Source organism: Myotis nattereri (genome assembly GCF_964212035.1).
Source record: "Myotis nattereri genome assembly, chromosome: 5".
Lineage (NCBI taxonomy): Eukaryota > Metazoa > Chordata > Mammalia > Chiroptera > Vespertilionidae > Myotis > Myotis nattereri.
This window is the reverse complement of record NC_138080.1, coordinates 18,968,107-19,078,444: the sequence shown is the minus strand read 5'-3', so window position 1 is coordinate 19,078,444 and position 110,338 is coordinate 18,968,107. Positions and strand designations below refer to the sequence as shown.

Genomic DNA, 110,338 nt, shown 5'->3' with positions numbered 1-110,338 from the left:
ATAACTAGAATAGATTGCTGGGTCCACTGCTGCCCTCTGCCTCCCTCTGTAAAGGGCGCCCTGAGGGCAGAGCCACAGTGAGAGCGCAATGTACGCACCACAACAAATGAGATGGCAGGAGCCTAGAGCATGTCCCCCAAGGGAGGGGATCCCTGCCTCACCCCTGGCCCCCAAATCCTTGCTGCCTCCCTCCCCCGGAGCCTGCTTGGTGTTTGGGGTAGTGGTGGGGGAACAGGCGGCCCCAGGCGTTGTCCGGGCACCGGCCTCTCCCATGAAACCCTCCCCTCACGGTCTGGAGCCCTGTTCCCCGCAGACTCAGGCCGAGAGAGGCCCCTACTCTGGCCCCTCCCCCGCCGCATGGATGGACGTCCAAGGTCACGGAGGTCCCGTCCCTGTGTCCATGCTCTGCTCCCACCCCAGACGGAGCTCCCCATCTCCCTCGGGAGAAGGTCCAGCTCTTGAGCTCAGAGTCCCTGGTCCTGCCCAAGAGGCGGGAGCCGTCCTTTCTCCTCGGCCTGATTGACTCCCGTCAGAGACCGAACCTTCACTGCACCATGCAGGTCAGCATGTCGGGCTGGATGTGACTCTTGCCACGTCCAGGGACTCGCTGTCTGCACCGTGTATGACACCAGGGGCCACTGACCCCTAACAGGATCCTGAACGCAGTACGGGGGCCAGGGGCTGCCCAGGAACTTGGAACAGGAATCAACAGCTTTTTCTATAAATCGCCAGATGAGTAGCACTTGAGGCTTTGCTGGCCGTGCTGTCTCTGACTGCAACTATTCCACTCTGCTCGCTCGCAAGCAGCCCTGAACAACACCCAAGTGAGGGGCCATGGCTGGATTTCAATAAAACTTTATTTGTGGCCCTGGCTGGCTTTACTCAAGGGTTAGAGCAGTGGTTCTCAACCTTCCTAACGCCGCGACCCTGTAATACAGTTCCTCATGTTGTGGTGGCCCCCAACCGTAACATTATTTTCGTTACTACTTCATCACTGTAATTTTGCTGCTGTGATGAATCGTCATGTAAATATCTGATCTGCAGGATGTATTTTCATGGTTACAAATGGAACATAATTAAAGCATAGTGATTAATCACAAAAACAATATGTAATTATATATGTGTTTTCCGATGGTCTTAGGCGACCCCTGTTTGACCCCCAAAGGGGTCGCGACCCACAGGTTGAGAACCGCTGGGCTAGAGCGTTGGTCCGAGGACAGAAAAGTCGCAGGTTTGATTCCGGGTCAAGGGCACATACCTCAGTTGCAGGTTCAATTCCTGGCCCCCAGTTGGGGCGAGAGCAGGAGGCAACCAATCGATGCGTCTCTCTCTCCTCCCCCCCCACCCCCTTTCACTCTCTTGGGGGGAAAAAATATCTTCACTCCTGGGGTGAGAATTTTTTAAAAATAATTTTTAAAAAACTTTACTTGTGGACGCTGAGCTTTGAATGTCATATGGTTTTGATATCTCACAAGACATTGTCTTTTGGTCTGAAATGGTGTGAACGCCATTTCTGGGTCATGAGCAGAGCTGCAGTTGGCCAGCCCCTGGGTGAGGTATCAAAGTATCAAGACTCATTGTTACGGAGAATCGGAGGATCGGAAGGCTGTTAAAAGACCTTCCAGGTGACCAGCTGGGGATATTAGGGCAGGTTGATGACTCAAAGGGCCCGTGGACAAGTAGCAGGTATCCGGACCAATGTTTATTTTTAGTACCAGAACAAAGCAAGCATTGACTGCTGAGGGGGGGTCAGGGCCTGGACTGGAGCCTGACCAGCCCCCGGCCCTGCACCTCACCAACCAGGCAGGGCGCTGCCGCCCGTTCTCAGAGCGCTGTTTACCGAGTATCCAGTGACAGGGACGGGTGGCAGGGTATCGAGTCACAGGGCAGTCACACCTAGACTTGGGCACTGTGACAACAGCTCTAGACCAGCTGTTTACAGTGACAGGAGACCAGCTGTTTGCAGGGGACCGGCCGCCCTGTGTCAGGCGCCAGAGTCCAGACGGTCCAGGGAATGGGCTCCTGGTTTCCCGCTCCTGCAGCGGCCACCAGCGCCAGAGTGAGAATGAGGAGGGGGCTCCTGGCCCAGGCAGAGGGCGCTCCTGCTCACTCAGGAACCTCAGACCGGTCTTGGGCTCCTTGGAGGCAGAAATCGAATGCTAAAGGCGTTGGGTGCCATGGTCTGGCTTCTCGCCTCCCTCTCTTCACCCCTGGCTGAGCCCCCCGGGGCACAGCACTTATGCCCCTGGGCTTCCGCTCCCTGATCTGTGAAATGGGCAGCATGACCATCAGGGCTGCCAGATGAAATACAGGCGACTCAGTGAACTTTGAATTTCAGGTAAACAATAAAAAAAAACTGTTTTAGTGTATTTCATGCAACATTTGGGATATACTTATACGTTTAAAATGGATTTGGTTGGCCCGGCCGGCATGGCCCAGTGGTTGATCATCGACCTAGGAACCTGGAGGTTCAATTCCCAGTCAGGGCACACATCCGGGTTGCGGGCTTTTTTTTTTTTTTTTTTTTTTTAAATATATTTTATTGATTTTTTACAGAGAGGAAGGGAGAAAGATAGAGAGTTAGAAACATCGATGAGAGAGAAACATCGATCAGCTGCCTCCTGCACATCCCCCACTGGGGAAGTGCCTGCAACCCAGGTACATGCCCTTGGCCGGAATCGAACCTGGGACCCTTCAGTCCGCAGGCCGACGCTCTATCCTCTGAGCCAAACCGGCTTTGGCTCGGGTTGCGGGCTTAATCCCCAGTGAGGGGCATGCAGGAGGCAGCCGATCCATGATTCTCTCTCATCATTGATGTTTCTATCTCTCTGTCCCTCTCCCTTCCTCTCTGGAATGAATAAAAAAAAAAATTTTAATAAATAAATAAAATAAAATGTATTGGTTGTTTATGTGAAATTTAAAGTCAACTGAGGGCCTAGATGCTTATTTGCTAATTCTGAGCCCCATCCTCTCCCCGCCCCCCACCCCCCTACCCCCCAGCCCCCCGCCTAGGCTGAAGCCCCCAAAAGAAGTTATGAAGATCCTGAGGGGACCCCAGCCCAGCTCTGAGAAAGTACCTGATGTCTCATAGGCCTGGGGTCCATCATCCCTGCCTTTCCCAACATGGGAAAGCCGGGCCCAAGCAAGGTCTGGTGATTGGCCCCTAAATGCATCATCTGTCTCCGGTGAACAGCAGCAGGGCTGGTGTGACAAGAACGACGCCCTGACTCAGGAATTCCACGGGAACATCAGCAGGAGCCTCTGGCCACAGGGGTCCCGCCCCGCAGGAGGCAGGGGCCTGCTTCCTTCCTTCACAGCAGGTGCCCAGGGCCCCAGCCCAGCCTGCTCAGTAAAGAGCGGTTGAGTGAGTGAAAGGTGGGAATCAATAGTTACTGAATTCAATGATCGATCCTACCTCTCTTTATTGAATACTTACTGTGCGCCAGGCACCTCCACCCTGCCCGCCATGGCTCCCCACCAACAGGGGAGCGGCCTATTAATCCAGTCATCACCATAAACACAAAGTTATAACTCGGACAAGCCCTGCCCAAGGGAACTAGCCCCCTGTTCCCAGTGCTGGGACCCTGCATGTGGCCCAGGGGGGCTTTCCGGTGGAGGTGACATCTGACAGAGGCATGGGAGAGGAGATTTGTCAGTATAAACAGGAGGCAGCAAATGCCAGACAGAGGGTGCTGGGGTGGGAGGGAACAGGATGCTTTCGGGGGCTGTCCTGGTGCCACCCCCAGCTCCCTTTGACAGTGTGCAGGCTCCAGCAGACAGCCGACAAGGCTAAGTTTGAGTGGCCAGGGTTGCCCGGCCAGTCGGACGGGAAGAAGTGTTCTCGGTCGCCCACAGGACAAAAGACAAAAGCCCCAGCACATCCTCAGCCCAGGCGGGGGCGAGATAAACAGCGCCTGGCACCACCCGGGCCCTGGAATTTCCCAAGTCGCCTGCCCGCCCAGCGCTCCCTCCAACCCATGTTGCCATGGCCACCTGGGGTGGGGGCACAGAGCAGAAGGCATGGGATGTGGCCATAGGCTGCTGGGCGGGGCCAGGAGGCAAAGAGAAGAGCTTTGGGATGCCCCCCTGGAAACGCCAACCAGGGCTGAGATGGCCCAGGAGCCACCACTTACTGATGGCCACTAGTCCCCGTGAACGCCCAGCCGGGACCTGCTGCTGGAGGAGATCTCACTCAACAGCTACCAACGCCGGGACCTGCTGCTGGAGGAGATCTCACTCAACAGCTACCAAGGCCCCTCCAGGCTCGTTCCGTAAGCATCTCGGGGAAATGGAGGCGCAGGAGGGTGAGCTGCTGGCCGAGAGCTTGTGGTGACCCCGGATGTGGCGGGTCTTAGTTCAAAACCCCGAAGGCTGAGTGACTTAAACACAGACATGTCTGTCCTTCAGTTCTGGATGCTACTGTGTCTCTTCACATAGCAACAGGGCACAGGCGCTGCGTGCATGCGTGCGTGCGTGAGTGCCTTTTGTTAGGACACTGATTCCATCATGGGGCTCCACCCTCATGACTCCATCGCTTCCCAGGGGCCCCGCCTCTAATCACCATCACATCGGGTCAGGGTTTCAGGTTGTGAAATCTGGGGGGACACATTTAGTCTGCAACAACACCCATCTTTCTTTCACTTCTGAGGTGAGAAGACGGAGGCGGCCCAGAGCCCCAGGCCAGGATGGGTCCATTGAACCTGCGGGTCCATTTGTCTCTAACCTCGGTAACACTGGCCCCAAAATGGTGGCACGTCGGCCACCTGCAGAGGGAAATGGGCTGACCCGCCGCCAGGCCCCCGGGGGACTGTGGCAGGAGGAGGCCCCAGCTCCCTGCCCCCGGAATCCGGAATCCGTCACTCGCTGCGTTCATCACTGGATGCTGGGGGCGAGGGAGGGGATTGGCTGCACAGGGGCCACAGTGGAACCTTCTGGACAATGGGAACCTTATATCTGGGTTAACAGTTCCAGGACTGGATGCAAGCACATCCAAATGTACTCTGTTTCATGCGAGTTATACTCCGGCCGACCGGATCTTTAAAGTTCTAGGACAGCCATTTGCAATCTTTTTCATCTCATGGTTCACATAGACGAACTACTAAAATTCTGCCCACCCCCTGACCGGTTTGGCTCAGTGGATAGAGCGTCGGCCTGCGGACTGAAAGGTCTCAGGTTCGATTCCGGTCAAGGGCACGTACCTTGATTGCGGGCACATCCCCAGTAGGGGGTGTGCAGGAGGCGGCTGATCACTGTTTCTCTCTCATCGATGTTTCTAACTCTCTATCCCTCTCCCTTCCTCTCTGTAAAAAATAAAATATCTTAAAGTTCTGCGCACACACAAAAATACATTTCTTGCTGATCTGACGACATGATAGGTATAATTTTGGTTCATTCACACCAGATGGCTATTGAAATTTTTTACTTGACGGTCTAAGGGGAGAGAGGTCAGTGTCCCTGACTAAAGAGTCGGATTGCATGTTTTAGAAATTCTTGCAGCATGCCCGGCCGGTGTGGCCCCGTGGCTGGGCATTGACCTATGAACCAAGAAGCCCCAGGTTTGATTCCCGGTCGGGGCACATGCCCGGGTTTCGGGTTTGATGCCCCATAGGGAGGGTACAGGAGGCAGCCAATGAGAGACATCGATGTTTCTATCCTTCCCCTTCTTCTCTCTCTAAAGTCAATAAAAAATAATAAAAAACCTACGCGGCACACTGGTTGAAAATCACTGTTCCAGGGTATTTTATTTTGAGACTCTGGGGAAAAGGCAGCATAAGAGCAAATCTAAGTGCTGCATATGTGCTCTCCTGTTTTGGAAACTCCTGCTTTTGACTGCAGCCCTGGAAGGATGAAAAGGGATATCACACTCTATTCGCTAATGGCCAGGCTGCCTGTAACGCTCTTTTTCTCATTTCAAAAGAAAACACATCTGGCCTCGGCCAGGTGGCTCACTTGGTTGGAGCATCATCCCGTACACCGAAAGGCTGTGGGTTCTATTCCCGATCAGGGCACATATCGGGGTTACAGGTTCGATCCCCGGTCAGGGCACATATGTGAGGCAACGGATCGATGCTTCTCTCTCACATCAATGTTTCTCTCTCTCTCTCTCAAAACAACAACAACAACAATAAAAACATATCCTTGGGTGAGGATTCAAAAATAAAAAGATAAAAAAGTAAAAAATAAAACACATCTGTATTTTCAATTGTGTAAATATTAATATACTGTGTGTGAAATGGTATATAAATAAAGAGAAAAGGTGAAACAGTCCATTTGGAAGTGGAGGTATTATAGCTGGCCCAGATGGGCACACAGGCGCTGCCTCAGTTTCCCTATCTGTACGTGGGGTGACAAGCCCTGCTGTGGCCTGAGGTGGGGACCCAGTGTTGCCGTAGCTGCTGTCGGGCTGAGATGAGTATACCCTGAGCTGGTTTGGTATCTTTTTTTTTTTTTTTAATTTTATTTTTTACAGAGAGGAAGGGAGAGGGATAGAGAGTTAGAAACATCGATGAGAGAGAAACATCGATCAGCTGCCTCCTGCACACCCCCTACTGGGGATGATGTGCCTGCAACCAAGGTACATGCCCTTGACCGGAATTGAACCTGGGACCCTGGAGTCCACAGGCCGACGCTCTACCACTGAGCCAAACCGGTCAGGGCAGGTTTGGTATCTTTTGCCTCTCGGCTGTGTCCTTGCTTTACGCTGAGGTGCGTCATCGTCCAAACGCTTGGGCTGTTACTTTTCAGGGCCGGAGAGGGTCTGCTGGGGCCACCCGGAGCGGCAGCGGCGCTGTCCCGGCCCCGGTGTGGGGCACGGCTGCCTGGGCACGTTCAATCCTGGGGCTGCTATTCCAGAACAATCTTGGGGGTGGTGAGGAACCCGCACCAGTGTCTTGACACCCTGGAGTCCCTGGTCACCAACGTTGGACTCGGGTGACCAATGGGGGAGCTTATGGCTCAGCAAGGGGACCTGGAACACCCCCTAGGGGCTCATCGGCACGGCCACTGGGGGGCAGGATGAACGGTCGGACGAGGAGGCCGGGCCCCAACTGCAAGTGCAGCCCATCAACCATTCACTGGAGGTTCAACATGGCTCATCCCCCTCGGACTGGAGGCCTGGGGGTAGGTGCGGAAGTCGGGGGGAGATCAGACAGGGACCCCAATCTACCTGTGAGACAGACAGACAGTGGGAGACAGAGGCAGACACTGAGGGAGAGAAATAGGAGACAGACAGAGACAGTGGAAGGACAGAAATAGCACAAAGGGAGACAGACACAGAGAGACGGTCAGAGAGAGAGAGAGAGACAGGGAGACAGTAGGAGAAATAGAGAGACACAGAGAAGCAGAAAAAATTCCCGGCCCCCAAATCTGGCCCATGGACTCCTCCCTGGCCCCTTCAGACGGGGGCCTCTGGCATACAGGCGGGGAAACTGAGGCCCAGAGAGCCAACCTGCAGCTGCCAAGGCCGGGACACCAGTGGGACCCCGAGGACGGAGAGGAAGAGGCGGGACCCTGGAGGCTGGGCCTGGGTGCTGAGGAGTGACAGGGAGCCGTTTCCTGTGGGCTGCAGGGGTGGCAGGGCTTTGCAGCTGCCTGGTCCTGTGAGAAGCATCTCGGCTCTCAGCTGACCTTGGGATTAGCAGGGACCGAATAAGGTCAAGGGGAGAGGGTGTCATGGAACCGAGGTCAGCGTCCCCTGGGTCCTGTGAGTGGGGGACAGCCCACGGGTCACTGGGTGTTCTCGGCTGCAGGGCACCCTTGAAAACATCCGTGATGCCCGCTGTTTTAAAATGACCTCTGGGCACCTGGGGCTGACCTCCTGGGGAATTCTGCTCCCGGCTTCCCCATGCCATTGTGGGAACACGCTGTCCACACCCACACCCCTGCTGGCACCGAGGCGGGAACAGGGACTGGCCCCTTCTCAGCCCTGGGAGGGGCACCTGCCGTCCACGGAGTGACCGCCTCCAGGAACTGCCTCCCGGGGGACAAGTGGCGGCCTGAGGTTTTAGGGTAACTGCGGCTTCACTCCATTCCCTGAGCCTGGGGGGCTGGCACTGGCCTTGCCATGGAGTTCCCGGTGCAAACGGGCTGAAACCCAAGCGATCAGACCTGGAGAAACCCGTCATCTCACCAGGAAACATCACTGAACCACAGGGTCCATCAGAAGCAGGAACAGGAGGGCAGGTAAGCCAGGAGCTTACAATGAACTCAACACACAGGCCAAGCCAGGCAGGGGAGACGCCAGCTGTGGGCCCATCCAGAACCTCTGAACACACCTTGGCTGGTGCAAGGAACATGGTGGGGAAAGAATGGCCTGGTGAGACAGAAGCTGGGGTGGAGGCTCCCCCCCTCAGGACAATATCTAAAAGGAACCGAATAAGGTCAAGGGGAGAGGGTGTCATGGAACCGAGGTCAGCGTCCCCTGGGTCCTGTGAGTTGGGGACTGCCCACGGGTGTGGCTCAGTTGGTTGAGCATTGAACCATTTCCCCTCGGGAAAGCGGCGGAAATGAGGCCAGTGGTGCGCTCAGCCCTTCAGGGAAACCGACACAGCTTTCAGAGATACGTACTCAGGACGCAGAGGAGGTGGCGGGTTTACCATATTCATGGACAGGGGGGTGGAGGAGGCTCCACGATACTGATCCTCCCCATCTGACGTCTTAACACAAGAAGGTGCTGCTTTTCCCCTGCAACTTGATAAGATGGTTCCAGAATTTACCTGGAGGAACAGGGTGGTGTGGCTGGTCCTGCCGGTGCGGGACCCATTACAAAGCCTGCAATTGAGTCAGAGGGACCTGGCACCAGACCAACGGGTTGGAGTTCAATGTCTACAGACACTGGATGCAGGTAAGGGATTTGCTCCGAGACAGAAAGGGTCTGACCCAGCAGTGGGGAAGGGAGACGATCTCATAAAAGGATCTGGGGGTGAGAGTCCACTTTGAAAACAATTAAATTGGATCCTATGTCACATCGTACACAAAACTCCATTTCAAGTGGGTAAAGGGGTTATGTGCAAAAATATAATAGAATAAAGCTTGGGCCCTGACTGGTTTGGCTCAGTGGATAGAGCGTCGGCCCTCACACTGAAGGGTCCCGGGTTTGATTCTGGTCAGGGGCATGTACCTTGGTTGTGGGTTCGACCCCCAATAGGGGGCATACAGGAGGCAGCTCATCGGTGTTTCTGACTCTTTATCTCTCTTCCTTCCTCTCTGTAAAATATCAATAAAAATATCTTAAAAATAAAATAAATAAAGCTTGAATGTCTTGGTAGAAAATGTAGGCAATCTAAGGATCAGAAAACAAGACCCCAAGCAAGAGCCAACAGGCATAATCTATATAAAAAAACTAGAGGCCCAGTGCACAAATTCCATCAGGCTGGCAGCAGCAGAGAGGGGACTTGTGCAGTTGGCCGGCCAGAGGGAGGGGCCGCAGGGCCGCAGTGCATGTCATAGCAACTGGTTGTTCCGGTCGTTCTGGTTGCTTGGCTTTTATATATATAGACCAGAGTCCCAGTGCACAAAAATTTGTGCACTCGGGAGGGAGGGGGGGTCCCTCAGCCTGGCCTGTGCCCTCTCACAGTCTGGGACCCCTCGGGAGATAACAACCTGCTGGCTTAGGCCTGCTCACGGGTGGCAGAGGGCAGGCCCAATCCCTAGGTGCAGCCCCTGGTCGGGCTCAGAGCAGGGCCAACTGGGGAGTTGGGGCGCCTCCCCCAGTCATGCACAGAGCAGGGCAGGTCGGGAGGTTGCGATGCCACCCTCAGTCACGCTCAGGGTAGGGCCAATTGGGGGTTGGGGCACCGCCCCCTGTCACACTCAAGGCAGGTCGATGGGGAGGTTGCGGCACCACCCCCTGTCACGCACAGAGCAGGGCCAACCAGGGGGTTGGGGCGCTGCCCCCTGTCACTCACAGAGCAGGGCCCATCAGGGGGGTTGGGGCTCCATACCCTGTCAGGCACAGAGCAGGGTTGATCAGGGGGTTAGGGAGCTCCCCCCTGTCACACTCAGGGCAGGGCCGATGGGGAGGTTATGGCTCTACCCCGTCACACACAGAGCAGGGCCCATGGGGGGTGGGGAGAGGTTGGGGCACGGCCCTCTATCACTCACAGAGCAGGGCTGATCAGGGGGTTGGGGTGCCGCACCCTGTCACACACAGAGCCGCAGGGCGATCAGGGGGTTTGGGCCCTGCCCCCTATCACGCTGATCCCGGTACCGGGAGGCCTCCGCTGATCCCGGTGCTGTGAGGCATATTACCCTTTTACTATATAGGATAGAGGCCTGGTGCACAGGTGGGGGCCGGCTGGTTTGCCCTGAAGGGTGTCCTGGATCAGGGTGGGGGTCCCCACTGGGGTGCCTGGCCAGCCTGGATGAGGGGATGATGGCTGTTTGCAGCTGGTCACACACCCTTCAGGGTGGGGGTCCCCACTGGGGTGCCTGGCCAGTCTGGGTGAGGGGCTGAGGGCTGTTTTCAGGCTGGTGGGTGACTGAAGCTCCCAACCGCTCCTTTATTTCTTTTTTTTTTTCTTTTTTATTCTGGGCCAGCTTTAGCTCTGAGGCTTAGCTCCAGCTCTTAGGCCTCCACTGCTGAAAGCAGGTATCTGGTTTGTTTGGGTTCTATAATTGAAACACTGTTTCAACTCCAGCTCTGAGATCCCGGCTGGCTGAAAACAGGTTTCTGGAGTTTTGTTTAGCTTCTATATCTGTAACAATGTTTCAAACTGCAAGCTCAGAGGCTGGCAGCGGCAGGCAGAGAACGTTGGAGTCCTCCCTCACTGAAGCAAGCAAGCCTCATGTTCGCTTCAAGCTGCCTGGCTGCCGGCCACCATCTTGGCTGGCAGTTAATTTGCATATCGCCCTGATTAGCCAATGGGAAGGGTAGCGGACATATGGCTAATTACCCTGTTTCTCTTTTATTAGATAGGATATTGGCTGGTGTGGCTCAGTTGGTTGAGCATTGTCCCATGCACCGAAAGGTCACCTGCTTGATTCCCAGCCAGGGCACATGCCCGGGTTTGGGACTTGATCCCCAGGAGGGGGTGTGCAGGAGGCAGCTGATGAATGGTTCCCTCTCATGCATGTTTCTCTCTCTCCCTCTCTCTTCCTCTCTCTCTCTCTCTCTCTCTCAAATCAATAAAAACATATTTTTGCCCAGCCGGGAGACAACCAGTTGATGTGTCCCTCTCACATTAATGCTTCTCTCTAGCTGTCTCTCCCCCTCCCTTCCACTTTCTCTAAAAATCAATGGGAAAAAAATATTATTAGGTGAGGATTAACAAAGACAAACAAAAAAGGGCACCTTGAAGAAAATTAAAAGGCAAGTTACGAATTAAGGGAAGATACAAAAACAAACTACAAAAAACAAAAAAACTAGGGAAAGATATTTGCAATATCCTAGACTGACAGAGGAATAGTAGCGAATATACATAAAGAGCCCCTCTAACTTATTGTGAAGAACCCAGAGGAGGAAACACGTGCAGCGAGATGTTTAGCACCAATTGGGAATAAGATGCAATTTGAAACACCAATTAGATGCATTTGATTGGCAAAAACTCCAAAATCCAACGACACCGTGTTTTCCAGGTCACAGGTTCACAAGAAACTCACGCATGGCTGGGAAGGGTGGATGGTTCCTCCACTTTGAAAAGCATCTGGAGTTTCTGAGCACGTTAGAGTCCACACCCACATCCCCGTCAAATGCCCAAAAGAGAAATGCCTGCCTCCCTCCTCCTGGCCAGAGCGTCTGGGTGTAGCCACTGCCCTCTCTGAGCTGTGGCGCCGGTGGGGGGGCAGGGGACATTATCTGGGATGGGAGGGATCGGGGTGGGGGGGGGTGTCCCAGGGGCTGCCAAAACAAAGGGCCACACACTGGGTGGCTCAAAACCACAAAAAGTTATTCTCCTCCAGCTCTGGAGGCCCGAAGTCCGAGATCCAGGCGTGAACAGGGCTGGGCCCTTCTGGAGGCTCTGGGGCAGGGTCCACCCAGGCCTCTCTCTGGCTTCTGGGGAATTCCTAGCGTTTCTTGGCTTGTAGCAGCACCACCCTCATCTCTACTCCGTCGTCACCTGGCCTTCTCCTGTCCTAAGGACATTTGTTGTTGGATGTAGGGCCCTAAATCCAGGATGCTCTCACCTCAGGATCTTTACCTGAATGACCTCTGCAAAGGCCCTGTTTCCAAATAAGGCCACAGCCACAGGTTCCAGACGGCTGTGTCTTTTGGAGGACACCGCACAGGCCACTGCAGGGAGACCCTGGACCCTAGGACCAGCCTCTAAGGCAGCGGTTCTCAACCTGTGGGTCGCGACCCCTTTGGCGGTCGAACGACCCTCTCACAGGGGTCGCCTAAGACCATCCTGCATATCAGATATTTACATGACCATCCATAGCAGTAGCAACATGACAGTTATGAAGTAGCAATGAAAATCATTTTATGGTTGGGTCACAACATGAGGAACCGTATTTAAAGGGCCAGAAGGTTGAGAACCACGGCATGCATGGAGCATCCAGCAGCCTGAGGTTCAAAGGCCACATTCCTGATGCTACACTTCTTGTTCCCCTCCACGTCCCAGGGACCTGGCGCACAGGGGGAGCAGTGACTTGAGTAGATCCAGGCTCCAGACAACTGGGTTTAAGTCCCAGCCCTTCAGGTCAGTGACGTGGCCTCTGAGTGCCTCTGTTTCCTGCCTGTGAAGTAGAGCTAGTGATACCTGCCAGGGGAGGCGTGAACTGTGGCCCCTCAAAGATACGTCTACCCAGAACCTTCAAACATGAACTTCAAGGGCGACAGCAGATGTAATTAGTGACAGATCGTAAGAAAAGATCACCCTGGATTATAGTGATCCTAAACCCAGTGGCAGGTATTCTTCTGAGAGAGAGAAAAGGAGACAATGAGAGGCGGGAATTTGGAGACAGAGGCAGAGATTGGAGTGATGAGGCCACGAGCCAAGGGCTGCTGGCAGCCCCCAGAAACTGGGAGAGAGGCCTGGCACAGGCTTCCCCTCAGAGCCTCCAGAAGGATCCACCTTGATTCCAGACTTCTGGTCCCTCAACTGTTGTTTTAAACACCAGGTTACAGTCATTGGTTACAACAGCCTCAGGAAAACTCACTCATCTATATATATATAAGCCCAGCGACTACGACAACAGAACGACCAGAATGACCAGTTGCTATGACACGCACTGTGGCAGCCAACTGGCTTGATCGGGGCCCTGATCGCCCACCCCAAACCTCCAGCGTCGCCTCCCCGGGCCGGTCCGGCCCCTATCGGCCCCCCACCCACCCTGATTGGGGGTGGGCCCAGCTGGCCCACCTCCGGCGTCCTCTCCCCTCCGACTGCCCCTGCCCAATCCGCCCCCACCTTGCACTGGGCCTCTAGTTAACTTATAAAACTAATGGGATGAGTAAATGAGGAAATACGTGGAACACAGCTTGGTACACTGTAGGCACTTAATATATGCTCACTAGGGGAATGAAATGTGCTAATTCCAGAAGAACAAGCATACCTCAAATTTTTAAAATTCTGAATTTAAAAAATGTGCTAATTCAGCAAAGCATGAAGTAAGCATCAGCTGTGGACCGAAGTGATCATGGCTGAGTGGGGACGAGGGCTCAGTGCACCTCCTGCCCCCGATCCTGACCACCCCTGGGCCCGGGTGCCCTCCCTGACTGGACAGCAGGCTCCTGGCCCAGCAAACCTCCCAGGGCTGCAGCAGGCAGTTGGAGCTGGATGCTATTTGCAAACGAAAACCAGAGCCTGTGGCTTTGGCCACCCACTTGTGAAACTGGCTGTGCTATTTCCTTCCTGTGAGAAAGTCCCCCAGTAAGGCTGCGTGGGGGAGGGACCCCAGTGCACAGGGTGAGCACATGAGAGACACACGGCGGGGCCACCTGAGGTGGCAGACGGGGTGGAGGAGGGCTGGCTCCACCCCCAGGGTGCCGGGAGCCGGTCCATCCTTGCTGTTTCAAGGGACCTGGCATATATGGCATACTGTTCTTGATATGTTTGCTCACCTTCTTGGCACTGTGTGTTTTAGCCAAGGTCTCCTCTCTAAGAAAGGTTGTTTCCCCAGGTAGGGATTTTCCCCTGAAGTTAGGGAGGGAATAAAACCCCTCAACTAAGTGCCAGGCGGGTAATTAATCACTTTAACTACGAACAATCATGCTTAAGCTACATAATCTTTACTCCCTGGAATGGAGATAAGAAACGCCCTAACCTTTGTAATAGAGATTGATAGGATTGAATCAACTGGTATAAATACAGATGTAACAAGACAGCAAGAGACAGAGGAGAGACAGAAATTGGCACAGAACCTACACAGAACGTTCTCTAGAGACAGAAGAACTTCGCTGGAGAGAACATGGCAAAAGATCCTGGACTGAACCTGACTACAGAAATTGGCAAGAGAACCTGACTAGAACCTGGTGACTGAACCTGGCTGGAGAACCTGGACAGAACCTGGCTGGAGAACCTAGCGAGGGAACATGGCCACAGAACCTGGCTGGAGAACCCAGCAAGAGAACATGGACACAGAACCTGGCTGGAGATCCAGACCAGAACTTGGCTGGAGATCCTGGCTGGAGATCCTGGCTAGGCTGCTGATCAACTGAACACTGTCTCCGTGTCCTTCCTTCTTCGCCGACTCCGTCCACACCTTTGGGGACCCCTGGACCCGCTGGGGTTGGACCCCGGCACCAGGGGACTTGAGGAGAGACAGCACCTGGCTATGAAGTAGAGTTGATAATACCTGATAAAAACTGTCTCAGTTTCCCCATCTGCAACTGGGCCCATGGGAGAGGGGGGAGAAAATCACAGGCTGCAGCCGTAAGCAGTTTGGCTCAGTGGAGAGAGTGTCGGCCTGCGGACTGAAAGGTCCCAGGTTCGATTCCGGTCAAGGGCATGTACTTTGGTTGCGGGCACATCCCCAGTCGGGGGGTGTGCAGGAGGCAGCTGATCGATGTTTCTCTCTCATCGATGTTTCTAACTCTCTATCCCTCTCCCTTCCTCTCTGTAAAAAATCAATAAAATATATTTAAAAAAAGAAAAAAAAGAAAATCACAGGCTGCCGGTTGTGTCAGTGGCTTCACCTTTCTGAGCCTCAGTTTCTCCATCTGTGAACTGGTGGGAAACACATGGCCACCAGATGGGCCACATGGGGTCGTGTCTTTCCTTTGAGACACGTATCAAACCTTATCACCCACCTTGAGACCTTCCCAGGGTGCCCTACTGCTCTTAAGGTGAAGACCAAAACCCCACGAGGTCCAGGCCTGTTGCCCCCCCCACATCCTCTCCCTCCACTGCCTCCTCAGGGCCTCAGTCCCAATGCCACCTCTTCCAGGCGGCCCTCAGTAGCTGCCCAGTCTGGAAAAACTCTCTTTCGGCCACATCTGGCCATGTGTCCCATGTTATTCATACTGCCCCACTCCCTCCCTGCCCCAGACCATGCCTCCCACAACAGAACGGACATATCTCAGTTGTCCCCAGTGTGTCTCCAGCCTTCAGCCCAGGTAAACGACTCTTATTATCAGTGTGATTATTTTGAGTACATTGATTTGACACTGCTTAGAGCAAAATATAGATTCCTGGTGGCAGGAGAGGAAGAAAGGGCACGTGGGCGGGTATGACTTGAAGGAGGTGAGAGATGTATTTTGTGAAAATGGTCCCAGGCAGAGTCACAGCCTGTGCAAAGGCCCTGAGGCAGGAGAGTGCCTGTCTCGGAGGAGCTTCGGGGAGGCCTGAGTGGAGCAGTGGGAGGGGGAAGGAAGTAAGAGCAGCAAGACCAGCAGGACCTTGTAGTCAAGGGGAGGACTTTGGCTTTTGCCCTGATGGAGGCGGGAGCCATGGGGGGTTTGAAGAGGGGGAGGATGTGTCTGACTGCAGCGACCATGGAGCGATGAGTGTGGGGGTGAGAACAGAAGCGAGGAGACGAGGGAGGCCGTGCCTGCACTGGTCCCCGGGGTGATGATGGGGCTGAATCAGGTGACGAGAAGGGGTTGGATTTGGGGGAAATGTCCCTGGTGGATGGGCAGGGATGGAGAAGAGAGTCAAGGACACCCCTTTGGTCCCAATTCATGGGAGGAGCCCTGAGGCTCTGGTAGCAGCGGGATCGGGGTCACAGCGCGGCCAAAAGGGGCAGGCGGCCAAAATAAGGGAGGGAGGCCCGGGGGCTCCTCTGAATCGTCAGGGCGGCCAGCTCCCTCCTGATGCTACCACCATCCTCTCTCTCTCTTTGATTTTATCTCTCTAATTTAAATCCTTGTCAGGATCCTTGGCGAGAAGGCTCACCACTCACGGTTGACATCAGGCCTGACCTGGCTTCACACAGATCCCTTTACTTCCCCAGCAATCCAGAGACACGGGCTCCAAGTCTGTTTTACAGGTGGGGAAACTGAGGCTGAGGGAGGTGAAGCAGTCATCCAGGTCGACCGATGGCAGAGGGGCGTCGGAACCCCGGATCTCAGGCTCCCGAGCAGGTTCCTGACCGCACGGTGCCTGTGGGGACTCCGGTCATCCGACACCCCACCCTGGAATGCACTGCTCAAGTCCCAGCTTCCGATGGGGGCTGGGGTGGGAGCCCCCGGTGGGCTAAGAACTCAGGTTTGGGATTCTATGACCTCACCTTTCTGCAGGTCACGCCTTTGCTTGCTCATTTGTTATTCCTCCCCTGTCACTTTCGGGGCCTGCTTTGTGTGGGCTGATGCCCCAGCTTGGGAGGGTCCGGGCCTGATATAGTTTTGTAGAGTTAAGGCCAGGCCAGAGGGAGGTATCCAAAGCTGGGGGGGGGTTGAGGGGGGGGAGGTCCTCAGGAGCCTGGAGAGCTTTCTCAAGAAGACACCCTCAGCCTGAGAAGCCTTGAGGTTCCCTCCCTGCCCCCCACCATGATGAAAGCCAGGGAAGGTGGGGACACTATGGGGTTTCCTGACCCTTGGCCCTGCCTCGAACCCCACCCTCTGGTCCCCACTCCTGGCTGGCACCAGATAGCCATCAGTGCAGACTGGCAGCTGGGAAACCAGCTCCAGGAGGTGGGGCGTCGCCGCCCAGCCTGTCCCCTGGCGCATCTGTGCCGACTGCTCACGGGCAGGCCCAGAGGACAGGAGGCTGCAAGGCAGCGGAGGACCTGAGCCCGGAACTGAGCCCGGGGGGCCAGTGATGGTCTTCATGACATGGGCCTCACTGTCTCATCTAAAACCTGCAGGGGAGCCCTAGCCGGTTTGGCTCAGTGGATAGAACGTCGGCCAGTGTCCCGGGATCGTTCTGGTCGAGGGCACATACCTGTGTTGCCGGCTTGATCCCCTGTAGGGGCGTGCAGGAGGCAGCCAATCAATGATTCTCTCATCATTGATGTTTCTCTCTCTCTCTCCCTCTCCCTTCCTCTCTGAAATATATATATAGATATATATATATATATATATATATATATATATATATATATATAGAGAGAGAGAGAGAGAGAGAGAGAGAGAGAGAGATTAACAATAAATAAATAAATGCAAGCTCAGGGGGAAGACTTCCCCGAGTGGGACTGGGGGTGGAGCTGCTGGGCTGCCGGGGTTAGGAAGAAGTCCCACGTGGTTTGAGGACCCCGGGCTGCCTCCACTGGGGGGGCTGGGGGAGATCAGAACCTGGGTCAGGGGCAGGAGGCCTGGGCCGGGAGCAGGGCTGAGGGAGCGACAGAGGCAGTCCGTGAGAAACAGGGGCTGAGACAAAGAGACGGAGAGACATGAGACAGAGACACACAGAGAGAGGCTGGGAGAGACAGAGTAGAGACAGGAAGACAGGCCGTCAATCAAGGGAGACACAGGCCGCCCGCCTAGAAAATCCGGGGGTGCAGGCCCAGCCCCGGGGTGTGGGGGGGGGGCCAGGGGGGGACGACTCCCCACCCCTGAACAAGGCGGCTCTCATATTCAGGAGGAAGGATGGTATCAGCCACAGCCGCCCGTGCGGGCTCCCTGTCCTGGCTCCCTTCGCCGCCCCCCGCCCCCCATTTCTCCCGCGGGGACCCCGAGGCCAGCTGCAGGCAGAGCAGGGATCTGCCCCAGAGCTGCCAGCATTCACCCGCGGCTGTGGCCTGCACCCCCTCCCCCCCAGAGGAGGGGGACCCGGAGCAGCCGCCGCCCCGCCCTCCCGCCGGCTCTGGGTGTTCTGGTTTCAGCTGGAGCCGCCGGGGGAGGGGGTGGGGAGGGGGGGGAGGGGGAGGGGGGAGGGGGGAGGGGGGAGGGGTGGGAAGGGGGGGAGGGGGAGGGAGCGGGCTGTTCTCGCCGCCGGGTTGGCGGGGCGGTCGGGAACGGAGCTGTTCCAGGCCCGGCGGGGCCGCGACCTGCGTCCGTGACACGGGGACCGGGAGGTGCCGCCCCGCGCCCCCGGCTTCGGTTTCTCCTCCTGGAAAGTGGGGCCCCGCGTGGGCGCGGCCTCCGCGTGTGGCCACCGACCAAGGGGCAGGTGCCGGGCGCGGTTTCCCACGTCCCTGCCAAGGGCCTGCGTGCTCCGCTATGAAACATTGATGGAGGCGGCTTGGCGCTGCCCTGGGGGGAGGGGGGGGGCAGGACAGCTCTGGAGCCGATGCCCCACCCCCGGCCCAGGTCAGGGCGGCCGGAGGGAGGGCGGGGGCCGGAGGGAGGGCGGGGGCCGGGGGGAGGGCGGGGGCCGGAGGGAGGGCGGGGGCCGGGGGGAGGGCGGGGGCCGGAGGGAGGGCGGGGGCCGGGGGGAGGGCGGGGGCCGGGGGGAGGGCGGGGGCCGGAGGGAGGGCGGGGGCCGGAGGGAGGGCGGGGGCCGGGGGGAGGGCGGGGGCCGGGGGGAGGGCGGGGGCCGGAGGGAGGGCGGGGGCCGGGGGGCGGGGGGGGGCCGGAGGGAGGGCGGGGGCCGGGGGGCGGGCGGGGGCCGGGGGGAGGGCGGGGGCCGGGGGGGAGGGCGGGGGCCTGGGGGAGGGCGGGGGCCGGGGGCCGGGACAGCCGCGCTGCCTGCAGAGACCAGAGGAAAATACACCAGTTGGACGCCATCAAATTTACAACTTTTCTTCGACAAAAGACACTCAGAGGATGAGGAGACAGCCCTCAGAATGGGAGGAAATGCTTGCAAAGCGCATGTGCGATAAGGGATTCGTATCCAGAATAAAGAACTCTGATGACTCATTAATAAAAAGATTAAAAACCCGATGAAAAATGAGTTTTTCAATCCAACCGCGGGGAGGGGCCGCCTCGCGCCCCCGGGAGGCTGGGCTCGGGAAGTCCCTGGTGTGAGGGTGAGGAGAAGCCGTCCGGGGCCGTGGAAGGTGACCGTGCAGCTGCTGCTCCCGGCGACAACCTGTGGCTCCCCAGTAAGAGGGACATGGAGTCACCACAGGGCCCCGCGGCTGCACCCCAGGAAGGGACCAACAGGAGTGAGGACCGTTCTCACCAACACCTGTGCACAGGGTTCACAGCCATGACCACAGCGCCAGGATGTGGAAATGCCCCAGGCCCAGCGACAAATGGAGGATGAGTCAATGGTAACGCATCTACACGGTGGAGTGTTACTCAGCCACACAGGCAGTGAAGCACCGACACGCCACAACATGCACGAACCGCAAAAACATCACGCCGAGGCCCTGGCCGGTGTGGCTCAGTTGGCTGAGCGTCGCCCCATACACCAAAAGGTTGCCGGTTTGGCTCCCGGTCAGGGGACATACCTGGGTCTGGGGTTCGATCCCCAGCTGGGGTGCCTGTGGGAAACATCGATGCTTCTCTCTCTCCCCCTCACGCTTCCTTTCTCTCTCAAATCAATAAAAACTTTTTAAAAATGCCACACAGGGTACGATCCTATTTGTAAAATGGCTAGAAAGGCAAATCCGTAGAGACAGGAAGCAGATTAGTAGTCAGGGGCCTTGGGGGAGAGGAGTGGGAAGTGACTGCTCATGGTGAGGGGGTCTCCTTTGAGATGTTGGAATGTTCTGGTGTTGGAATGTTCTAGATAAAGGTGATGGTTGCACAACAGTGTGAAAGTACAGATGCCGCTGAACTGTTCCCTTTACAAGGAGGAGATGTACGGCATGTGAGTGTCTAGATCACACAAAGGGGGAGGGCCAGGCAGAGGCAGCGCGCGGGGCGGGCATTGCTGGCGTCTGGGGGACGCAGGCCGGGAGTGCGAGAGGCCGGCCGGGGCTGGTCTACCTCACCGTCTGCAGCCCATGGTCCCCAGAGGCCACCGACACCCAGCCTCATCCTGGCTCCAGGGCAGAGGCAGAGACAACCCCTATCTGACCAAACCCAGAAGCCACAAGAGACAGAGGAGGGAAGTGTCTGGGAGGTAAACTGAGGCAGCCTGTCTCCCCAATGGAGACAAGCTTCCTGACTCACCGTGGGAACCATGGTGAAAGGGACAGTCGGCCCGGACAGAGAGGTAGAGGGAGGAGGTGAACGGGGCAGGGCTCTGGCGTGGTCACCTCACCCATTTCACAGCCAGAAAGCCAAGGCCAGCAAAGCTGGGTCACCTGCTCCAGGCTGAGCACGGCAGGAGGAATCGGGACTAGTCACAAGGTCATTCCCACCCCCCACCCCCACCCCCCGCCTAAGAATAAACCCATGGGGCCCCCAGCCCAGGAGCTGTGACCTCTCTCCCCCTCACCCACTTCACAGCCACACCTGCCTCAGGGCCTTTGATCTTGCTGCTGTGGCCTCTCTTCACCCAGCACCATCTCTTTCAGGAAGCCCCCCCTCATGCCCGTTCTTCATGTTGTTACTTATCGCTCTTCTAAGGTTGATTATAACTCGGTGTGGTGATTAGATTAGCACCTGCCTTCCCACCCGACCAGGAGTCCCTCAGGGTGGGAACTGTGCAGAACAGGACTTGGTATACAGTAGGTGCTCAACACTGACTTCCTGAATCAATGACTGAATGCAGCTGTGAAATGAGGTCTGCCACAGTTTTGACTCTGGAGCTGCTGGGAGGAGCTGAGGAAGGATGAACACTCAGAAGAGCCTAGGTTAATGAGTATACAGCAGGTGCTCAATAATAAACACTGGATCAGGGCTCTGCTAAGCAGGGTTGCCCAACCCATTAAGGTAGGACCAGTGTTGTGGACTCCTTCCTATGATACCGAGGGCAAGCAGAGGCCCACACAGGGGTCTGTGGGTCTTTTCCCACAGCAGAAACAGAGCTCAGGGTAGCTTCCGCGAAAAGGGAACCTGATGGAAAAAATCCTAGGGGGATGGGCTGCAGGCACGGCTAGATCCAGGGACTAGGGACCCATCTTTCTGTACCACTGTCCTCCTGCCCTTCTCTCTGAGGTAGGCTCAGCCTTCCCCCATGGAAGTAGGGAGTCCCTTTTCCCATTCACTTCAGCAGGAGTCGTAGGCAGTGCTCAATAAACATCTAATGCCTGCTCCTTGGACCCAGAGGGCTGTGCCTGGGGGTAGGTTTGTGGCCAAACTGGGTCCTGTGCTACTGGGTAGGCCCCAGACCGAGACTGCCCACAGGGAGGCTCCACTGTGGGGAGTGGGATGGAGGGTTCGAGACTTGAGGGAGTCAGGTCGCTCTGGTCTTTTTCATGAGGCTGCTGACCCCGCACCCTTTCCTGCCTGAGCCACCTTCTCAGGATGGAGCCCAGCCCTAAGGAATGGGGGTGGGCGGGGGGAGGGGGGGTGGTCCCTCCAGTGAATGCATGCCTGGTGGAGGGCAGGCTTGTGCACAAGCTGGGAGGTGGCAAATCCAAGGAGGGAACAGTGAACAGCCACGTGTCACCGGAGCACAGGGGCTAAGGCCTCCGTGTCCCCCATCTAGATGCATAGATGGGAAACTGTGGCCCCTCAAACGGGCAGAGCCTGGACCTCTTGCCTCTCGGTTTTACCAGCTTCCTGGTGTTCCGCACCCACTGGCCTCATCTCCTTTTACCATAAAATTCAGTGGTTGGGAGTTTCCATATTTTAAAACGGAAAAGTCTGTTTTTGCCAACTCCGTGGGAGGTGGGAGGAGGCGGGGCAGACCGGGTCTGAGAGACGCGCGCCGCTGCTGCCACCTGGTGGCCATGGCGGGAATGCGCGGGTGCGCTTGGAGGAACCAGAAAAGATGAAGTGCATGTGGAATGGATGAATAAATACTTGAATTCTCGGGCTCCTGTTGGGATTTTGAGCAGGAATTCAGGCTTCAGTCGTGGGGGGAAAAGGGGGGAGAGAGGATCCCAAGAGCCCAAGAGAAGGCTCATTTATTAAGGCTTAGACTCCCCCAGCAGCTCTATGAGGTCTGTTATCTTCACTCCCCTCCTACAGGCGAGGAGACTGAGGTTAGAAAGGGGCCACCACCTCCCCCTTCTTTTCCCCTCACCTAGATCCTCTGAGCCTGGAGACCCTGCAGTGCAGGGCGGAGCGGAGTGGCCAGACTCCCCACCCAGTGCTCCTGGGACAGAACCCCCAGCCCAGGACCCTGGGATCCGCTTCGACCCCCCTGGGCCACGCTCCAGTCTATTCCACCCCAACAGGCCAATGGCAGTGCCTGCCCCTGCCCCATAATGTCAAGCCCAGCCTGGTGCAGCCTCTTCTGTTTCACGGAGGTTTTTAGGGTTCCCCTCACAGGACATGTGGCAACAGGTGCTGGACAGAGTGGGGAGAGGGGCAATGGTGGCAGAACCTGGGAGGGGGACGTGGGGTATGGGACACTTAGCTGGAGTTTGACTCAGTTGTTACGTCTGTAAAATGGTAAAATAGGACAGGATGTGCCTCAGGCATCATGTGAGTGTCTGAACAGAGCAGGCTGGGTATGCAATACGCATTTAATAACCAGCTGCTGTGACTTTAATCGTCAGTCTTTCTGTCCTGTCCATAAGATGAGGTGGACATTCCCTTTTCCCCTTCAGGCCTCCAGGCCCGTATGTCGAGGACCGTCAGACCTGGGACTCTGCATGTGATCTCCCAGGAGCAGGGACGGTCCAGCCGCCTGGGCAGAACTGCCCTCCAGACTGCCCTGCCCACTGGGGTCCAGAACCCTGGTCTCAGAGTGTCCTTGCCCCTGTCTCCTGTCCTCCAAGCACAGCTCTGCGTCTAGGGCTGGCTCAACGGTGCCCCAGGGCAGCTCTGTCTGGCCCCGGAGCGGGCTGGGTGCGTGCAGGTCAGCCACCTCGCCTTTTCCGCACGGCATGGTCACCACCAGGGCCTCTTTCAGGAACTCTTCCTCCTCCTTCTGGAAGTCTGCCGGGCTGGTCCACTGCCACGCCTGGAGAGGGAGGACGGGGTGAGGCTGTGGGCAGGGCTCTATTTCTCCCCCACATAAGGGGTGGGCCAGGTCCCCGCTGGATTCATCCTCTAAAACTTGAGGCCACTTTGAAGATCCATTGGAATGACCCCCACTTCTCTTTGGGAAATTGCGCCTGCTTTTCTCATAGTGGATGTGATTGGGCGGGTAACTCTGGCCCAGCCAATCAGAGCTGGGCTCATGGGTGGGGCATGTGAGCCACGCTGAGCCAATCAGTGATGGCCCTGAGAGTTTTGCTCCTGTCAGTGGGAGAAATGGACATTCTCTTCCATGGGGGAAGACTGAGCCTGCCTGGGAAAGAAGTGTGTAGGGAGGACAGCAGCACGGAAAGATGAATCCATGGTTCCTGGATCCAGCCATGCCTGAAGCCCCCACCTTGGGATTTTTTCCCCCTTCAGATTCCCTTTTGGTCAAAGTCACTCTGAGTTGTTTCTGCCGTTAGAGAACGGCCGACAGAAGGTTTCTCTCTGGGCCTCCGCTTTCCCATCTGTATAATGGGGCAGGTTTTTGGAGTCCCTGACTTATGAGTTGGAGGAGAATAAAATGAGCTAATTCCTCAGCAGAGCCCTTGCCCAGAGTATATAGACCCATGAACAGGACCGAGAATTACAAAAGGAGCCCTTACCAGCTTCCCCTGGCTGCCAGGAAACTCAACAGCGGTGCTGGCGCAGGGTGTGGGCAGGGGCGGGCACAGGTGTGGCAAGGCCCTGCAGAGACAGGGGAGCCGGTCAGAGGACAGCGCTTCTGTCTATTCTCCTGTTTTGTTGTTCTGACTTGTATTTTTCATCTTCATTAGGTTACATAGGCAGTGAGGACGTGGACTGGGGAGGGCAGGGCATGAGTCTGACAGGCCCAGGGGCGCAACCTGGCCCTGCCCCTGCTGCTGCCGGCCCTGACCATCCGCACCTCAGCTTCCTCATCTGTAAAGTGGGCGCAAATCTCTACTTGGAGTGAGTGGTTGTTACTGCTACTGCTACTGTAGCTGTTACTGTTATTGCTACTGCTACTGTTACTGCTACTGCTACTGCCACTGCCACTGCCACTGCTACTGCTACTGCTACTGTAGCTGTTACTGCTACTGCTACTGTTACTGCCACGGCTACTGCTACTGCTACTGTTACGGCCACTGCCACTGTTACTGCTACTGCTACTGCCACTGTTACTGCTACTGCTACTGCCACTGCCACTGCCACTGTTACTGCTACTGTTACTGCTACTGTTACTGCCACTGCTACTGCCACTGCCACTGCCACTGCCACTGCTACTGCTACTGCTACTGCCACTGCTACTGCTACTGCTACTGCCACTGCTACTGCCACTGCCACTGCTACTGCCACTGCCACTGCCACTGTTACTGCTACTGCTACTGCCACTGTTACTGCTACTGCTACTGCCACTGCCACTGTTACTGCTACTGCTACTGCTACTGTTACTGCCACTGCTACTGCCACTGCCACTGCTACTGCTACTGCTACTGCTACTGTTACTGCTACTGTTACTGCCACTGCTACTGCCACTGCCACTGCCACTGCTACTGCTACTGCCACTGCTACTGTTACTGCTACTGTTACTGCCACTGCTACTGCCACTGCCACTGCCACTGCTACTGCTACTGCTACTGCTACTGTTACGGCTACTGTTACTGCTACTGTTACTGTTACTGCCACTGCCACTGCCACTGCCACTGCTACTGCTACTGTTACTGCTACTGTTACTGCCACTGCTACTGCCACTGCCACTGCCACTGCCACTGCTACTGCTACTGCTACTGTTACGGCTACTGTTACTGCTACTGTTACTGTTACTGCCACTGCCACTGCCACTGCCACTGCTACTGCTACTGTTACGGCTACTGTTACTGCTACTGTTACTGTTACTGCCACTGCTACTGCCACTGCCACTGCTACTGCTACTGTTACTGCTACTGTTACTGCCACTGTTACTGCTACTGTTACTGCCACTGCCACTGCCACTGCCACTGCTACTGCTACTGTTACTGCCACTGTTACTGCTACTGTTACTGCCACTGCTACTGCCACTGCCACTGCCACTGCTACTGCTACTGCTACTGCTACTGTTACTGCTACTGTTACTGCCACTGCTACTGCCACTGGCACTGCCACTGCTACTGCTACTGCCACTGCTACTGTTACTGCTACTGTTACTGCCACTGCTACTGCCACTGCCACTGCCACTGCTACTGCTACTGCTACTGCTACTGTTACGGCTACTGTTACTGCTACTGTTACTGTTACTGCCACTGCCACTGCTACTGTTACTGCTACTGTTACGGCTACTGTTACGGCTACTGTTACTGTTACTGCCACTGCCACTGCCACTGCCACTGCTACTGCCACTGCCACTGCCACTGCTACTGCTACTGCTACTGCTACTGTTACGGCTACTGTTACTGCTACTGTTACTGTTACTGCCACTGCCACTGCCACTGCCACTGCTACTGCTACTGTTACGGCTACTGCTACTGCTACTGTTACTGCTACTGTTACTGTTACTGCCACTGCTACTGCCACTGCCACTGCTACTGCTACTGCTACTGTTACTGCTACTGTTACTGCCACTCCCACTGCCACTGCCACTGCTACTGCTACTGCTACTGTTACTGCCACTATTACTGCCACTGCAACTGCCACTGCCACTGCTACTGCTACTGTTACTGTTACTGCCACTGCCACTGCCACTGCCACTGCTACTGTTACTGCTACTGTTACTGCCACTGCCACTGCTACTGCTACTGTTACTATTACTGCCACTGCCACTGCTACTGTTACTGCTACTGTTACTGCCACTGCTACTGCCACTGCCACTGCCACTGCTACTGCTACTGCTACTGCTACTGTTACTGCCACTGCTACTGCCACTGCCACTGCTACTGTTACTGCCACTGCCACTGCCACTGCTACTGTTACTGCTACTGCCACTGTTACTGCTACTGCCACTGCCACTGCCACTGCCATTTTTACTGCTACTGTTACTGCCACTGCCACTGCCACTGTTACTGCTACTGCTACTGCCACTGTTACTGCTACTGCTACTGCCACTGCTACTGTTACTGCCACTGCCACTGCCACTGCTACTGTTACTGCTACTGTTACTGCCACTGCCACTGCTACTGCTACTGTTACTGTTACTGCCACTGCCACTGCCACTGCCACTGCTACTGTTACTGCCACTGCCACTGCTACTGTTACTGCTACTGCTACTGTTACTGCTACTGCCACTGCCACTGCCATTTTTACTGCTACTGTTACTGCTACTGCTACTGCCACTGTTACTGCTACTGCTACTGCCACTGTTACTGCTACTGCCACTGCCACTGCCACTGTTACTGCTACTGCTACTGCCACTGTTACTGCTACTGCCACTGCCACTGTTACTGCTACTGTTACTGCTACTGTTACTGCCACTGCTACTGCCACTGCCACTGCTACTGCTACTGCTACTGTTACTGCTACTGTTACTGCCACTGCTACTGCCACTGCCACTGCTACTGCTACTGCCACTGTTACTGCTACTGCCACTGCCACTGTTACTGCTACTGCCACTGTTACTGCTACTGCTACTTCCACTGCCACTGCCACTGCCACTGTTACTGCTACTGCTACTGCCACTGCCACTGCCACTGTTACTGCTACTGCTACTGTTAATGCTACTGTTACTGCCACTGCCACTGTTACTGTTACTGCTACTGCTACTGTAGCTGTTACTGCCACTGCCACTGCAACTGCCACTGCCACTGTTACTGTTACTGCTACTGCTACAGTTACTGCTACTGCTACTGCTACTGCCACTGCCACTGCCACTGCTACTGCTACTGCTACTGTTACTGCCACTGCAACTGCCACTGCCACTGTTACTGCTACTGCTACTGCTACAGTTACTGCTACTGCTACTGCCACTGCCACTGCCACTGCTACTGCTACTGTTACTGCTACTGCAACTGCCACTGCCACTGCCACTGTTACTGTTACTGCCACTGCCACTGCCACTGTTACTGCTACTGCCACTGCCACTGCCACTGCCACTGTTACTATTACTGCTACTGCCACTGCCACTGCCACTGTTACTGTTACTGCCACTGCCACTACTACTGTTACTGTTAATGCTACTGCTACTGCTATTGCTATTGCTACTGTAGCTGTTGTGGGGGACCGTGTCAGGGAGAGGCTGGGAGTTACCTGTTCAGGCTGAAGTACCCGAGGACGCCCAGGAGGAGGATGCTCAGGAAGCTCCCCAGGGAGGCGAGGAAGATGGACAAACCAGACAGCTCCGGAAGCTGGAAGTCTTGGGAGTGAGAGAGCTTGGGTTGGGGGGGGGGTACCTCCTGCCTCTCGTCAGGGAGGGAGCGGGTGGGACAGGCCCTCCATCCACTCCCTGCGGACCCTGGCACACCACCGGCCCCGCCATGCCTCACTTTCCTCGTCTGTGACTTGGGAGGTCAGGGGGTCTCCTGCCCGTGACGGCGGGATAAGGCCTGGGACACAGGAAGTGCTCTGTCGCGCCCCTGGACCCCTGACTATTGGTTCTGTCCAGGTTTCACTGTGAGGACAGCAGGCAGGGACCGTGGCAGGAACAGGGATCATTTAGTCTCTAAATCTCTCACAGGGACCATCCCCAAGACAATGGAGACCGCCTCCCCACTCACTCATTCATATGCATTCCTGTGCTGCCCGCATACCAGCTGGAGGAGGCAGACCAGACACAGACACCCCCACCCATCCCCAAGGTGTCAGGTGGGGAAGAGGGGCGGTCACAGCTGGAGGGTGCCCAGAGGGAAGCACAGAAGGCATCCCGGAGGAAGAAGCTTTGGCACTGGGTTTTGAAGGATGAGTAGGAGTTTGACAGCAGAGAAAACAAACATTCCAGGTATTTGAGGGGCCCTCCTGGCCAAGGCCACAGGAGTGTGAGAGAGGGTTCAAACGGGGAAGCTGTAGGAGATGAGGTGGGTGGAGGCGGTGGGAGCCGATCAAGCTGGGACTTTCTCCTGAAGGTGATGCATGGAGGGCAGGGCCGCTGGCGGACTCATGCGGAATGGGACTGTGCATGCTGGGTAACACCTGGGCCCTGACCCAGGCCCCCACTCACCTATGCGGAAGCGCTGGGGCTGGCTCCAGGCGCCCCTCAGTGTCGCAGTGTCTGCTCGCACCTGCACGCTGTAGGCTGTGCCAGCCCGCAGGCCAACGAGGGTGACCTGGGTCTCCGTGTGGTTCACGGGCAGCTCTGCAGGGGGAGGCAACCATGGGTCCCTGGACCCCCTCTACTCCCAGGAGGCTGGGCTCAGGCAGTGGGGTGTCCCTGGCCCCACCGGGGGGGCTGTCACACCCAGTGGGAGTGGAGCTGCTGATATGAGTGAGGGGTTGCCATTCAAACACCTGGCACACTCTGAGCACCTGGCAGTGCCCCCGGGCCCTCTCGGGGGCGGTCGAGACCCCTGAGTCCAATTACCTTGCGTTATTGGAAAACGAAGGGCCAGAGAGGGGCGGTGAGGTGCCCAGGGTCACATCGCGAGGCAGGACTCGAGCCCAGACCCGCTCCTCCCCCAGCCAGGCCCGCTGCCCCACATACCGGTCACCTGGCTGCTGTCCTCGTCCCGGTAGTGCACCACGTACGTCTTCAGGACGCCAGGGCAGGGGCTCAGCGGGGACGGCGTCCAGTCCACGGACACCGAGTCCGGGCTGAGCACCTTCACCGAAACGTGCCGTGGGCTCCCAGCCTCGGAGGCTGCAACCAGCGTCAAGGCAACCGGCGTCATGGCCATGGTCAACCCCCAGAGCCCCGGCCAGGCACTTCCGTCCCAGCACTGCCCAGGGCACCTTGGCCGCGACCCCCAGCCCCACCACTCGGGCCCGCCACGCCCCCTCCCTGAGCCTCCGGGGTCTTATCTATGAGATGGGCACCGCCTCTCAGGTGTCTTAGGAGTTGACTGAGCTCACTGCACCCAGCCGGTAGCTCTAAACGCTTATTCCTCCTCCTGACTCCTGGGGCCCTGCAAGTTCGGGCCACTCACCATTGCCCCCGAAGTGGTAGGCGGACGAGACGGTGGACCACGAGGCGGGGTTCCTGGGCTGTGCCGAGGAAGAGATCGTGACGCGGTAGCAGGCCCTCTGCCCCAGCGCCCCCGCAGCTCGGCTCCAGCGGAGGGTGGCTGAAGGGTTAGCGAGGGCAGGCCAGCCAGTCAGCGGTGGTTCCCCCTCCGCACCTCGCACCGGCTGTGCCCTCTGCAAGGAACTCCTAGAGCGCTCCTACTCATACTCCGCGGCCTTCGCCCCAGTGTCCCCTCCTCCAGCGTCCCTCCCCACGCTCCCCAGCCCACCCCAGCCCCTCCAGCCCAGCCATTACCCCAGGGGGCAGAGTGTCTACGTCCCGCTCCTCCTCCCCAGGCTGCGAGCTCTCGGAGGGACAGGTTGAGGCTAAAGCTTCCTGTGGCCCCAGCCAGGCCCAGGGCAGGAAGTGGGGGAGCAAAAGGCTGCCTGGGCCGCAGGGCACCCTCTCTTTCCGTCCAGAGGCCTCATGACTTTGTCACCAGCCTCTTGCCCGCTGCCACCTTCCTTGACGAGGGTGAATGTTTAAGAAACACCCTGGAATGTGAGACTCATTAGCCCCCTGGGCGCCATCTGCCCAGGGCTGAGCCCTGCCACCACCCCAGGCTCCCGGCAGGAGGCTCCAGCCTGCATCGGGGGTGGGGCGCGAGTCTCGGCCTCTACCTACCGCTGTGTGATTCAAGCAAGTGGCCAGACTCTCTAGGTCTCAGACACCCCCGTGTACAACCCCCGCAGGTCTGAGCGGACCCGGAGCTCCACTGGAGGAGGCAGACAGGGGGCAGCCACCACCCTGGTACCTGTTCCAGAAGAATCCGGGTCCTGGGGCACAGTCAGGTTGCAGTTGGCAGGGCTCTCGTCCTGGCCCTGGGGCTGCCACTCAATGCAGTATGTGAGGCCGGGGGCCTTGGCCGGCCAACTCATAGTGGTCCCATGGGCTCCGGCACTGATATTCAGAGGTCCGGGTTCTGCAAGGAGATGGGGGGGGGGGCACCTCAGGACAGCCGCCTCAGTCCACCGCCCACCAAGGCTCCTGGAGCCCCGTCCCCTCTTGCCCAGCTCTACCCCACAGGGCCCAGAGTGTCTGTACCTCTGTCTCCCGACACTGGGAGCTGCCCTGTGGGAGGCTGGGCACAGAGGGGACAGAGGGGCTGTTTGAATGAGTTGACACCCCATCAGTGCTACCTGGACTGAGACACTCCCTGCACCAGCCTGGTGGGTGTCTCCTACTCCCGCAGATGCCTGGGCAGCCCCCACCCACCTCACCCAGTGGGGGTGGGGCATGAGCAGATCTCAGAGGCCAAGGACACACCCACTCAGTCGCCTGGGGGCATGGCTCCCATTCCCTAGAGCCAGGGCACCTGCAGCAACCTCAGAGAGGCGAGCGCGGCTTCCAAGCACCAGCTGTGCCCCCAGGCCAGGGCCACGTATATTACAGGCACCACTTTGCTACAGGAAGTGGGACCATGATTACCCCAATGATGTAGAAACTGAGGCTCAGAGTGGGGGAGTCACCAGCCCAAGGTCACACAGCAAGGCCATGGCCCAAACCAGGCCAGCAGCTGGCAGACCCTGGCAAGTGACTTCGCCTGCCTGAGCCTCGATTGTCTCAGCTCTGAAATGGGCATCACTGTAGTAGCCCTGCCCTCACAGGGTGCTGAGTGCTCTACAGGGCCAGGGCCAGGGCCAGGCTGGGCCGAGCGAGGCACTCACCTCAGGCATGAAATTTAAGGAGGAAAGGAGGAGAACTCAGTCATCAAGAGAAACACTGTCTTAATGAAATCTTTTTTAAAAATCAAAATGAATGCAAAAATATGTGATGCGCACTATTCATAGCCACTAAGAGGTGGAAACAGCCCACATGTTGATCAGTGGATGAGCAGATGAACAAAACGTGGTCCATCCAGACGGGGGAACGTTACTCAGCCGTAAAAAGGACCAAAGCACTGACACACGACAATGTGGATGAACCGAAGACGTCACGCTGAGCGTGAGAAGGCAGGCACAAAAGGCACCTAGTGTGTGACTCCATCTACATGAATGTCCAGAACAGGCAAATCCATAGCGACAGAAAGTAGATTAGTGGTTGCCAGGGGCTGGGGGAGGGAGGAAGGGGAGCCACTGCCAATGGGATTTAGTTTCTTTGGGGGGGGGGGTGATTTCCTGGAATTAGAGGTGGATATCCTATCTAATAAAAGACAAAAAGGGTAATTGACCGTACCTTCACTACACTCCTCATTGGCTAATCAGGGCGATATGCAAATTAACCACCAACCAAGATGGCGGCCAGCAGCCACGCAGCTGAAGCGAGCAGGAGGCTTGCTTGCTCCAGTGATGGAAGAAGCCAAGGTTCTCCGCCTGCCAATGCCCAGCTCTGAGTTCCGAAAGCAACAGCTCCAAAAGCAACAAAGTTTCAATTATAGAAGCTAAACAAACCCCAGATACCTGCTTTCAGCAGGCCTTGGCCTCAAAGCTGGAGCGAGCAGGACGGCAACAAAGTCTCAATTATAGAAGGTAAATAAATCCCAGAATACATAAAAAAAGAAAAAAAGGAGAGGCTGGGAGCTTCAGTCACCGGCCAGCCTGAAAATGGCCCTCAGCCCCTCACCCAGACTGGCCAGGCACCCCAGTGGGGACACCCCCCCTAAAGCGGGTGTGGCCAGCCTCGAAACAGCCATCAGCCCCTCATCCAGACTGGCCAGGCACCCCAGTGGGGACCCCCACCCTGAAGGGGGTGTGACCAGCTGCAAACAGCCATCAGCCCCTCACCCAGGCTGGCCAGGCACCCAAGTAGGGCCCCACCCTGATCTGGGACACCCTTCAGGGCAAACCAGCCGGCCCCCACCCGTGCACCAGGCCTCTATCCTATATAGTAAAAGGGTAATGTACAAACTGACCCTAACAGCAGAAGGACTGGGAATGACTGGTCACTATGACACACACTGACCACCAGGGGGCAGATGTTCAATGCAGGAGCTGCCCTCTGGTGGTCAGTGTGCTCCCACATGGGGGATCTCTGCTCAGCCACAAGCCAGGCTGATGGCTGCCAGTGCAGCGGTGGTGGTGGGAGCCTCTCCTGCCTCCTCAGCAGCACTAAGGATGTCTGACTACAGCTTAGGTCTGCTCCCCGCTGGCAAGTGGACATCCCCTGAGGGCTGCCGGGCTGCCAGAGGGATGTCTGACTGCCAGCTTAGGCCCAATCCCCCGGGGAGCAGGCCTAAGCCAGCAGGTGGTCATCCCCCGAGGGGTCCCAGATTGCAAGAGGGCACAGGCCGGGATGAGGGACCCCCCTGCCCGGCCCTCCGCTGAGTGCACAAATTTTTGTGCACCAGGCCTCTAGTGTGTGTATATATATATATATATATATATATATATATATATATATATACACACACACACACACTCACACACACACACACACACACACATACACACACACATATACTAGAGGTCTGGTGCATGAAATCATGCACTCAGGGGGGTCCCTCAGCCCGGCCTGTGCCCTCTTGCAGTCCGGGAGCCATCAGGATATGTCCGACTGACCAGGAGCAGGTCTAAGCCAGCAGTCGGACATCCTTAGTGCTTCTGCAGAGGTAGGAGAGGCTCCCAACACTGCTGCTGCCCTTGCCAGCCCTGAGCCCAGCTTCTGGCTGAGTGGCGCTCCCCCTGTGGGAGCACATTGACCACCAGGGGGCAGCTCCTGTGTTGAGCGTCAACCCCCTGGTGGTCAGTGCACGTCATAGCGAGTGGTCATTCCACCATTTGGTCGATTTGCTCCAAATTGAGCCACACCGGCCGGGGCAGGTAAGACATTTTCCCTCTGTGCCTCAGTTTCCTTCTCTGTAAAATGGGGTTAGTTAGACTGTCCGTAATACAAGGGTTGTTTGGTGGATTTAAAAGAAATCACCTCCCACGCAGACCAACATGATTGACCCCATATTAGGTTTTATTATATAGAATATATATATATATATACATATATATATATATATGTATATATATATATATATATAATGTTTTAATTTTTTTTTACAACCAAGGATCAAACCTGCAACCCAGGTATTTGCCTGGACCAGGAATCGAACCTGCAGCCTTTTGGTGTGGGGGCTGACACTCCAACTGAGCCAGGGCAATATAAATCTTGATTTTTTATTTTATATATAAACACATGTATATATTTATATGTATATAGTGTATATATATGTATGTATATATATGTATATATGTGTATATATATGTATATATATACGTATATATGTGTATATATATAGAACAAAATATCAAGATTTTAAATGAATACAGAATCAACCCTGTACTTGCATGACCCTGACTCCTTCACCATATCCTGATCCCAGCCTTTGTCCCCTTAAAACTTGATTTCAAAAACAGACAGTTCGCCTGGGCTGTAGTTTGCGGTGAGGATTTTTTTTTAAATGTTGCATTTTAACATTATGTGTCTCGATTACTGACTTCGGACACACCCCTACGTTAGACACCCCTTTAAGCGTGTGTGCCTCATCCCCCTCACCCGAGTGTAGCTGAGGCTCAGAGCAGGTGCTCCCTCCAAGGCCCCCCACCCCCACCCCCCGGTCCCCAGCCGAGGAGTCACCTGGGTGTGTGTGGGCAGGGACGTGCCACGACTGGCTGGGGCCGGGGCCAAAGCGGTTCCGGGAGGCGACGGTCAGGTTGTAGGCAGCACCCGAGAGGCTGAGGGTGCTTTTCAGGCGCAGGGTCTTGGTTGCCTGGGGCTTGCACGGGCAGGACAGCATGTGCAGGTGGAGGTCGTAGGTCACCTCGGCGCCAGAGTCGGGCCCATGGCAGCCTTCGGGGAGCTGGAGCCGGGACGGCTGTCAGGAGTGGGAGAGACGCGTGTGGGGATCCGAACACGTTCAGTGTCCTCATGGGCCAGCATCAGGGCAGAGCCCGTGAGCACAGCCTCCTCCATGGGCACAGCCTGCGACATGGGCCAAAGTGTTAAAAACAATACACCTCGATGCCAGCAAGGCGTTCGCATCCCATGCACGATGGTTCTGTCTGTTTGCTTTGGCTTTGTGGGGGAGTGACTTGGAAAAACCCACTGAGAGCCAGGAGAAGGACGTTTCCATTTTTGGACCCAGTGACCTCAACCCTGGAAATTTTTCCTGAGAAAAGGGACTCAAATGAGAGGAAACCCAGGAAGCAAAGGAGTCCCATGTAGACTTACTGTGACGGCCCCCTGGGGACCTGCTGAGTCAGTGATGGTGAAATGTGTCATGCTTTTGCCCCTGACTCAGGGTATTAGAACTAAATTTTAATCCTTCCCCGAGGATATGTTTACTGATTTTAGAGAGAGGGGAAGGGGGAGGGGAACATCAACGTGAGACAGAAGCATCCATCGGTTGCCTCCCATATGCGCCCCAACCGGGGACTGAACCCAGAACCTAGGTATGTGCCCTGACCGGGAATCGAACCCACAACCTTTCGGTGTATGGGACGACACTCCAACCGAGCCACCCCGCCCGGGGCAGGTAAGACATTTTCCCTCTGTGCCTCAGTTTCCTTCTCTGTAAAATGGGGTTAGTTAGACTGTCCGTAACACAAGGGTTGTCTGGTGGATTTAAAAGGAATCATCTCCCACGCAGACCAACACGATTGACCCCTTCCTGGCCTTCCAGCGTCCACCGGAGCCCCCCACAATCTGTTCCCCTGATGGCCACCAGAGGGAGCCTGGAACCCCTGAGTCCCGCCACATCCCTCCTCCGCTCACTACCCTCCCTCCAGGTTCCCCGATCCCTTCAGAGGTAACCCCACCTTCCGCCCCGGCCCGGCCCGGCCACCTCCACGTCTTGTTTCCCTCCATCTCCCACCCGTGCACCGACACCCCCCACCCCACCCGACCCCCGCCGGCCGCCCTTCGCCTCCCCCCGGCGCCGCGCACACCGCCTCCTTACCCGCCTGCGCAGCGTCACCGGCCTCCTCCCGTCCCGGCCCAGCGGCTGCACCCGGAGCCGCACCTCGGGCGGTGGGGGCGGCTCTGCCAGGAGACGGAGGACGGTCACCTGGAGGCAGGGGCTGCCCTTCCTCCCAGCCGCCTGCAAACCCGCTCCCTCCCCGCCCAGGGGACACAGGATGATCTGGTTCTCAAATCCGTTCCCAGCGCGATGGGTAAAATGGTGCGTTTTATGTTGTGTGTTCTTTACCCCAATTTAAACAAAAACCAGAAAGCAGTTCTTAGGGTTCTTTCCCAGCAGATATGCCACTGGAAGGAGGAGGAGGCCCCGCTGGCAGGCTGGGGACAAATGTTGACAGTCACCCCCATCCCTCCCTCCCCGCCCCCTGCGGGGGGTTGGGGGGGAGGGGGGAGATGGGGAGGGAGGGGCACCTCCTCTCCTGAGCTGCCCAGGCTCCAGCTTCCCGTGTTATTTGGGAACGTGTCTTCCTGACACCGCCCCTGCACCTGTCTGTTCCTCCTGCGACTTTAAAAGACAAAACCAACCAAACTGGAAGGAGAAGAAGGCTGGTAAATGTTTCCTTTTCGGATTATGGATTCACCACAACTTACAGTGAAACTCGCTCACTGCCACCTGTTCATGATGTTCACTACTTTCTCCTACCGCCTCATTCCAAAAACCTGTCATCTTGTTTCTAACACTTGCTGCCTTAGTTCTAAGACCCGCTGCCGTATTTCTCACGCCTGCCCCTGTTCCTGTAGCTCTGGGCGCTCTCACCAGGGGGGACACACACGGGGCCGCTCCAGCCGCTCCAGGGACCTTGCAGGGCGCCGGGCCCCAGCTGCCGGCGCCTCAGCTGGAATTCCTGGGCCTTGTTCCTCTCCAGCGGGCCGAGGCAGGACTCTGGGGGGAAAAGATCCAACATCAGACCAAGGGGCTGTCCCACATTTGGGGGTGCAGTGGGCATGGCACTGGTCACTTCGCCATTGTGCACTTATTGAGTGCCAACTGTGTGCATGCACTTATTGGGTGCCAACTGTATACATGCCCTTTCTAAGAGCCAACTGTGTGCCAGGCCCTGAGGATATGGCAGGAACAGGCCATGGCCTGTCCTCCTGGGGCCTCAAGGATCATCTACTTCTTTCTCTGTCCCTGGTTCGAGTCCCAGCAAGGCCACCCCTTGTAATGTGACTTTGGCCTATGGCTTCTCACACACATCCCCGCCTTTGTTTCCTCACCTGTAAAATGGGACCAATCCAATACCGAACCACAGGGCAGACCAACAGGTATACAAAGAATTTAGCACTTGTCTGGCACACAGTAGGTGCTTGATTCATGATAATTTGCTGCAGCTGTTGCTGTTACTATTCTTATTCTCACCAAAGCCAGCATCATCCTGATGTCCACAGTCACCCTAGGACAAGACCATATTCATATATTGTTTTACATTTTGATGCTGAAAAATATTAGCTCTACTATTATTAGTAAAAATATTCATTTATTATTAATCTCCTACTTAAAAATATGATTTTACTAAGTGCGATACAAAACCCTGGGATGGATCCAAGAGCAAAAAGAAGGCGTTCTTGGGGAACTGAGTAGCATGCAGTAACCTCTGGAGTTTGGTCCCTAGTAATGTGCCCTGTGCATCGCCCTCAGGGATGCAAGGAGGGAAGCTGGGCAAAGGTTCTATGGGAGCTCTTCGTATTTATTTTTAACTTTTCTGAAAATCTAAGATGATTCCAATTTTAAACATTTCTAAAAGAATTATTTTAGGAGACAAACTTTATTTTATAATTTCCTAAAAATATATATTTTAGGAGGCGAAACCTACCTGTCTGCTGTGTTGGGGATCAGAAGAGCCTGCCCAGCCTGCCCCCCCCCCCACTCCCTGGGGACCCTGAGAAGTTCCTGCCGCCCGAGCCTCCGTTTCCTCACCCACAAAGGGGTCTGAGAGGGCCCACTGCCGAGTGTGCTTAGGGGGCTGGAGATAAAACACAGAGAGAGGTCCCTCCCCATCAGGGTCCCATGTCACCTGCTGCTGATGGATCCGGCCCTAGACCTCTGATGGGGAAACTGAGGCTCAGGAGGGAGGAAGATGGGGGTGAAGATGAGGCCACCCCCTGCCCTCGGGGTGCTCCCAGGCTGAGGGGGGAGGAGACTGGCCACAATTCAGAGGCTTGGGGGGCGGGGTGTCTCTGCCTCCCTCAAACTTGGGGCTCCTTGGGGACCGGGTCTGCGCTGAGGTTTCTGCAGGGCAGGCTTGTCTGGCTGGGGCAGTGGGGCTACAGAGCAGGGAACAGACAGAAGCTGAAGAGTGAATGAAGGCCCAGAGCAGACACACAGATGGCCAGCAGGCACGTGAACATATGCTCAGCACCACTAACCACCAGGGAAACGCAAAGCACAGCCACCTTGCACATCACACCTGTGAAAACGGCTACGAGAGGAGAGATGAGACATGCTGGCGGGAATGTGGAGACCGGGGACCCTGGGCACTGCTGATGGGCTTGTGAACTGATGCGGCCGCTATGGAAAATAGTGTGGACGTCCATCAAAGAATTAAAAACAGGACTACCAGACGGCCCAGCAATTCCACTTCTGGGTGTTCATCCGAAGGAAACGAAAACACCAACTCGAAAAGACAGGCACTTCTGTTCACTGCAGCATCATTTACAATAGCCAAGACATGGGAGCAGCGAGACGTCTACATCGATGAATGAGCAAAGTGGTATAGGTACCTACGATGGGGTATTAATCAGCCATAAAAAATAAGGAAATCTTTGTCATGTGTGACAAAACTTGAGGGCATTGTACTAAGTGAGATAAATTAGACAGAGAAAGACAAAACCGTATGATCTCACTTATATGTGGAACCTAAAAAAACACAAAATAGAAAACCAAATTCACGGATGCAGAGAACAGATAAGTGGTTGCCAGAGAATCGGGGGCGGGGCGTAGGAGCAATGGTTGAAGATGGTCAAAAGATACAGACGTCCAGTTACAAGATCAGTCGTCATGGGGATGTAATGTACAGCATGGGGACTGTAGCCGGTAATACTGTACTGCATGTTTGGAAGTTGCTAGGAGAGTAGACCTTAAAAGTTCTCATCACAAGAAAAAGAAAATCTGTAACTATGCATCGTGTCAGAAGTTAACTAGATTTATTGTGGTGGTCATGTTGCAATATGTACAAATATTGAATCATTATGTTATACACCTGAAACTAATATAATGTTATATGTCAGTTCTCTCTCTCTCTTTTATTTATTTATTTTTATATTTTTTTTTATTGATTTCCGAGAGGAAGGAAGAGGGAGAGATAGAAACATCAATGATAAGAGAGAATCATTGATCAGATGCCTTCTGCATGACCCCCACTGGGGATCGAGCCTGCAACCCGGCATGTGCCCTTGACCGGAATCGAACCTAGGACCCCTCAGTCCGCAGGCTGATGCTCCATCCACCGAGCCAAACCAGCTAGGGCTCTCTCTCTCTCTTTTAATTCTCATTGATGAGAGAGAGAGAGAGAGAGAGAGAGAGAGAGAGAGAGAGAGAGAGAGAGAAAGGGAGAAGGAGAGAGAAATATTGTGAGAGAGAAACGTCACACATATTCCCTGAACGGGGATCCAACCTGCAACCTGGGTATGTGCCCTGACCAAGAATTGAACCCGCAACCCTTGGATGCACGGACGGCATTCTAACAACTGAGCCACACCTGCCAAGGCATATCTCAACTTTTTAAAAAGAAGGAAGGGAGGGCGAGAGAGAAGAAGGAATGTGTGGAAGGGCGGTTGCTGGAAGAGGTGGCCCTGGGGCTGGATTCACGTGCTCATGTGGAGAGGGGGTCAAGTGGAGGAAAGTCCACGAACAAAGGCAAGGAGGCTGGAAACCCAGGGGTAAGTAGGGAATGATGGCCTTGGGGGGAGGGCGCCAGAGGAGGCCGGAGGCAAGTGAGGGCCCCTGGGGCTGCCGGGGACAAGGATGCCTCCCGGAGGCATTAGGGGGCCACAGGGGTGGGGGGGTGAACAGGGCGGTCACCCTCAGAGCTGCTCCCCAGAAAAACCTCAGAGGCTAGACATGGGGTGAGCGTGGGGGCCCGGTGGGAGGGGTAACGGATGTAGAGATGATGACACTGATTTAAGGGAGAAAGTGCCCTGGAAGAGGCCTGTGCCCACCCCTGACCCGGGAAGCAAACTCACCAACTTCCACGGACTGCCAGGCGTCCGGCGCCGGAACTGCACCTCGGCGCCATCCTGGCGGGCAGGGGTCTCCCACTGCAAGTGCAGCTGCCCTGCTACGCGTGACACTTGGATGTCTTCTGGTGGTGGGTCGTATTTAACTGGAAGCCGAGGCAGAGGATGGGGAGGGGAAGCCGCCATTGGTGGGAGCCGTTGGTCCCCAAAATTCCAGAAAATCTGCCCACACCCCGCCCAGCCCAGGGTAGCCAGCCAAGTCCCCCAAACATGAATCAGGGGCACCCTTGCAGCCTAAGCCTAGAATTCTATGAGCCAAGGAGTCAACATTTATACACAGCATCCTGTTAGTGAAAAAAATCTTTAAAATATTAACACCCATTGCTGACAAAGCTGTGGTGAGATGGCCAATTGCTGACAAGAGCGTAATTAATTGATTCTGTTTTCTGGAGGACTATTACTAATTTTTTTAGGCCCACTTCAAGGAGCCTGACCTAAGGAGAGACATCCAGCATCTTGTCATGCCCGATTCTACCCCAGGGCCTTTGCACTTGCTGTGGCACACGTCTCCACCTGGAACACACTTCCAACCTTTCTTCCTGCTGGATTCACTTATCCTTCAGGACTCAGCTTGAGCCGGAGGCAACACCTTGACCTCCCAGCAGTATCTCACCATGTGTGTTGATCACACCTCATCCATCACCCCCACTTGAATCTGGGCTCCATGAAGGTTGTACAAGGGGCAAAGTTGTACAAATACAGGGTTGGATCCTGTCTTTATCTAAAATTTTGATATTTTGTTCGTCATGGATTTTTACATTAATTTTGATTTTTAAAAATACTGCGTTACAGCATTGTTTCTATTAGCCACCGAGGGTTTTTGCCACCCACTTAAAGGTTTGTACTCAAGGTGGAGCCCTTGCTGGCCTCCTAGTCCCAGCCCCAGGCTGCGACTTCTGTCGGCCTTGCCTATGGCCCCTATGGCTCAGGGTGGTACACAGGGGCAGCTCCACAACTATATGCTAAATGCATGTTGTTGCCTGGCCTGCGTGGCTCAGTGGATAGAGCATCAGCCTGTGGACTGAAGGGTCCCAGGTTCAATTCCAGTCAAGGGCACATGACTGGGTTGTGGACTTGATCCGGATCAACCAATGATTCTCCCTCATAATTGATGTTTCTATCTATCTCGCAGGGTCAGGGTCAGGGTCAGGTTCAGGGTTAGGGTCAGGGTCAGGGTCAGGGTTAGGGTCAGAGTCAGGGTCAGAGTTAGGGTCAGGGTCAGGGTTAGGGTCAGGGCCAGGGTCAGGCTCAGGGTCAGGGTCAGGGTCAGGGTCAGGGTTAGGGTCAGGGTCAGGGTCAGGGAGCCATGACAGGCTCTGCCAAGTCACGCAACAGTGTTAGATGTGTAAGTGGCTGGGATTTCCAAGCCCTTTCCCAGGGCCCCAGAACACCCCTCCCCCCCCACCCCGGTCTAGGCTTGGGGACCAGAGGCATCTCTGTGTGAGGAAAGGGCGGCAGGAAGAGGAGGAGGAGAACGGGTGCTGACCAGAGCGGTATAGGATCAAGGTGACCTCGGGCGACTTCTCTGTCCGGTTGGCGGCCCAGGACTCCACCCAGAGAGTGACGTTGTCGAGCACAGGTACACCGTCCTGTTCGGAGAACTGCAGCGTGGTGCCCGAGACCGCAGGGAAGTAGCAGCAGTGGCCGGGCCTGAGGCTGCGGGGAGGAGGGTGTTGGTGCTGAGCTGGGGTCCTGGTGGATCCCAGCCGCGTCTCAGCCCAGCAGGCAGCGTGCGTCACACCCCTGCCTCCCTCTCTTCCCCTCTGACTCCCCCTCCCAAGCCTGGGGCTCCTTGGAGATCAGCCTGGGATCGAGGGGCTTGTGGGACCCCAGGTCTCCCAACACGAGCTTTCACAAAGAGAAGGAGGAAATGAATTGATGGGTGAATGGACGATGAACAAACAAATGAGTGAGAGGGTGAGGATGAAAGAAGGACTAGAGAGACGCTGATTGCTGCCCAATTTGGATGCCCACCCAGGCTGACCCCTCACAGCACAGAGCTCCCCACCCTCCCTGCTCACAAGAGAGACTGAGGCCCCGGAGGAGGCACCAGCCCTGGGCTGTGGTCACACATCTGAGGGCAGGAGCACCGGGTCAGGAGCCAGAGCAGGATGTGGCTGAGGGCTTGGGGTCTGGGAAGGGGTCCTCACCAGCCCCTCAGGAAGTGGCTGACTCCAGCCGCGGGACCCTCATACTCCCAGGAGCATTCGTAACAGGCGCCAAACATCCGGTAGCAGCTCAGGGCTCTGGGGCCTGCGGCTGAGCCTGGAGGAAATCCTGGAGGTTTGAGAACAGACCAGAGTAGGGGAGGAGTCTCAAGATGAGTCTTGGTGACATTTATGAAATCCGGTGCCTCCACAGTCTGAACAGCGAGCTCCCAGCACCCTCCTGTGCTTTCACTCCTGTCTGCTGCCATCTCCCCTGCTCCCCCTGCTCCAGCCACACCAGCCTCCTCATGGGCCCTCAAACACACCAGGCTCACTCCCACCACAGGGCCTTTGCACATGCTGTGCCTTCCCCCGGATCTTGACATTCCAGGTTTTCCTTCAGTGTCACCTACCCCGCAACCAGCCAACTGGAAGCAGCCCCGTCCCCCTCCACCCCCTCAGCCAGGTCTGCGCATGTCATTGAGGCAGCACATGCATTTGTGCACTTGCTGTCTACCTCCCGCATGAGGCTGTGACCCTAGGAGGGCGGCTGGGCTAGCAGCTGGTTCCTTCATGTCTAGGACTGTGTGAGCACATAGTGTGTGCTCCATAAATATCTCTCGAACAAAAGATTGGGTGGCAGAACCTTAGTGGAGGTGCATTGCCAGGCGAAATATTCCAGCAGTGCCTGCCGGGGAGGGGATTAAAAATTCCAAATATTTAACAGATACTCTGCCCCACATGCTGACCCATCTGAACCGAGGCGGACACCAGCCCCGCCACCCTGCCAGGGAGGAGACGGGGCTCAGAGAGGGTGGCTGCTCCAGGACACCGAAGCTTGGTGAGGACAAGCTGGCAGGCTGCAGGCAGGAGCTCCCGCGGCCCCGGGTGGGCCGAGGCTCTGGCTGGGCAGGGGGAGCCGAGGGAAGGGCTGCGAGGGATCTGTCAGTCAGAGCCCTTGATGGAAAACTGTCCCAACCTGAGTCTGCGTTCTGATACGGCGGGTCCTGAAAACTGCACCTGCTGGTATTGCAGGCTTCAGCTGTAAAGACAATGAAGAGATAATGACCGTTCCAGCCACTCACTGCCTGGGGAGCGGGGCTCAGCCCGGGGGTGGCCAAGTGGCCATCCACCCCCTTACCCGCTTTTCCATCTATGCACCCACCCACCCACTCGTCCACCCATCCATCTGTTCCTCTATCCACCCATCCACCCATCCATGCATGCATCCATCCATCCATCTCTCCACCCAACCATCCATCCACCCATCCATCCATCCATCCATCTCCCTACCCACCCATCCACCCCTCAATCTCTCAGGCTGCTCCTCCAAAGCAATCCAGCATCCCCTGATCTTCAGCCCTGTCTGACACCCAGAAGCCTTGAAACCTTGCTAATCGCCAGTGTACGGAGGGGGAAACTGAGGCACAGAGAGGCAAAATGTTGCCCAAGGTCACACAGCTGGAATAGCAGTGCAAACCCAGCCTGGCTGGCGTGGCTCGGTGATTGAGCATTGACCTGTGAACCAGGAGGTCACAGTTTGATTCCTGGTCAGGGCACATGCCTGGTGGGCTCGATCCCCAGTGTGGGGCGTGCAGGAGGCAACCGATCAATGATTCCCTCTCATCACTGATGTTTCTATTTCTCTCCTTCTCTCTTCCTCTCTGAAATCAATAAAAATATATAACAAAACAAAAAAGGAGTCCAAACCCAGTCTTCCACAGGAGGCCGGGCCCCTCCCCACCGATTCCACATAACAACGTGCTAGGTATATCTATCGTATGCATACTTGCTCATTATCCCTTCCTTGGCCATTTCTCATTGAACTATGGGAGGTGGGGAAGACTCAAACATCCAGCCCATTCTACATAAGACAGAATCAAGGCTGAAAGGGGAGATGCCCAAGTCTGACCCCAAAAGCCGTGATCACCGATCACCCATGTAACAGAGAAAGAAAGGCACAGAGACGCAAAGCCAGCCCTGGAACCCAGGTCCTTGGCCCTCGGCACACACGCCCCCCAGCAGGACAAGCAGGGGCACTGGAGTGGAAACTCACCACACGGCCAGGGGAGCAAGAAGAGGAGGAGGGGGACCAGCCTGGCCACTGGCCACCCCATCGGGTCCACGCAGGGGCCTGTGGCCTCCGAAGAGCTTTTGCGCTGCCAGTGAGACCCCAACTGCCCTGCCCTCACCCCAGAACACTTTGAAGCCAAGCATGAAAGAAAAGTAAAAAGGTTAAAAAAAAAAAAGGTAAGTGTCATGGCCCCTCCCGGGCGAGTCAAAATGAAAGAAACCCAGGAAGTCAGCTCAGGGGTGGTCCTGGCCTCATGCCGCCACAACCCACTTTTGGGGCAAGTCAGACCCAGGGTCCCTGGTCTGGGGTTCTGTTCTGCTGGCCCCAGACCCAGGCTGGACCCCAAGTGCTCGTCCCCTGGGTGGCCTGGGCTCTGTGTCCTTGGCCGGGTCTCTAGCCCTCTCTGGACAACCTCTGGGACTCAAGAGCTGAATGGAGTCCAGTGTCCTTGGATATCTGAGGTCGCTCTCCCAACAAATTATGAGGTGCTTGCTGTACACACGCAGCCCCCCAAAATGCTCACCTTCCCATTTCCCAAACTCCAGCCTCAGGGCACCCGGGGTCTCCACTCCGAAGAGCCTCCTCGCTTCTTCTAGGGTCTCAGTGCTCCACCCTTTCTCCCCACTGTCAGCAAAGACCCCAAATGTCCGTGGAGAAGATTCATGCTACAACATGGGGAAACCTCGAAACCACGGCACTGAGTGACAGCAGCCAGACACGAAAGCCCACATGTGTGATTCCATTGGTATGAAATGACCAGAACGGGCAAATCCACAGACAGAAAGATGAGTGGTTGTCAGGGGCTGGGGGAGGGAGCACCCCCAAAAGCTCCTGGGGACAGGGTATTCTTTGGGGTGATGAAATGTTCTGGAGCTAGACAGAGGCGCCTGTTGCCCAACACAGTGAATGTGCTAAATGCCACCGAATTACGCATTTTAAAATGGTTTGATTCATGTTATGTGATTTTCAGCTAAAAAAAAAACATGTTCACGAAGCCCAGTGGGATTGAGGAGCAGGGGGAGGGTCTCTGCTGGGGGAGATCATCTGGGGAAACTGGGGCCCAGGAGGGCAGAAAGGAGGCCCCTTTTCTGGGGACCTCAGTCCCGAGGGCCAGCCGGGCCGGCCAGGGCCAGGCGTCCAGCAGGCCATGAGGTCAGCGCCCCGGGAACAAAGAGGCAGTGTTCCAGGCCCGGCACAGCAGGGACGAGGACCCTGGGGCCCCACACAGTGTCACCAGCAGCGCCGTGGGGCCCGGGGGCGGAGTGGATTTCAAGGACTGATGTGTGAGGCCTGGGGGAAGGGCAGATACAGAGGAGGAGACAGGGGTTGAGAGAAACATAAAAAAAAAAGATGGAAGAGATGGTTGGAGACACAGGCAAACACATGGACCCGCTCCTGACAATCTGAGACACGCCCCCCGCCCCTGGGGGATGCCATCATGTGCCCCATTTCACAGATGGAGAAACTGAGGCCAGAGTTGCCCTGACCGCTCAAAGCCTGGGCTGGAAGTGAAGAAATAGGAAGGCAGAGCCCAGCAGTGTGGCTGAGCTTTGCCCCTTTAAGAGTAAGGCACATGCCCCAGGGCTACCCGCCCCCCACTTCCCTCCCCACCAAAGTTGACCTTTCCAGGACTCAGCTTTTCCATCTGCACAATGGGTTGCAAGAAAGATAAAGAGGATGCTTGTTTGGGGACCTTCCCTCCCCACTGGCTTTGCTTTTGTTGTACCTCTTTCCCATCCCCCCAACACCAGAGCAGCTACTGGAAAAACACTGAGAGAGAGAGAGAGGTAAGTGGGGAGAGAGCTGGACATCGGGGGCCAGATGACGGTGGTGACGCGGACCAGGGCCTGGAGTCACGGATTGAGGGCTGGCTTTCTCCCAAGGGCACTGGGGAGCCATGGGGGTCGGTGGGCAGGCCCCTAGCCACACGTGAGGTGATGTTTCCACTCTTATCGAGGTCACAGCGTAAGGTTTACCCCGAGGTTCACCACAGCCCACCTTCAAGTCTTTGCATACACACACCCCACCTCCCTTGGCCCGCCTGCTGCCTGCCAGGAAGCCCTGAAGAACTTTTATTGGTTCCTCCGAGGTGCCCCAGAAGCACGGCTGGGATATACCCTCAGGGCTGCCCCACTTTCAGATGCCCCACAAGCTAGGGGGAGGGGAAGTCAGGAAGGAGCAGGGTACAGGCATCTCCCCACCTCCGGAAATCAGAAATCTTGTCAGAGGAGCCACAGAACTTCCCTACCCGCTTGTGGCTTCCGTTTTCTTCCCCTAGAGCAGTGGTTCTCAACCTTCCTAATGCCGCGACCCTTTCATACAGTTCCTCATGTTGTGGGGACCCCCAACCATAACATTATTTTCTTTGCTACTTCATAACTGTCATTTTGCTACTGTGATGAATCGTCATGTAAATATCTGATATGCAGAATGTATTTTCATTGTTAAAAATTGAACATAATTAAAGCATAGTGATTAATCACAAAAACAATATGTAATTATATATGTTTTCCGATGGTCTTAGGCAACCCCTGTGAAAGGGTCTTTCGACCCCAAAGGGGTCGCGACCCACAGGCTGAGAACCGCTGTCCTAGAGAGTAACCTTCACTCTGCGGAGGGCTGAGCTTACTTACCTCCATGTGGTCAAGAAACCCTCATGGCCCTGAGGACAGCTAAGGAGGATGTTGAAGGATGAGAAGGAATTTGCAAGGAGAAAAACCTATCAATTTATTTAACAAACACATTAGCAGGCATCATTTACCCATAAGAACAGCTTTCATTCACTCAACCAAGATTTTCTGATGTCTGCAAAGGATCATTTGAGGATGTTTTAAAGAATACATAGAAGGTTACCAAGAAAAAAATTCATTCTTTCATTCAACAATCCCAGTTCCTGATGCCCCTATGGAGACATCTGAGCAGGGTTTTGATGGATGTGTAAAAGTTCACAAAAAATATATTCCCTTAATAAATGTTCCCTGATGTTTCTTAAAGAGAATTTGAAGTGGATTTTTTAATGTGTTTTATTATTTTTTTTAATTAAATCTTTATTGTTCAGATTATTACAGTTGTTCCTCTTTTTTCCCCCCATAGCTCCCCTCCACCTGGTTCCCACCCCACCCTCTGCTTACCCCCCCCCACACACTGTCCTCATCCATAGGTGTACTATTTTTTTCCAGTCTCTTCCCAAACCCCCCACACCCCTTCTGCCCCAGAATTGTCAGTCCACTCTTTTTCTATGCCCCTGATTCTATTATATTCACCAGTTTATTCTGTTCATCAGATTTTTTTAAAAGTATATTTTATTGATGTTTTACAGAGAGGAACGGAGAGGGATAGAGAACCAGAAACATCGATGAGAGAGAAACATCAATCAGCTGCCTCCTGCACATCTCCTACTGGGGATGTACCCGTAGCCAAGGTACATGCCCTTGACCGGAATCGAACCTGGGACCTTTCAGTCCGCAGGCCAACGCTCTACCCACTGAGCCAAACCAGTTAGGGCCATCAGATTTTTTATTCACTTGATTTTTAGATTCACTTGTTGATAAATATGTATTTGTTGTTCATAATTTTTATCTTTACCTTTTTCTTCTTCCTCTTCTTAAAGGATACCTTTCAGCATTTCATATAATACTGGTTTGGTGGTGATGAACTCCTTTAGCTTTTTCTTATCTGTGAAGCTCTTTATCTGACCTTCAATTCTAAATGATAGCTTTGCTGGGTAAAGTAATCTTGGTTGTAGGTTCTTGCTATTCATCACTTTGAATATTTCTTGCCACTCCCTTCTGGACTGCATAGTTTCTGTTGAGAAATCAGCAGAGAATCTTATGGGTACTCCCTTGTAGGTAACTGACTGTTTTTCTCTTGCTGCTTTTAAGATTTTCTCTTTGTCTTTTGCTCTTGGCATTTTAATTATGATGTGTCTTGGTGTAGTCCTCTTTGGATTCCTTTTGTTTGGGGTTCTCTGCGCTTCCTGGACTTGTAAGTCTATTTCTTTCACCAGGTAGGGGAAGTTTTCTGTCATTATTTCTTCAAATAGGTTTTCAATATCTTGCTCTCTCTCTTCTTCTGGCACCCCCATAGTTCGGATGTTGGTACGCTTGAAGTTGTCCCAGAGGCCCCTTACACTATCTTAATATTTTGGGATTCTTTTTTCTTTTTGTTTTTCCGGTTGGGTGTTTTTTGCTTTTTCGTATTTCAAATCTTTGACTTGATTCTTGTGATCCTCTTGTCTGCTGTTGGAGCTCTGTATAATATTCTTTATTTCAATCAGTGTATGCTTAATTTCTAGTTGGTCCTTTTTCATATCCTTGACGGTCTCACTAGATTTATCGAGGGTCTCAATAAATTTATCTGCAGTTTCTAGAAAATTTTTGAAAAACTTTATAACCATGGTTTTGAACTCTATATCCAGTAGTTTGCTTTCCTCCATTTCTGTCATTTGTGACCTGTTTCTCTGTCTCCACATTTTTTATGCTTCCCTGTGTTGGTAGAGTGGTTTTGTGTGCTAGGTGTCCTATAGGGCCCATGGCTCAGCCTCCCCAGTTACCTGAGGTGGACACTCTTGGTGCACCCCTTTGTGGGCTTTGTGCACAGTCTTGTTGTAGTTAAGCCTTGATTGTTGTAGTTATCACTGGGAGGAATTGACCTTTAGGCCAATTGTCTGTGAGAATCAACTGTGTCTACGGTGGGAGAACTTCTGTGCTGGAGACACCGTTATGGGGCAAGACTTGCTTCAGTGGGGCTTTGGAGCTCACTGAGTCTGCCCCCTGAGTGTGTCCCTTATGGATCTGAGGAGTTGTAATCTGGATGGTCCCACTCTGACCACTGAGTACACTGGCTCTTGGATCTCTAAGGAGATGCTAATTTAGCCTCTGCCTGAGGCTACCCAGCAGGAGTTATGGAGAGATATGCAGATTCCTTTTCTTTGTTTGGGGTTTGGAGGTGCCCAGATGAGGCCCAGCTGTGAAGCAATGCAAGCTGCTGTGGGGCCTTGGGCCTTCTTTTGGAAGTTCTGGGTCTGTCTGGCCCAGCTGCAGTTTGTTAGGTAATTTTAGATTGCAAAGGACCAGGCAGTTCATATGCAAAAGCTTCTGCACACAGCTTGGGTGGGGCGGGGTCTCAGGGAATCAACAGGGTAGAGCAAACAGCTATGGCTGATCCTCAGCCCTGCCCTAAGAGCCTGCGTCTCAGTGTCCCGGTAATTTAATTGCTGCAAGCACCTCTGAGAGAAAGCCGCCCTCGAGTTCCGAGTTCTGCCTGCTGCCAGACAAGTCCAGTTTCTCCCCATATGACTCTGGGTCCCCAGAGACTCACCCGGAACTGGAGTTCAGAGCAGTCGGGAGCTTGAGACTCCCTCCTGATTGAAAAAGACAGCTACATCCTCAGCTGCCAGCCCTTTCCGCGTGCGCCTCCGTACCTCTGCACTTCCGGACCTCCTCTGAGTCTCAGTGTGCTTTTCTCTTTCCTTCTAGTTGTAGAATTTCCACTCAGCCAGCCTTCCTGTGGTTCTGGATGATTTCCATTTTGTCTTTTAGTTGTCTTTTTGAAGTGGTTGTGCAAGGCAGCAATTTCAGGTGTTTACCGATGCCGCCATCTTGGTTTCTCCTCCTTAATGTGTTTTATTGTGTTTTGTTTTAGAGAGAGAGGAAGGTTGAGGGGGAGAGAGAGAGAGAAACATGAATGAGATAGAAACATTGATTGGCTGCCTCCTGCACACACCTTACTGGGAATTGAGCCTGAAACCTGGGCATGTGCCCTGACGGGGAGTAGAACCGGCAACCTTTCAGTACATGAGACAAAGGGCTGAAATGGATTTTGAAGGATGCATAGGTGTTCACATGGAAAAATTGCATTCAGTCAGTTAATCAGTCAATAAGTGCTCCCTGCTGGACATTTTTTTCTCCTGCTGGACATTTGAAGGGGTCATTTTGGAAGGAGTTCTGTGTAGGAGTTAGCCAGATAAAGCAGGGGAATTTGAGACCACGCTGGTGGCTCCTCATCCAGCAGCTCACCATTTGTCCAGCCCAACCACCTCCAGTACAGGAAACATCTCTTTTCCCCAGATTCCAGACTAAATCCCAGGGAAGACTCTGATTGGCTGAGCTTGAGTCACATGTCCACCTTAAACTAATCACAGTGGCTGAAGTGAATAAAGACTCTAGGTCACATGTCCACCCCAGCCTGGACTACAGGAGAGCTTTTTATTTTATTTTATTAATATTTTTATTGATTTTAGAGAGGGTAAGGGAGAGGGAGAGATAGAAACATCAATGATGAAGGAGAATCATTGATTGGCTGCCTCTTGCACACCCCCTGCTCATGACCTATCCCGAAACCTGGGCATGTGCCCTGACCAGGAATCTCCTGGTTCATGGAACGACGCTCAACCACTGAGCTACATTGCTGGGCTACAGGAGAATTTTAAAGCAGAACTAGCCAGAAACAGAACAATTGGCCATTACAGGGCATGAGCTTCCATCACCAGGGATATGCAAGCCACAACCTGAAGTCCAGTTAGTGTAGGGTTGCCAGATAAAACACAGGACACCCAGTTAAATTAGAATTTCAGATAAACAACACATAACTTTTCAGCATAACAGTGCCCCACGTAATGCATGGGACATATACCGAAAAATTATTCATTGTTTATCTAAAACTAAATTTAACAGCTGGGCTGACTTCGTTTGCTAGGGCTGACATAAAGTTTCACAGATTGAGTGGCTTCAACAACAGAAATCTATTCCTGGAGGCTACAAGTTCAAGATCAAGGCGTCAGGAGGTTTGGTGTCTTCTGGAGTCTCTCTCCTGCGCTTGGGGATGGCCGACTTCTCTCTGTATCTTCACATGGTCATCGCTCTATGCATGTCCGCATCCTAATCTCCTCATCTTACGACGACACCAGTCATACTGGATTAGGATACACCCAAGTGACCTCATTTTACTTTTAACTAATTCTTTAAAGGTGCTTTCTCCTTATACAGTCACATTCTGAGGTCCTGGGGGTGAGGATTTCAACATAAGGCTTTTGAGGGAACACAGACTGCTTTGGAGAAAGTCTGGAAATTTTTGAAAAAGTTAAATATAGAGTTACCATATGACCCAGGAATCCACGCCTAGGTATGTACCTAGAAGAATTGAAAGCAATGTCCCCCACAACAACGTGTACATGAATGTTCACAGCAGCACTAGCTGCAAAGCCAAAAAGGGGAAACAACGCAAATGTCTATTAACAGATGAGTGGATAAACAAGAAGTGGCACAAATATTCCTCGGCCTGAGAAAGGAATGAAGTACTGGCATTTGCTACAACGAATCTTGAAAACATGGTGTTAAGTAAAAGAAGCCAGACACAAAAGGTCACGTGTTGCATGATCCCATTTATATAAAATGTCCAGAACAAGCAAATCCATAGAAACAGAAAGCACATTGCTGGTTGCCCGGGGCTGGGGGAGGAGGAATGGGGAGTGACTGCTCATGGGTACAGGGTTTCTTTTGGGGGTGACAAATACGTTCTGGAATTAAATAGTGGTGCTAGTTGCACAATTGTGAATTGCTAAAAATCTCAAACCTGTACGCTTTATTTTTTAAAATATATTTCAGAGAGGAAGGAAGAGGGAGAGAGAGATAGAAACATCCATGATGAGAGAGAATCATTGATTGGCTGCCTCCTGCATGCCCCACACTGGGGATCGAGCCCACCACCGGGCAGGTGCCTGCCCAGGAATTGAACTGTGACCTCCTGGTTCACAGTTCGATGCTCAACCACTGAGCCACGCCAGCCAGGCAAAACTGTACAGTTTAAAAGGAGAAGTTTATGGTATGTGAATTATATGTCAATTTAAAAATGTGTATGAGAACACGTTTTGCCTGGGAGTCCTGTATTTGCATTTGCCCAATCTGGTCACCGTAACTCGGTGAGTCCTACAGAACCTCGCAGGCAATTGGGTGGGTGACCTTCCTGAGGGACCCCTTCAGCCTGGCATACTCTAATGACCAGGTCCAACAGTGGGGCAGCCGAGGGAGCCTGCAGCTGCAGGGACCGCGGGAGGCCCAGGAAAACAGAACATGGATGCTATCTTGGGACTGTAGGCTTTTCCCAGCCTTAGTTCGCCTTCTGCAAAGCGGGGCTGAACAATTATCAGATACTTGTAGGAGGTGGTTCTCATAAGGCTCTTAGCCAGATATCCAGTTTGGCACTCTTCAAAGGCAACCATCCTCAAAAAAGAAACTGGCAGCCCTGGCCAGTCGGGCTCAATTGGATGGAGCGTCCTCCCCTGCACCGATGGGTTGCAAGTTCGATTCCCAGTCAGGGCACATGCTGGGTTCAGGGTTCCATCCCAGGTTGCGGTGCCTGCCCCAGGCAACCGATCCATGTTTCTCTCTCCCTCTCCCTTCCTCTCTCTAAAATAAGTAAAAATTAAAAAAACATGTCTTTGGGTGAAGATTTTTTTTTAAAAAAAAGAAAAGAAACTGGCAAAACTACAGTGACTGCCTGTTCTTATAAATAACATTTTATTGGGACTAAGATCAGGATTAGGGTGAGGCAAAAGAGGCAAGGTAGTGCAAGGGCAGAGCTTGGTCCTGTCTTTATTTAAAATGTTGATATTTTGTAGATCATGCACTATTGTATTAGTTTTGATTTTTTTAAAATATTGAGTTTGGGGAGAGCTTTAAATTTTGCACGAAGGTGAGCGCCTCACCTCACCCTACCAGCCTTGTTGTGTGCCCTGGGCACACAGATTAACCTGTTGGGTCCGCAGCTCCCTCATCTGCAAAATGGGGATGATAATGCTCCCTTCTTTCTAGAAGGATTCATTGAAAAATGTTTACTTCTGGACTCAGGATGGGGCGGGGCCTGGAAGGGCAGGGCCGGCTCGCCCAATGGGGTGGGGCCTCCGAGGAGGGCTCCCCGGGAGGGGCGGGGTCAGTCCGCGTCAGCTGACCGGCTTGATCAATGGCGGGGCCTCGCGCGCTTGGGCGGAGCCGAGGGCGTGTCCGATGTAGAGACTAGCGAGCCATGGACGAGCCGAGCCTCCTGCGGCGCCGTGGGCTCCAGGTGAGGCCCCTGCGCGGGCGGGCGCGCGGCCCGGTGGACCCGGCCTGGGACGGGGGCGGGGCTTCGGCGGGCCAGGGGAAACTGAGGCAGAGGGCGGGGCGCGCTCTGATCTCTCCCTCTTGCGCACCTGCTTCTCCAAGTGCTCGCCTGGTGGGAACGGGACATGGCTCCTTTGACATTTGGAGAAACTGAGGCTGCAAGCGCTCGCCCGAGAGGAAGGGGCTGAGAGATTCGCCTTGCCCCACCAGCTGCTCTAATCATAATAGGAGCAACAGCAGCCCATGAGCGCTCGCCATATGTTCATCGTTGTATTAATCCCATTAGAGTGATAGTCATATTAATTAATGGGTATTAAAACTTGCCCCCTTGCTCCTGCCTCAGCTCACCCCGAAGGCAAGCCAGGGAGGTTGGGGCTGTCCAGGTGCCCACTTGTCAGATGAGGAAACGGAGTCTGGGCATGTCGCTAAGCCGAGGTCGCCCAGCAGGGATGTAACTCGGAGTCCTTAACCAGCTCTCCCAGACACTGGTGATTGGCTCTGTGGGAGGTGGGCTGCAGGAGGCACCCTTGCTTCCTCGGCCTCAGTTCCCTTGTGAGCCATAAGAGCTCCCCTTTTTTGACCGGGGCTGGCATTCAGGAGGTTGCACAGCGGCGGCAACTTCTTTGCGCTCCGTGGGAATTAAGAGGATCTGCCCGTTTCCCTAAGGGCTTAGGCCACACTCTTTTTGAAGCCACCAGGTTGCAGGTGAGGAACCTGGAATTCGTCATTGACCCAACAAACATGTATTGAGCGCCTTCTGTGTGCCCGGCTCTGCAGAGGCAGCGGGACACTCCGCACCTCCCGGCTCCCTCCTCCTGGACCTCCCCGCCTGGCGGGAAAGATGCGGGCCAGGGCAGCAGCGACCCTGGACCCTGCGCAGTGGTCAGCTGGATGGGGGGCGCTCAGGCACACCAGGACATGGCGCCTGACCGAGCGTTGCTGGTGGCCTTGGGGCCGAGAAGGCAGGATGTTTGGGGAAAATGAAAGAAGCTGAGGGCAGCTAGAATTAGAGAGGATGGCGGGTGGCGGGCACTGAGGCTGGCAAAGGGGGAAGGCGCGCCTGGGACCCAGGCTGCTGCGGGACAGGAGTCCCAGGACTGCGAACTCCTGATGGTGATGAGGAGCGGGTGCGTTACGGGGAGGCAGGAGGAGGAAAAGGTGTTAGAGAGGGCGCGGGCATTGCTGCGGGGCAGAACCCCCTCTCCAGGGCGTGGTGGGGGTGGGGAGCAGAAGGGTAGGCGGAGGCCGGAGACTGGAGTGGGGGGCCTGGGCGTGGAGGAGAGGGTGGGGCAGGGCTGGTGAGCAGTGGGGTATTGCGAAGGGACAGGCTCCGCCTGAAGCCCCAGTTAGACTCGAGCCCCGCCCGCGGCCTCTTAAAATAGAGAAACAGCCTTCTGGTAGGCGAGTGGGGGCGCTGCTAACGTCAGGAAGTGGGGCCCGTTCCACTGTGAGGAAGCACCCGGCCCCCGCTGAGTCCCATGTTTCAAAAGGGGAAATGGGGGCTCAGAGAAATGTAGCCACTGTTGAGGTGTCACATCAAGTAGGTGATAGAATCGGGATTTAAATCCAGGCAGGTCCTGCTTCTCCTCCAAACCAGCCCCACACTGGCCCAGGGGCCACCTGTTATGGGGCCACCGGTTTGCAGGCCACGGGCTGGTGTTGGCTCTGGGTCAGGGGAGGAGGGGAGACCAGACCTTCCTGGCTTGGGTGAGGTTCGGACTTCTGTGGAGCATGTATAGGAGCCAGTGACCAGGAGCCGTTATCACCACCACGACTGTTTTTCCATCATCTCCCACTTGCAAACGACAAAGTGTTAAAACACCAGGTCCCCAAACAGAGTATCCAGGGGCAGAGAAGCTGGCGAGAGCCTGTGTCTGGATTGTGTCTCTGCTGCTGAGGGAAGATTCATCCTGCTTCCTCGGGGCCCAGTTCCACTTACTCTCTCCCCGGAAGCCCCAGTGCTCCTTCCATGTGGTCCCTGATGACATCTCTCCCGCTCGGCTCCCGCGGAGAACTCCCCACGGGGCGTGGTGCCCGCCTTGCTGTCACACCTCCAGCCTGCTGCTCCCCACGAGCCTGCTGGCCCAGCCTGACACCCCCTCCAGCCCTTCTCTCCCTCTGGGTCCCCTGTAATGCCTCCAGATGGGGTATCTATGTCCTGCTCTGTCTCCTCCAGACGGGGGATTCCTCAGGGTGGAGCTGCGGCTTCTGGAGGGGAGGCAGCATGGCCAAGCCCAGCCAAGCACAGAAGATGATGCCGTAAATATTATTTTAAAAAATATATCTTTATTGATCTCAGGGAGGAAGGGAGAGGGAGAGAGATAGAAACATCAGTGATGAGAGAGAATCATTGATCGGCTGCCTCCTGCATGCCCCCTACTGGGGACCGAGCCTGCAACCTGGGCATCTGCCCTTGGCTGGAGTCGAACCCCAGACCCTTCAGTCTGAAGGCCGGCACTCTATCCACTGAGCCAAACCAGCTTGGGCTGTAAATATTATTTTTAAAAGGCAGTTCCAGGGAATCATGATCCCCTTCATACTCCCCTCTAGGCAGGCGCCACTCCACTCTGGGGGGAACAGCCAGTTGAGAGGGGCCTAAGGCCCTAGCCGGTTTGGCTCAGTAGGTAGAGCCTCGGCCTGTGGACTAAAGGGTCCCAGGTTTGATTCTGGTCAAGGGCACATGCATGCTTTTCGGGCTTGGTCCCCAGTAGGGGGCGTGCAGGAGGCAGCTAATCAATGATTCTCTCTCATCATTGATGTTTCTATCTAATTCTCCCTCTCCCTTCCTCTCTGAAGTCAATAAAAAAAAAATCTATAATAATAAAAGAGTAATATGCTAATTAGACCAGACATCCTTCTGGACATCGTTCCGGATGACCTTCCAGATGAAGCCAGGGCTGGGAGGGGGGAGCCCCTTGCAAGAATTTCGTGCATGGGGCCTCTAGTATATATATAGAGAGAGGGGCCTGAGGGCGGAAGCAGATGATGCAGGGAGCCAAGGTTTGGGGGTGGTGCCTGGAGAGTTCTGTGTAGGCCAAGCCTTTGGGAGGGGGAGTGAAGGGATAGGGGGGCTGCTCATCTTCCCCTTACCTCTAGCTGCCACTTCACATCTTTTTGTGTTTTGGAAGCAAATTAATAAATTGTGGTGATTAACCTCACAAATTTGTCTTGACTCCGATTTATAGAAGCCACCCCTGAGCTTGCTCCTTGGTTCCTCTCAGGACCCTATGTAACTGGGCCGTTTTCCAAACGAGGAAACGAAGGCACAGAGGGGTGAAATTGGTGGCAGGCCCAGATGGGGGGGTAGCCGGACTGGAACCCAGGGCTGTCGGGGGCTTTGGAAGGAAATGGCTGGGACAGGGAAGGATGCAGCCAGTACCCCTGGTTCAGATCCCAGCTCCTCCCTTTTTCTCCAGGTAGTAGGAGTTGGGGGGCGGAGAGGGGAGCTGGCCTAAGATCCCATTTACAATTGGATGGGGCAGAAGGAGACCCTAGTGGTAGCGGTGGTGGTTCTGGGTCTATAACCTCTTGCCCTGAATGGTAGTGAGCTCTCTGTCCCCAGAGGTATTTAAGCAGACGGAGACCTCAGGGTAGCAGGTCAGCCTCCTCCCACCTTGAACGGCTCGGTTTTCTGAGCTCAAGGCAGCTGGGCGACAGGTAACACCCCCACCGACCCTCCTCTTCCCCTTCGGGGAAACCCTGCCAACTTCTCCCGCGAGGTTGCTCCGCGCCTGGCAGCCTCCGGCCGCCTCCAATTGGCTGCGGGAGGGGAGCTAATGACGTCACTGGTTGCCACAGAGAACGCTCTACTCTGGACGTGGGCAGCCCCGAGCCCACCTTCGGTAAAAATAGTCTTGTGTCCTGGACGCGGCCGCCCCGGCGTGTTCTGTGTGTGTGTGTGGGGGGGGGGGGAGGCCGGGGATGGGGGGTCCAGAGACCTGGACTCTCCGCCTTCCCAGCCGAGAGGCATGGGCGGCTGGCTTCCCTCCGCGCCTCAGTTTCTCTGCCTGTAAAAAAACAAACAAAAACAGACCCTGCTCTTGATGCGCAGTAGGCAGCTCGGCAAATGTAAAATTTACTGGTTATTCTGATCGTCTGCGGAGACTCTTGCTGAGCGCAGCAACACACAACAACAACAGTAATAATAAAAATAAAAATGGCTGATTTACCCGGAACCTCCTGATGTTATCTCCAAATTGCAGAAGAGAGAACGTAAGCACGGAGTACAGGCCACTTGTTCTAGGTCCCACAGCCAGGAGAGAACAGGTCACCCAGGTCTCAGGGTCCCCAGATTCTAAGCTTGTGCTACACGGTCTTCTGAGAATTTAAAAACCCTCTTGGGTGGGCCGCAGTTGAGGGTGGACTCTGGGGTCACGGTGGACCCCAGGCACAGGGCTTTTTTTGCCCTGCATGTGTGAGGGCACCCAGGGGGAGGCAGGTCAGCTTGCTGAGCTCCAAAAGGGTCTTCAGTGGTGAGTCTTGGTCAGCGCCCTCGACCCAAACCGGAAGAGGCTCTGCAGAGGGTGAAGGAGGAATGGGTTTCAGATCTGAGGGGTGGGGTGAGGCTGTCTCAGGAACCTCTCTTTTCTCAACAGATTGTTAGTAGTTAGCCACTATTGACATACGTCTTTTAAAATGTAACTAGTTTATCTTAAATAATGGAGTTATTTGTCATACAAATAGGGTGTGAGCTGGGCAAGGAGGTAGATTGGGAGTCCAGGAGGGCTTTCAGGAGGAAGGGCTGAGTGAGCTGAGACCTGAGATGTGAGCTGCAAATTAAGGAGCACCAGAGCTGGCAGAGGACACAGCTGGTGCAAAGATTCTGAGCAGGGGTCCTCAAACTTTTTAAACAGGGGGCCAGTTCACTGTCCCTTAGACCGTTGGAGGGCCGGACTATAGTTTAAAAAAAAACAAAAACAAAACTATGAACAAATTCCTATGCACACCGCACATATCTTATTTTGAAGTAAAAAAACAAAACGGGAACAAATACAATATTTGTATTTGCATGTGGCCCGCGGGCCATAGTTTGAGGACCCCTGATTCTGAGGCAGAGCTGAGCCCAGTATGAGGGGAAAGCAGAAAGAAGCCATAGGCTGGGGCAGGGTGAGCATGGGGCCACTGGGGTGTGAGATGGGTGGAGGGCTAGGGGTGAAAGGGCTTGTCTCTCTGGAAATGACCCATTTTCATCTTCTTTCAGAAGGAACTGAGCCTGCCTCGCCGTGGACGGGGGTGAGTTTACCAGGGGCCGGTCAGCTGGGTGGGGGGCCCGTGGTGCTGGGCACAGATATTTCAGCAGCAACCTCCAAATTGTGAATTTATTTAATAATTACAACAAAGCTTCTCACCTTGATCCTCCTACGCCTGGTGTTTGCAAAGTAATTCACAAGTACCTCACTTGGCCTCACCACAGGCCGGGAGGCCCAGGCTAGTTTGCAATGAGGAAATGAGATGTAAAGGAGGTTACATCACTGGCTCAAAGGCACCCAGCTCAGAAGGGGACAAACTTCTCTGGCATCAGGAGTCCAGACTCTCGAGAATTACAATCTCATGTCCTGGCAGCCGCTTACATGCCTCCCATGATGGGGAGCTCTTTCAGGGAACATGGGTAGAACACTGTATCCTTGGGGGTCACATAAGTGTCCTGTAGGTTGGCATTTCTGGACCCCAAAAGTTCAGAGAACATTTTGTTCAGTGCGGTTGCTGGTTAACAGATGGGGAAACAAAGCCCTGGACGGGGAGGGGTTTATCTTGTGCTGATGGTCTGGAGGTGCATGAGTGCAGACACCCCCTCTTTGGAGGTTGTCTTCAACCAAGTTGGGAGTACAAATTTCTTGCCCACCAGGGAAGTTATTCACTTAACAAACTTGTTTTGAGCCCCTCCTGTGTGCCAGGCCCTGTTCCAGGCACAAGGGACACAGGGACTAGCCATTGCTGGGCCCTCCCCATGCAGCTCTCACTCTCTTGGGGAGAGGGATGGTGACGTGATGTTTTGCAGGGGAGAAATGAAACAGAGACAAACAGAGGGACTGCGGGGCGGCTTTAGCCTCGAAGGAAGTGACATTTGAGCCTAAATCTGGAACAGGAGGAAGAGGCCAGGGGAAAAGACTAAGGGGAACAGCATTTCAGACAGAGGGAACAGCATCGGCGAAGGTCCTGAGGTGTGAGCCAGTTTGGCATTGGAAGAACAGCTTGGAGACCGGGGTAGCTGGAGTGAGCACAGGGGAGGTGGAGGGAGAAAAGAAAGGAGAGGTCCGGGGTGTTGGTGACAGTTTGAAATCTCATGGTGGGGACGAGTACAGAGTGGCCCTCAAGCCCTGACCATCTGCTCTCCTTGGACTGGGGATGATGCAGCTGGCGGGGAGAGCCTGGTGGCCCAGTAGGGGCTGGGTCTTGGACATGCTCGGATAGTAGCCTTTGCCCAGGCTGGGGGAGGGGGGTGGACAGTGAATCCGTCCGAACCACGGAGGGCAAAGTCCCACATCGCGGGGCAGGACCGGAGCAAAGACCTACGGGTTGTCTAGTCTCTGCCACCTGCGGTGTGCCGGACTGGGTCCACCCAGAGATTTAAGGGGCCAGAGCCACAGACGACCCTCTCCTTCGGGGTGTTGTAGGGACGGCTTCTCAGAGGAAGGGCGGGTGGGGCCAAAGTCGGACCTGAATGTGGGGCGGGACGGGAGTTCATGGCCTAGGGCCCGCGGAGCACTGACCTGGAGGCGTGGCCCGGGCCTGGAGAGTGCGCACAGCGGCTGAGACCCGCCGCCAGGGGTCGCCAGTAGCCGGGGTTGGAAGACAGGGGCGGGGCCTGCTCGGATCGTGGGTCCCGAAGACCCCCGAGAGCTGGGAAAGCGCCGGGGCCGGAGGGGGCGGGGCCGGGCGTGGGGCTGCGACGCTGGCTGGGGATGCGGTGACAGCCCTTCCTGCCCCTCCGTGCAGCCCGCGGGCCTCAGACATGGCAGCCCCGGTGTCCCTTCCCACGAGGGAGTGACACCCGCCACTCCAGCCCGCACCCCAATCGCTTCTGCCGCTGGGCAGGGCCTGCGCGCAGGTGCGGGGCTCCGAGTCCCGCCCCGAGGCGGAGAGAGCCCGCCCCCCACACCCCCTGCGGCCCAGCCCGCACGCCGCGTCTGCCTGGGGTGCTGTCCCCACGTCCGCATCTGTCGGTCCCTGTGGGATCCCGCCACCAGCGGGTTTGGGGACCACAAAGGGGGCGTCGTTACCCGACCGTGTAGACGCGGCCCGGCCTCGCCATGAAGTCCCGAAGGGACAAGCTGCACATCCCGGCGCTGACCCTTGAGTGAGTGGCTGGGGAAGGGAGAAGCAGGGGGGAGGGGCAGGCTGACCACCACCCTTCCCCTGCGTCTCTACGCAAGTCGTTCAGAGTCGCACCGCTGCCTCCAGGGAGCTTTCCTGGGTGATCGGTCCGGCCCCGCCCTCGAGGCCTGCTGGAGACCCAGAATCCCGGGCCTTGGGCCCCTTCCCGGTCCGGCCTTCGGGTTGGGCCACACGCAGGGGCCGCGGCCAGGCTCACCGTCCGGGCCTCTTTCTTTGCAGTCTGTCTCCGAGTAGCCAGAGCCCGTCCTTGCTGAGCCCCAGCAGCCCCTGCAGCCCCTGCAGCCCCTCCCTGGGACTGCACCCCTGGAGGTAAGTGACAGCCAGCAGGGTAGGGCTCAGACATGCCCTGGTCCCCCAAAGCCTTGGAGACTCCCCAAACCCAGCTCCCTCCCCCAGGTACTGTGGGCTGCTGACCTCGCCTTCCGGGCCTCAGTTTACCCCTCCATAAAATGGCGCGGGGAAGCACACTGGGGTGCTGATGGGGAAATTCCATTTTCAGCCATAGCCAGCAGCTCCCCTGTCCGACAGGTGGCCAAGGTGAGGCCAGAACTTGAGCTGTTGCCCAAGGTCCTGAGACAGGTGCTGGGTTCCCAGCCTGCTCAGAACCCTCCCTGCTGAATCAGCCTGGCTCCCAGGGTGACCTCAGAGATCCTCCCCACCACCAGCTCGGCTGGCCAGAAGGCTCCTCCCTCTGAATGTGCACACACACGCACACACACACACACACACACACACACGGTTAAGAGTTCACCATTGCAGCCCCAACCACTGAACTTAACCAGGTAAAGAGGTGCAGGCAGAAAAAAACCAGCTTGACTGAGCATCAGCCTTAAGTTCCCTCCTCAACCCTTGGAGGGAGGCACCCTTCCTGACCCTGTTTCCCAACTGAGGAAATGCAGGCTCAGAGAGGAAACACCGGTTCTCTTGGTCCAGTATGTGTGGGTGCTAAGCCGCAGGGCCAGCGTGGCCACCAGAGTCTGTCAAGGGTTTGAGCCACCCTCTGTGACTGATGGGGCTCAGGGTCTTGCCCAGGACAGGACAGAATACCAGGGTGATCATGGGCTCCTTGTACAGCTCAGGGTGGGGACTGATGTGAGCGTCAGTGGTGTCTAGAATTTGGTGGCCCATCGGTCCTTTGCACCTTAGTGTGAATGAGCTGCTCAGGCTCCTCCCACAGGCCTTTAAAGGGGAGAAGGAAGAACAATTTGGAAACCATGCTGAGTACTGGGCAATAGGCAGATACCTTCACGTAGTCAACAGCATTGGTTAGGCACCCACTGTGTGCCAGGTGCTAAGGACATAGCTGTGAGCAAAATGAACATAGTCCCTCACTCACAGGGCTCAGGAAGTGGGCAATGAAAGTGAGTGGACAGACAAGATACATTCAGACAGGGGCCTCTCGGAGGAGGTTATGTTTGAGCTGAGGTGTGGATGGAACTAGGGAGGAATCACTAGGCCAGTGGTTCTCAACCTGTGGGTCGCGACCCCTTTGGCGGTCGAATGACCCTTTCACAGGGGTCGCCTAAGACCATCCTGCATATCAGATATTTACATTACTATTCATAACAGTAGCAACATTACAGTTATGAAGTAGCAACGAAAATCATTTTATGGTTGGGTCACAGCATGAGGAACTGTATTTAAAGGGCCAAAAGGTTGAGAACCACTGCACTAGGCAGAGGGAATTGCATGTGCAAAGGTCCTGGGGCAGAACTGAGATTTTTAAAGCCTCTGTGGCTGCCTTAAAGGGAAGAAAGGTCTTCTGGGACAGAGGACAGGAATGGAGATGGCAGAGGCAGGGAGGTGGCTAGGTCAACATCTGGGTAGGTGATGGTGGCTCTGGACCATTTCGGGTGTCCAGAGGCAGGGACTGCTGTCGCCCCCATTGAGCAAAGGAGGACATTCAGGATCTCAGAGGCATAGGACCACATATTATGTTGTCCAGGGGCACCTGGGAGACAGTGTTAGAGACCAGCCAGTTTTAGCAGGAGGAAATGGAGGCAGAGTCTGGGGCGTGTGCTTAGGTCATGGGACTACCTCACTCGCCAGCAGGGGGCAGCAGATCCTCATTGCCTTGGGCCAGGCAAGGAAATGGGTCTTTGCCTCTAAGCACCCTAAAAACAGCCCCCATTTGTCCCCTCAGCCTCAGGGGCTCTTGGGTCTGGCCCCTTTGATGCCCTTGCCTCCTCCTTGTTCATCTCCTCATCACCCACCCTGCTCTAGCCAAGCAGCTTCCTGAACTTTCCTGAACGGCCAGCATGTGAGCTAGGACAGCCTCAGGCAGGGCCTTGGCACTCGCTGTCCGTTCTGCCCAGAGCTTTATTTTCTCCGTTTCCTCTTTTCTTCGTTTTTCAAGTATCCATCAAGCCCACAGATAAGGAAGCCTTCCTTGAACACTCCTACTTAAGGTGCCCAAGCCCTGGTTATAGCCATTACACCCATCTATTTCTCTCGTCCAGATCCCATCATGGGTGTGATTTCCATGTTTTCTTGTGTGACTGTTGGGTTATTTTTCTCTCCCAGAGGTCTGGGAGCAATCTTGAGGGCCAGACCTGGATCTGGCCATCCTCTACCTTCAGGGCAAGCCAGGTATACACCAGGTGCTCAGCTAATGCTTGTGGCATGGACAAAAGGGAAGCAATTGGGAGGGCACTGCCTGTGGTGGTGGTGGTGGTGGTGGTAAGAGGAGTTAAAGAAGGTCCTGAGTTGGGCCCTCACAGGCAAGGGGGCAACAGAGGCTGTTCCAGGCAGGAACAGCATCGTCGGGGGAGTGTTGTCTCTGGGGCCCTGAATGCCAAGGATAGAAAGAATTTGGATTTTCTACCCAGGGTACTTGGAAGCCACACAGAGAATGGGACTGAGAGGGGTGAGGACAGCTCATGGACAGGCGGGAAGGGCTATACTCCTCTTGCCCGAGACAGCTCCTGCTCCCAATGGCATGGTCTGGTAACCTGGAGAGCATTCCTGGGGAGATACCCAATAGAGAGCTGGACAAGGTGGGCCACTGAGGGTGACATGGACATGAGGGGACAGGAGGGGGAGCCTGAGAAAGACTTGAGAAGAAAAATCAGTAGCAAGAGAGATGAGCAGGTTAGGGCTACACACTGGGCAGCTGCATGCCCCCTATACCTCAGTCTCCCTTCGCAGACATGTGATCTGGGTGGCAGCGTCAGCCCCGGGCCAGTTACCCAAGTGTCATGTTGCCTGTGAAGGGGCCACCCTCAGAGATACTGACCCCGAATTACTGGGGCTGTCAGGAGAGGAGGAAGCATTCATTTACTGCCTACTGTGTGAGACATTGCTCCTTCCATAGTGAACGCGACGTACTGTACCCCCAGCCGGGTAACAGTCACTTTCTGTGCTTCCAGTTCTTTCCATTTTCACGAGGGATGTGTGTAGCTGGGGAAATAGAGGCCTGGACGTTAGCCTGAGGCTACATTTATTTTTTTTAAAATATATTTTATTGATTTTTCACAGGAAGGGAGAGAGAGAGCCAGAAACATCGATGAGAGAGAAACATCGATCAGCTGCCTCCTGCACATCTCCCACTGGGGATGTGCCCGCAACCCAGGTACATGCCCTTGACCGGAATCGAACCCGGGACCTTTCAGTCCGCAGGCCCACACTCCATCCACTGAGCCAAACCGGTTTCGGCGCCTGAGGCTACATTTACATATAATTTGCGTAATCATCCTGTCGGCCTGTTTTCCTCCCATTTTATAGTTGAAAAGACTGAGACCTGCAGAATTACACCCAGCATTACATTCCTGGGTGTAGCCAGGCTGATGGCCTTTCTGTCACACGGACGGGCAGAGAGCATAGCATGTCAGAGGCCCTGGCTCAGTTGCTAAACAATCCCTCGGTGCCAGCCCAGCACCGGGAGATGCTGGAAGCCAAGGAGCCCGAGCCCGGGAAAGACAAAGGCCGGGAGACATAAGGGAAGGCTTCCCGGAGGAGGGGACGCTGCATTCTGCCAGACACGAAGGGTATTCCAAAGAGTGGAGCCAGCGAGGGCGCGGCGGCATGAGCCCGGCCTGGCCGCGGGATGGGCACCGAGGCGGAGGGGTTCGCGCCGCCGGAGAGGAGGGAAGGGCGGGCCGTGATCAGAATTAACATTTTATGGGCGAGGAGCCGTGTTCCAAGGCCCAACCTCCGAGTACCGCCAACGCCCCGCCCCCGCCGCTCCCGTCCTAGCAACGGCCGGACCGCTCCACGCCGCGGCCCCGGCAACGCCCCGCCCCTCCGCCCGCGGCCCTCGCAACGCTCCACCCACTCGGCTGCACGCGGGCTGCCGGCACAGCTTCCGCCTCGCTCACCCCGCCCCGACAGGCCCCGCTGGGCGGGGTCCCCGGGCGCGCGCTTCCTCCTCGCCACCCCGCCCGGGCCCCGCGGCGCCCTCCCACCCTATGCCCTCCCCGCGCCACCGGGCTCCTGGGGCCGATCCCGCCGCGGAGGCTCGCCCCGGGCCGCCGCCGGCTGCGCCCACGCGCCCCCCGGGCCTCGGGCGGCACAAAGGGAAGCAGCAGCATGTCCGACCCCAGCTACTGGACGGCGGTGGCGGCTCCCGGCCACCGGAGCCGCTTGGCCAAGGGCGCGCTGCTGCAGCGCTCCAAGAGGTAGGGGGCACGCGGGGTAAAGGCGCGGCGGCCGGCGGAATAGACACTAGTTGCCAGGAGTGTGTCTGGGCGGCGTGGCGAGGGCCACTGCGCGCGACGGCAGGGGGACGGAGAAGGACGCTCTGGGATCCGGGCATCCGCAGGTGTCCCCGACACCCTTCTTGCGTCCCTCGTTCCCCGCCCTGGGGTGGGTGTGTGTCGGTCAGGGTCGCAGCTGGGGTACTAATGAGGCCGCAGTGAGTTGAGACGGGATTCGAACCCAGGGCTCTCGTCCCGGGCCGAACGGGGGAGGTGCTTCTTGGAAAAACTGACGCTGATCTCTCCCGGAGGCCCAGCTAGAAATGTTGGTTCACAAACAAACATCTACTGCACGCGGCTGGCGAGCGTGTGTCCGGAGCGCCAATGGCTGGGTTTCACCTGGAACAAATCCTGGCCTGACTTGGGGTCTCAGTTTCCCCTTCTGAAAACCAGAGACTGAGCGAGGGCCATGGGCTCCGCCGGACCTAGATTCAAATGCCAGCGCGGCCACTGCCAGGCTGTGTGACCTCAACCCCTTCCTTTATCTCTCTGCGCTTGGGTGTCTCATGGGTGCTGGGCTGGGACATTTCCCAAAGGGGCGCGACAGGCAGAGGCTGGGCCGTGGAACCTTGAATGTCAAGTCCAAGGGTTTAGGCTCATCTCCCAGACCCTGGAGGGCCGTAGAGGGCTTATGAGCACCTTAGGGATTGGGTGCAGGAAACTGGCCTCCGGCCCCTGTTTTCTGCCATATTCTCATTCTCTGTTGAACCACATGGGTGATGATTGAGCCTCAGGGTCCTGGGCCTTCTCCAGGGAGGGCTGTGCAGATGGTCGGCGCTCAGTAGATGCTCAGAAAGTGAGCAGACGGTGCCCACTTCCCCATTGACATCTGCCATTAGGCTGTTTTCAAAAAGACCCCACCGGAGAGTAAGAGGTAGGCCGCCAAGTGTTTTTCCCAAATGCTATTGAAAGTGACAAATGATGGGACTGGCGGTGGGGGTGAGGAACCAGGTGAGGGGCAGGGAGAGGATGTGGGACTGGTTTGTGTGTGAAGGTGGGGGTGGGCAGGAAGTTTTGCAGGAACCTGTGGGTTTCACTTTTGCTTCTGCACCTCAGTCCAGAAGACAATCCCTGGGGCTGTTGCTCTATGGCCTCGGTTTCTCCAGGCTGGGAAATGGGTACATGTGGTCTCTCCCACCTCCTGGCCTGTTGGAATTGACACATGGTGACTTAATTATCTGGGGAGGCATGACCTGCGCTGTGACAATGCACCAGGCCCTGCAAGCCAACAGTACTTGTCCCCACCACCATTTATTTACCCCGCACTGGCCCAAAGCTGAGCTCGGCGTATTGGTTTTATCAAATCTTCCCAGCACCTTGCCTGGTGTACAGACGGAGGAACTGAGGCTCAGAGGAACAGCTGGGCGCAGGCTGGATCCAAACACCAGCCCCCACGCCTTGCGTGTCGCCTGGATTAGTGGCTGACCCCGCTTTCCCACACCTTGTCCTGCTCTGTGCCTTCTCCCTGGGACACTGTTCCTGTTCCTGTGAAGCTTGAGGTTTCTTCTCCCGCCCTGTGCAGAGCTCTGTGCTGTGGCTGAGCTGCGTCGGCAGCTGGGGTGTGTGGGCTGATGCACTTGCCGAGCAAGTAGAGCTGTTGCTGGGCGACTGTTCTGGGGGAGTTGGCGGGTGGCGGGTGCGGGGGGGGGGGGGGGGTGGTGACTGGAGACAATGCCGTTCCCAACTTCCCTCTGTCAGGGTGGGCACTGGGGCCAGGGCACAAGGTACAGGTGGGCTCAGCCTGAGCAGGGGGCTGGTGGCCAGAGGAGCTGGGAGGGAGGGAGGGAGGGAGGGAGGGAGGAAGGAAGGAAGGAAGGAAGGAAGGAAGGAAGGAAGGAAGGAAGGAAGGAAGGAAGGAAAGCAAAGCAATGTGTTGACAGAACAGAAGACAGGGCACAACTGCACAAGATCCTGACTCTAGGTTTTTGTTTTGTTTTGTTTTAAATATTTTTTATTGATTTCAGAGAGGAAGAGAGAGGGAGAGAAAGATAGAAACATCAATGATGAGAGAGAATCATTGATTGGCTGCCTCCTGCACTCCCCACACTGGCATGTGCAACCCGGGCATGTGCCCTGACCAGGAATCAAACCATAACCTCCTCGTTCATAGATGGGTACCCAGCCACTGAGCCATGGCAGCCCAGGGACTTTAGGGTTTTTAAGGGTCAGGCTGGCATTTTTTTTGGGGGGGGGGATGATGGGGGAGGAATGTTGCCAAGAGATGGGGCAGTGGCCCTGGGGAAAAGTGCACGGAGTGGGGTGGGGGCCTGCCTTAACCCACCTGTGGGCTCCAGGGTCCTCGCCACCCTCTGCCTTATTTCCCAGAGCCCCTGGCAGTGGCCACAGCATGGGAACGGTGTGGGGGTGGGAGTGTGAACCCAAAGCCTACAGTCAGGCCAGGAGCTCCTGGCTGTGGGCAGTGACCACCAGGAGGCCGGAAGTGCTTCATGCCACCACTGATAATAACAGTAATAGCAGACTTAATAAAAATAATATTTGGAAAATATGACTCCCACTGGGCCATGGGGGAGTCCAGTTCAGGGCGGAGCGGGAGTGGTGGTGCCCAGTTTCCTATCCTGCCCCAAAACCAGCTGCATGTGTTCCAGCCTGGGCCACCGCCTAACCCTACCCCCACCTGCCCCTACAGCTGCCGCAGCGGGAACCGTAAGAGCCTTGCGGTAGGAACACCCTCGCCAACCCTTTCCAGGCCCCTGTCACCACTGTCAGTCCCAACCGGTGAGCATGGGAGCAGGCGGGCGGGTGCTGTGTCCTCTCTCTGCCCCTGATGACTCAGTTTCCCCTGGCCTCCTGATCAGCAGGCAACAGCCCCCTGGACAGTCCCCGGAACTTCTCGGCTGTGTCAGCTGTCAACTTCCCCTTTGCCCGGAGGTGAGTGGTCCCTGGCTTGGGGGGAGGGTGTCCTCGTGACGGCTGAGGGGACAGGCAGGGTGTGTTCGCTGGATGGACCTGACTCCTCACTGGCCTTTTCCCCTCCCCGGCCCTGCCCGGTGTTGGTCCCTCCCTCTGGTTTCTGCCCCTGCCTCCGTCTTCTGCAGCCACATCTCTCGAACAGACAGGTAATGGCAACAAGCTCTAGGGGTGGGGGTGAGAGGGGACGCCACCGGGTCTAAGAAGTATTAATTCACTGAAAGCAATTTACGCATGTCATAGGAGTTTAACAAGAGTTCATGGAGGATCTGTTCTGTGCCAGGCATTTATTTTATTTTTTAATTTACTGATTGATTTTAGGAGGGGTGGGGGAGAGAAGCATCAACTTGTTGTTCCACTTATTTATGCATTCATTGGTTGCTTCTTGGATGTGCGCCCTGATTAGGGATTGAACCCGCAATCTTGGCGATTGGTACGGCGCTCTAACACGCTGAGCTACCGCAGCCAGGGCATGTGTGCCAGGCTTTTACTCGTCAATTATTCATTCACCGTTTATTGAGGGCCCGCTGGGAGGCTGAGGAATGGGGGGCTGGCCTTTGGCCTTTGGGGAGTCCTCAGTCTGGCGGAGGCAGCCAGCATGTCCCCCAGCAGGTGCAACTCTGAGGGGTGGCAGCTTTGCGGGGGGCGGGGTGTGGGCACCGGCTGCTGGAGTCAGGGAGGACTCCTGGAGGAGAGGTATAAGGACGAGGAAGAAACATGGAGGAATTGCCCACCCTGACGTGCTGTTCTCGGCCTTACAGAGCCCTTCCTCCAGTGGGGCCAGAATCTGGCAGCCACAAACCACAGGCCCTGTCTTCCTTCCAATTCTGGTTCTCCTTTCCAGGGCTGATGGCAGAAGATGGTCCCTCGCATCCCTCCCGTCTTCTGGCTATGGAACCAACACACCCAGCTCCACCGTCTCGGTACCTACAGTCCCACCTTGGCGGGCAGACAGGCGGGTGCAGGCTTGGGGAGACATGTCTTTGTGTTTTTCAAGGGGTCAGATAGCTGTGCAGTCAGCAGATTCCTGGCCGCTGCCTCTGTGCTATGTTCCAGGCGATGTGGGGGGCCCTAGAGAACCCAGACTTAGCCCCAGGAGCTCCCCTAGGGTACACAGGTTATCACAGGGCCTGGCCAGAGGGGATCTTGGCGCTGCCATGCGGAACAGGCTGGGGTATTAAGGGATAGGAACCAGGCATTCTGGGCCTTCAGGGGGCGGGTAGTGCTGGGGTCCTGGCTGTGTGCTGTCCATCAACCCATGCCTCTGACCGCCTCCTACCAGTCGAGCTCATCCTCCCGGGAGCATCTCCACCAGCTTCCTTTCCAGCCGACGCCAGACGAACTGTGTTTCCTGTCCAAGCATTTCCGCAGCTCGGAGAGTGTGGCTGATGAGGAGGGTGGCCACCGCTCGCCCCGCCTTCGACCCCGCTCCCGTAGCCTCAGGTGGGCTCTGACCTCTAGCCCGTGCCCTGGCACCTCCCTGGGCTGGCTTTGGATGGAAACATGGCTCCTCCCCGCTTCTGGCCTTGACCCTGTCCTAGCCTGGCTCAGCCCCCTTCCCCTGGGCTGGGCCTCAGGTCCTATGCCACAAGCTGATCATCACCCCCCTTCAGCCCTGGACGCACAACAGGAACCTTCGACAATGAGATCGTCATGATGAATCATGTGTACCGGGAGAGGTTCCCAAAGGTGGGCAGTGCCTGTGGCTGGATGGGCCCCAACCCCCCTCCACGTCGCTGCCCCTCGGTGACAGGCAGGCAGGCTCTGTCCTGGCTGTGTCCCCACATCTGTCCATTTCTGTTTCTCCCTCCGGGCCTCAAATGTGCCCCCAGTCCTCCGACCCATCGGCTTGACGGTCACCTCTCCCCCCACTGTGGCGCCTCCCTCCACCTGCCCGTGCTGTTCCTCAGTCCCGTCCGATGACCAGGTCACCCATCTCCCCCCGCCAGGCCACGGCCCAGATGGAGGGCCGCCTGCAGGAGTTCCTCACTGCCTACTCGCCCGGTGCCCAGCTGGCCCTGGCCGATGGCGTCCTGGGCTTCATCCACCACCAGATTGTGGAGCTGGCCCGTGACTGCCTGGCCAAGTCTGGAGAGGCCCTGGTCACCTCCCGCTACTTCCTGGAGATGCAAGAGAAGCTGGAGAGGCTGCTGCAGGATGTGTGTGGGGGGCTGGGGGCCGGGGGTCCCCGGGCGGGGCAGGACAGGGACCAGGGCCTGTGAGTGATGTCCCGCCCACCCGCCTCCAGGCCCACGAGCGCTCGGACAGTGAGGAAGTCGGCTTCGTGGTCCAGCTGGTCCGGAAGCTGCTGATCATCATCTCGCGGCCAGCAAGGCTCCTCGAGTGCCTCGTGAGTCTCCTCCGCGCAGGGGTCGAGCAGAGCTCAGACCAGGTCCCCAGGAGACAAGACGCAGTTCTCCCTGTGTAGGACCGGAGAGGCTGCCAGCCTGGGGTGGGCTTCCTGTAGGAGGGGGCCCCGGGGACAAGTTGGACCCACAGGTCAGAGGAAACAGCATTTGCAAGGGCCCGGAGGAGAGACCAAGCCCGGGCTGACCAGAGCTCTGCACCCCCAGGAGTTTGACCCTGAAGAGTTCTACCACCTGCTGGAGGCCGCCGAGGGCCAGGCTCGAGAGGGCCAGGGCATCAAGACGGACCTGCCGCAGTACATCATTGGGCAGCTGGGCCTGACGAAGGACCCTCTGGAGGGTGAGCTGACGTAGGGCAGGGAGGTACAGGAGACTGAGGGGAGGCAGGGGTACAGTCATGTGATCTTGGTCTGTTCTCTGCCTTTGGTCGCCTCTGGGACCCACTGTGGGGAAAGGGCGCGAGATGTCAGGGTCAGGTGGCTGCACATGGGACCCCGTGACCTGCCAGGGCCTTGGGACCTGTGTGTTCTCAAACGCCAAGTGACATGGGCCAGGGCACCGAGGACCACCACTGGCATTGACTTTCACATCGTCCTGCAAATTCACAAAGCCTGTTTCCCGTCTCTGACGGTGGCCCCAGGGGTGGACTCGGAGCCAATTCAGGCCACCGGCAGACAAGAACTCCCCCAAACAGCCAGGATTGGGGAGCCAAGATGGAACTGGGAATGGCCTCTCCTGGGGTGGTCAGGGCAGGCTCTGGGAAGACGTGACGTTCAGGCTGAGGATGGAGAGGTGACCAGATGCAGGTCTGGGAGAGAAAAAGGGGGAGCTAGGCAGGGGAACTACAAAGGCCCGGAGGTGGGACTGTGCCTGGCATGTCGGAAGAGCAGCAGAGAGGGGTACAGCTCAGGAAAGGGGAGCTGGCTGGAGGCAAGGGGGTTGGCAAGGCCTGGTTTCAGTGGCCAGTGTTCACCTAGCATTATGGCTGTGCTAACATGGGACTGGCTGCCATTGTCCCCATTCAAAGCTGGAAAGACTGAGGCTCTAGGCCAGTGATGGCGAACCTTTTGAGCTCGGCGTGTCAGCTTTTGAAAAACCCTAACTTAACTCTGGTGCCGTGTCACATCTAGAAATGTTTTGATATTTGCAACCATAGTAAAACAAAGATTTATATTTTTGATATTTATTTTATATATTTAAATGCCATTTAACAAAGAAAAATCAACCAAAAAAAATGAGTTCGCGTGTCACCTCTGACACGCGTGTCTTAGGTTCACCATCACTGCTCTAGGCAGATGAGCTAGAGCAGGGGATCAGACACAGGTATGCCCGAGGCCAGACCACTGGTGGACTGGCCTTGTGGCCGAAGCTGGCTTCCTGTCTGTCCAGTGGAAATAACTCAGGTAGCGCTGGGGGTGGGCCTGCTGTTAGAGGGTGTAGGAAGTGGTGAGGCAGATGGCGGCTGAGGCTGTGGGGGCAGGACACCTACCCAATACCTTGGGGGGGGCCACTGAGCGTGGAAGGGGCTGCATTTGAACCAGGTCTCTCACCCCTGAGGCTCCACCCCCCCTTCCAGACTAACTCTGGGACCGTGAGACTTCATTGCCACTGTCACAGCTCACAATTCATGGACCACTCACCACGTCCAACCTTTTGCCAAGACCTGGGGTGGGACTGTAAGGGGGCTCCTCCCCGTTGGCCACACCCTGAGCCAGGAGGTTTTTCGGAGCCAGGGTTTGATGAAAGCTGAGTAGCTGGAGCTTGGGCTGCCTGCTCGTCCTTCTAGACAGCTCCTCAGTTGTTTGGTCCAGCCTCCTGAGTTCCGCTCAGACTTGGACACGTCAGGGCCCGTTGGCAGTACATGGGAGCTGGGCAGGGGAGGCGCCACAGCCCTAGCCCCAGATGAGCCTTGGGGGCCTCAGGAAATCTGGGTGATAGGCAAGGTGGAGAGGCCCCATCCAAGGCTCTTTCTTCCCTTGTCTTGCAGAGATGGTGCCCCTGAGTCACCTTGATGACAAAGGACAGCCCCCAGCACCTGAGTCCCTGGAGGTGAGGCACAGAGTTTTGGGTCCCTACACCTATCTTGTTCTTTCCAGGCAGCTGTGGGAGGGGCTGGGTTTGCAGAAATTTTGCATGACTGGTGCCTAATACATGCCTGTGACTATGAGGGGAAGGTGGGGGAAGTTAGATTGCTGTGCTGTGTAGGTTGGGCAGGGCTGGAGGGGGCACTGGAAAGGTTTTGAAGGATGTGTAGGAGTTTTCTGAGTAAAGGGCACATCTTGAGCAAAAGCTCAGAAACTTGGACACTGAGTTGGAGTTTAGATGGAGAGAAAGTAGCATCAGGCACCAAGATTTGGGGGCCGGAGGAGCCCAAACCACTCCTCAGGGAGCCAGGACCCTGAGCCCTTCTTGTCCCACAGAGCCGTGCCCTGGTTGGTCCGTCACGGAGGAAGCCATGTGAGAGTGACTTCGAGACCATCAAGCTCATTAGCAATGGGGCCTATGGGTGAGTCCTCAGGTCCCCCACAAACCCATTTCTCAGATGCCCACAGAGATGGCGAAGGCCCAGCAGCCCCTGAGTGCACAGGCAGGGAAGCTGAGGGCTGCAGAGGGATATGGAGATGCAACACAGCTGGCACGACCTTGAATGTGCTCATCCTTGATCCAGGTGTAGGGGGTTCTGGCCAGGAAAAAAGATGACCACATGGTGGCAGTAGCACGCAGTGAGCATTATCGGCCACTTGGACAGATTTGCAGAGGGGTGGGAGTGGGGAGTCCCCGACAGCATGAGACCAGCAGAGCAAGATGGGAGAGGAGCCCAGTGGCCAGGTGGGGTGTCTTTGGGTCAGAGAGCCCCAAAGGACAGCAGCAGCATGTGTGGGTTCCTTATAACCCCAGGGTTTATCTGTGTCTGGGAGCCGTTGGGTACAGTTTCATCAAGTCTATAAAGCCAGCAGGCACGAAATGGCTAAAAATCTGCTCATTTGGATTATATTTAAACCCCTGAGTGGGTGCAGGCGTTTGAGTTAATGGGTCTCCGCCTGCTGTGAATGAATGAATACTCAGGGCCGGCACACCAGGGCCGTGTCTGGTTCATGCGTAGGACACCAGGGCGGGCAGCTTCACCTATGGTGGCTGCTTTGGGAGAGGGGCCAGGTATGGGGAAAGGTGTCCCAGATGGAGAGCACAGCACCGGCCAACGCCCAGCAGGCGGGGTCCTGGGCCCAGGTTGGGTCCCCGTGCCTGCCAGGGCCTCGAGCGCAGGCCTCACCAGCCCGGCCTTCCTCCCAGGGCCGTCTACCTGGTGCGGCACCGGGACACGCGCCAGCGCTTCGCCATCAAGAAGATCAACAAGCAGAACCTGATCCTGCGCAACCAGATCCAGCAGGTCTTCGTGGAGCGCGACATCCTCACCTTCGCGGAGAACCCCTTTGTGGTCAGCATGTTCTGCTCCTTCGAGACCCGGCGCCACCTCTGCATGGTCATGGAGTACGTGGAAGGTGCGGTCCCGGGGCGGCACGCCTCAAGCAGCGGGGGGCTCGCCCTCTCTCTGCCTGGGAGGGAGCCCTGCCTTGGGCCAGGTTGGGCTCTGCTCTGTCCTCCAGGGGCTCCCAGCCTGCCTCGGAAGCCCTCAGCCTACGATGGGGGATCAGGGCTGGGGGAGCCCAAAGGAGAGTGTTAGGTGGGGAGTCTTTGGGTCAGAGCCCCAAAGGCAGCAACAGCGAGTGTAGGTTCCTTATAACCCCAGGGTTTATCTGTGTCTGGGAGGCGTTAGGGTGGGACCCCTGGAGGGCAGGGGAAAGATGTCCATCCTTGCAGGGGAGACGGTGGACAGAGGCCTGGAGGCTGGAAGAACAGGGGGGGAGGCGGGGCTGGGGGGGAGTTCCGGCTTCAGGTTTGCAGTTCAGGATAGAGCAGTACCTTCAGGTAAGTGCATGAACGGGCACCAGGGCGCTACCAGGCAAGGAGAGAGCATGCACTTTGGGGGCACCAGCTGTGTACAGGGGAACCGCTGGGCACGTGACACAGCTGCTCCTCTGTCCGGGGAAATCAGGAGGCAGAGTCTCTCCTCCCCAGACCCCTGCCTGGTTCCCCTCCCGGATTCAGGACCCCCTGGGGACCTTATGCACCAGGGGGGAGCTACAGAGCCATGGGGCAGGGCTGTAGAGAGACGCCTCTGAGCACATGTGCCCCCTGCAGGCGGTGACTGTGCCACGCTTCTGAAGAACATGGGCCCGCTGCCCGTGGACATGGCCCGCATGTACTTCGCGGAGACGGTCCTGGCGCTGGAATACCTGCACAACTACGGCATTGTGCACCGAGACCTCAAGCCTGACAAGTAGGCAGCTGAGGCCGCAGGGCGGTCTCCGGAGGGTTGGGGGTGGGGTTTGGGCCACGCAGAGGGGCGGGGCCTCAGTGGCCTCTGGGGCTGCTCGGGAGCCCCACTTATCTGGGTTCTGTTGGCAACATGGGGCCCCTACCGTCAGGAAGGCAGGGAACTTGCACAACTTGAGCATCTGGTGTGTACGGAGGAGAGCAGTTAATTAATAGGCACTTGTTGTATACAGGGAAAGGACTGCACTTAGGAGGTGGTGCCAGGAAAGGGGAGGGAATGTGCACTTAGGATGCAGAACTGCACATGGGAAGGGAGCGTGCACTCGGAGCTGCTACTGCACCAGGGGAAAGAACATGCATTTATGAGGCGCCAGCTATATACAGGCAAAAGGAACATGCATGTTGCAAGACCTTATATGTGAAGAAAGGGACTATGCATGTCATGAGCACGTGTTGTGTTTTAGTTCAGGAAAGAAAGGAAGAGACCATGTTTATTGAGTCTTGGGATATTTGTTTTATTCTAGCACTTAGTAAGCACCTACTGTGTGCCAGGTTCTCTATGGGTGGCTGGGAGACATGCGTGTGAATGTGAATAATCCTTCATGCTTTGTAGTCCCTACATAATTTTCCAAGCACTCTCCCCTGCATTAATTGAGCACCTGCTGTGTACAAAGGAAAAGGCCACCCATATATTGAGTGCCCTCTGGATATGAGGCAAGAACCACATGTTTCTTGGGTACTTGCTATGTGGAGGTGTGAACGTAAGTGGTAAGAGCCCTGTGTGTTTTCAGAGCACCTTGTAATTTGCAAGTGACTTAGAAAACAAAACCAATGTGTATTTGGCACCTGCTGTATACCGGGCCTGTGTTCAGTGCTCTAAGGAAGCTGTGTGCCCAGCAGGCCTCTTTGAGGTCGTCCTGGGCTGGGGTGGGGTGGGGTGGGCTCTTCCGAGTGTCTCAGGCCAGACCCCAGTGAAGGGCCTGCCCCTTTCAGCATCCCCACCTGCAAGACGGGGCTAGAAGGTGCCCAGCTTTGCAGGGTTGAGGGAGGGATGGGTGCACACAGTAGATGCTTCAGATAAATCTTTGGAAAATTTCAAATGCACCCCAAAGCCAAGAGAAGGTACATTAGTTCTCTAGGGCTGCCATAACAAAATTATACCATAGACTGGGCAGTTTAAACAACAGAAGTTTATTCTCACAGTCTGGACCCCAAAAGTCCAAGATCAGGGTGTCAGCAGGGCCGCACCCTCTCTGAAGGCACCGGGGAGGGACCTGTTCCAGGCTCTCCCCCAGCTTCTGGTAGTTCCTTGGTTTGTGGCAGTGTCATTTCAGTGTTCACATGACATCTCCCTCTGTGCATGTCTGTGTCCAAATGTTCCCTGTTTACAAGGACACCAGTCATATTGGATTAGAGCAGGGGTGGGCAAACTTTTTGACTCGAGGGCCACGATGGGTTCTTAAACTGGACCGGAGGGCCGGAACAAAAGCATGGATGGAGTGTTTGTGTGAACTAATATAAATTCAAAGTAAACATCATTACATAAAAGGGTACGGTCTTTTTTTTCAATAGTTTTATTCATTTCAAACGGGCCGGATCCGGCCCGCGGGCCGTAGTTTGCCCACGCCTGGATTAGAGGCTGCCCTGCTCCAATTTGCCCTCATTTTAAGTAATCACATGTCCAACAACGCTCTCTCCAAGTGAGGTCACATCCATGGTTACTGGGGGTTAGGACTTCAGCGTGTGTATTTGGGGGGACGCACTTCAGCCCATAACAGAAGTGCCCACCCCCATACTCAGGTTCCACAGCCGCCAACACTTGGCCGGTCTTTTCCTCCCTCCCTGCTGGAGGCTTTGAAGGAAATCCCAGGCATCGCATCATTTCGTTTATAAGAAGGAAAGAAATTTTAAATAGCAGATACAGTCAGCATTTTTCCTGGCCGGTGTGGCTCAGCGGTTGAATGTTGACCTATGAACCAGGAGATCATGGTTCGATACCCGGTCAGGACACATACCTGGGTTGCAGGCTCAATCCCCAGTGGGGGGCATGTAGGAGGCAGCCGATCAGGAATTCTCTTATCATTGATGTTCCTCTCTGAAATCAATTATATATATGTAAATGTATTTACAAAATGAACGTATTTTAGACCGTGTGCCGTAGGAGCTCAGGAAATTTTGGTGGTCGTCTTAGCACGGCCTTGGTGTTGGAGCATGTGGCTGTACCTGACAGCTACACCAAAGTGTTTTGTTTTTTTTTAATACATTTTTATTGATTTCAGAGCGGAAGGGAGAGGGAGAGAGAGATAGAAACATCAATGATGAGAGAGAATCATTGATCAGTTGCCTCCTGCATGCCCCCTACTGGGGATCGAGCCCGCAACCCAGGCATGTGCCCTTGACCGGAATCTAACCTGGGACCCTTCAGTCCGCAGGCCAACGCTCTATCCACTGAGCCTAACTAGCTAGGGCACCAAAGTGTTTTTGTTTTTTTAATATATTTTATTGATTTTTTACAGAGAGGAAGGGAGAGGGAGAGAGGATTAGAAACATTGATGAGAGAGAAACATCGATCAGCTGCCTCCTGCACACTCCCTACTGGGGATGTGCCCGCAACCAAGGTGCATGCCCTTGACCGGAATTGAACCTGGGACCCTTCAAGTTCGCAGGCCGATGCTCTATCCACTGAGCCAGACCAGTTAGGGCACCAGAGTGTTTTTATGCAGCTGTTGCACACAGTGGTTGCTCAAGAAACAATCTTATTTTTAAAAAACAGTGAATACATATAATAAGTGCACAGAATTGCTTTTTTACAGAGTTGAGGTACACAAGTGGTGCCAAATAGATGGCTCATCCAACAACTTGGCTATATACAGTGAGTTCTACAGAAATTTATTTTTAAGCAGGAGAGGGTTCTAGGAGGTACATGAAAATGTGACTATAAAGATGGACCATGTGATTCGATCATTTAGTAAATAATTTCTATATTTAAGCAAGAAAACAAATAGCAGTATACATGGTAGGTGTACAAGTTTGTTTTTTATTTTTTTTCGTCCTTACCCAAGGATATGTTTTATTGATTTTTTTTTTTTTTTTTATAGAGAGAGGAAAGGAGAGAGAGCAAGAGGGAGAAAGATCAAAGTAAGAAACATACATTGGTCGCCTCCCGTATGCGCCCTGACTGGAGATCGAAACCACAGCCTTTCGGTGTACAGCAAGCATGTCAAAGGCTAACACGGGCCAAATAAACAAGGTTGAAGTTTACGTGAGCCGCAAAAAAACAAAAGCTTCAATTTTCATAGAAACGTAGGTTTATTTCGATAGAGACATGCTGAATACAAAGGGCTGAAATAAATGAGTACTCGTTACATAAAATAATACAACATTTTAATAAAAATTAATGTTGTTTTTTGAACATTAACTTACCAGACACTGAATAACTGCACCAATTAATAATTGTAACGCACACACACACACACAAAATAAGCGTAACACAAACCTATTTTTCTTGTTCTCCGAAAGCGAAATATTTCCTGTTGCGCACACCAAACAAGTCAGTACAAGACTAATGACGTGGCAATTGGCTGCTAAAACATTCGCTGCTGGTATTAGTGGAGAGAAATGGTGCGCCTGCGTGTAAGGCGCGTAAGGGAAATGAATGCAACACGATTATAGTCATCAGTCATTAGCGAACATTGTAGTTATTAATAATTATAACAGTATTATAAAAATTAAGTTGTGAAACTTTTATTAAAACGTTTCTTACATACCATTATATTGTCTGGGCTGCAAAAATATTCATTGTGGGTGGCGAGTTTGACATGCTTGGTGTAGAGGATGGCACTTGAACCAACTGAGCCACCCGGCCAGGGCTAGATGTGCACGTTTTTAAAAAATGGGTCCAGCCCTGACCGGTTTGGCTCAGTGGATAGGGCGCTGGCCTGCGGACTGAGGGGTCCCAGGTTCGGTTCCAGTCAAGGGCATGTACCTTGGTTGCGGGCATATCCCCAGTAGGAGATGTGCAGGAGGCAGCTGATCGATGTTTCTCTCTCATTGATGTTTCTAACTCTCTATCCCTCTCCCTTCCTCTCTGTAAAAAATCAATAAAATATATTTAAAAAAAATAAAAATACAAAATGGGTCCACTCATGACGTGCACAGATATATTTCTGTGTATATCAGGTCCTTGAGATATATTCAATTTTATTTTCTCTTTTTAAAAATATATTTTTATTGATTTTAGAGAGAAAGGGAGAGGGAGAGATAGAAAACATCTATAATGAGAGAGAATCATGGATGGGCTGCTTCCTGCACCCCCACCCCCACCCCCACACAGGGGATTGAGCCAGAAACCCAGGCATGTGCCCTGACTGGGAATTGAACTGTGACCTTCTAGTTCATAGGTCGATGCTCAACCACTGAGCTGCACTGGCTGGGCTCAATTCTCAACATGGAATGTAAAAAATGGGTGCTTGCAAAGTGTTTAATTTGTTACAGTAATGGATGTGTGTACAAAAGTACACTAGATACCACCACCCCCCCCTCCCGCCCCCCAGCAGGTGTTCAGGAGATGGTGTAACACACAGTTGGAAGATGCTGTGATTCCCAGAACATTTAGTTTTGCACAGCAAAGTATACAGTAGGTGCTCAATAGCAACACCAAATGTACCCAATAGGTGCATAGAGACGTTTGCCAGAGTTGTCATACTGCCTGAGACCCGTTGGTTCTTGTGATGATGTGGCTGTGCACTGGAAGGGTTTCTTAATCTCCTGGGGGGCTCTGGCCCACCCTGGGTGGAGCCAAGTTCAAGGGCCGCTGGGCCCCTAGCCTGAGCCTTCCGCCTGCCCACCCGCAGCCTGCTGATCACCTCGCTGGGCCACATCAAGCTGACCGACTTCGGCCTGTCCAAGATCGGGCTCATGAGCATGGCCACCAACCTCTACGAGGGCCACATTGAGAAGGACACCAGGGAGTTCATGGACAAGCAGGTGGGTGGGCAGGCGCCCCTGCGTGTTGGGCCCCCTCCGCCTGGAGCCTGACCCCAGGACATGGCGAGACTTGGCTGTAAAAAAGGAGAAAATGAACTGTCCCGTGTACTTCTGCCCACCCCTTGCTCCCAGCCTGGCCCCGGCCTCCCTGACTCTTCCGGGGTGTCTCTCGGGCTGGGGGCCATCCTCAGCTCCCCCGTTCTATCCTATCCCAGGTGTGCGGGACGCCCGAGTACATCGCACCTGAAGTGATCTTCCGCCAGGGCTACGGCAAGCCGGTGGACTGGTGGGCCATGGGCGTCGTCCTCTACGAGTTCCTGGTGGGCTGTGTGCCTTTCTTTGGAGATACCCCCGAGGAGCTCTTCGGCCAGGTGGTCAGTGGTACGTTCTCCCCCCGCCCCCCGGGGGGCCACGGGTTTGAGTCTCTGGGGCTCAGGGCAGCAGTTTGCCCACCTGTGTGAGAGGGGGGGCCGCCTCAGGTGTGGGCCATGCACCTGTGGTATGCCCGGCCCCAGCTGGGCACTGGGGACACAGCTGCGGACACTACGGACAGCCCTTTGGCACTCACTGTCTGGTAGGCAAGATGGACGGTTAGCAAGATAAATAAGCAAATTATCGAGCAATTAGATGCCAAAAATGCCAAGAAGGAGAAGGCGCAGAAAGGAGAGGGGCCATGGTGCTGGGGGCGCTGCATTAAGTAGAGCTGTGGGGGCCTCAGAGACGACCTGTGAGCAAACACCTGAAGGTGAGAGGGAGCTACGCACGTAGATGGGAAGGTGCTCTGGACAGACAGCACAGCCAGAGCAGAGGCTGGGCGGCGGGAGCAAGCGTGACCATCCAACCCCCCCGCCCCCCCTATTTTAGATGAGATCCTGTGGCCGGAGGGGGAGGAGGCCCTTCCAGCTGACGCCCAGGACCTCATCACCAGGCTCCTTCGGCAGAGCCCCCTGGACCGTCTTGGCACTGGTATGTGTGGAGGCTGGGATCAATAAGAACTCCTCGACGGGCTGCATGGAGGAGAGGGACTGGGGGCTGGGGTTTTGAAGGACGCATAGGCGTTTGCCAAGAAGTAGCACAAGACCTTGAAGGAATAGCCCGTGGCTGGTTCCGTGCAGGGGGAGAACTCTGCGGCTGAGTGAGTGTGTGAGCCGCAAGATCACCAGGGGCCGTGCCCTCAGGTCCTCAGTGGCCCAGCCCAGCGGCTCCCACAGTCACCTAGTGGATGGTTAAGGAACCATTTGAGACATGCAGCCACCCATTAACACGGGGCGTCATGTTCATAATGGAGCTGGGCCATGGGAGAGGACAGTGGGGCTGAGGCGGGGGAACAGGACGCCTTCACGCAGTCAACTCTACTCCAGGGAGCAGCAACGTGGGGACGGCCCAGGAAGGAAGCCCTCCTAAGGCTCTGGGGCTTCTACGGGTTTTGGGACCCCAGAATCCACCAGAAGGAGGAGCCGGGCCTGGGTTCAAGCCCCAGCTCTTCCTCTCTGGGCTCTTAAACGGTGGCCGGCTCCCCCCCCCCCCCCCCCGCCCCAGCCCCCATCTTTCTGGTTCTGTGTTGGGAAGTCTGGGGTAGGGCCCACAGTGCTCAGCTGGCATGTCTGCAGGTGGCACCCATGAGGTCAAGCAGCACCCCTTCTTCTGGACGTTGGACTGGGCAGGGCTTCTGCGCCACAAGGCCGAGTTCGTGCCACAGCTGGAAGCTGAGGACGACACCAGCTACTTCGACAGTGAGTACCAGTCCCAGGAGCGGAGAGGGGTGTGTGCTTGCCCCCTCACCCTGGGCCTAGAGCTTCCAACTTCCTGAACTTCCCGAGAAGCTGAGGCAGGTCTGCCAGCTGGTTCCTGTTCTGGGTTCAGGAGGTGCTACACCCGCTCACGTTGTGGGCGAGGACAGCAGGGCACTAATGTGGCAGATCCTTGCCCGGGTCTTGCAGCAGGTTGGCCTTCCAGCATGGAACCCCGTCTGTCGCACAGGGCCCCGCCTTGCCCAGCTGCTGTAGAGGGCTCGTCCCACTCGGGGCTTCGGCCAAACACAGCCAAGGCCCTTGGTTTCCGGCGCCTCTTCAGAACGTGCTGTGTGATCTCGGGCATGTCAGAGGTCCTCTCTGAGTGTCTGTCTCTTCCTCTGTAAGACGAGGAACATACTTTACATTGGAGGTGCACCATTTTCCTAATTCCGGGTAACCTCTGTCAAGGGTGAAGACACTAACACGTGGACACAAGAGTCCCCACCCACGGTCCCACCGCTTTCATGGGCACAGCTCGGAGGGACTCCCCGATAGGCACCCTGCTGCCCCAGCCACTCGTCCCTAAACACACAGGGCATAGCCCCACTTGGGAGCCTTTGCCATGTGGTGCCCCTGCCGCACCCTCTCCACACACCCTGTGACCCTCACAGCCCCTTCACGTGGGCTGTGTGCGCCTCTCCCTCCTGCAGCACGCTCAGAACGGTACCGGCACCTGGGCTCTGAGGACGATGAAACCAACGATGAGGAGTCATCCACGGAGATCCCCCAGTTCTCGTCCTGCTCTCACCGGTTCAGCAAGGTGAGGCCCGGGCCCTGGACATAGCTAGTGCTCAGGAAACATGGCAAGCTGTTTCTTTGCATATTTTTTTTTATGATAAAATATACCATTTTATCCGTTTTAGAGACTGCAAGTCACTGACATTTAGCACCTGTACAATACTGTGCAATCACCAACTCAGTCTAGTTCCAGAACATTTCCATTACCCAAAGGAGCCCCATCCCCATTAGCAGTCACTCCCTACGCCCACCCTTCCAGCCCCTCACAACCAGCAGTCTGCTTCCTGCCTGTGGATTTACCTCTTCTGGACAACCCATACAGATGGACTCACATATGGGCTTCTGTGTCTGGCTTCTCTCGCACTCAGCATGACGTGTCCAAGGCTTACCCATGTGGTAGCACATGTCAGTGCTTCCGTCCTTCCATGGCTGGGTAACCTTCCATCATGTAGATGGCCCACAAGGTATTTTTACTTCATCAGCCGATGGACATTTGGGTTGTGTCTACTTTTTGGATATTGTAACTAGGGCTCCTATGCTGGGTATCATTTTATTTATTCATTTAAAAATATATATGCATATATATATATATATTGGTTTCAGAGAGGAAGGGAGAGGGAGAAAGAGAGAAACATCAATGATGAGAATCATGGATCAGCTGCCTCCTGCACACCCCGCACCGGGAATCAAGCCCTCAACCCGGGCATGGGCCCTGACTGGGAATCGAACCATGACCTCCTGGTTCATAGGTCGGTGCTCTACCACTGAGCCACGCCGGCCAGGCTGCGTGTCATTTTACAATGTCACAAGCTTAACTTAAGTTCCTTCCTTTGTTTATAATTTGCTCAAAAACTCCTCTGCGCTTCTTGTGGGCCTGGGCCCCGGGCAGGTTGTCCTGATCATCAGCGGAAACCCCAGCTGTGGCCCCCTTGGTGTCTGGTCCCTGTGAGCCTCAGTGTCTCACCGGTACAGTGGGCTCCAGATTCTGCTCTCTTTAGGGACATGCTGAGTCAGGATCTGATAAAGTGAATCACAGGGAAGCGCTGGGCGTGCAGAGAGCGGATGCGGCTCCTGCCTCCGTTTCCATTGCTGCTATTTATTACTTCCCAGGTCTACAGCAGCTCGGAGTTCCTGGCCGTGCAGCCCACCCTCCCCTTCACTGAGCGGAGTTTCAGTGAGGACCGGGAGGAAGGGTGGGAACGCGGCGAAGGGGAGTGTGGCCGCCAGCTGAGCACTGAGCCCCGGTAGGTGGGCCGGGCCGGATAAGCACATCCAGCCTCCAAGCCTTAGGGGAGGTGGAGCCACAAAATCTAACATTGGAAAGAGCTTCCTAGCGGCCCAGTTGAAAAGGGTCAAACATATTGGCCAACCTGTCAGACTTCTGCCGACCTGGCTCCTAGCGTCACTGCCCTCTCTGCATTCTGAACCACACGGAACTTGTAGCACCGTCCACTGCTGGGCTTTGCTTGCACCGTTCCCTCGGCTCAGAACACCGTCCATTCTTCAAAGTCCAGACTCAGCAGAAATAACCAATGTCTGCTAGAGGATGGGCATTGGAAACTGGGTTTTAGAAGACGAATAGGAGTTCTCTAGGTCGACACAGAGAATGGAGCAGGCACAGGGAACTCACCCTGTATTTACAATTGCCCCTGGCTCTGGGCTGAGTTACTAGTCAGATGTGATGGCTGGGTCGCCTGGGTGTCCTGGGGCGAGGGCATCTGACAGGTGTGACTTGGACTCTTTTCTGCTCAGGCTGAGGTCCTGGACATCTTCGGGTTCTTCCTGCCACTCATCCTCTTCCCAGCCTGAGCGGGGACCCAGCCCGTCTCTCATAAGCACCATCAGCCTCGATACGATGCCCAAGTTCGCCTTCTCGTCGGAGGACGAGGGAGCTGGCCCAGGCCCTGTGGGCCCCAAGAGACCTGTCTTCATCCTGGGGGAGCCGGATCTGCCCCCAGCAGCCACCCCAGGGGTGCCCAAGCCCTCGAGCCTCTCTGGTAGGTGGGGCCCAGGGTGGAAGGAGAGGTATCATGGAATGTTTCCCAGAGGAAGGACTATTTGAGATGGGTTTTGAAGGGTGAGATGTTCTTCAGAGAATATTTAAGATAGGAGAGACCAAGGTTCTGGAGAAGCCTTGGGCCTCAGCTTGGCCCCCAGGGAGCCTCTAGCTTCCCTGGGTCAGGACAGGACTGGAGAGAGGGACGGGGCTAGGGAGCTCCAAGAAGGGGAGCTGGGGTCAGATGAGTGGGGGAGAGGCTTCCGGGAAGGGGGAACTTGAAGAATGGAGCTTTCTAGGGAGAGGAATGCAGGAAGGTGCACAGGGAGAGGGAACTGCCTGAGCAAAAGCCAGGAGGCTGCACCGTGTCCACGCCTGTCCACCTTGACCCTCTCACCCTGCTAACCTCCCAGCCGACGCCACCGCCCTCGGTCAGACGCGCCTACGGAGCAACAGCACAGGTGCCCGACACTCCACGCCACGGGCCCTGGACGCCAGCCGGGGCCACCGCCTCAGGGGCCCTAAAGACCTGGCCCCTGAGAAGTCCAGGGCCGCCTCCAGCGGGGGCTGCATGCCCAAGTCAGCCTCAGTGTCCGCCCTGTCGCTGATCATCACGGCCGGTAACGTCCATGGCCCTGCCTTGTCTTTGCTTGTCTGTCTATACCCCTTTTAATCATGGGGTGGGTCTTCTCTGGCTGGGGCGTCGGGAGCTGGAGGGTCCTTCAGGGTGATGTTTGGCCTGCGCCCCAGGAGAGGGGGTTAGAGCCAGGGAGACCTAGGCTGGCCTTCCTGGCAGAGGGCACTGCATGTGCAAAGGCCTGGCATTGGGACATTGGAGCAGCAGTGAAGCAGCCGGAGTGGTCAGCGTGGTGGGAGGGGAAGGCTCCCTTAGGGGGTGCCAGAAGGGAGTGACCCACACCCTAACCCTCGTCCCTGCAGATGATGGCAGCGGCGGCCCCCTTATGAGCCCCCTATCCCCACGCTCACTGTCCTCGAACCCGTCATCTCGTGACTCCTCTCCCAGCCGGGACCCATCCCCTGTGTGTGGCAGCCTGCGGCCCCCCATTGTCATCCACTGCTCTGGCAAGAAGTACGGCTTCAGCCTGCGGGCCATCCGTGTCTACATGGGCGACAGTGATGTCTACACTGTGCACCATGTTGTCTGGGTGAGTTGTCTTGGGGGTTGCGGGGGTGGGGCAGCTTGACTCTGTTTGGGGCTGGCTGTGCCCTGGCATGGTGCGCCCTCTAGTCTGTGCGGTTGGGGGCCCAGGACGGAGAGCTGGTGCCTCCTGGGCCTTTGCCGTCCCTGTCAGTTATAGGGAGAGGGTTGGGCAAGAAGGACAGGGATGGACAGGGAGACAGAGACCCTCGGTGAGCATGAAGCTTATGCCTCCTGCTAGCAGTGCACAGTGGGCGGGTTGTCCTCCCTCCCCCCAGTCCAGGGCTTGGCACAGCCCTTTTCCATAAGGTCAGGGGAACTGAGGCAGTGTGAGAGGCAGCAGCTTGTGGGTGTCTCCGGCTGTGGCTCTGCTGACCCTGTCGTCTCCCCCCAGAGCGTGGAGGAGGGGAGTCCTGCCCACCAGGCGGGCCTGCGAGCCGGAGACCTCATCACCCACGTCAATGGGGAGTCGGTCCTGGGGCTGGTCCACATGGACGTCGTGGAGCTGCTGCTGAAGGTGCCACCCCCACTGCTGTCCTCAGGACTCCCCAGACCCCCACCCGCTGTCCTCCCTCAGGGCTCCCAGTATCCCCACCACCCCTTGAACTCTGCTACTGATTCTCCCTGGGTCTCCCCTCTACCCACACTGCTCTTCCAAGTCCAGGCCTTGCACTCGCCCTCCCCTCGGACTAGAATGTGCTTCCTTCTCGGGCTCCTAACATCACCCCCAGAGCCCCTCCTCCCGGAAGCCCTTCCCGGCCCGTGGGGTCTATGCCATCTCTGCCTCCACCAGACAGAGGTCCTCAGGGGCTCAGGCCTGGGGGTGGGGACATGGGAGGAGGTAGGCCCCAGGTTGAGTAGCTCCTGGAACCAGCATATGGATGGACAGCTCATAGGATGGGCACAGACAGTGGGTATGTATTTTGGGCCCAGTGAATGGTAGATCGTTAGGCGATACGGGGCTGGATAGGACCTGGGACTTTGTAGGATGAATAGGAGATGAGTGGGTGGGGTGCGCATGGGATGGAGGCACACAGAAGACCTCTTGCCATCGTTCCTACAGAGCAGCAACAAGATCACCCTTCGGACCACAGCCCTGGAGAACACGTCCATCAAGGTGGGCCCGGCCCGGAAGAGCATGGCCAAGGGCCGCATGGCACGCAGGAGCAAGCGGAGCCGCCGGCGTGAGACGCAGGACCGGTGAGAGCCAGGGAGTGTGCAGGGGGAGCCTGCGTCAGCTGGGGCGGCGGGCGAGGGGCACTGGGGTAGCAGTCAGGAAGCTCCCACTGAGGGCAGGGGTACCTGAGCACCTGGGGTTTTCACCCGCAGGCGGAAGTCGCTCTTCAAGAAGATCTCGAAACAGTCATCGGTGTTGCACACAAGCCGCAGCTTCTCGTCCGGCCTCCACCACTCCTTGTCGTCCAGCGAGAGCCTCCCAGGCTCACCCACCCACAGCCTTTCCCCCAGCCCCACTATGCCCTGCCGTAGCCCCGCGTCTGATGCCCTGGCAGGTGGGTGCACCCAGGACCACCTGGGGAGGAGGGAGCGAGCAGAGATGGGAAGATGGAATGACATGATGTAGGAAACATGATCAGAAGAGCCTTTCCGATTGCCTGGAGTCCAAGAGGGGGTGGGCAGAGACAGGTGCAGGGACAGGGACCTGTGCTCAGCAGAGGGAATGTCATGAGTAAAAGGGTCTAGACTGGAGGGATGTGAAAGCTGGGGGGGGGCTGAAGAGAGGACATTGGAGAATGGATCAGGCCTAAGAGCTGGGCTAAATTGGTGGGCAGTAGGGAAGCACCGAGGGTATGTGAGCCCGAAAGGGCATGGAAAGCTCGTTTTCGTGTGGGAAAGGATGGTGAGAGCCCCCAGCTCTGAGAGAGGCTGAGGAGAGGCCGGGAAAGCCTCCTGGAGGACCACAGATCTACTCCTCCAGGAAGCCCTCCTTGCCCCCTGGGGACCCCTACTACTTCTCTCCCTCTGGCCGCCCCTGACCTCGTGGGACAGGGGTTATCTGTGTCATCTCTGCCTTCCTAAGACCAAGCATCCCCTGGGGCTGAGGCCTGGGAGTGGAGCGGTGAGCACCGGCAAGGAGGAGGGCCCTTGTTGGTAACTCTGGGGACCAGTGGACAGATGGACTGTGAATGGGTATCTTTAGCCCAGTGAGTAATGAGTCATCAGATGAGAAGTGGGTGAATAAGAGCTGGGGCTTTGGCCCTGGCTGGTGTGGCTCAGTTGGTTGTATGCTAATGATATGCTAAGGCTGCTCAACCGCTCGCTATGACATGCACTGACCACCACGGGGCAGACAGTCAACCGGTCGACCAGTTACACTGGCCACCAGGGGGCAGATGCTCTGACCAGTGGGTTAGCTTGCTGCTGGGGTCTGGCCAATCAGGGACTGAGCGAGATGGGCTGGACACGCCCTGGAGCCCTCCCGTGGTCCCTCCCGGGCCCTATCATGCACCGGTGGGGTCCCTCAGCCTGGCCTGCACCCTCTCACAATCTGGGACCCCTCAGGGGATGTCTGAGAGCTGGTTTCAGCCGATCCCATAGGCCACTCCCCTCAGAAGGGTGCCAGATGCAGGGCTGGCGAGAGCTGCTACTGCAGCAGCGCGAGCCTCTCCCGATCGATCTGACTGATTGGGCACGAACCCGCAGCAGGCACAGTGGGGCCTGGATGAGCGGGAGCAGCAGGTAGGAGCTGCAGGCAGTGTTGGACTGTGGGTTTCAGCCCGATCCCTGCAGGCCACCCAGAGGGACCCCACCCGTGCACGAATTCGTGCACCGGGCCTCTAGTGAATTAATAAGAAAGAACTAGGGCTTTGATGCATGGTAGGAATTGTTCACCAGATCTAAGCCAAGGGAACAGCCTGTGCAAACAACAGAGGCGGGAAAAGCAGGCATAAATGGTCACATGAGACAGTGTGGGCTTTGGCAGGTCCAGTCAGTTCCAGGGCCCCACCTCCAGGGTCGGGACTTGAGGGCCATGGCCTGACCTTCACCTGTCATCCACAGACACCGCGTCTCCACCCAATGCATCTCCAAGCTCCAGCAGCCCTGCCTCTCCAGCCACTGCTGGCCACACCCGCCCTAGCTCCCTTCATGGCCTGGCCGCCAAGCTCGGGCCACCCCGTCCCAAGTCCGGCCGCCGCAAGTCTACCAGCAGCATCCCACCCTCCCCACTGGCTTGCCCGCCTGTGCCTGCACCTCCACCCCGCTCACCCTCACCCCTGCCCGCGCCCACCCGGTCCCCAAGGTTGCGCCGGGGCCAGTCGGCGGAGAAGCTGGGTGCAGGTGAGCGGCTGGAGGGGGAGCTGGGGCGTCGCAACCGCGGGCCAGACTCGGAGCTGGTAGTCATGCGAAGGTTGCACCTGTCTGAGCGCCGTGACTCTTTCAAGAAGCAGGAGGCTGTGCAGGAGGTGAGCTTTGACGAGCCACTCGAGGAGGCCGCCAGGCTGCCTGCTGTGATGCCTCAGATCGCAGTCGAGGGCGCCGAGGCTGTTCCCGGAGCCCTGGGGCCCATTGAGAAGGACTGACCCCTCCCACCTGGCCTCACTCTGGCCTGGAAGTTGTGCGTTTTTTGTGCAAGGTTTGTCCAGTCAAGTGACACCTGGATGGAGACTAAGCCACCAGCCTGCGACTCCAGAAGGCGGAGGCGTCACGCTTCTTGCTGGAAGGTGGAGTCAAGCACCTGCATGTTTTGGTGCCATCCGTCAGGGGCTGTAGGGCAGGAGTGGGAGACGAGGGTGGCACTGTAAATAGCAGCAAATCCCTGTGAGTAACTTATTACTTTTTTTTTTTAAGTATAAGAGAAAGTTTGTTCAGAAAGGTAGAGGCAAAAGAAAGGTCCTTGAAAGAAAGGGGCTCAGGGAACAAGTGACAGAGGCAAAGAAGGGCCTTTGGGAGAGAAAGGTAAAGGTAACCTGTTTGGGGGAAGAAGAGGGGGGAAAGGGGCAGGCGTGCTCCTGGAGGGGAGAGCAAACCTAATGTGTTGCTTTTTGTCACCGGAAGCCAGGCGGAGCTGCCAGGCTGCCACCCCTGGCATCTGGGACCGTTTGCAGGCCCTGCCTCTGGGGCTCTGAAGGAAGCACTTTGGACAAGTCACACGTGTGTGTGTTTTCTCGTTTTTCTGTATTTTTAACATTTTTTTGTTTGTTTTTAAAGTTTTTTTGTGTTTTACTTGATCCCATCCCTGACCCAAGACTCACCAATGGGGACGCTTGTTTGGGCCCAACTTGGATGTGACTTGAAGAGACTAATTGATTCCCTTCCACCACGAAACAGTCATCCCCATGATGATCTGGATGCTGAAGGCTGCTTCCCACCATCACAGCCTCCATCTGTAGACCAGCCTGGCTACAGTCTGCCTCTAGTCCTTTGGGCTTAAGGGATATGGGAACTGGGGCTTTAAGGGATGAGTAGGAGTTCACCACATCTAGGCAGAGGGGTCATCCACTCCACTGGGGGACACTAATGCCCCAGGAGGCGGAGGCCTCAAAGGGCACTCACTGCCAGGGCAGAAGGATGTCCACCCTGGACAAGATTTCACATGTTCGATGCTGGTCAAGTGAGCACAAGAACATGCTGTGTCTGAAACACCCTCTGACGGTCCCTCAATGTGTCAGAGCCTCCCTGGGATGAAATTGAGTCGAAAACCCAAACGGGGGGTAGTGAAGTCTGAGTTTGAACCTTGGCTTCACTGTTTGGCTCTGGGAAAATGATTGCTCCACTCTGTGCCTGAGTTTCCTCGTGTTTACAAAACTAATCCCAGTGACTTTATTAAGCACCTACTATGTGCCAAGGTCTTTTACTCATGTCTTGTCCCTCAGCCAGCCTTGGGAAGGCTGGAGCTGGTGTCATCACCCCCATTTACAGACAAACAACGGAGGCCTGATGAGGGGCAGAGACTTGTCCCACAACTGCTTGGTGAGAGTCATGCAGCCAGGCCCTGCTGTGGGCCTTGTCAGCAAGGGAGCCTGAATGCAATTTAATGTCAGATACAGCTGGCTCCAGCCAGCCCATGTTGCCGTGTGACCCATGGGGGCATCTCAGAGCCTGTTTCCCATTGGGAGGCGGCTGGCTAGATCGCTGTGCCCCACATGGCTTCGGGCATTTCCCCACATACTGCAGCCTGCTCGGCATCCTCCCGCCCCTCCCCCAGCACTGCCTAAGTGTTGGAGCCCGAGGCTGTGCATGACTTGCTTCTTTCTTCCATCACGGAGCTGACAGTGAATAAAACCCACATTGACAAAGAGGAGGTCCAATGTCTGAATTTGTGACCCGGGGCCAAAAATGAGTAAGGGGAGAGTGGGGTGGAGGTGGAGTGAAAACAGACCCTGGGCTCAAAGGCATTTAAAGTGGGTTTTGAATGCTGTGTAGGAGTTCGCTGAGATTCTCTCTGATGGCGCCTCTGGTCCTGGCCGCCTGCTGCCCTCTCCCTGTGAGTACCCATCCTGCGCTCTGCCCTTAAAAGTTTCATTCTGACACCCGTCCGGGGCCCGGGCTCTGTTAATAAATAAACCATTTCTGCATCTTTTTTTAAAAAAATTTTTTTATTGATTTCAGAGAGGAAGGGAGAGAGAGAAACATCAATGATGAGAGAGAACCATTGACTGGCTGCCTCATGCGGGCCACACTGGAGATGCAGCCGGCAACGGGGCATGTGCCCTTGACTGCAGTCGAGCCCGGGGCCCTTCTGTCTCAGGCCAACGCTCTATTCACTGAGCCAAGCCAGCTAGGGCTCTGTGTCCTTTTATACTTGCTTGGGCTGTGCCCTGAAATGACCCCATCTCCACCCAAACCCAGCTCTGCCAAATGCGTCGGTTACTTACTGAGCTCTACTCGGGGTCAGAAACCTTTGGCCACGCCCCCGTTTCCGAGTGTCCTCGGCCACTCGCCGAAAACAGTTGTCTGTCTGCGTTTGGTCTGGCGTTGGGCGTGTTCTCGCGCTAGCTGGGCCGGAGTAGCTTCAGCTGCTTCCAGACGCCCTGGGTTGCCATGGAAACGCCTTCCAACCCGGGCTCCTCAGATCACCGAAACTCCCCGGTCTCGGGGCTCAGTCCTACTGCAGTGCTCTTGGCCAATTCCCGAATCGCTGGGCGTCTCTAAGCTCAGCCGAGCCCAGCCGAACCCAGCCGAACCCAGCCTCAGGATCACTCATCTGACCCGATGGTGCTCAGCCATTTCCGGGGTCACTCGGGAACTTCTAAGCTCAGGCGAGCCTAGCTGAGCCCAGTCTCGGGATCAGTCGTCTGGCCCAATTGCGCTCGGCTATTTCCAGAATCGCTCGGGTGTCCTTAAACCCAGGCTACGCTCCGGAACGCGCACATGACCCGATCGCGTTCGGCTGTTTCCGGAAATGTTGACTGTCTCGGGGACACCCTACCTACATTCTCCAGTCCCGCGGGAGTACGTTCGGCTCTTTCCGGAAGCCCTCAGCCGTCTCCAGGCTCCTCCTCAGCCTCCCTGCTCCCGCCCGACCCGAATATGCTCGGCCATTTCCGCCGGGGGTGGGCCCGGTCATTCGGAACCGCGGCGGCGGAGGCGGGGATCCCGCGGTGGCGCTGACGGAGACCGTGGTGGAGCCACGGGTCAGGCTCGGCTCCGCGTTACGGCCGCCTCGGCGTCGGCGTTAGTGGCCACGACCAGTAAGTCCGGGCCGGCCGGCGTGACAGGCGGGGCTGGGGGTGCGTGCAAATGCGGGCGCCTAGGCTGAGTTCGGCCCGTGGGACCTGGGGGGGACCACAGAAAGCGGGAGGCCTCGGGCTCAACCTGGCAGCCGTGCAGCCCACCCGCACGGAGGCGCGCCGATCGGGGGCCGCCAGGCAAAGATAAGGGACTGGAGCCTTGGCCAGGAATGGAGGGGGGCCCTGCTGGGAGTGGGGCGTCAAGCAGAAATGAGGGGCTCCAGGCATTATGTGAGCATAGTGAGGTACGAGGGTCGGGATTCGGCTCCACTTCCGGGGGTCCACGCAGGCCTGAGTGTGCGTCTGGACACTCATGAGCGCGCAGGCCCTGCGTCCAGCCGCGGAGCCCCTGCCAGGCCTGGCTCCGCTACCCCGCCTCTTGGATTAGGGGAGCCTTGGTCCCCGGTGCGCACACCGGGCGTGTGCAAACGAGTGCAGACAAGCGAATCCAGGCGGTTTTCTAAACGTCCCCTCTTCTGGACCTGTTTCCCCACCTGTAGCATGGGGATACGGGGGCCAGGGAGCGGGTAAGTTGGGGGCCCCCCGGAATGTGGAGCCTCTGCTCTCTTTTCCGCACCTCCTAGGGCTCTGGTGGTGGTGGTGGTGGTGGAGGAGGAATGCTCCTACCCTCTAACCCTCTGCCTGGCAGAGGTCCTGCACGGTCCGTGACTTTCTTAGAGCCATCCAAGCAACTCCCCACTTTCAAGCCTTTGCATGTGGCCAGTGCCTGCTTCTGTCTTTAGTGGGGTCCTGCCCTCTAGAAAAGCACCCCCCACCCCAACCTCTCAGAAGGACTGAACCTGCAGAGCTGAGACTGGGAATGTGTGTTTGCTGAGCTCTGTCTCCCTGACTGGGGACCCCCGGGGGTTGGTCATCACCCTGCAAGTAGCAGCCTCTCCATGGGCAGCTGCAATGCCCTCCTGCCAGCCACCTTTCACCCTGGGGCTGAGGTCTTCTCAACCTCCCACCGACCTGCTTATGTTCTGAGCACCTACTGTGGGCCCTGCGCTGAGTCAGCCAGGACTCCTGTTCATCTGTTCATGTCTCCTTTGCAGAGATCAGAGATCCCTTTGCCTGTGGGAAGGTGGGGTGAGTAATCTGCTGGGACCTCCTTTCCTACCTCTTTGTGCCCCTACTGCCTCCTGTGCTCAACTGGCCCGACCCCTCCTCAGGGCCCCCACGGCACCCTGAGCACTACCTGCTCTGAGTCTAACTAGCTGGCCATGTGGCTGCTACCTTCTCTCATCCATCCTGGGCCTTGACGTTAGGCAGACCTGGGGTTTTGAGTCGTGGCCTCCTGGCAGGATAAAGACCTCCCCGCCCTTAGCTTCAGTTTTCCCATCTCTAACAAAGCTTGTGTACCCCGCATACAGTACATCTGGGCCAGGTACCCCAAGGAACAGCTATTATTGCACCTACTTTACAGCTGGGGAAACTGAGGCCCAGAGAGAGACAGGAAATAGCCCAGGGTTACCAAGTGAGTCAGGGGATTCCAACCCGGGATTTGGGCCTCTCTCTGAGTTGGGGGTGGGAGGAGTCCGACCTGGCTTATGCTGCCATGCCCCTGCCTTGCCTGTTTCCCCCTAGGTCAGCATCCCCTGGTCCCCAGCCGAGCATGGTGACAGCCTGTGCCCTTGGCCCCCTCATGTGGCACAGCTGGAAGAACCGCCAGCCTCGGGCGCCTATGGCCTACCACGTGAGAGAGTGAGGGAGGGAGTGAGTGAGTGGCCTGGCCCAGTCCAGCCCTTCGGATTGAGGGGGCTTCGCAACAACGGAGTGACCGGAGAACACACTGCCGATCCCCTCCCACCAGTTGGTGAACGATGGGCGGAGCAACCAGTGACCCTTGTGAGGGTCATGCAATAACGACAGGAAACAAGGCATGAGCATCCCCCGCAGTCACCTGTAACTTCTTGCTGGAAATAGAGGTCTGAGCACCTCAAGCCAACCCAGTGGACCCACCTGCCCCCACCCAGCTGATGGGGCCACTGGGGCCCCGCGCAGCCACCTGACCACACAGACCCCCCCGCCCACCATGGCTGGCGCCGAGGGCTTCCAGTACCGTGCACTGTACCCGTTCCGCCGGGAGCGGCCAGAAGACCTGGAGCTGTTGCCGGGTGACGTGCTGGTGGTGAGCCGGGCCGCCCTGCAGGGGCTGGGTGTGGCCGAGGGCAGCGAGCGCTGCCCGCAGAACGTGGGCTGGATACCTGGCCTCAATGAGCGAACTCGGCAGCGCGGTGACTTCCCTGGTACCTATGTGGAGTTCCTGGGGCCTGTGACCCTGGCCCGGCCTGGCCCTCGCCCCCGCGGCCCCCGCCCACTGCCTGCCAGGCCCCAAGAGGGGCCCCCTGAGCCAGGTGAGCTGTAGGCAGGAACTCTGTCAGGGATGTGGGGGGGTGGTCCCCTTAGACCCTCCGTTTCCTCTTCAGTAGGCAATGGTGCCTCTTCCGGGGAAGGAGGAATAAGGACGTTTAGTCAGTTGACAGGTGTTGACTATGCTGCTGTTAAGGCCTGGACGCAGCTCACAGTGTTGGGAACATAGGGGTGGACACAGGCCTGTCCCTGCCTCATGGGCCTGGTTCAAGAAATGAGAAGATTGTGATTAGCTGACAACAAAGGCTGTAAGGAAGGAGCTGGGGTGACGGGCTCTAGGCAGTGGCCCTAAGAGGACAGAGTCCATGAGGTGGGAATGTAATGGGTTCAGGGAACAGGGGCCATGCTTCGAGGACCTCATGGGATGAATTCTGAAGACAGTGGGGAGATTTTAGTAGAATTCAGAGGCTCAATTTAGCTTCATTCTATGGTTTGTAGCCAGGGTTCCTTGAGGCACCCCCTTTGTTACCCTGATTTTACCTGGTTTCCAAAACGAAGGGAGCCATGAAACCAGAAAGGGTGGACGCTCAATGGAGGCCATACAGCAGGTGCAGTGTGGGGACACCACCCCCTCACAAAAGACCCTCGGCCATCCCCCCTCTCGAGGGTGTGCTGGGAGTAGAGACTCATGGGCCCTGAGTTGAAATTGCTGTGTGCTGGGTTGGCGGGTGGGGGGCGAGTTCTACCGTGGAAACCAAGGCTCAGGTTGTGGGGAAGAGATCGATGAGCGCTGTGCCCAGCATGGTCTGCTCTGACCGCACAGCAGCCCAGGGAAGCCCATGTACAGATGGGGAGACTGAGGTGCAAGGGGGTCAGATCACTCTCTCAGGACCACCCCGTGAAGGCGAAGGCCCTGGGACGCACCATGTTCCCCGCCCACGACCTGTCTGGTTTTGTGCCAGAGGGACACTGGTGCCCACAGAGGGCGGAATGGGGGCACCAAGGCAGTGTGCTGCTAGCTTGGGACTTGCAGCATCTGGTGTCTCCAGGGCCTGGGCCTGGGCCTGTGTCCTGTGTTGGCCTGGAAGAGCAGGAGGTGGCCCCATCCGGGCTCCCAGCCAGAATCTGCCTCTCTCCCTGGTAACAGCCGCCTCCCTCCTCTGCCTGGCCCAGGTCCAGCCTCCACACACATCCCGGCTCAGGGCGGTAGCCCTGCCCTCCAGATTTTCCAGGCTGGGTGCCTTGTTGGGGAGGGGCCTCTCCAAACCTCAGTTTCCTCATCTGAAAACAGGGAGAACTGGTCTCTTTGTGCCTTCAGACCCTGCCCCACCAGGATCCTGGGACCACCAGCCCCGGGGAGCATGCAGGGTGCCGAGTGCAGCACCCCAGTGTCACCTGGGCTGTGCACCCACGGTGAAATTGCTCCCTCTCTGAGCCTCAGGTCCTCGTCCATAAAACGGGGTGATGGCTGTTCTGATGGAACCTCGCTCCCCATTTCACAAACCGGTCACAGAGCCGTGGCAGCCCCACCTTCTCTCCCCTTGTTCTTTCACTTTTTTAATTTTTGGGGCTTTTTCACTGTAGCTGGGCTTTTCTCCAGCTTGAAGCACCACCTGGCCCATCACTCAGGGAGGCCCCACAGGCCCCGGCTTGCCCCTGTTGTGTGCCAGGGCGTCCCTGCCGAGGGCCAGAACCGCATCCAATGGTGTCCATGCAGGCGGAGCTGCTGAAAATAAAGGGCCCCCTGGGAAGCTCAGAGCCTGAAGGGGCTGGGCCAGGGAGGCCCCTTTCCCTCTGGGGGTGATTTCGGCATTTTTAAACGGGGGCGGGGGTGGGAGATCATTTTTTCAAGGCAAAATGACTTAGGAAATAGAGGAATGTCTTTGGAGTGAGGTGTCCTGGCCTAGATGGGGATATTTTCCCTTTAGACTCTGCCAACCACGTTGTTATTCCACTAAAAAGGGAGAGACAATGTCAGTTTCTCAGTTGAGGAGACTGAGGCCCAGAGAACGAGGTTCCTGCGCGTGAGGTTGCACAGCGAGCAGTGGCAGGGCCGGAACCTGCTGTGTGAGTTTCCTGGGGCCACGGTAACAGACTCCCACAACCCAGGTGGCTTCCAACTACAGAGTGTGTTTTCTCAAGGTTCTGGAGGTCAGAAGCCCAAGACCAAGTGTCGGCAGGGCCACACTCCACGGGGAGGATCTTTTCTGCCTCTTCCAGCCTCTGGTGGCTCCAAACATCCTTAGCTTATGGCCGCCATGTTGCCCCAATCTCTGCCTCTGTTGCAACATGGCTTCTCTTTTACTTTTTAAATTGATTTTAGGGAGGGAGGAAGGGAAAGAGAGAAACATCCATGTGAGAGAGACACATCAATGGGTTGCCTCCCGTATGCATCCCAACCAGGAATTGAACCCACAGCCTAGGTATGTGCCCTGACGAGGAATCGAACCCACGACGTTCCGGTTGACACTCCAACCAGCTGAGCCACACTGGCCTGGGCACATGGCTCGCTTCTTATAGCTACCAGTCATTGCATTTAGGGCTCTAAACTCACAATGATTTCATCTCAAAGTCCTTCCCTTAATTATACCTGCAAAGACCCTATTTTCAAATAAGGTCCCAGTCACAGGTACTGGGGATTAGGATGTGGACATCACTTTGGGGGGACACTAATCAAACTACTACACCTGGTCTGAGGTTGTGTGACTGATATCTTGACCCAGAAAATTGTTTGCCATTAACTTGGTCCTCCCACCCTCAGCCACGGGACCTCTGGCTTTCCCGGGAAAGTGGTCCAGATGCCAGGCCCTTGCCTGAGCTGGGCCCGGCCTGGAGCTGCCCCAGCCGAGATGCAGCCGGCCAAGAAAGGGGCCAGGGTCTTTCTGGGGATCCTGCCAACATGCTGTCCCCTCTTGCCAGGCCTCACACTCCCTGACCTACCTGAGCAGTTCTCCCCACCTGATGTGGCTCCCCCACTGCTGGTAAAGCTTGTGGAGGCCATTGAGCGGACAGGTGAGCCTGGGACTTGATGCAACCCCTGCATTCTGCTTGCTTAATTCTGGTGATGGGCGACTCATCCCTTAACAGGGCTGCTGGGCTCCCTCTGCATGGGAGAAGGCTGAGCCCAGATGCTCTGGGCCTCCTTGTTGAACTGGGGAAGGAATGGCTCCCAGGGGAGATGGGACCGCCCTGGCATGTGCTGCTTCCTCTGCCCCCATCCCCCTCCCCCACCCCTACATGGGATCAGAGCAGCATTTGACAGATGTCTCCTCCCCCACCAGGGCTAGACAGCGAATCCCTCTACAGGCCCGAGCTGCCGCCCCCGTGCACAGGTGAGGGAGTGCTTCCACAGATGGGGGGACAGGGAGTGGACCCCAGCAGCCCCACAGACATCGCCCTCCTGCACCCACAGACTGGTCCCTGAACGACCTAGAGCAGTGGGACTCGGCAGCCCTGGCCGATGGCATCAAGGGCTTCCTGCTGGCACTGCCTGCGCCCGTTGTGACGCTAGAAGCGGCCGCAGAGGCCTTCCGTGCCCTGCGAGGTGAGCCTTGTGGGGAACCCTGGGCGCGGAGGGGCCGGGCCGGTGCGGAAAAGCCCAGCTCACCCCGCTTTGCCGTCTGTCCGCAGAGGCCGCGGGGCCCGTGGGGCCAACTCTTGAGCCCCCGACGCTGCCCCTGCACCACGCGCTCACGCTGCGCTTCCTGCTCCAGCACCTGAGCCGGGCGGCCCGGCGCGCCCCTGCCCCGGGTCCTGCTGTGCGCGCCCTGGGCGTCGCCTTCGGGCCTCTGCTGCTGCGCGCGCCGCCTCCCTCGCCGCCGCCGCCAGGGGTCCCACCGGTCGGGTGAGCAGCCTGCGCCCGTGGGGGCGGGGCCTGGGAAGGGGCGGGGGCGGGGCCTGGGAAGGGGCGGGGCCTGGGAAGGGGCGGGGGCGGGGCCTGGGAAGGGGCGGGGGCGGGGGAGACGGGTTAGCAGGCACAGCTGCCCTGATTGGGGTGGTAGGAAAGATAACAAGGGGTGAACCTGGGCTTCAGGAAGACCCCCCTCCGAGGACTTGGGGCCTGGACCGGAGGAGAGGCACCCGTGTGGGGCCTGGACCTTCCCTTCCAGGTGCCGGACTCCTCAGCGCGGGTGTATTTACTGAGCGCGCACTGCACATACATGAGCAGCAGTTGGCTTCCCACACCTGCCTGCGTCATCTGCCCTCCTTCCCAGCTTTCGTGTGTGCTCACGCAGGTGTGCAGGCACACCCAGGACCTTGTGCACACGCGTGTGCAGATACCCTTGCCTGCTCACTCCCCTCCCCTCCCCCAGGACTGAGCCCAACCCTGACTTCCCAGCTCTGCTGGTGGAGAAGTTGCTTCAGGAGCACCTGGAGGAGCAGGAGGTCGCACCCCCAGGTGACGCCCTTTTGCATCATCCTCTCTTACTGTTGGGGGGCCGTGAGTGAAGACTCCAGGCCCCGCCAGCATCAGCAGGTTCGGTTGCCAGGGGGAGTGGCCCACAGCATAGAATTGGCGTTCACTGTGTTTGTGTTCCTGTCTCCAGCTCTGCCACCTAAACCACCTAAAGTCAAGCCCGCCCCAGCAGGGCTGGCTAATGGGGGGAGCCCGCCCTCTCTGCAGGACGCTGAGTGGTACTGGGGTGACATTTCCAGGTAGGGTTGTGGGGTAGGGTCATGTGGTTGGTAGGCAAGGCCTGAAGGACGGGTTCTCCAATGGGAGGCTCCAATCCTGGGTGTCCCCACAGGGAGGAGGTGAACGACAAACTCCGGGACACACCTGATGGCACCTTCCTCGTCCGAGATGCCTCCAGCAAGATTCAGGGAGAGTATACCCTGACCCTTAGGTGGGGGCCTGCCCCTTGGGGACTGCTGGGGGGAGGGGGGGGAGGAGGACATGTGCTGTGTCAGGGCCAGGACACCTGGAAGTCAGGCTTAGGGTCCTACTGGATGGTGACACCCCCTCTTATCCACCCCCAGGAAAGGTGGAAACAACAAGCTAATTAAGGTCTTCCACCGTGATGGGCATTATGGCTTCTCGGAGCCGCTCACCTTCTGCTCCGTCGTGGACCTCATCACCCACTACCGCCATGAGTCCCTGGCCCAGTACAATGCCAAACTAGACACACGGCTCCTGTACCCCGTGTCCAAGTACCAGCAGGTCTGGGGCCTGGGCAGGAACCAGAGAGGGTGGCCCCGGGCCTGAATTGCCCAGGTGGCCTCACTGCTCGCACTGGGTGTCCTCAGGACCAGATTGTCAAGGAAGACAGCGTGGAGGCAGTGGGCGCCCAGCTCAAAGTCTACCATCAGCAGTACCAGGACAAGAGCCGCGAGTACGACCAGCTCTACGAGGAGTACACACGCACCTCCCAGGTACTGCGGGCCTGCGCACACGGGCAGACGAGGCACGGAGGCCAGTGGCAAGGCCATGGGGACAGACAACTGCTTCCAGGTCACAAAGCAGCCACTGAGCACCAGGAACTGTCCTAAAAACATAGAAATAAATGTATGTGGTGTTCTTTGTTTTTTTAATAAATTTTTATTGATTTCAGAGCGGGAGAGAGAAAGAGAGATAGAAACATCAATGATGAGAGAATAATTGATCGGCTGCCTCCTGCACGCCCCCACTGGGGATTGAGCCTGCAACCCGGGCATGTGGCCTTGACTGGAATCGAACCCGGGACCCTTCGAACCCGGGCCGACGCTCTGTCCACTGAGCCAAACCGGCTAGGGCAGTGATGGCGAACCTTTTGAGCTCGGCGTGTCAGCATTTTGAAAAACCCTAACTTAGCTCTGGTGCCGTGTCACATATAGGAATTTTTTTATATTTGCAACCATAGTAAAACAAAGACTTATATTTCTGATATTTATTTTATATATTTAAATGCCACTTAACAAAGAAAAATCAACCAAAAAAATGAGTTCATAGGTTCTCCATCACTGAGCTAGGGTGTACGTGTTTTTTTTTGTTTTTTTTTAAATATATTTTATTGATTTTTTTACAGAGAGGAAGGGAGAGAGATAGAGAGTTAGAAACATCAATCAGCTGCCTCCCGCACATCCCCTACTGGGGAAGTGCCCGCAACCCAGGTACATGCCCTTGACCGGAATCGAACCTGGAACCCCTCAGTCCGCAGGCCGACGCTCTATCCACTGAGCCAAACCGGTTATGGCAGGGTGTACGTGTTTTTATTCTTTTTTTTAAGAACAAACAAGATGATGCCAGTCAGCCTGTGAGGAGCAGCTGGGCTAGGACCTGGGAGATGTCTCGGTTAACCTGTGCATCTCTCAGTACCTCAGTTTCCCCATCTGTAAACTGGGACTGTGTGTTTTAATTCCTTCTCCGTCCCCTTCAACCTAGAGGTTATTTATAGTGATGACAATAATCTGATGTGTGGTTCTCAACCTCCTGGCCTTTTAATACAGCTCTTCGTGTTGTGACCCAACCATAACATTATTTTCGTTGCTACTTCATCACTGTAATGTTGCTACTGTTATGAATCGTAATGTAAATATCTGATATGCGGGATGGTCTTAGGCGACCCCTGTGAAAGGGTCGGTCATTCGACCGCCAAAGGGGTCGCAACCCACAGGTTGAGAACCACTGGATTAGACAGTCAGTCAGGAGGTCACATTAAAAAACAGCATCTTCTAAAACAGGGAAGGGGAGGTTCTCTTACTCTGGACTCTGTTGAAGACTCCTTTGGCAAGTTGAGATGCAACTTACTCAGATCAAATGACCCTCTCAGGCTGGGAATGGCTTACTTCCCCTGCGGTCCCTGAAGGATTTCTTTCTTGTCCTCTTTTTACTGATGCATCTGCTGAGGCTCTGAGTGGACAAGATGCCTGCCTGCCTGGGATCTGTTAGGAACATCGTGACTTGGACAAGACTTAGGCTCCCTGAGTCTTAGTTTCCCCATTAATATTTCTGACTTTGTAGGAGGCTGTTGGCAGGCTCTGTGAGATGGTGCACGGGAAATGCTTGGTACAGCATTTACTCTGAGAAGGAACGCATGAACTGTAGCAACTAGGTTAATCATTAATTATCAGCAGTGCCTGCAAGTCTAGGTATTAATAAGGTACCCAGCCGAAGCCGGTTTGGCTCAGTGGGTGGAACGTCGGCCTGCGGACTGAGGGGTCCCGGGTTCGATTCCGGTCAAGGGCATGTACCTGGGTTGCGGGCACGTCCCCAGTGGAGGATGTGCAGGAGGCAGCTGATCGATGTTTCTCTCTCATCGATGTTTCTGGCTCTCTATCCCTCTCCCTTCCTCTCTGTAAAAAATCAATAAAATATATTTAAAAAATAAATAAATAAATAAGGTACCCAAGGGAGGTTATAAAGGAGAAATGTGTTTGGGGAAATGGGGGATTGAAGGTTGACTAGGAGTTCGTTTGGTGCAGTAAGAGCTAGAGGAATGACATGCCTAGAGGATGGAACAGCTTGAACAAAGAGTTGGGATCTGCCATCGCCCTCATGAGGGACTTGCGGGGAGTCCCAGATGATGCTGAGACCCACCCCCTCCTCCAGGAACTGCAGATGAAGCGCACCGCCATCGAGGCCTTCAATGAAACCATCAAGATCTTCGAAGAGCAGGGCCAGACTCAAGAGAAGTGCAGCAAGGAGTATCTGGAACGCTTCCGGCGTGAGGGCAATGAGAAGGAGATGCAGAGGTGAGTCCTGCTCCTCTGCCCTGCCCTTCCCACCCCATCTACTGCAAGTGGGAAAAGAAAAGAAATGGAGGGGGCAGCTGGGATTCCAGGGGGAGGGAGGGTCAGTTGAAATGGGCTTTGAAGGCTGAATAGGAGTTCACCAGAGGAGAAATCAGGGAAACAGCATGTGCAGAGGCTTAGAGGCTGGGAGCCATCCACGGCCCCTGAGCCACTCCTCCCCCCCAGGATCCTGCTGAACTCAGAACGGCTCAAGTCTCGCATCGCCGAGATCCACGAGAGCCGCACGAAGCTGGAACAGGAGCTGCGGACACAGGCCTTGGACAACCGGGAGATCGATAAGCGCATGAACAGCCTGAAGCCAGACCTCATGCAGCTGCGCAAGATCCGAGACCAGTACTTGGTGTGAGTGCCCTACGCTCGCCTAGGACCCCATTAGGAGGACCTTGGCAAGGGCTCTTTTCCCACCTGCGCCTTAGGTGCGTACCTGCGCCTGCTGTACGCTAGACTGTGCTGCGCCACCACGCACATACTTTGTCGTCTCCAAGTCCTTTGTAAACTTTCCCCTTTGCAGCTAGGAAAGCTGAGACGCAGAACAGATCACTGCGCTGTGCGTGCGAAGGCCAGCAGCATTGTGTGCAGCCCCTAAGACCGAGTTTCTGGTGGTGACATGACCCCGCGGGGTGGCGGGTGCTGGAGGCTCCACCAGTGTTAACAGAAACAGAATAAATAGGGGGTTTCCTGGCAGAGCCAGGCTCTTCCACCTTCAGTCTGGCACCTTGTGGCAACCGGTGGTATTGCACCCAAACCCACCCTCCTTGGTCAGCCCTTGCCTCCCAGCAGGCTGGACTGGACTGGACTCGACCCCGGTGGTCTGGCCCTGCCTCTGCTGCACCAGCCGCCTTTCCTTCTCCTCCCAGATGGCTCACCCAGAAAGGCGCCCGGCAGAAGAAAATCAACGAGTGGTTGGGAATCAAAAATGAGACTGAAGAGTGAGTGACCACATGAAGGGAGGCAGGGAGGGCTTCCCAGAAGAAGGGCCATTTTTGGTGGGTTTTGCAGAATGGTAGGAGTTCACCAGGAAGGGAGTGTTGTCCGGGGGTCAGGGGGCCCCAGAGGCTGCCGGGTAAGTGACCAGCGCCCCTCTCTGCCTGCCCACAGCCAGTACGCACTGATGGAGGATGAAGATGACCTCCCCCACCATGAGGAACGAACCTGGTATGTGGGCAAGATCAACCGCACGCAGGCTGAGGAAATGCTGAACGGCAAGCGGGATGGGACCTTCCTCATCCGTGAGAGCAGCCAGCGGGGCTGCTACGCCTGCTCTGTGGTGTGAGTGCCCTGGGGGTGGAGGAGCCACATGTTCCTTCCAAGAGCTCTGATTGAGCACCTACTGTGTGCTAGACTTTGGGAAGACAGCTGGGAAGAAGATCCCCATGGCTGCCACAGGAAGAAGGGTTACGGGGGGTAGGGGAGGAAGCTGGGACAGTGTCCAGGCCAGGGATGTTGGGGTCTGGACCAGGTCAGGGGCTGAGAATTGAGGGAGCGGCTGGGGAAGCCCCTGGGTGCCCACCTGACCACCTGTTTGCTCACACCACAGGGTGGACGGCGATACCAAGCACTGCGTCATCTACCGCACGGCCACTGGCTTGGGTTTTGCGGAGCCCTACAACCTGTACGGGTCTCTGAAGGAGCTGGTGCTGCATTACCAGCACACCTCCCTCGTGCAGCACAACGACGCACTTACCGTCACACTGGCACATCCCGTGCGCGCCCCGGGCCCCGGGCCACCCCCGGCCGCCCGCTGACGCATACAGAGCAGGACTCCATTTATCTGTCTGTGTGTCTTCTTTGTGAAGCTTTCTCTGTCTCAATCTCTCCCTTGCTTTCTCTGAGTCTCTCTCTTCCTGTCACTCTTTCCACCCCCATCTCTGTCTTCTCTGTCTCTCTTAGTCTCTGCACTTCCGTGTCTCTGTTAGAGGAGCCTACCTCCTCCAGCCCATGCCCCCTTTCCCCTGAGCACTGCCCTCCCCCGGCTCTGGCTGCCCCCACCAGTTCCTACGGTTCCCCCAAGCTCCCCCTGCCTGTACCTGCCATGTTTACAAAGGCCCCTGGGGTGCTCAGCCCCAGCCTGGTGCCCTGATTTTTAAGCCATAGACCTGGGGTCCGGGCAGGAAGAAGGCAGGAAGGAACTTCGCTGGGCCACTTCCAAGAACCTCAGCTGTGACATTCGGGGCCGGGCGGGTCCCAATGCCCCACAGACCCAACTTCCCCTCCAAACCCTGAAGTGAAACCCGCACTGGTTACCCCCTCATGGAGCTGCTGCCCAGAAGCCCTCCACCCCCAAAAGCAAAATGATTAAAAATAACCTCAGGAGCGGGGCCCCTCTGACCCCAAGCTTCCCAGGAACCGAGGCTGTGCAGGGACTGCTGGGCCAGCCGAGAGGCACCGCCGCCCCCAGCACCTCCGCTCGATGCAGTTTCAAGGCTTCTCCTTGATCGTGTTGGGTTCTGATTTTGTTTCCTTGACTGTAAACCCATTTTCTCCTCTTTTGGGACAAGAACCCTGGTTTTCTATGCTGCCATGGACACTCCCCGCCCCCCCCCCTCCCCTGCCTGCCCAGCTAGGCTGGCAGGTGGGTTTTGTATGGTACGTTGATACTGATGTGGATATAAAACATGGAACTCAGTGGATGCTTCTGTTATTGATGCTTCTCCATGGCCACGTGGTCACACAGAGAAGGGCTTGAGTTTAACTCAGGCTGCCCGTGGGGGCCCACAACCCCAGCCCCCTCCCCCTCGTGTAGCTGCTTATGTCCAGAGAAGTTGAGAGACCTGACCAAGGTCACACAGCAGAGAGGTTCAAACCCTGAACTCTGGCTTAATCAAGGGACCCCAGACTCCAACCCAGCTCTTCACTGGCCCCCTCGGTTTGAGTCCCAGCATTCAGCCACCGGCCATACCGTGATGTGCAACTTCCCCATTGCCAAGTGCGGTCAATGGACAACCCCTACCACGCCACCCCCAGAGTTCTTTCTGAGCTGGGGTTATGTGTACGAGTCCATCCAGCATTGTGAGCAATTATTGAAAGGTGAGCGTGGTGGATGGTGCACATGGGCCGGCTAAATAGCCATCTCAGATGGTGACTAAAGAAAACTGAAATGATTTAAGGGGAGGGGTTGGGGATGAGCTATCTATCCAAAGGGAAGGGCCGCACAGCGCTGAGCCAAGGGGCCATTGGGTCGACGATGGCAGCGCCCCGTAGCTAGAGTTTCATCTTTATATGCAGTCACTGGTGGGAAACGTCACCAGCAGGTTTGGGGGCTGAGCTGGTGGGTATGGAACACAGGTGTGCAATCAGGTGCCTTCGGGACACCTTCCATTCCTTGTGTGGTCTGACTCCTGGTGTCCAGCGAGTTTTTTCTGTTCTTTTGTTCTCCTGTGGCGGGAAGCTTACAAATGGCCGTTAAGGATTGCATTGCCCTATAAGTCTAACAGTTGTATTTATCTGTTTCTCCCATCCTGCCCAGCACAGAGAGGGCACCCAACTAGCTCCCAAGGTCATGTTGCTTTGCTTTGCAGAGACTTCAGGAAGGAAATGGGTTTTGCTGAGGGTCCAAAGGGATGGGATGGGTGGATCATCCAGCCACGGGGACTTCAGGCAAAGCCTGGCTCCCAAGCTGTTGCCGTGAGCCTGTGTGTGTGTGTGTGTGTGTGTGTGCGTGCGCGCGCGGGCGCAGGCTGGCGCTTCCCCAGCGTGTGTGTGACGTGGGCTGTGGGAGCTGTGGCCATGGGGCGTTGGCTGTATTCCAGGCCAGGTTGTGCGCGTTTCCTCCTGTGAGGTCTGACTCCGTGTCACGACTGGAATGTGAGACCTTGCAAAGTGTGACTATCTCAGTCGTTCTCCCAGTACTCCCAGCTTCCAGTCCTTCAGCAGGGCTGTTCTGTCTGCCTTCACTGCTGCCCTGTGTCACCCCCTCCCAGGGTCACAGCCCAGCTGCCCCACCCCCCTCCCAGGCAACTGTCCCTTTGCCTCTGAGTCTTCCACGGTGGCTTTATTCCCCTACCTCCCTCTTCTCCCATTTTATAGGCTGGGAAACTGAGGCTCCATCACTTGAGGTGCCCAGCACGGTCCTGGGGCTAACCTGGCCTGGCTGACTGCTGGTTTGGGTCCTACATGGGCATCCCCAACCCCCACCCATGGACATAGTTCAGGCTTCAGGAATTACTGCTCCAACCCCAGGGGAGCTTGCTGAGAGCCAGGATGCACGAGGCCACCCCCTCTCCCCACCCAAAACCCCTAACCTTGGGAAGAATGACCACCAGCTTCCTCCCACCCCCTAGAGTCAGGGTGGGGGCCAGGGGAAGTGAGCGGCCCTACTGCTCTGGCTTCTGCTTTCTGGCCCAGCTGTGGCCAAGTCTGAGTCAACCCCTCGGGACTATATCTGGGCTGGGGAGTGGACTGGGGCTGGGGTGAGGGGCAGGGCCCATGGGTGAGGGGTAACGGGGGTCTTGAGCCAGGCTAGGGAAAGAGTTCGGGCTGTGCAGCCAGTGCCCACTCCCAGGTAGGGAGTCGCGCCCGCCCTCCCTGGCCCCCCAGAGTGCAGGGATGCCCCGGCTGGGGGCAGGGGGCTAGACCACCCTAGCTGCTCCAGAGGGCTCTGCGGGGAGAAGACCCTTCCGCCTCCCTCTCTGTGTCTGTTTCTGAAGCCCCCGCCCCACGTGGGCTCCAGGAGCTTGATCCCAGCTTCACGTGTCTGGGCTGGGCAGATGCGGGGCTGGGCTGGGCAGATGCGGGGCTGGGGTGAGGGTGAGGTGAAGCGCTGAGCGGCCGGATGGCCAAGTGATTGCTGTCCCAGCACCTGGCAGGGGGGGAGGGGGGATGGAGGGGGGGGTTGGAGGGGGACAGGGGCGGGTTGCAAAGGGAGATCCCGAGGGAATTGCAGACACCAGAGACGCCAGCCCGGCCCCGAGGGGCGTGGGCCCCGGGAGGCGGGTCCGGCCTAGGGGCAGGGCCACGACCGGGTTAAAGGCCGCTCCCTCCCCCGGACTGCTCCTGTCGCCGCGCCTGTGCCCACGCTGTGATGGCCTGGTCGCCACTCCTGCCGTTCCTGCTGGTGCTGCTGCTCCAGGTCCCCGCGGAGGCGCGCGCGTCCCCGCTGGACACCGTCCTCGAGGGGGCGGCCCCCTGCCAGGTAAGGACGACAGGTCGGCGGGCGGGCGGCTCGCCTCCTCCGAGACCTGGCCCCGCAGCCCGCGATCTGCAGGGGACACGCCCGTCGGTGCCGAAATCCCCCTGTGATTCCAGGCACTGGCCGCACTCGGAGCACTTTCGCTTTCCCATCCCTAGCCGAGACGCTCGCTCGGCGGTCCCCACTCCGTCCCCGCCCGGCCCGCCCGAGGGTGCACTGAGCACCTACTGTGTGTATCTGGGATGGGAATCAGGGTCTCCCCTTGGAGGCCAGGGGAAGCCCCGACAAGCCTGCCCATGGCACCCGCATCCCTACCGGATGCACTTCGGCCAAGGAAGAGCGCCCAGCCAACACCCGCCTCGGAGGCTGGCGACTTGCTCACAAACCGGGGTGCCTGCGCCCCTCGGCTGGAGCCGGAAGTCAGCACTTATTAGGTGCCACCTCCGCAGGGAGCGTGGGAGGGTTCCGTGGGCCCCTTGGGAGGAAGCGGAGTCAGAGCAGGTGTAGGAGCAAGGCTCTGGGTGTGAAGTGGCACCAAATGAGCATCCATTAGTCTCCTGTGGTATGCACCTCTGGGAAGGCAGGATTGAGGTCAGGGACCAGAAATGTGCTTGCCTTGAGTCCTTACCGTAGACGACGGTTCCCCTGGGCCAGAGGTTTCACTTCAGCTGGAGAAAAGCAAGAGCTGTGCATGCATTAATTGCCTGCGGTATACAAGTCTGTCCCATCTGTTCTGCAGCCAAACACACTTAAGGGCGCAGTAAAGCCTTAGAGTCAAGAGTGCTCTCAGGATGGAGCACTTACTATTGGCATCTCTCTTTCTGCAAGAGAACCAAGCAGAGCTACAACTTGCTTCATACCCCTTCCTCCTGCACAGGCCGGTTACCTGTGCCCACAGGTGTCCCTTGGAAAGCCCCGCGCACCACCTGTCAACGTGAGTCTCTATTACGAGGCCCTGTGCGGTGGCTGCAGGCTCTTCCTGGTCCGAGAGCTGTTCCCCACGTGGCTGATGGTCTATGAGATTCTCAATGTCACTCTGGTGCCCTACGGAAACGCCAAGGTACATGGGCGCCAGGGAAGCTGAGGCCCGTGGCCAGGATTGGGAGACACCTGTGGCGAGCTGGCCGGTACTCACCTCACTGCCTTTCAGGAACAGAATGTCAGCGGCAAGTGGGAGTTTACGTGCCAGCATGGAGAGGAGGAGTGCAAGTGGAACAAGGTGGAGGTGAGCAGCCCCAGGGTCCCATGTGGGGCACACGGAGGCCTGGGAGGCTTCAGGCGGTAACGAAGGCAAAATCCAGGCTCAGAGGGGATTGGGACCAGCTCTCTCCCCTGCCGATGTGTCTCCACCCATTGCTTTGTTAATGGGTGCCCATGGTTATTACCAGAGTGGTCTTGGCGTGCTCTGGGCCCTACTCATGCCTTTGCCTGCCCACCCCTAGGCCTGCCTGTTGGACCAGCTGACGTGGAACGCAGCTTTCCTAACCATTGTCTGCTTAGAGGAACTGGATGACATGGAGAGCAACCTGAAGCCAGTGAGTGATACTCTTACTTGGCCTGGGTTGGGGGACCCTGGCCTTCCCACACTCAGACCCAGTTCAAGTCCTGTCCCCAACAGCCACTCTTTGTAGGCCCCAGGGAAAATGCTCTTTCCTTTCTAAGCCTCTGTCTGTGAATCAAGGGAAGGAAGATCTGGGGCATGGGTAGGTGAGGGAGTGCTTTCTCTAGGAGCAGCCTCTGAGCTGGGCTTCCATGAACAGGAATGTGCAGGGACACAGATGATGACCCTCCTCTGGGGTATGGGGGTGACAAGACGGGCCCGCCCACCTCCCTGGAAGATTACGAAAAAGAGCTCCCAAAGGAATGACTCATCTGCCCTGATCAATTATTCATTCATCAAATATTCAGGCCACCCAGGAGGACTCACCCTGAGACGCCCCAGCCCTGTGGAACCATACCGGGGCTGGCAGGGTACAGAGGAGGGGGAGCCCTGAGGAGATGCTGAGGAAGCTGGAGGATGGGTGTTCCTGGTAGAGGGAACAGCACAGATAAAAGCTCTGAGGCAAATGTAGGAGTCAGGGGCTGAAGGTCTGGTCAGAGTGGACTCAGGAGCAGCCTAAGCTCTGCCTCAGGGGCCTCCACTCAGGCATGTATGAAACACCTGCTGTTTACATGCATGTTACATTGTCCTGGACCCAAGAGTCCCTTATTGCCAGTGAGGAAACAGAAACTTGGCTTGGGGGGCCCCTAAGGGGACTGTTGGGGAGATAACAAGGAGCTAGCTAAGGCTCACTGGCCCTCCTCTGCCCTCAGTGCCTGCAGATCTATGCCCCGAAGGTGTCCCCAGATGCCATCATGGACTGTGCAATGGGGGACCGTGGCACACAGCTCTTGCACATGAATGCCCAACTTACAGACGCTCTGGAGCCGCCCCATGAGTATGTGCCTTGGGTCCTCGTCAATGGGGTAAGAATCTAGTGGCCCTCAGGTTGGCCCTCGGGCAGGGACCAGGGTGATGGGTGTACCCACCAGTCTGGAAGACAGGGAGGCAGGGGCCAGGCTTGGGGCCATTTGCAACCCCTTCTGGGCCTGGCATGGGCTGGTCAGGGCAGGTAGCACTGTGACCTCCTGTCTTGCTTCGTGCAGAAACCTTTGAAAGACATTAGCCAGCTCCTAACCGTCGTGTGCCAGTTGTACCAGGTAAGCCAGAGTGATTCATCAAGTGGGGGTGGGGTCTCTCTCAGGCCCCCAACTCACGACTGTCTCCTCCAGGGTGAGAAGCCAGAATTCTGCCCATCCAAGGCCAGCTCCCACTGGGACGTCTGCCTCAAGTGACAGCTGTTGCCCTTGGAGGAAGCTGATGGAAGAATGAGCTCCCACCTGCCTTCATTTTTCTGATCCCTGACTTAGCAGCTATGGCTCATCATCCAGATAACTTACACATTCCATGAAGTCCAGATTTTACCCCAAGATCTAGAATCTACCACTAAGAATGGTGCTACATTGAAACTAGTTTAATAAACCCTTCTAGACATTGTGACAATATCCTTCCATTCCCCCCGCCCCCCAGCCTGTGACAACTGCTGTTCTTTTGTTTCTATGAGTTTTACTTTTTTAAATTCCACATATAAATAAAATCATACAATATTTGTCCTCTGACTTATTTCACTCCGCATCGTATCCTCCAGGTTCCCCCATATTATCACAAATAGCAAGGTTTCCTTCTATTTTTTTATGGTCGAATAATATTTGTGTTGTCCCTTTTGTTAAAAAGGATAATGTCCAGCTGGTATAGCTCAGTGGTTGAGTGTCAGTCTATGAACCAGGAGATCAGAGTTCCATTCCCAGTCAGGGCATATGCTCCAGTTGTGAGTTCAAT

General features: G+C 56.1%; 4 protein-coding genes across 5 annotated transcripts; 3 read left to right on the top strand and 1 right to left on the bottom strand.

Moving 5' to 3' along the window:
- Positions 1-22,714: 22,714 nt before the first annotated feature.
- On the bottom strand, positions 22,715-43,713 carry IL12RB1 (interleukin 12 receptor subunit beta 1; the record flags this gene model as incomplete). The annotated part of the gene is made up of 16 exons (XM_081093197.1): positions 22,715-23,168; positions 23,833-23,914; positions 27,404-27,509; positions 28,311-28,445; positions 28,791-28,946; positions 29,233-29,370; positions 30,064-30,231; positions 33,873-34,110; positions 35,194-35,276; positions 35,971-36,096; positions 36,574-36,607; positions 39,396-39,535; positions 40,936-41,105; positions 41,600-41,726; positions 42,576-42,638; positions 43,653-43,713. 16 exons carry the CDS (start codon positions 43,711-43,713, stop codon positions 22,809-22,811), a joined length of 2,187 nt encoding a protein of 728 aa, XP_080949323.1. The 3' UTR covers positions 22,715-22,808.
- Positions 43,714-52,671: 8,958 nt separating this feature from the next.
- MAST3 (microtubule associated serine/threonine kinase 3) lies at positions 52,672-90,355 on the top strand. The gene is made up of 27 exons (XM_081090993.1): positions 52,672-52,730; positions 57,969-58,000; positions 67,445-67,533; positions 67,614-67,686; positions 68,570-68,648; positions 69,008-69,168; positions 69,339-69,414; positions 69,675-69,884; positions 69,974-70,075; positions 70,299-70,431; positions 72,079-72,140; positions 72,512-72,597; positions 73,383-73,591; positions 74,292-74,430; positions 79,280-79,412; positions 79,628-79,793; positions 80,277-80,378; positions 81,023-81,145; positions 81,856-81,965; positions 83,054-83,187; positions 83,696-83,940; positions 84,353-84,559; positions 84,879-85,105; positions 85,493-85,615; positions 86,162-86,298; positions 86,428-86,609; positions 88,117-90,355. The coding sequence occupies exons 1-27, from the start codon at positions 52,692-52,694 to the stop codon at positions 88,635-88,637; spliced, it is 3,900 nt and encodes a 1,299-aa protein (XP_080947119.1). The 5' UTR covers positions 52,672-52,691; the 3' UTR covers positions 88,638-90,355.
- Positions 90,356-91,657: 1,302 nt separating this feature from the next.
- On the top strand, positions 91,658-104,456 carry PIK3R2 (phosphoinositide-3-kinase regulatory subunit 2). 2 transcript variants are annotated; one of them, XM_081093371.1, is made up of 17 exons: positions 91,658-91,748; positions 92,843-92,876; positions 93,375-94,144; positions 97,020-97,112; positions 97,382-97,432; positions 97,513-97,644; positions 97,731-97,944; positions 98,414-98,499; positions 98,648-98,756; positions 98,849-98,947; positions 99,081-99,261; positions 99,348-99,473; positions 101,629-101,771; positions 101,997-102,173; positions 102,689-102,760; positions 102,930-103,100; positions 103,369-104,456. In XM_081093371.1, exons 3-17 carry the CDS (start codon positions 93,823-93,825, stop codon positions 103,574-103,576), a joined length of 2,184 nt encoding a protein of 727 aa, XP_080949497.1. In that variant the 5' UTR covers positions 91,658-91,748; positions 92,843-92,876; positions 93,375-93,822; the 3' UTR covers positions 103,577-104,456. The 2 variants fall into 2 exon arrangements, 1 of the variants encoding a protein (XP_080949497.1); XR_013996109.1 differs by lacking the exon at positions 103,369-104,456 and having other exon boundaries at positions 102,689-102,817; positions 102,930-103,047.
- Positions 104,457-106,827: 2,371 nt separating this feature from the next.
- Positions 106,828-110,117, top strand: IFI30 (IFI30 lysosomal thiol reductase). The gene is made up of 7 exons (XM_081092280.1): positions 106,828-106,962; positions 107,837-108,019; positions 108,110-108,184; positions 108,402-108,494; positions 109,273-109,425; positions 109,606-109,659; positions 109,732-110,117. Exons 1-7 carry the CDS (start codon positions 106,852-106,854, stop codon positions 109,792-109,794), a joined length of 732 nt encoding a protein of 243 aa, XP_080948406.1. The 5' UTR covers positions 106,828-106,851; the 3' UTR covers positions 109,795-110,117.
- Positions 110,118-110,338: the final 221 nt, after the last annotated feature.

Bases quoted from the DNA above. Each gene is read 5' to 3' on its own strand.
- PIK3R2 (XM_081093371.1), top strand. From the start codon at position 93,823: ATGGCTGGCGCCGAGGGCTTCCAGTACCGTGCACTGTACCCGTTCCGC. The intron at 98,757-98,848 runs GTAGGGTTGTGG...GTGTCCCCACAG, and splicing joins TACTGGGGTGACATTTCCAG to GGAGGAGGTGAACGACAAAC. The intron at 101,772-101,996 runs GTGAGTCCTGCT...CCTCCCCCCCAG, and splicing joins AATGAGAAGGAGATGCAGAG to GATCCTGCTGAACTCAGAAC.
- IFI30 (XM_081092280.1), top strand. From the start codon at position 106,852: ATGGCCTGGTCGCCACTCCTGCCGTTCCTGCTGGTGCTGCTGCTCCAG. The intron at 109,426-109,605 runs GTAAGAATCTAG...TGCTTCGTGCAG, and splicing joins CTTGGGTCCTCGTCAATGGG to AAACCTTTGAAAGACATTAG. The intron at 109,660-109,731 runs GTAAGCCAGAGT...TGTCTCCTCCAG, and splicing joins TCGTGTGCCAGTTGTACCAG to GGTGAGAAGCCAGAATTCTG.
- MAST3 (XM_081090993.1), top strand. From the start codon at position 52,692: ATGGACGAGCCGAGCCTCCTGCGGCGCCGTGGGCTCCAG. The intron at 68,649-69,007 runs GTACCTACAGTC...GCCTCCTACCAG, and splicing joins CACCCAGCTCCACCGTCTCG to TCGAGCTCATCCTCCCGGGA. The intron at 70,076-70,298 runs GTGAGTCTCCTC...CTGCACCCCCAG, and splicing joins CAAGGCTCCTCGAGTGCCTC to GAGTTTGACCCTGAAGAGTT.